Source organism: Melozone crissalis, unplaced genomic scaffold (genome assembly GCF_028551555.1).
Source record: "Melozone crissalis strain CALT ecotype California unplaced genomic scaffold, PUWL_Pcris_2 ptg000036l_1, whole genome shotgun sequence".
In the NCBI taxonomy this organism is placed as follows: Eukaryota; Metazoa; Chordata; class Aves; order Passeriformes; family Passerellidae; genus Melozone; species Melozone crissalis.
This window is the reverse complement of record NW_026535814.1, coordinates 581,681-725,859: the sequence shown is the minus strand read 5'-3', so window position 1 is coordinate 725,859 and position 144,179 is coordinate 581,681. Positions and strand designations below refer to the sequence as shown.

The window sequence follows — 144,179 nt, the reverse complement described above, 5'->3', positions numbered from 1 at the left end:
GCCACAGCCTCAGCTATTTCTCCTGGCTCCAGCAGAGCCCTTCTGGCTTGCATCCATTGAGAAACAGGCTTGAGAGCCTTTCAGTGGATTGATGAGTACTGAGAAATTATTATTCAAGCAGTGTCTTTCAAGAATTCTTCTTAATGGAAACAAAGTACCATCTCCCAGAACATCTTCATTAGAATTCCACTGTATTAAATGTAGAGTATTCATGGGAAGATCAGAGACAAATAAACCAAAACAGGTCTTTTTTTCTTTTTTTTACTGTTTAGAATTATTCAATGCACAGGAACTTTCTCCTCTTGCTCCCCAAGTGGGAAAAAATTTTTAAAAACCACCACCAAAAAGAACCCCAAACCAAAAAACGAACAACACTCACAACAAAAAAACCCACCCAAACCAAAACCAGCAACAACAGAAAAACACCCAAAACCGAAACAAACCTCAAAACCTAAATTCCCCCTACAAGTACCAAAAGCTAACTTAACTTTCTGTCCTTCCAACAAGTTCAGTCGCAAAAAAAATCTTATCAAAATCTGATGCAGTGCAATATTTACTAAAAAGAGAGTCTGAGTTTGTGAATAGAAAATTATGTGGATGTTTGGTTAGTAAAAAACCATGCAATCTGGCAGCTTCATTGACTTGGGGTTTTCATGTCTCTGGAAAAAGACCTTCTCTTCTGCAGTGATTAGAGGTGTGAAAGGTGCTTTATGCTTTAGCAGCTGGTTAAATAGTTTTTATGGACATTTGTGTGCTTTTATGAAAGAAATGATGGTATCACAGAATCAAAACAAAACTCTGCACTAGAATCTTGCAGAGGAATATAAAGGAGTATTTCCTTTTAATTATTTCCAAGTGCTTATTAGCAATATTTTGGAATCAGTTTTCAAAACAGTAAATAAATAGTAAAGTGCAGGAGTATATAAAGAAATCATAGTTGTTTAAGTCATCACTTCTCTTGCACTCTGGGGAGCTCAGAAGTTGTGTTTATTTATTCATTTAATCTCTTATTTGTCTTTGTCAGAACAGGAGCAAGAAAAAAAAGTCTTGCAAAAGCAACCTATCAGAAATGAGCTGTCAAGGACTTGAAATACTAAATGCTTGACATCTTCTGTTGATGATTAAAATACAAATGTTTCAGCATTGTGTTTTGGTTGCTTAGATGTAATGTGCAATCAGCAGATAAAACTAAAATTTACAGAGTTATTTATATAAGTAGCAGATTGTCATGGTTTGGCCCTGGCACAAAGCCAGTGCCCCCATGAGAATACCCTCTCCCTGGTGTCTGCTATGAGATGTGACCAGGAATAAGCAAAGCAGGCCCCAGCTTAGAAATAAAGAAAACTTTATTAACTAAACTACAAGAAAAGAAGAAAAAGAATTGTAAGGGAAAAAATGAAAACCTTACAAAAGCACTTTCCTCCTCCCTCCCAGATTTCCCAATGCAATACATTCCCCCAAATCACCAACTCTCAGTCCAGCACCACCCTTTAGAATACTCAATCTTCAGTTCATGAAGAGGAGAGGAGTCCTTCTTGCACCATAGGCTTCCCCTGGAAACATGTTGAAACCTTGTGTGCTCCCATGTCACTCACCACTACCCAGAAGGTCCTTTGCCATTGCGACATCTTCCTTCCATGCCCAGTGCTCTCACCACTGTGCATGGACCAGAGCTGCTTATAGGTTTGTCTTTCAAGAATGCCTTGTCTCACTCCAAAAAAAAAAAAAAAAGGCACAGTCTCTCCTTCAGGACATCTGTCCTCCCCAATTTTTTCACCCTCTGGGGCCGAGGAGTACCCACACTGAACCCTCCTGGTTCTGAGGCACTGCTTCCCCCTAAATGCAGTCTCTGTGTCACAGGAAAAAAAAATGGTTCCGTCTATTCAGACACAAAAAAAGTCCAGCCAAAAGGCCACTCCGTCATCTCTCCCCCACTCAAGAGTCTTCTGCACTTCCCTTGTGGCCCATCCCCTCTTATCTCTTATCTCTCTTCTCATTCAGCTCCAGGAGGATCAGCATTTGCAAGGTCTCAATCATGCAAGAAAAGGGTTAAAAATTTCAGTCTCTGCCTGTCCCAGAGCTCTGGAACTCCCATGCTGTCCTGCCGGGCACCTTCTCGTGGCACTCCCCCCCCTTCTCCTCCTGGGCCGGCCGCTATCAAATTCAGATGCTGGCTCTCCCTCTCTCTCTCCTGGGGGGGCGGGGGGGGGGGGGGTGGGGTGGGTGCCTCCCCCTCCCCCATGTCTCTTCGTGCTCTTCCACTCTTCCATCCTCAAGGGCCTCTTCACCCCCCATCTCTGTCCAGGCCCAGGCCTACCGCAGGCTGCCCCTTGCCTGCCCAGCAGCAGCAGCTGGACGGGGGAGGGAGATCCTACCTCTTTCCCTCGAAGTCCCAAGAGAGCCCCCCAGGGTTGTAGCTCTGTTTTTTAACCCCTGTGTGTTCTCAGAGGTGTGTCCGAACCCCACTGGCCACATCAGGTGCCAATATCAAAATCTGAGCACCCATTGGTTTGACCACAGCATCCCAGAATTCCCACTTCCTGGTCAAACTGTTATGAACAAAAATTCGGTTAATATTTTTTTGTGAGAAAAAGTTACAAAAAGGCAGCCAGATCACTGTAGCTGCCGAAGTTCTTCGTGTTTTCTTACTGTAATCACGGGTCGTTGAGGCTAATCGCTCCTTTTGTATTAGCAGAGCCTTGCCTGAGGCTAAGGTGTACTTTTCCCAGAAGGGTGAAGAGACCTGAAAAGGTGAAGGAGGTTATGCAAAGTGACTCCAAGACCACAATGCAGCATGGGTCCCCTGCTGTACGGAGAAAACCCCAAAACAACGAGCCAAATAAGAGTTGAGAGACTGGAGTGATGTCTGGACGTGAGGAGCCGAGTGCTGAGCCTTCAGAGATGCGGAACACCTTTGGAGCCTCTCACCCTGACCATGGGAGTAGACCCCGGCGGTGAGACCAGGCTGACTGGGTGGGAGGGGCAACTACTGCAAGGGATCAGCAGGCTCTAAAGGCTCCCACGAGGACTGGATCCCCAGCTCTGCCCCTTGTGGACAAAGCTGCGCATATCCTCCTTCTCTGAGTCGCCTTGGGAGACGACGGGACGCTGCAGACCCGTCGAGCCGCCCAATCCTGAGCTGATCACTTTTAATAAAGGCATTAAAAAGGAGAAGAAGTCTCCTGGCCCTGTTTATTTCAAAACCAGCACACAGATGGTTATGTGACAGATATTAAAAATATTAATCAAGCCCAACTGGGAGAGCTTGTACATGATGTAATCATCTACAGCTACAATTAAGCATGTTGTGAAGCTGTTTGCTATAGCAACCTTAGACACTCTTCTATAATACCAAAAGAAAGCAGAAAAAAAATTCAAGTAATTCACAGATACAAAAATTCCTAAAACAAACCTTTCTAATGCATCTGACTAAAAAAATAATGATGTTTATAGGTGAATAGTCAGGCTGGCACACTGACCTTCATTTTATTTCAGGAAAAACACTACTTTCATCAACATGCCTGAAAACCTTGAAAAATTATTGTTCACAAATAGCAATAGCTTTCCCTGGTCTTGTTACTAAATTGTAGTTGTTTGAGAGGAGAAGAAGAATAGGAAAAAAACCCTATTTTCTTTCTTCATAAGCATATAGACTAAGACATTGCTAAAATAAAAGTAAAACCTTTGTGCATCTTGGTTAATTAATACTGTCCTTGTCCTCTGTTAAAAATACAGGCTTAATGTAAGGATAATCTATATGCTATAACAGCATCAACTTGAATGAAAATGATGAATGAACATTTCAGAAGCCATTTCACTCTCCTAGGGAAAAAACCAAAATAATCTAAAATATCTAAACTAAACTAAAATCAAAACTAAAATATCTATATTTTAAGTTTTTAAAGTCAATATATTTAAACTTCTTCAACCATTTTTTTGTTACTTTCACTGAGAAACCCTGAGAATCTGATGGTTCTTTACTTATTATTGCTCATGCTCATGTTTATGTACATGGAGAAAAAAAATCCAGCAGTATCCTCAAAAAATCTCCCCAATAAACCAAACCACAGATCTGACTTAATCCACAAAGGAACAGTTACAGACCTTTTAATGCATACTTCCCAGGGAAACAAAATCAAGGAGCAATAACTTTACACAAAATTTTGCAACAAAATTGCCTTGAAAAGACTATAAATATTTCTCACAAAATGAGTACTGTCCATTCCTGTCAGCCTTTTCAACCTCTGTTGTGTTCCCAGAAATTACCCATAATGAAAACAGATCTGAGCCAATCATATTGTTGTATAAATTACTGCACTGTAGAAGCTAGGAGCCTTGCCTTTAAAATAAGTCTTACACATTTTTCATATACTAGGTATTTTTATGTAAATTATCAAAAGCAGAAGAGTATAGTAAAACAGAATAAGAAGTAAAACAGTGATGTTAAAAATATGAGCAGGGATATATATATATATATATATATATATATATATATATATATATGTATGGAGAGGGAGAGGGAGAGGTGTTGGAATCCATAAAATTAGAGGGTTTTGAGAAAGTTGTGAAAAAAGGCAGGCCTCCGACAGCAGATTTGTAAACAGTGCTAAGGCAGCAGAAAAGTCTTCTAAGCTGTAGTGAAAACATTGGAAATAGAACAATAAGAGCTATGTAAATGGGCCTTCTAAGTTGCAACAAGTATATTTAGTATATATTTTAGAAGGTTAGTTATGAATAGAGTTCTGTGCTTTGTCTTTTATAAACGAACCATTGTATGAGAGAATAAGCCGCTATTGTTTTAACCCCAGCTACGTGTGCTTCATATGGTTGGATAGAACTACTGTCAATATACTTTTGCCCTATGTGATTGGCTGAAACTTGGACTGAGACTGTCTTATGGAATGTTGTAATATTAAGTTTCCTTGGCATGCTGTTTGAGTCAGTGAGCTGGTCACATCTTCTGTCTCCATTGTCAAAACAATGTAATGAGACTGATGTTAAAATAAGCCACTCACAACGCTGATTCCAGGTGTCCCATCCTGTTTGTGTCTGCATATAAACTGCCAGTGTAACAAGAGGGAGAGAGAGGGGGGGAGGGGGGGGGGGGCAGACAGGGGGGAGATGTGTGTGTGTATATATATATATGTATATGTATATATAAAAATATTAAAGTATAAATATCCCTTCTAGGCCTCCTAATTAAAAGAGTGCAGACACATGCCATGTTCTGCAAAGAAAATATACTTCCTGGCTTCCAGGGGCAGAGGTATTTTTAAAAATTTATATGGGAACAAATATATAAATACAAAACAAGGTATGTGAGCCTTTCAATCATTCAGAAAGGCACTGGGAAGGTTTGGTAGTGCTATTTCTAGAGAAGATATATATATAAGGAAATGTGCAAGAACAGTCACCTACAAATTTACAAAAATAGAAAAAAATATTAAACTTACTCTTTCCAACAAACCCAGAGGATTTCCAGGTAAAAGCTGTTTTTTCTGTCTATTTGCTAGCTTGCTATTATCAAGGTACATATCCCATCTTCTAAAAGGAAGAATTTTAGAAAAGATCACATTCAGTACACAAATGCAGGCAGGGATTAAATGTTCATTTCATTCACACATTTTGAGCGACAAAATGAGAAGGATCATTTACATACTCTGCAGCTGAGTAACACACATGGCAGAAATACATTGATGCTCTCGTGTTCATATATTTGCACGCAAAATATAGTGTCTTCCTTCTAAAATTAAATTTTACATTATACTGTTTCAAAATATGTGTCTAATTTACATGCTATGTTAAACAGTGTAAATGAATATAACACATAATATATTAAGCAAATGTTACATTACCTGAATCATTCTCCTTTTCATTCTCTAAATAAAACTATTGCTTATACTAAACTCAGGATATAACTTAGTGAGTGACTACAGCTACAGAATTACACATTTAGCATGAGCAGGAAATTGTTTTTCTGATCTGTATTGCAATTTTCCCTTAATGTTTTATAACAAACCCACCACTTTTCATAATACTGCAGATTTGTAACTTTCACCTCAAATAATCTGAGTTTCTTTAAAATCATGGGTATTTTGAGTAATGAGTTATTCCACACAAACCAGAGGTAGAAACAGCAGAAACTTAGGCTCAAGAGGACTGATAGGAAAGTAGAGGTTTGAGAGAGACATTTTTCCACTCTACCACAGTGCTGATTTTTAAAAGTTAATATCAGGATTATAATGTGACAATATCTCTGAAACTTTGTTGTTGAGCTTGTTTAGCATGTAGAGAATACTGTGGGAGGCAGTTGCAGTAATCCTACAGGACCATAATTCTACAGGACCAAAAAACACTCAGTGAATAACTGCCTTCTAATGCCAAACATCTCCCTCCAAAACATTGGTCCATACACTTTTTTTCCTACATATACTTATAGATTAGGAACCTCTCCATCACCATTTTCCTAGAAGTGAATTAAAGAGATCATTTGAGAATGCCCATAATGAAACACATAAGTAAAGTTTTGGGTTGTTATCTGTGCATTAGCATAAAAAAAATACTGAGAGAAGGAGAAGCTCTACTACTATATACATTTTAATGTCTCAAGGCTATAGTCAGAAATGCTCAATGCTGTTAAGCCTGAGAATAGAGGAATGTAATTAGATTTTGCTGTTAACCCAGTGATAAGCAGGATGCAGTCAAAAGACTCTGCCGGAAGAACCTTCTCTCTTCACACCTCTCTGAAAAGATTTTGTGTCTCTGAGGAATATGTTGTACAACAAGTCTCAAAATCTCAGACAGCAATTTTTTGATACAATCATCTTACAATATTTCAGTGACACGGTACTCAACATCTCTGATACTAGAGAATAAAATGGTTGGCTACAGACTTTACCTGGTATTTTCTGCATATTATATATAGAAACATCAAATCGATCTACATCAGATGTGTGATATTGGGTAATATACTGTGTAATATAACATAGAATATTAACATATACACCTGTCTGATAATAGTGTGACTATGAAAGGACCTATTAAGTAAGGAGATCAAATTATATTATGCATTTTTAGGAAGAAACATGGATTTTTAATCCCCTGCTGGGCCCTAAGAAAAAGAATCACAGTAAAAATTTTGCTTTGACTAGAGTGTGCAAAGTTTCTTTGAGAAAAATTGTCAGTGTAACCCTTAAGAGGTATAAAATCCATGCAGATGTCCTAAAATTTTTCAGCCGTTGTTCCTCTTACTTCTTGCAGAGCAGGCTGACTTGTACAGAACATCAATCCGGTTATAAATAAGAAACCCAGCCCAGTTCCATAAACCAGCCTCTAGGCTGACTGACAGAGTTTTCAACTAATAACAACTCTCCTAAAATGCAAGCATTTGAATGGTTCAAAATCTGGGAGGCATGGGGATTAGAGCAATGACTGTTTAGAGCTGGGAGCTTTGAATTGCCTAAAAAGCAAGCCTCGAACAATAAAACAGGCTATTTGGCCAATGAAAAAATGGAGGTCTGTCGGGTGTTCTATCTCAGACACTCGAACATCATGTGTCACGTGGTGCCCCTGGTGTCAGGATGAACAGTCCAAGGTAGCCCATCGGCAGAGCAGAAAGAGACACAGGGCAGAGCTTGCAAAGCCTGTCCCCACATTGAAAAGCTGAAAGTAAGAGGCAGGGAGAAACTGAATTTGCAGCAAAGGCTGCAAGAATCAAAGCTGCAGCAAAGGCTGTGTTATAGGTAATAAATGATAAAGCCAAATTAATAATAATAATGAAAGATTTTATTTTCACAACTGAAAATAGCCACAGTTAAAGAAACAACACCGAGCCCGGGATTGGTGCTGGGTGAACCTCTGTCTGACCTCTATCTCATCAGACCTCCTCTGTTCACAAATGCCATCCCTGTCGGGGCTGGTTTTATACAGTTTTTTCTGCAGAGATGCCCCTATTCTTTTTGTTATTCTGCATATGCATGAAGTCTCTTTTTTCTCTACAGGGCTGGACAATGCTGTTTCTGGGACGTGGCAAGTGTTGACGAGTTATGGGAACCCGGTATTCAGATGTATGTTCCTGATGATTCTGGTTATCTTCATTGAAGATACTTATCAAGTGTTCAATGCTCTTGAGTGTTCCCAGATGGTCCCGGGAAAGGCTCATCTCCTCACCAGCAACGTCCTTTCACTTGCTAATTAGGCTTTCTTTCCTTGCTGCCATCTGGAGTTTTGCAATTTCTTTGTAGCAATCTGTCTCTGGGACTGTCCATGGTCTTAAGGCTTTCAGATTTTTCTTATATGAACAGTTTTATTTACAACTTTATTTTATATTTATTTTATATAAGCACAAATTATCTCACACCACATGCTGCAAGAATCATAACTGCAGCAATGGCTTCATGAGTCACAGCCAAAGGGCTTTGTGATAGAAGAAACTGGAGATGCTGAAAAAAAAAAGGAGAAAAACCCCACCGAAGATATGGTAAACTTTATTTCTGCACAGGACCACCCTGTACTAAATGTATGGAAACTTGTTATTGAGGAAGGGGACATAGACTATGATGAAAAAGCATTATTAGCATTAATAATGTAGGCTAAGAACCACAGATTAGACACAACTAAAGAAGCCACTTCTGACTTTAATACCTGGACATGAACTGGTCAACTCATAATCCAAGCATCCTCAAAGAGCAAGAAAAATGCGATAAGAGTTATAAAGCCACGGAGACTTATCTTGGATTTAATAAGACTGGTAAATACTGAAGCTTATGGCGAGGAATGGACACCAGACAAGTTATTGGGGTGGGGGGCACCTTTCCAAACCCACAGAACATGTGAACAGATTAAATGGCTGCCATGTGTAGCCATGCTGTTCCATATGGCTAAGCTTCCTGTGCAGCAATTCCCCTGCCCCTGTGCCAGCACTGGTCCCGAGAGAGCTGTCCCCCCCGCCCCCCCCACATGGGAGGACATGGCCATGCAGCGAGACAGGGAGAGGTCCCCACCTCCTAGCAACACTGGAGCATATGCTACTCCGTGCTTGCCCTTCGGAGCTCCTACAGTGACTCGAGCCACATCTCCATTCCACAGCAGCCTGTGTTCATAACTCACCGCCATGTTGCTCACACAAGGGTTACAAATTTGCATAAAAGTTTACAATGTCCTAGAACTCATAGTACAATATTTATTATCATTAGTTGCATTTGCTAAAACAAAAATTGATAAGCCTCTGATAGCTAATGTTATAACAGTTACTAAGAAAACATTATGTTTCTGTTTCAAATTATGGGTTACTGTGTATTAAACATATCCTGGAATGTATGTTACTAAGTTTTCTCTTAGTACTCCTAGTATTTCTGCATGCATTGTTTCTAGATTGACCTGGAAAATTCGAAGAATGTACTTGTTTAACATTCTAGGTTCACTAAAGCATACACAGAACATTAATTTACTAATACCACAAGCAAATTTCAGCTGCAAAGTCTTTTAGCTGAGACCTTACCACCTGTCATAATTTTAAAAACCTAAAAGTCACCTGGAAAGTCAATAACAAATTTCTAACTTCGAACAAAGTGAAAAGAAGTATACTACTTACACTATTACCATAGTAACTAGAAAATTTAAATACCTATATTTCTTTAATTATTCGTTTGTTATTTATGTTAAAAGATTTTGACACAAGCTTTTAATACAAGCTTGTTTTTAAAATAATAAATACAGAAAAGCTCTCCCAACCAAGTTCATGGCCCTGATCAAGCCATGAACCTGGCTAGTAAAGAAAAACATATTAGTATACAATCTTTACAAAAGCAAAACCCTTTTTCTTTGAGATAAATGAGAAAGCCTTGTCCAGAAGATGTTCTTTCAAGTCCTCATAGTGAAAAAAGAATGCCTCAGCCACCCCCTAGAGAATAGTACCTTATTAATACTGTTCAAAGTCCATGTTTTGTTCCTATTTTTAGTTATTAATACAAAAAAAAAAGGGGGGGGAGGGGAAGGTTGGGGTGAATGTACACACCCTCTCTAGGTCTTAGGTAATATTGTACTCTAATGTTTTTCAACCAACCATATAACTGTTATGAATAAAAATTCAGTTGATTTTTTTCTGTGAGAAAAAAGTTACCACTACTGCTGGGCTGCTGCCTGTGTTATGGTAATTACGGGTCGTTGTCGTTAATGGTTGTTTTTGTATTAGTAAAAGCCCTGGCTGGGGCGAGGTAATGGCCCTTCTCTGACACAGTGAAGGGTGGGAACCTTCCCGAACAGCAGAAGAGACCCGAGAAGGTGAGGGGGGTTATGCAAAGTGACTCCAAGACCACAATGCAGCATGGGTCCCCCGCTGTACGGAGAAACCCCAAAAACAACGAGCCACCTAAGAGTTGAGAGACTGGAGTGATGTCTGGACGTGAGGAGCCGAATGCTGAGCCTGCAGAGATGCGGAACACCTTCGGACCCTCTCGCCCTGACCACGAGAGATGACCCCGGCGGTGAGACCAGGCCAACTGAGTGGGAGGGGCACCATCTGACAGGATCAGCAGGCCCTAAAGGCTCCCACGAGGATCTGATCCCCAGCTTTGCCCCTTGTGGACAGAGCTGTGCATATCCTCCTCCTCTGAGTCGCCCTGGGAGAGACGACGGACGCTGCAGACCCGTCGAACTGCCCAATCCTGAGCTGATCACTTTTAATAAAGACATTAAAAAGGAGAAGAAGTCTCCTGGCCCTGTTTATTTCATAACAGTACAATAATCCTATGATAAACACATTCTATGGACTCTGGGACATGTTGGACACCTACTAAATGTATCCATCCTGCACTGCATCCTGCTTGGAACCACAGCATCAGCCAATGTATGTTCAATAGCCGTGTAACCAGAACAATTAACAACTACCTCATAGAAATGTGAGAGAATTATAATAAAAGTTCATATAAAGACTGTTTGTTTACAAATTGCTTTATCTCTTCCGCTTGTATTTCTCACAGTTCTAAAGTTGAATGTTTCAAAGTTTTCATTTCAGTTTAGAGTTAAGATATAATTTACAACTTCATTTACAATTTCTTTTTCATGTTTACAAACTGTTTGTCTGTTTACAATTTGTTTTTTTCTAGTAGTTAAAATTTTATTTAATAGTTAAGAGTAAAGTGGTTTGTTGTTTTAAAAGATACGCTTATATTTGTAACCTAAACATTAAGCTGTAACATGCTAACCTCAATTCTTGCCTAACAGACTCTGAACTTAAATGCTGCAGCTTCATTAATATATAATTCGTACAAATTAAAACCATGCTGTTTTCTGTCATGCCGTTTGCAAGGGACCCTTGCAAATAGATGACAGAGAGGAAGTTACAATTTTAGTAAAGACAAAAGGGTGAGATGTTGCAGAACAAGCTGACTTGTACTGAACATCAGTTATAATATCAGTTATATAACATCAGTTATCCGGTTATAAATAAGAAACCCAGCCCAGTTCCATAAACCAGCCTCTAGGCTGACTGACAGAGTTTTCAACTAATAATAACTCTCCTAAATCGCAAGCATTTGAATGGTTCAAAATCTGGGAGGGGTAGGGATTAGAGCAATGACTGTTTAGAGCTGGGAGCTTTGAATTGCCTATAAAAGCAAGCCCTGAACAATAAAACAGGCCGTTTGGCTGATGAAACAACACAGCTCTGTCGTGTGTTCTGTCTCAGATGCATGACCATCATGTGTCACTTACTGAGGCATTTTAGTTCATAATTGTGTTTCTTGTATGTTTCTGAAAATAATCTCTCAAGTAGCAACATTAGCATACTCATCATGGTTTAAAAGGGCAGCTGTCCACCTTCAAATATAACACCCTTCCTCATGATGAATGTCCTTACTGAAAAGTACTATGACCCGTCAAATTAGAAAGAGAAGTTCTATTCTTTCAGAAAGGTCTCCTTGGTATTCAGTCTGTAGCTTTGGAAGACTGCAATAGTTGACTACAAAACAGAGACATTTAAATTCGTGACATTTAGTACAGAAATTTAAAAACTATTATGCAATGGTCCTCTCTCAGTTTTTGGTAAGTACAGTTCCAATGAATACCCTTCAGAGGCAGTTATCTCAGAGGATGGTTACTAGTACAAAGGCAGGCTTTATGGGACTGTATGGAGCTCAACAGTTCCAATACAATTACCTCCATACTTACTAGTGAGTAATTTAATCTAGAAGTATCTGGACAGGTATTCTGTGCACAATTTCACATCCTCATTTTCAAAATGTTCGTAGTAGTACTAGTCTTGGAGGTTTTATTTGGTCCACTACAAGTTATGTTGTCAGTATAGAATAACTATGGAATCTCCAATGCCGCTCTTTCATGTGCCCAGATGGGGTGGCAAAGCAAGACACTATAAAAATATAAATGCTAGACAATGGAACAGGACTTGGCACCTGTCACTTAAAACTCCTGATGACCCAGCCAGCTCAAGGACTGCCATCTTGTTGTGGTAAAAGGAAAAAAGGTGCCACTAGGAGTGTAATCAAGCAATGTATTCTACTTCCATCTACATCATGAATTGTCATTTGCAACAGCTGCCCAGTACACACCGCACCCCTCAGACTATAACCTGGGTGTTTGATAAGGAGATCAGACCTTGAGATAAGGAAGAAAAAAGAGTCAACTCTGAGAGGCAGGGTAATGACTCAGCCCTGATAGCTCACTCCAAGGAGGCAGAGTCACACCCATTTTGAGGAGGTCATCCCTGTTAATGCTCCATCAAAAACTCAGGGCTACAATGACCATCAAGGACTCAAAAAATATCCTATGACTCATAGGATTACATAATTATGTTGTGAAACTCCCTGCTCTGGGAGAGGTACCACCTGAATCTGACCACATATAATCTTGACATTTGAGGACTTAGGATGCCACCACCACTGAAAATCCATAGATGGACCCAAACTTCCACAGGAGGATCACATCTTTCCACAAGACAACTGCTTTCAACCATAATCATCACTCCAATGGGACTGCAACCACTGCTTCAGCGGACTGTGACCATCACAGAGTGTAAGGCTGTATACTCTTTGTTGGTTTAAGCCAGTGTTTCTGTTGCATTTATTGTAAATGCATTTATTGCAGTCATTCTCATAAACTGCAATTCCAACCTGAAATCTTTCTCAAGCTGATTGCATGGGAGTTAATTTCTCCTGCTGGTTCACCAGCACATACCTCTGAGATCTTCTAAACACATGTAATCCAAATTAGGGTACAAAGCTTGCAGTATAACTTGACCTAAAATTTTGGTCAGTAAAACTTGACGAGAAAGCAGCTGAGAGATGTACTGGGGCTCCTATTCCAACCCTTTTCTATGATTTGGGAGAGTTAGATCCAGATAGTGTAGCTTAGTTAAAATTGGAGGATGTAGGTAGATCAAACCATATGTGCAGAGGCATTACAGCGATGTCTGCTGCACAGTCATTGACTGAATGAATACTAAATCAATGAAAAAGTATTTCTAAACACTAAGACAAAAATTTAAAAATCACGAGAGTGGTGAGAGATTATTTCTTTATGAAAATGTCTCTTAAATGCATGCTAAGCAGTAATGTGAAAATAGAATTATTGCAAAATGCCACCAATTACTGTGCAAATTGTTTTTCCGTTGGCATGTAGGTGAGCTGACTTACATATAATATAGTTCAAAATGAAGCAATGTGATACACAAGACTTCAGAAACATCAGACAATCCTGTGATAAATTCTACTGGCACCAACAAATAAATACTGCCACTTATAGATCAAAGGCAGCACTGCAACTCTAAAACTCTAAAAATACTTGGTTTTCTTTTCAATGGGAATAGAACTGGGAACTCCAAGGTAGCAAGGCCATAACGTCTCATATAAACTAAAGGAACATATTTTTCAATCTATCATGGGAAGATGGAAATATTTTCAATTAGATTGACATGATTTTTTGGAAGAAGAAATTGTGACAGGATAAAAGTCTTCAGGAACTAGATACTCTGAGCAAACAATATATACATCATCTCATAGTGTTATGTAAACAGCATTACAATAACAACAGCTCCATCTTGCACTAAAACACTGTGATGAATCACAAGGTTTTATACAGAAATGTCCTGTTTGAAATATGCTGATATTTTTATACAAAGCACTGGCTATTCCAAATCATGCTTTAGGAAAATATCCATGAATGCTGTAACATTGATGCTATGTCAAGGAGAAAAACACATTAAATTTACCTCTTTAAATAAAAGAATAAATCCATGGTAGATGCATGTTATAAATTATCAAATCGTGAGCCAAAATTATCAAAAATTTAGCAAAGATTTATTAATTTGTTTGCAAGACCGAAATTAGGTCTTCAAAACCACCACAGCCAAAGAGACAGTGTCAAGCCCAGGATCAGTGCTGGGTGAACCTGGATCTGACCTCCCAAGTGTCACAGTCTCCCCTGTTCACACTTGCTGCCTCACGAGGCAAGGTTTTATACCGTTTATTCTGCCTGAGGCAAAGATGACCAAATTTCCTTTGTGTCTCTTCACATACACCTCTGTTGCTTTCCATGAGCAGAAGTGGACAAAGGCCAAGTCCAGGTGTGCCATCGGTGTCAATCGGCTTTGGAGGAGCTGTGTAGTCAGATGTATCAGGTTGGCACCACTGACTATCTTGATAGATGCAATCATCAAGGCGATAATCACTTTTGGGTGGCTCCCAACAATTCGGGAAACCTATGTCCTGGAAGCTTCTATTCTTATGTTAAGGCATCAATCATTATCTGAACTTGTGTCCGGAAACTAGTTGAATCTAAATAAGACAGCTGCTCCTGGTCAGGGTGGTCAAAAGACATGATTTGGATTTCACAATATTTGACACCATGCATTAATAGCATGAATTATCTCTACCATATATTACAATGCATAAGTTACTCTATGATTCCTAAGCTAATTTCAAAAATCATAAATGGCTTGGGTTGGAAGCAACCTTAAAATCATCTGTTTCCAAAACCCATCCCACTAGACCAAGTTGCTCAGAGCAACAAAGTGTTCCCAGGGACATAAACAAAACAGATTAAATGGGAGTGTGGTCCTGGATTCCATGGACAGAAATTTGAGATTCAATGTGTTATTTTGGCACTGGATACTAGGTGATATTTGTTGGTTTATAACTGATAGCAAAGAAGTTTTAGTATTGGCCTACAGAAGTGAGACTACAGAGATAACTACTGCTGTTTCTAGCAGTAGTCAAGAAGGATTGAGAACTGTGAATACAAAATAAATTTAAAAGGTACTTTAAGATATTGCCAGTGTTTAATCTTCCTAAATTTCCAAAGTAAATGAGGAGCTGCCTCAGCTGCTAAACATTCACAATCTCATATCAACAGGGACAAAAGCAGTAAGGATTGAGCAAGAAAAGTGCTTGTGGTCCTTTGAGAAAGTAGGACAAATTGGCAAGCATAACAACATCCTTCTGACTGCCACTACTATTACTACTGGTGGTGAAAGAGCTAGTGTTTAGTCAATGGTGTAAGGTACTGTCCAGGGGTGACTTTATGCTGAATTTCATTCATCTGTTTAGCCGAGATATAAGTTTTGCACCTTTAAGACTGGTTCTGAGAGTGAAGGCAGGGGAGAGAAGAAGTGTGCAGTTTGTTTTCAGACACTGCACTCATTCCTCCACGTTCCTGCTCGTGGACTGCGTTGTCTGTGGACGGACAGACAGCAGGACAGAGCTCTCCTTTGCTTTTAGCTAGCTTTTAGCTTGCTGAGGCAGTGAAGTTCCCTGGACTGTGGTTTTTCTTTTTCTTGGAACTGTTTAAACCTGCTCTGGACTGAAAACCCAGAAGAGCACCGATGACGGCGATGGAGAGAGATGGGGAAGACTGACTCGGTGATCAGAATCTGATTTTATTGTGGAATACAAACACTCATATACTATTTCAGAAAGACTAGTAATGTGTGCTACAATGATTAGGTTAAAATCACATACACAAACTTATGCATATAATAAAATCTCTTGCTTGCAGAGTTTAATGGGATTTCCTTTTTCTGGTAAACCTGTTTTATTTAATCCTCTTGCAATTTAGGTCTAATTTTCAAAGGTCCGTTTGCTTTTGCCAAGGCATCCTCTTATCAAATCTCTTATGTTAACCAGGTCCAAAGTCCATTATTTGTCTTGTGTCCCCCAACATTCCAACACACCAGGAACTGCCACCAGGAGTTTCCACTCCGGGCTGGGCCTGGGCCATGGCATTTCCAGCACAAGAGGGGCTGATAAGAGACTGACTGAGCTACAGCCCATGAAGGGGACTTTCTGAGTTTGTCATCTCTTCAAAGCAGCCAGAGGTTTCATGGTTTAATATTGTTAATATTGTAAATTATTGGACTGGTGAATGCTTTGCCTGCCAAATAAACATTTTTTTCCACTTTTCTCCATGGAAATCTTTTCCTGAACCAGTTGCGGGAGGGGGCACTTGAATTTTCTTTGTAGAGGAAACCCCTTTGGAGGTTTTCTTCCAAATTTGCCCTAAACCAAGACAGCTAGGAGTCAATCAAAAAACAAGGGAACACAGTCATTTTCAGCTGGAGGATTCTAACAGCACTTTAGGAAAATGTGCTTTTTCCTCAAGAATAAATTGAAATTAATTTTGAAGACTAAATTTTATTCCTTCTGGATTATCTGGAATACCACCTGCTTTGACAATGAGTCTCCCCAGTTCCATGTTTGGGGATAAATTTGAATACAAAGATGACATGTACCATGGTTCTGTATTAAATAATATTACTCCCCACAGTATCTCCTGAATTTTACTAATTTTTCATAATGCACATAACTGTACATGGAGGAAGGATGATGAGTAGCACTTCTGTCCTGTCTTCCAACATAGAAGGAGTAACCCCATGTTTTCATTTCATATTAACCCATTTTAATTTGGGTATAAAGATCAGTAGCTTCAATAAAAGCAGCCTCTAACACCATAAACACAATTTAGACAGTCTTACCATTGAAGAGGAAAATAACTTCTTTCCTTTTATTGTTTTACAGATTTTGAAGGGTGTTTTGTTCATTTGTATTCAAGCAGCACCATAATAGAAATGTGACTCTATTTAAGAGTCACAGTATCAATACTCTGGACTCCAGCCATTCCAAATGACAGCATCAGCATGGACTAGTGGGGATGAAAGGACAGTGCAAGTTCAATTTTGAAACAAAACAAGAAAAACAACAAAAAAAACCGCAAAAATTTAAAAATTTATATGAAAGGGGAGTTGGTTGAAATCTGCTACGCTTTGTTGTCCAATGCATTTCAGATGCTGCAGGCTATCCTGACCCAGCAGGTGGAAATTGGTGGTAGGTGCTATGAAAGCTAGTTTCATTCTTTGTGTCTCTGGATGGGACAGCAGGGTTTCTGAGATCTCAGAAACCCTGAGATTTCAAGAGGGGGCACAGATAAAATCTGATCATTGAGAGCAAATCTGTAAGGAAACCTGTGTAGTTTGGGAAGTCTGGGAATAATTACTGCAGTCCACGGTGTTGTAGAAATGCTCCTGGAAAAAGCTTCAGGCACAGCTAAACTGAGCTCATTGTATCTAAAAAATGTTTTTAGCATACCTAATTACCAGAACATTTATATCAGCAATTATAAAAAACACAGAATAATCATATGACAACACAAATTACACCTTTTTTGATTTTAATTAGGTTTGTATCGGTTTTACAGAACTTAGATTCCACTAAATTGTGCTTTATTCATAGTATCAGTAAAACAAATTCTATAATAATTACACTGCAAAACACAGTTTTTAAAAATCCTTCATGTGATAGACACCTACATGCAAGACACTGACTAGATTTTTCACTTTTTTCATGTGAAAAAAGAATAAAAAGTGTGGAAAACATTAGAATTTAATTCAATGAGAAAACACGTAGAGAAATTTTTTGAATATGTGTGAATAGGCTACAACACATTTGTTAATATAACTGTCACATAACCTGTTTCTACAGATTTTCAATAATGCACAACAGCTGATATCTCCTCAGGTATACAAAATCTGAAATTTCTGTGGCAAAACCATTTTGGAAAGTCAATTTCCTGTTTGAAAAAAATCTTATTTTACTGTTCTGTGAACTCACTAAACACTTGGCAGCAAGGGCAGAAGATAAAATACTTCAAAGGCCAGAGATTCATCCAACCATAGAGTCACATTTACATTGCAAAATCCAGATTTTCCAAAACAATAGAAGAACTTAAAAATACATGAAATTCCAGTGAATGACAAACCCACTTATATCCCAGTAACCTGTACCCTGCATCACAGATACCTTTCCACAGGGAAAAAAAAAAAATCACTAAGTTTTGCTACATGTTATAACTTCTTGTCTTAGGTTTCAAATGCAGGATGTGGTCAGGGTGTGTATTCTATGGCCATCTGTTAGAGGTGGGGCAGTTATTTGGGCTATCTGTTGAAACCAGGTGGGGCAGTTTTCTTTATCTCTTCCACAACCCATCCTCCCTCAGGGGAGGTATCCCTTGTTAATGGGCCATTGAGTCTCACTGCAGGACTGAAAAAATTACATCATCCCCTTGGGAGGTGCTCTACCCAGGGGGGAGGAGCGAAGCATTCCTACCTGGATATAATCTGAAATTTAGAACACCACAGTCAGCCCTTTCTGCCTGAATTCCCAGTGGAGTATCTTTATTTTCCACTGCATTCCCAGAGGAAGGCCCATCTACGCCACCACTGAATTTTCAAAAGAAAACTATACCCTTCTAGAGGATCACTGCTTCAACAGAACCACATCTGTCACTCCAGGAGGACTGCAGCCAACATTTAATCAGATTGATACCAACACCCTGACCAACAGGGTGTCAGGCTACATTCTGACTCTGTCAATGTTTTTGGGGTTTTTTTTGTACTATTGCATTTGTATTTTAACATTCTTAGTAAAGAACTGTTATTCCTATTCCCATATCTTTACCTGAAAGCCACTTAATTTCAAAATTATAATAATTCAGAGGGAGGGGATTTACATTTTCCATTTCAAGGGACGCTCTTACCTTCCTTAGCAGACAGGTCTTTTCAAACCAAGACAGTTATGCATCACTGAATGGTGGAGGGTGGTGTCACAGAGGGACAGATTGTGACACACCAAAGCCTGGCCTTTCAACAATACTGACTTTCCTGGTGTTCTCTTCTGCTGGCCCACCTCAGGAATTATGTCTGTGAGGGCAAAGCCTCTTGTGCTTTCCCCAGCCTCCAGCAGATAGGAATTCTATGAACTTCTCACTCCTCAGATTCTCAAATTCAAGAGAATAAGAGCTTCTCTAAAGGTCCAGACCAAATAACACATAAAGAGTTACTCCTATTACTTGGTAAAAAAGTACAGTTTTGAAAATATGGTCAATGAGTTTTTATAATCCTTACTCATTTTTTTTGACACAAAAGCACCATACAGCACCTTATGTATTGGACACTCCTAGTCTGAGACTAAGAGGGATAATCAACAAACACACACAAATGAACTCTCATTCATCAGCAAACAAGACACATAGCTGCAAAAATGAGGATGCAAATGACTTTTCCTCCCTCTGAGCCTCATGCAGCCATTGTGTACCCTGGTCTGTATTAAACAAAGGATGCTCAGCAAGACAAGCAATGTGATTATCCCCACCTACCTCAGCAAACTGTACATTTCTCCCTAAGGCACAGAGCAGAAATGGTGCAAGGCATTTCCATGGCTTTCCATTGCTTGCTTGAGGAATGCCTGATCAGTCTTTCCCTTTTCTCTCTAAGCATCCACCCCAGTGTTTTCTCATGAGCTCTTCCATCATTGTGGCTGCAGCAGCATTTCCTGGGGTAGGCGGCTCTGTCAATATGGCCCTAGGGCTCCAGAAGTCTTTGGCGGACACTTGGGTGTAAGGGTAAAGGAAACTGTTTTCAGGAGAAGAGGAAGGAAAAAGCAACCTGAGGGTGCATTAAGGAAATAGCCATTTATTTTTTTTTCTTGAGTAAAGTCTTGCTGTGGCCTTTCTAGAGCTGATCATGGCGCTGCCTCTTGCTGGAATGGGAGGCATCTGGGGACCCAGGGGTCCTTCTCTTTCGGCGGCACTGGGATGTCACAGGTGGGGGGTCACTGCCCTGGCTGGGAGCAGAGGAACCTGCAGCCACTCTTGTTTCCCCCAGCTCTTCCTGGAGCTGCTCCTGCTCGGCAGGGATGGACACAGATGGGGAATGGCTGGGACGTCCATGAAGAGCAGTCTCCAATGTGCTGCCTTCCTCCTCCATGTTGAAATTTGCAATGCCACTGGGTGGGGCCTGGCTGAGGGCAGGAGCACCCTCCTGTGAGGCAGGGGGATCAGAGCTGGCAGCAGGGATCTCATCCTCCTCCCTGGCAGTGTGAGAGCGCCGCAGCCTCTGAACCTCCTCACTGCACTGGGTCTCAATGATATTGAGGATGCCATGGACCAATGATGCAGTGTATTGCTGGAGACGGGGCTGCAATCTCTGGACCAAGACTTCTCTGTCTGGACCATAGACACAGAGTGCAAGCACTATGCCGCTCTCTGCACTCTTCACCTGATACCACTCACCCCCATATATCATCTCCAGCCCCTGGCGCAGCCATGGCCTCACAGGGTCCAGGAGGCTCCGTCGTCTTCGGAAAAGTTCTGCCCAAAGCTCAGGCAGGATGCCACCCACAGCCTCTGCTCCTGCAGCCTGCTGCTGAGCAGGGGCTGTTATTCCTTGTGGAGAGGAAGCAAGGGAATCTGCAGGGCCAAGGGATCTGTTTTCAGCCAGGTGTCTAGGAGCTTCTGCTGCCTGGCTGCTCCTCTCTGACAACTCTCTGGGAGGTGTGATAACACAGTGTAGGTAGTCATCTCCACCATGGTCAGAAAACTTCACTGTCAAGATGGATCTTCTGCAGAGTGGGCAGGCAGAGTTTCTTTCTGCCCAACGCAGGATGCAGCCAAGGCAGAATCGGTGGCCACAGGGCATCGCATAAGCGACATCATCTGGTGCATCGCAGCAGATGGGGCAGCTCCACTCCTTCCCCGTGGCCATATGTGCTTGTTCCCACAGGTTGACCCAGGCTCTGACAGCATCTGAATTTACAGAGCAACGGATGTGAGGTCACAGTCATTAATCTACCACCAGGATTAGGATTATTCCTAGGATTATTATTAGGATTACTATCACCTCTACCACCCAATAATGTTACAATGTGATGTCTGCTCCTGTGACTCTTGGAAATAGACTGCTAGTTGGATGCTGCCTTCTGCAGGAGTCTCTGCTGCACCTTGGAAAGGAGGGCATCACCAAACAATGAGATCTGAGTTAATGGATCCATGGCTATGGAAAAACAGCAAGGTAAAAGTTTGATATATCACAGATCATCAGAAATTCAACATGGGGGGTTCAGGAAACCAGGAAAAGTTTCAGATGACGCTAAGAGGAATGGCTGGATTTCACAATCCATGAAGGAGTGTTTCCCAAGAGATGGCCAAAATGCACAGATAACCCGGATAGGAGAACTAGACACATGTTGGGGAGGGGAGCCTTGCAAGAGAGAAGCATCAGTGCAGCTATATATGCAATATCATGTAAGTTTGACATTGACTAAAATAATGCTGTCCCAAATCCCAAGTCTGGCACCAGATCAATCCATGTTGGAAGCAATGGGGAAAAGGGTCATCGGGGTGGAGTTGTTTATGTCAGTAGAGGCACGACTGGAGAAAGTGAAGTGCAAGGGCATATGAAGAGGGGAAGAAAAGACAGAGCCTTTGGTGACTGGCATGAAATACCTATGGTGTGCAGAAGACATGGGTGAGAAGAAGAAAAGTAGAAAGCGGAGCTGCAGTAGCCCCAGATATGTGCAGAAGTGCAATGGAACATTGGGACAGACATCCCTTGTGCATCACTGAACTGTGGAGGCTGGCATCACAGAGTGGCAGACTGTGACCCTCCAAAGCCTGGCATTCCAACAATATTGACCTGCCTGGTTTTCTCTGCTGCTCATGGCTCCTCTCCAAGTATCACCCCTGCGCTTTCTCAGAAGTGCTTCATGATCTGGAGCATTATGGCACTCCATCCTTGCCTTGTTTCTTGTGACAGATTGGAGAGAGCAGAGAATGAAGAGCTGCAACATCTCACTGGTGTCACACATTGCTGAAGGGTCATGGTCTTACTCATGGTCAGCACCTGGAAATGGAAAAAATTCAAGAAATGTCTAGACCCTCAGTAATGACATCCTCCTCATTCCCCAAGCCTCAAACTCACCCCAAGGCCAGCCTCAGGGAAGCATTTCCTTGCACAGCTCACCTGCACTGTTACGAGCATTCAGTGGTACCTGGCTACCTGAACTACGGAAAAACGTTGATGGGGAAACAGAGACAATGGCTCCTGGATGGGCACTGGTAGCTGATGGCAACTTTCAATGCACCACCCAGCATCAGGAATATCATGGATCCGTCATCCAGAACCAATATGCACACTTGGCAGGAGTCCACAAGGCCTCTTGCAAGTCTGGGAACCCTCACCTTCATTGTTGTTGTTGATTACAAATTAGGAGTTTTTCCTTAATACACTTCTGATATGACAGAAGACAGTTTCAAACTACACTGGAATTAAAGGAAACTTGTTCTCTAATCTGAAGTATTTGATGTTTAGGTTGTTCAGAGGTCTTGTTTCAGAAGCAAAAGTTTGGTGGCTTTTCCCTCCTCATGTGTGAATTCAGACCCAAAAAAACTTTTTCTTTTTTTTTTTTTTTTTTGTATAATGAAGTAAAAAATATTTGTACTAGTGGTTTATATACACCCAGACTTTATTGTACAAAATATTAAAAGGACTGCAGCTCTTCAAATGCTAAGCACAGATCTAACCCCAGAGAAGTTGTAGATGCACTTTTAATTAACTATTCTTCCAAATTTTTACCAGTTCTGGACATAGTAGAAGGACATGATGGGGAAATGTCCTGCTATTTTTTTTTTTTTGACATTTATTAAGACTGCAGGTCTTAATAAGGGAAATTAAAGTATTCTTAGCTTTTTTCTATAATGAAACCAGCCTCTGCTATTACTCAAGTATATAAAGCTTTTGGTAAACATTGCATTTTAGAGTACTCGTAACTCTTCTCCAAGTTTTTGTTGATCAATTAGTCTCCTATCTTATGGTTATATAAATGTATATTTAGTTACATACCACTAGAAACACAGAAAGGTCCTTAAATAATTACGGTATTCAACTAGATCAAATTAATATTGCTCTGACATTAGGATATACCTTTAGCACTTGAGACCAACTGAATGTTTTGTCTTGTTTAAAAAGCTGAGCTGCTGTGCTGCGACTACCCAATGTGTACGTTGCCATGTTACCTCAGATGGCTGTAGTTGCATTCTGATTACCTAAGCAGCTATATATATGCCAATAGCAACTTACAGAACTTAGCCACTGTCTTCATTTAAACATGCAGTAGTATTCACTTCGTATTAATCTCTAAAGCACAGATGTAATTGAAAAACCCAAATATGTTAGCACACATGGCAGGAGACCTGTGAATTTATTGAAGAAGGTTAGGAGTAAGAATAGCTGCTTGCTAATACCATGTCCAGGCCTTTACTTCAGACATGTTTTATTGCAACCATTGGCCACTGTTTCCATTCAGAAACTGAAAATCACACATGGATATTCCCTCACTGAAATGAACCTCAGTGCACAGAGCCATGTGAGATAATCTAAGAAAAACAGGGAATTGATTTAGCTTGAACAATCTGTTTGAATGCACAGGAATTAGCAAAACTTGAGGTAGATTTTGAAAATAAGGTTTTATTTGTCTTCCTCAGGAAAAAAAAGGCTGTATATGGATAATTAGTATGCTTCCATATTGCTGTGTTTGTATCAGAGTAAGGCATATTGACAATATTCTATAGAATTTGTACATTCTATATGTCTTCATGTCCTTATTAGCTTGTGTTTATATATGATGGAATTGCCTTATATAAGGCTCAACATTTGAAATGTGTATATCTTTCCTTAACATACTACTGTCAAAATTGTATGGAGTGGGAGAGGTAGGATATATTGAGGAGAAGATAAGGTAATGGCTGCATATTTTTCCAATATTTATTCCAGGGTCTTTTGTGGTACTCATTTCCATAGTAATATAATAGTTCATGCCCTCATTCTTCATTTTTCTGAAGGTAAACAAGCAGGAATTGAGATTCTTAGCTGAAAAAACTAAAATATTTCAGAATGGGATTTTTCTGTCAAAGATGGCACTGAAATTTAGATCTCTGTAGTCCTAAACCATTGTTTTAATCCAAATTCAGCTAGACTTTTACTGCAGGTGAAAGTAATTAAATTAATTATTCACTAAATAAAATAATAATGGTTTTAATTTTTTAATGTTTTCCAAATCATCTCCACCTGACTGATGTACCTACACCAGGCAAAATTAAGAGAAAACATCTGTCATTTGAAATACTTAGAGAGAATTTTTCATAAAAGTTTTCTCAGTCTCAGATCAGGAATTCTGCCTCAGTATGAGGATGTAGAACATGAACTGGACAAACCTAGAAAATAACTGTCTATCTCTGGATTACATGGAATGTCCTTTTCTAGAATACCTCATTTAGAAGGAATCTGAATGTTATAAGACAACGCCCTGGAGTCATCGAAGAACATGTGCAGTAAGTTCAGACCACATATCTTTTCTCACTATTACATTTTTCTTTGAACTCATCCCTGTGGGGAACACTCAGTGTCATGTTGCGCCAATACGTGTGAGAGGTTTCAGCATTGCTACCATTTCTTAAAGATGACACCTGTTTCTGAGGAAACTGTATTCTAGAACAAAGCACACAAGTGTAAAACATTCAGTGTGTTGCAGTATGACTTGAGTTTCTGTAGCACAGAAGCTCTTTTAATAGGGAAGACAACACAGAGTCACTGCCTGTGGAGGGACAGAATGTAAGAAAATAGTGCAGAAGGTAGTCTCACACCTGAGGGGTTGCAGCTGTACTAATCACCAAAGATTAGGAACAGGCCTGCCCTTAATAGGCCACAGCTGTGTCCAATAAGACGAGTGCTACAAAAGAGTGAGTTAGCTGGTTGAGGAGAGAGTTGGAATTTGTTGGCTGTGCTGTGAAGAGAGAGTTTGTTGGTTGTGCTGTAAAGAAGGAGGAGTCAGTGCTGTGAGGAAATGTCCATGAGAAATCACTGAGAAGGTATGGGAGCTTCACAATATGATGACAACAACTGCCAGGAGCTGGCAGCTGGACGGTAACTGCCTTTTCAGCCACTGCACTTGCTGTCTGCAGGTGCCGCAAGCTCCTCCTCTCCTGGCCGGGGATGGACCACTCCTTGTGGTTTGGTAGGCTCCAGAGCTGGGCCTCTCTGCCTCTGCTATCACCAACATTTTTGTAGCAGACCTGATTCTTCCTCGGGGGCTTCCCTGGAGCTGCTGAATCCCCTTGGGCTCCCTTGCTCTGGAGCTGCCCTGCTGCAAGAGAAGCTCCTGAGACCTGAGATCAGCCTCTCCGCTGTGGGTCTGGCTGGTTGTGAGGTGCTCCATGCAAGGAAACAGGAGGAATGTCTGACTTAGTTAAAAAAACTTTTTGTTGTTGTTGTTTTCTGGGGGGCTTTGGGGTTTTTTGGGGTGGGTTTTTTTTTGTTTTGTTTTGTTTTGGTTTTTGTTTTTTGGGGTTTTTTTTAGCATCTAATTTCTGCCAGGTGACAGTTGTCTGGGCCACCCATATCCCTCAGAGAGCTGCTCTCATGGTGTGCTTAAGCTGAGAGACCCTGCATCCAGGTGCTCAAGGAGGAGATAGTTCTAATTAATCTGCTTATTTTGTATTGGAAGTATGCTTATGTATTGGGTTCGTGGTTTGTGGCCTGGTTTAAGTAGTGGCAATGAGGGAGGGAGGGAAAGAGTGTGCCGTGCTGCTAAAGGGATGGCTCTCACTTTGAAAGAACATTTCAGGGACACTGAGTTCCAAAGAAATCTTTGCAAACATGCCACTTTGCAAACTGCACTTTGTGAATATGAATACAATTGCATGAGTGACTCAGAAGTCCACGTTCTTTACTCCAGGGAGTTCTCAGTTTCTTAACCCATCCAGAAATCCAGTGATGACTTTTTAGCATCAGTATCAATAATTACATTATATTCTTATAAGATGACACACTGGGAGTGAAGTGTGTGGGAAAAATGCAGTTGTGAAGAAATTAAAAACAAATGTCAAGAATACCAGGATAAAGACAGTATGGGAGAAACAGAGAAGGAAAAATAAGAAACAAGGGACAGAAGCAACAGAACTTTCTCTATGGATGACTGAAGACACATCAGTGAAAAATGGCAAAAATAACCACTCTTTTCCACAAAAACCAGCTTTGGCTCTTAGGCTTTAGGCAAATCTTGTGCTGACACCAACAGATGTATTGCATGGTCTCAAAAGGAATATTCAATTCTGATTGCTCCATAGGAATCCAGCCCTCCCTGCTGAATGAATTGAATGCTCCAAATTTAAGAACAAACAAACATTTCTACTTCATCATATTTCAGTTTTGCTAGTATGATCTGTGATTTGAGACTGTACACTTAATGTATTTCTGAAGTTGTAAATTATCAAATGCAAATTATTAAAAATCCAAAGGTCATGACTTCCAAACTGTTGTTTCTCATCCTTTTTTGCTTATTTAAAGTCTGTGTTTCTGCTGAGGATTTTAAAGCTTATGTCCCTGAACTGCATATTCAATATAAAGAGTTATAGCTATATATGCATACTTTGTAATGCTTTGAATGACAAGGACACTTTAAGAATATAGAATAATGCATCTTCAATGAAATAATCTCACTGTTATCAGTGAGATCAAATAAAAGTAAAATACTACTTAGCAAAGCAAGAAAGGTAATCTGATTTTAATTAGCTTCTGCGCTAGGACAATTGATAGCCAAACACCGCAAAATCAAGAAGTCCCTGTGATATAAGTATATTCAAAAAGTGAGAACTAAAACATAGCAATTAAAACTATGTTTTAAATTTAGTTCAACTCATAAATTCTCAGCAGCATGAAATATAGCAAATATTAAAATCATATGAGAATAAATCAATGTGTTTTCACCTCTAAAGCTTTTTATTCTCCCCAGTAGCATCAGCAAGGTTAACCCTTTCTTTGAATGTTTTAGGCTACTAAACATCTGCAGTTAGGCTTAATAATAATGATAGTAAAAGGTAATAAAAAGCAGGAAATCTATTATGTTAATTTATTTGTATTAATTATAACTTAGCTGAAGAGCTGTACGCTTGTGTTCAGAATCCCCTTCCTCACATATTATTCTAAGAAGACACTACCAGCATCAAAGTTGAATGGTTTTATGAATGTTTATTTTCAACAGTAAACTATACAGACTAAGCCTCTGTGTTTCAGGTATCTTCCCCTTCTTAGATAATGTGTGTTCTGCCTCTTGGTTCTTTTTGGTCCTCTCTATAGCCTCCAAGAGATTCTGATTCCCTATATGCCCCAAACAGAAAAATAAAGAACACTTACAGCAGCCATGGCTGTCATAAAAAACATCAAGAGGAATACCTCTGTGGTATTTGTTGATACAAGCAGGAAAATGTGTTCCGCATTTCGGTGGTAGGTACTTATTTACACCTTTGGGCAATTTTTCTGAGAAATTGCTGAACACGCTGAAATACCTAGGCTATTGGAGAGCTTTTATTAGCTTATAAGTTGTTTTGCTTGGTTACCTTGCTACTTGCATAATTCTGAACAAATATCTCTGCATATAACATGTTTAAAACCAGCATAAAAGACAGACATCAAACATTTAAATTTGACTGACTTGAGCAACTGATTTATAACTCATACAGCTCCACTTTCCAAAAAACTTTCAGTTCTTGTAATTATCTTTTTGAATGTAGTAAAACATTTTATACTCACTCTGCACTTTATTAGTGCATTCTATGCCATTCTTTGTAAACCTTATTACTTGCACAAAAATCACATTGCAGTATTTCTTCTTTTAATTAACCTCTTTGGCTACAAGATAATATATCAAAATTGCCTTGTGGGTAAAGATGTTGTGAAAAGCATTACTGTGAAAAGAAACAATAGAGAACTAGAAACAGTAAATTCTTGGTTCTGTTCATAGCTTGCTCACAGAGCAAGCACACGAAGGTTTTTCTGAGTATTTTATGATTACATTTCCAGATATTTTATCTAAATCTACCTTTGTCCACTTTCAGACTGAATTCTGGAATCACTAAAAATTCATCATACCATTTAAAGTTAAGGAAGAACTACAATCAGTGAAGTCCGCAGTTGTTTGGTATCCTTAAACCCAAACACCTTTGAAGTACAGATTCTGAAAAGTGAAAGGTATAAAAGAAATGGAATCATAAAAAAATGAAAAAAAATCTGCTTTATTCTCTGCACTGCTCTTTTTAGAAATTTTCATTCCTATTCTTACATTTTACTCTTAGAGTGATGTTGTCAAATAACATATTTACAATAATACTCAGTAAACCAATTGTTATAATAATGTGCACTATTTAGGAGTCCCTAATTTGGGACGGAACTGTCACAATCAGATGCACAACAACACCCTTTTGGTATTTTTGTACATATGGCTCTTGGAACTCAGATTTGGCCAGATTTGAAACTGTATATATGTTGGATGTGCTGATTACTGTAATTTAAGGCAAAGTATTGATGGATTCAGACTATATAGATAATTATTTCTTGTGTAGTTTAGGGAAAGGACCTTTGTCATGTCGGCTTGCAAGGAACCACTTTGTCACTAAAAACCAGGAAAGAAACTCTCTAATCAGTTTGTTATGTCTTGTTATGTTAGAAAGCTGATATTTCTTCAATATGTTGGGTGCATGGTGATAGCTTCACCTAATACACACATCCACTTTCAAAATTTCTCACTATATATACACTGTAGCAAATAAAGAAATTAATGTTCATTTGCTGTAAGTTCCATATTTCTCTTCATTGATTAGTATTCTATTTCCTGTTTGTTTTCTCACTTCTCATGCTAATTAGCCCAGTTCTTCAGTCTTTTTATTATCTTTTTCCCAAACAGCACATCCAGTACAACTGCTGAACTGACTTGGTTATTTTCTTCCTTATCTTAAGTTTCTGCAAAATGTCCTTGCGGTTCATGAATTTTGCATTACTTGTGTCCACTTTCAAAAATAGATGTGTCTGCAAGGCTTTGTTAACATCCTTCTAGATCTGAGATAATTGAATTAGATCAGTGTTGATTACACTTGTTTCAGCGAAATTTTAAGTTTCAGTAATTTTCCCAAACCATGTTCCCACAATACTGGCTTATCATAACCTTGCTAAATGCTGGCTCTAATGGCAGATGACAAAGTGTAAAATTACATTGCCTCAAAATAATTAAAACCATTAATTAGAAGAGATAATTAAAATAATTAATTTTAAAAATTATGAGTAAAGTTATGTCATTTCCCACACTAGTTGGCACAAGGCTTATTAGTCACAGATGTAGAGAGTTAAAACAAAGCCACATTTATCCCTAGTGTTTGTAGTAAGCACTGCATGATACAAAACAAAGCATTAATCCTAGATAGGGATCAAACGCTATTGTGCTAAGGTTAAAAGAATTTTCCCCCACTGCTGCATAAACTCCTTTAAAAGAACACAACTTGTTGGGTAACACTTTTAACTACAAGGCCTGTGACTGTCCACAAAAGTATGTTCTACATCCTTTCCGCATATACTTCAAACACAAATATTAGATACTACACAGTAATATCTAAAATTTCTGGCTGAAGCATGGAGGTTATGAAATGCTGCTTCCTTAAAAGCATAATTGGATTTTATACCTAGTGGTTATCTGCGGAAAGCAGGAGACTACTGAAGGAACTTAAGGGAGCAGAACCAGAGAATATTCAGAATATTGGCAGAGATCCACCACAATCATAAAGTTCAGTTCCTGGGCCTGCACAGGACACTCCAAAAATCACACCATGTGCCTGAGAGCATTGTCCAAACACTTCTCAAATCCATCAGACTGAGTGATGTGACCACTTCCCTGGGGAGTTTGTTTCAGTGCTCGATTACCCTGTGGGCCAAAAATTTTTTCCTGATATCCAACCTAAACCTCCAATGACTTAACTTCATGGTATTTACTCAAGTCCTGTCACTGGTCACCACAGAGAAGAGATCAGTATCTACCCCTCCTCTTCCCTACAAGGAAGTTGTAGGCTGCAATGATGAGGTCTCCCCTCAGTCTCTTCCAGGCTGAAACATTCCAAGTGACCTCAGCTACTCCTCATATGGCTTCTGCTCCAGGCCCTCAGCATCCTGATTGCCTTCCTTTGCATGCCTACAATAGCTTAATGTCTTACATTGCGGTGCCCAAAACTGTCCCCAGCACTCAACGTAAGGCTGCACAAGTGCAATGCAAATTTGAAAGTATATATGAATAAAACCGAAAGAGAAACACAAGAGTGCTGCTATTCTGCAAAAGTTTACGACATACTGTTTTGCCACAGCTCTTCCTTGAAACGGAAAAGTTTGGAAAAGGAAACGGAAATACCCCTCTCCCAGGAGGGAGTGTCCTGGGTCCGCTCCGCCGCGCCTCACGCGCTAGGACGGCTCCCGGCGTGCCGCGCGCGAATGCGGCCATGTTGCTGGGCAATGTTCCACAGCAGCACGCAGCGCCGGCACTGGACCTTCCATGGCGAGGAGGAACTGGCGCGGCGCCGCGCTGAGGCGAACCGCCGGGCCCGGGCCAGGGCAGCGGCCAGCGGGAAGGTGTGCGGGGACACAGGAGTTGCGGCGCGGGGCGGCAGGGTGAGACTGCGGCGAACTCAGGTGCGGCTTTGCTTCCCCCAAGGTGCCGCCGGGCGACCCGGTGCTGCTGGAGCCGCACGAGGAGCTGGCGCTATGCAAGTACTACGAGAAGAGGCTGCTGGATTTCTGCGCCGCATTCAAGCCCGCGATGCCGCGGTCCGTTGTGGTAAGCGAGGCGAGGAGGAGCCGCCGCCTCGGCCCTCCTTATTCCATCGCCTGCTGCCTGCTTGGCTTGTTCTTGAGGGCGCGGATATCTTTAAATCTCTTTATCTCTTTTCTCTTTTCTAGCACTACAGTATGTGGCCGCTTTTTGGGTTGTTTTGTTGGTTTTTTTTATTTCGTTTTCTGACACGTGTAGCCATTTCAGAATCTGATGTTTTTCAACGTGATCTTTTGCTTGTGGCTCTTAAACTTGCTTGGGTGACTGAAACAATCTCCCAGTCGCTAAAGGAGACGATCCGAAATTTGGGTTCGCCTTCAGATGTTTCTCCAGCATTTGTGCTTCTCTGACCACAAGATAAGCTGGATTGTATACTGGCAAAATATTATCCTACAAAGGAAAAGCAGAATTACCTTGAACTTATGTGTCTTGAATGCAAAAGAGCGTCTTTCAGAAGGGAGAAGTGGGGATGTAGAGCTGAAGAATGGAGTGAAATTGTCTCTCTCTCTCTCACTAAGACATTAAGGTGTATGATTTACATTGTCCCCTGTTAATCCTCCCTTTTCCACGCAGGTGTGCTGAAGAGCACCATGCTTGAGGGTGCCTTTGAAAGATGGCAGTCAGTGTTCTGTGAAGCCAGACTGATGTTTGAGAAGTAGCTCCTGCAGAGTCTCGTTTTGGAAAGCATCAGCTTTCATGCTGATAAACATGCTGCAAAATTTACTGATGTAAAAAATCAAGTTTTTTGATTTTTGTCAAAAAATCAATCACTGTCATTAAGTATTTCAAACTTTTTCAGAAGTTTGAAATACTTAATGACATTTAATGGCTGTATGTGTCTTAGTGGCTCAGTGTATCCTGCATGTCTGTAGTATATATCCAAACTTTCGTGGTTTGTGGGTGCTTTTTTAATTTTTATGTATTTATATTTATTTTTTTAATCCATTTTTATTTTTTTCCCTCCCCATTTTTTTCAATTTAGGGAACAGCTTGCATGTATTTCAAACGTTTTTACCTCAATAATTCAGTGATGGAGCATCATCCTCGGATAATAATGTGAGTTATCAACGCTTCTTGAGTTACTCTATCAAATGAAATATTAGAGGTATGATCTTTATATTTTTAAAGTCCTGAAAAAAAAACAAGAAAGAAAATCTGAGATCTTAAGTAGGAGTAAAGACAAAATATGGTCAGTTTCACTGTATTTTTGCTGTATTCAGAACAAATGGATGAATGGATGCTGCATATGTCAATTGTTTGCTTTTTTGGTTTTTTCCCTCCTCAAGGCTAACATGCACATTTTTGGCCTGCAAAGTAGATGAATTTAATGTATCCAGTGCACAGTTTGTTGGTAACCTTCGAGAAAGTCCTCTTGGACAGGAAAAAGCTCTTGAACAAATACTGGAATATGAACTGCTACTTATTCAGCAACTGAACTTCCATCTCATCATCCACAATCCATACAGGCCATTTGAGGGATTTCTAATTGATATTAAGGTAATATTCTCTGATATGGTTATGCTCTGTGTAGTAAAGTAATACAAGTCTGTCATGCATTGTCTTGAAAAACTTTATTTCCTTTTGTGCCTGTGATTTAAAAGATCTAATTTTTTATAGTGATAGATACCTGAAAGATAGTTGTTTTACTTGTGGTCTTTAAGTTATTTAGGATGTTTTTGGGATAAAGATATTGTCTGCTACTTTTCTGCTTTATAAAATACTGTTGAATTGTGTGTTGTGAGCTTATGAACAGGAATGACAAACAGCTGCCTTTTTTTCTAAATCATTACTTTTTAGACTCGCTATCCAGTGCTGGAAAATCCTGAAGTTTTAAGGAAAACAGCTGATGACTTCCTTAACCGAGTGGCTCTGACAGATGCATATCTGCTCTTTACTCCCTCACAGATTGCTCTCACTGCGATATTATCTAGTGGCTCAAGAGCAGGAATTAATATGGAAAGGTAGTATTTTTTTTCTTATATGCGTGATTTAAACAATCTGTTTGCTTCTTGTGTAAAATTGTTCTGCTCTAGACATTCTTAACTACTAGAATTGTGTATTTACTGATTGCTAGCACTTGTCTGTTCTTTATGTTTTAGAATGGCAGTGGTACTGTTCATTTTCACAAATAGGTGATGAAAGCAGTCAGTTGCTGTCTGGTTTTTATATTCCTTTGGAAGAAGTTAAAAAAAACTGATGACTTTGCGTTAATTAGAATAGCATAGGATTTTCAGACTCAGTTTGAGGGTTACACAGGGAAGAAAGTGGAAATATGGTAGAAACTGAGAGTCAACTGAAATTACACTGAACTGACAGCTAATGGGCATGCTGTAACATGCTGTGTTTGGCTGCTGCAACTGTTCAGTTTCCACGGATATGCACCAGGGGGTAATGTGTTGCTTTAAATCAATCTTTTCTTTCCCTTTTGTGTCCTTGCCAGACACAAACCTGTTGTTTGCAGGGGTACTGTCAAACACTTTGATACTTTTGCTGAAATGTGTAGTTTGGTTTAGTTTTCTTAAAGTTTTCAGATGAGCTGAAGTAGTTGCTGTAATGAGATGTACCTGGCATGTTTTAATATCATGCCACTACCTGTGAGCATTTTGCATCTGGAGTGTAACACCTGTTCTAAATCCAAAACGTTCTTTTAAAATAAAATCTTCTATCTTTTCTAAATGTATCTCAAATCTCTCTAGTTCTAAAATAAGGAGTGTTGAGAGTATTCCTTACAGGATTCACTGTCTTTTGAGAATTGTGTAAAAACATTCAGGTGCTTACTTTAACTTGAAAGTTGATCTCATTCTTAGATCTGTGTTCTGTACTGCTCATACAAAAATTCAGAAAACTGTGCTTGCAAAAAGGACGAAAATAATTTGTAGATAATGTGTGATTCAAGGTGTCTGAACTTTGTTGGCACATTCAGGAAGAATTCAAGTCTTTGTTATCTGTTTGCACCATACAGTTGTTATAAGCTTGTCATTTACTGTTTGATGTGAGTTTTTGCTGCCAGATGTGAGAGAAGCTGATGGTCTGTGGTCAGGTACAGCTCTAGAGGTGGTACAGAACACGTGGGAATTGGAATACCTGTTGCTCTTATGGGGGAAGGGATAGAACTCCTTGGTTGTTGTGGGTGTTGGTGAGGACGATTGCTCATGTCCGTTTTATCCAGGCAGTCTGCATTAGTGTTCTTACTAAAGAGAAGTTTGATCTCATTGGAAAGAGGAAGGGACCCATAGGCTCATGGAAGACAGCATTTAGTAACAGCTTTCAGCTGCCAAAAGAAGCAGGCCTGTCTTGCATGCTCTGCTGTTGCTCAGTCTGAAAACCACTGTAGTAATTGCTTGTCCTGTGGGCATTTTGTACAATAGCATGATGTTGTCATAAAGTCATAAACTTAATTTGACTTAGCTCTCTGAGGCTTAGAAATACTTAATTTGGCAGTATTATTTCTTCATGACTGGTGGAATATTTTTGTTACCTTCTTAGTGACAGATTAGCTTTTTTTATCACTTTATAGCACTTCAGTAAACAAAGCGTTCTTACTTATCTAACTATAAAGCTCTGGGAGATGTTAATTAAAAATAATACACTTTTTACTGACTTACAAATGATTGCCATAAATTATTATGACACTTCAAAAAATTTATTCTTCAATGTCTCTTTGCAGCTATTTATCAGAAAGTCTTATGCTGAAAGAGGACAGATCAACCTTATCCAGATTACTAGATGAAATGAAATGTAAGTAAACATTGGAAAATTATGTTAAAGAATATCTCAAAATGAGGAAAAACCATCTTTTTCCAAATTACAAAAGCTTTAGATAGAAGGATCTGCTTCAAATGATTCTCTTCACCTTAAGGCATGCATAAGTAAGCTGCAGACAGTAGAATGAGCTACCCAGGATGTGGATGGAAGAGGAAAAACGACAAAATGAACAAATAAATTAAACAAATTAATATGAACAAATTAAAAAAATTAACAGGCAGAGGACCTGCCTGATGCTTTCAAACATTAGTGCTAGAGTCAGTTAAGTGCTAGCAACTGATTCAAAAGTGAGAAATTTATTTTGAGAACTAGATAATGGTATCTGTAGGACAGAACGAAATTGCTTTTTAAGTCACCGTATCTTAAACATTGCAGTTTCAGGCAAAGCCTGCATGTAATAACTACTACTGCCAGATAAAGGACTAATGTGATGTGCCAGTATTTATACTGCACATCTGGTTTGCAGCTATAAGATGTTTCAGAAGATGCTTAGTTCACTAGTTTGTGAAATATCTTTGTGTGTGCGTGTATATTTTACAAATAAGAATGCTACCATGGTAAAAGGAAGTGTAGTACACTGATTATTACCTTTTTGTATTTAAATGAAAAGGCTGTTATATGAAATTCCCAGTAGGTAATCAGTTACTGAATGCATTAAGCTAATGCATGCACTTCAAATGGGAGTGGTGGCAGTGAAACTAGGCTGGCTGACATGAGCAGTGAATGCACCATACAAGTAACCAGGGTCTACAAATTCAATTTACCTTTAATTTATAAAATTTAAGATGTCCTTTACTTTCTGGTCTTCTAACAAATCAGGTCTTTAAACTTCCATTGCTGAGATGGAAGGGAATGCTGGGATCACTTACTCTTCAGTTTTTGTGGTGGTAGCTTTAGCCCAAAGGTAGCTCTTCCGTAAACATAAGATGATTGGAAGGAAATTTTTCAAACATTTGTAAATTACTTCTACAGAGTACTGATGGTAGAGAAAAAAAAACTTGTAAATTTAATTTGCATTATTAGAAAGACTGCAACTGGTATTTTTTTAGGACAGCAGGTACAGTGTTGATTGCAAAAAATACCTGTATATTTTGAAGCTTGTTAGCAGAATAATGTGAACTCTGCCTTAAGGAAATCCAGTGTGGGTGATGCTGGATACTTGTTTCAGTGTAGTTACAATGAGGAAAGGAAGGATGACCTCTTGGCTCAAGCCTGACTATGACATAAGCAATACTCAGCCACACTGGAGACTGGATAGGGTTGTGTGATTCACAAGTGTGGTGGGTTGACCCCAGCTTGATGCCAGGTGACCACCAAAGTTGCCAAGTGACCACCAAAGACCCTATCACTGACCTGCCTAGCTGGGCAGGGGAGAGAAAAAAAATAGCAAGTTCATGATAAGAGCAGGGAGAGAGGTCACTTACAGTTACTATCATGGGCAAAACAGACGCAACTGGGGGAAATTAATTAATCACCAATCAAATCAGAGTAGGGTAATGAGAAGTGAAAACCAAATCTTAAAAAGACCTTTCCCCCACCCCTCCCTTCTTCCTGTATTCAATTTCACTCATGAATTCTCTCCCTCCGGTGCAGGGGGACTAGTCAGCGTATCATGTTTCTGTTGCTCCTTCCTCCTCACATTCTTCCCCCATTGCAGTGTGGAGTCCCTCCCACAGAGACAATTATCTACAAATTTTTACAACATGAGTCCTTCTCACATGCTACATTAACATAGTTCTTCATTAACTGCTCTAATGTGGGTACATTACACAGGATAGAGCCCTTCAGAAATAGGCTGCTTCAGTGCCAGTCTCCCATGGGATCACAAGTCTTGCCAGCAAACATTCTGTAGTGTAGGTTTCTCTTCCCTACATGGTATGGTACATAGCATGATATTCCCAAGGGGTCACAGCCTCCTTCAGGCATATCTACCTGCTCCAAAGTCGCCTCCTATACAGGCTGTAGGTGCAGCTGCATACTCCACACTCCTGCTGACCTCCATGCAGGGAAACAGCTGCTTCACCATGGTCTGCACCAGGAGAATCTGTTTCTGTGCCTGGGGCACTTCCTTCCTCATGTTTCTCCCTGACCCTGGTAGATGTAGGGTGTAGATGTTCTCATATATTCTCATTCCTCTTTCCATCATCCATTAGTGTTGCATCAGTTTTTGGATTTTGCCCTTTAAATGTGTTCTCACAGATGTACATCCACTATCACTTAATAGGTTTGGCCTTGGCCAGTGCTGGATACATCTTGGAACCATCTGGCATTGCCTCTGTTGTGCATGGGGGGAGCCTCTAGCAGTGTCTCACAGAAGCCACTCCTATAGGCCCCCCACTACCAACATCTTGCCATGCAGACCCAACACAACAAGGCAGAGCAGAAATTATCTGTGTGCTTACAGCTGTGTTGTTGCCATTTTAGGCATGAAAAATCTCATTAAAAAATATGAACTGCCGAGGCCTGAAGAGGTTGCTGCTCTAAAACAGAAGTTAGAGAAGTGTCACAGCTTGGACCTCTCATTTAATACAAACCCGTAAGTATATCTTGGATGTGTTAAACTTTGGCCTTTTTTATTGGCATAAGAACATTAATATTTTCTTACCTGTGTGAGTGATGGAAAATGAAAACCCTTAAATGTGCACAGAGTGTTTGCCTGCTTGCTGTATCTACTGGAAGCTGAGGTCAAAGACTCAAAGTAGTGTTTTCACTAATACATGAACAGGTTCTTATGTGCAGATCTGCATGGCAAGCTGATTATTTTGTAAAACAAAACTGGAATACTGGGTGGCTTCTAAGGTGTGACCACTTGATGTTTTATGTGATGAGAACTAAGGGCTTTAAAATCAGGTGATTAAAACAAGAATGCTGTAAAGGCTTAATGTTTTCTTAAGAATTATGCTAATGGAAAGGACTACACCCTGAACTTCCAGCAAAATGCATGCTGAGGTATTGGTATTCTTTTTTTATGAAACAGGTATGTCTATATTGTAATCCTGGGGTCAAATGATGACAGTCTTAACTTATAAAAATACCTAAGCATTTCACTTTTCTTCTGGGTTAGGAAGAAGAGGAAAGGTTATGAAGATGATGAATATGTCACAAAGAAAAGTAAAATGGATGAGGTTAGTAAACTTATTATACAAGTTTTTCCTGGTTTTTTTTCACCCTTAATGCCAAGACAAAAGTGACACAGCTACTGAGATAAATTTATGCATCTGTATTACAATTTTATTTGTTGTGCAGACTGAATCTTTTTCAACTTTTTTTTTCACTTTAAATGAGCCAGATTTCATACCTGACTGCACTTGAAGTGTTCTTGAACACCCCTGTCTTTTGTGGAAAGGGGAGTGAACACGCAGACCATGCTTCCTGCTGTTTATTGTGCTTTGGAAGTTTTTATTTACTTTATTTGGTTTCTTGCTCAAAGCAGTATAGAGTGTTGGGCTAAATTTATGTCAAGACAGTTTGTTAACAAGGCTGCATGAATTACAGATTGGTTGCTAGTACTTTGCGTTAAAAGACCAAGTATAACTAAGGTGGAGATAAACTGACAAGAGTGACTCAACAAATACAAACAGCGCTGTCCTTCACATCTGAGATGAACACCTTCCAGAGCTTTTGTTTGGACAATGGGTAGGAGAGAGTCCATGCTGGCAGTGGAGTAGAACCCTTTTTAATTGGACTCATTTTGGTACTAAAGATGCTGGATACTGGTAGACACACTCAGGATGGCATTTAGAAAAACATGCTAACATCTTAAGAGGGTCACCTACCAAATTGTGAAGATAAAAGACAAGATTTGTGTCTTGCTATTAGAGATTATCATAGTAGGTTGATGCTATAGTGTAAAATTAGACTCTAAAACATTATTAAGACAAGATTATAATAAAATTGGCATTGAAGGTATATGCGGGACCTTGAACTTACTTTATAATTTTATTGCTGCAAAAATTTTTAGTAAGTTTTCATTCCAAATGCCAGTCTTGAAAAGTATACTAAAACTGGCAACTCCATAAAACAGGCACTTGGAAAACTGTTCACTTTATGACAGAATGACTTAGAACTAACAGCTCCGTATGAGCTTTGGAGGCTTCACTTGTTCCCTGCCCCAGTTTAATTTGTATTAGTTACTATGCTATGGTCTGAGGCAATTTTGATTTTGGATCTTCTTTTTAATTTATATCTGTAATTGTTTCCTAAAGGAGTAACCTGATAGGATATTCACATAGCCTATAGCACTTCGTGATCAACTTTTTTACAGTTCCAAAGGTCCTGAAACTCAGAGTTTTTCATTAGTGATGCATCTGAACTGGGTTTCTACTTGTGTATATTTTGCTGAGTAATAGCCACATGAAAGAGCAGATCTTCTCTGGCCAGGACATTAAAGTGTGCTTAACTTTTTAAAAACTTACAGTGTGTGCAGACTGCTCATATCTTAACAATGGCTTCATTAATCCTGTAGTTAGCTGATATTAGACTGTAATCTACAAAGCCGTAAAAAGCAGAGGACATCAGCAGAAGGTGCAATATGAGCTATTTTGGAAATCTCTACATAGTTATCCAACATGAAGCTCATGCTTCTTTATCTCAGGTGCTGAAAAGAGTGTCCAACATGACTCTGTGTCCATGACTGTAAGCATAGGTATGGATAGCTAGTTTTAAGGTTAAAGGCCTGAATTGCCCCAAGTTAAAATATTTTTTAGTCTTCTGTTCATGGAATTTCTCAGTAAGTTCTTAAATCCAGCCCATAAGCACCACACCACCACACACAAATGTTGCTCAAGGTGCTGTGTTTTTTCCTTCTATTAGGAAGAGTGGACTGATGATGATCTTGTGGATTCAGCATTACTTTGAAGGAAGATGGACTCCTACCACCCTCTGGTGTCAGGTGTGACTGCCTGCCACAGGTTCCTTATTACGTGTCATAAGATCTTTGTGCTGTTAGTTCTTACCTTGGCAGTAAAGCCTTTTGCTTTCCTAAAAGAAGAAGTTGTGGTTCAATTAAACCCTCATCTATTACAGGTCCAACAGTAGTCAGATTAGCTTCAAAAAATCTGGCCCTTGTTTTTGATTCAGAAACAGTTTGCTGTGGCTGCAGTGTAGTGTTATGAGCACCAGCTGATTTATTTCCTTTTCACATACCCAGTTAGAGTTCTACAATACAAACACGTACATGCAGCTTTGGGTGTTTCCCAGTTTGATTGTCTTTGCTGCATTTTGTGTGTAACAGGTAAATTAGGTAGGCAGCTCTGTCTTCCAGTTTGTATTTTTACCATGCTATATTGCCTGTACCAAAGCAACCAAATCTACAAAAGAATCCCTGTTATACACTCTGTTAAAGTTTTAAGTAGGACACACTGAAAGATAAATTACTTACTTGTCTGAGATGCAGTTTAACGTAGACTTGACATGGTTATGGAACAATCTAAGAAAAAGACTTCTCTAGTACCAAGGTGTTGCAAACACATGTATTTTCACTATGGAAGAACATCACATGTGTCTGCCCAGTGCCATACATATGATATCTGGAAGCTTTCACCTTCAAGAAGCTGTTCCAGCTGGAGACCAGGGCAACACAGCAAGAGCCACTTTAGTATTCCAGCAAAGGTGCAAAAGCAAAGTTTCTGATTTTATGTGACAGTAATTTGGCAGTTCTGATAGACAGGAAAAACACTCTAGGTGTTGTAAAGATCTGCAACAGTGTTTGTATGTTAAAATTATTATTGTGGTTATCTCATTGGTCTTGTCAGTGAATCTTTTTATTCCCTATTATTATATCACTGCCTAGAACATAACACACAGCGATGATGAAATACCCTTTAAATCAACAGCACATTTTACTTCTTATTTTTTTTAACAGTTTATGGCACTGCGGTGGGCAGGAACACTGGACAAGGTTGCTCCAAGCCTCGTCCAATGTCACCTTCAACACTTCTGTGGACTGGGGCATCCCTGGCTTCTCTGGCACTCTGCCAATGCCTCAGCCCACTCACAGGAAAGAATTTCTTTTTATTAAATCTCAACCTATGCAGGGAGTTTTAACATATATTTTCTCACCCAAAAATGTACAAATTAAGGCATTAGGACAAGGTAATGCTGTCTGAGGACTCATGCTCAAAAAGTGACACATTGCAAACACTGCAAAGTATACTACCAGTGCCGACACTAAAAAATTTCCACAGTAGCCATGAAGCCAGTTTTCATAGAGTTAGAAATAGGCAGCTTGATTTATTTTAAAAACTTACTTTTCACTTGTAAAAATGTTTATGCTAGACTTACAGTACAAAAAAGACCAAACGATACCTATTTTATAAAATGGTTTAATGAATGCATGCATGTCTGATATAATGATCAATAAATTTACTGAATTCAAATTATTTACTGTTGTAAACATTTTACAAAAGCATTGTGATTTATCTGGATATACAGTTCTTGATGGAAGAACTATTCAGATGAATCAGTGGCACATCAAAAAAATAAAGCTGACAAGACCCATTCTGCATATTCTCTTTCAACATCATTCCAGCAAGAGAAACAGCATGGTATAAAACATGTACAGTAAAGGTGGTTCCTACCATAACATCAAATTCTGGAAACTGTAAATACAACTTAAAAGTGGCTGAAACAGTCAAAAGTCATAATTATTGTAACCAGTCAGAAATTACAGTAAGAAATGTTATCCAGTTAGTTATAGGTGGTTGTCAGAACAACATCTTTCTTCTCATGTCAGTTGATAATTCTTTCCCAATCAGACAGCAAAAACTTTGGCAATCAGAGGTGCTGAAAATTTCAAAGTCCTAGACACAGTCACAGCATTTTCTCTGCGGAAGGTTAACTGTACACCAAGGCTCAGAGGTTGTGAAATTTCATTGTTTCCAAGTGGAAAAAAAAAAAAGTGCAAATGTCCTGCACAGATAGCTTAAAAAAAAGCTGCTGGTACAATCATTCACCAACAGGATCTTTGTTTTCTTTTTGCATAGTTCACACATCACTGGGAATGTGACAGGGTGTGCTGTTTTTGGCAAGAGCAAGAAGGAAGTGATACTGGTGAGAGTTGCCATGTTGGGCGTGCTGAATCCATGCAGAATTCAGGTAGAGAGCTGCTACCTGATGTTGTTAGACACCGAATACTGATTTTGTTTTTGTTGTAGCAGTTCCGTAATGGCCAAAAGCTTCTTAAGAACATGCTGTAAAAAAGAGTGAGTCAGTAAAACTACATGTTAGCTACTGAAGACAGAAAAGGCCTGCCTGAGCAGCATTTTCAGCATCAGTCTATCAGACCTGTGACTTGAAGTTTAAATATATTACTAAAAAGAGAAAATGTCTGATTCCCTAGCCAATAAGGGTAGTCTTTAAACGATGTTAGGGACTTTGCCTGTCCTCCCATGGATGTTCTTGCTTCTTTGTGGTTAACAGGAAGGCAGAGGAAGTGTACAGCTAATACAACACACTATTAAAATCTGCCAGCAGTTTTCCAAGCATACAAGTGTACTGGCAAACTAGTAAGCAGAAATGAGGTATAAATAGAAAGCTAAAGAAAGTGAATTTGGTTCTCAACTGAAAAAAAAAAATCCAGATCTGAAAACTAAGACCGAGAGAGTCTGTCAGGAGACAGTAATTTTGTGGATTTAAGGCTTCCTCCAGAAACTTTAATAAAATAAAACACCCAAAGCCAGTAGGTTTTGTTGCATGGAAGAACAAAACTATGGATTAAGTATTTCCTTCACAGCTAATAACCCCATGGTGAAATACAACATCATACTGCTAACAGAAATACCACAAAAGAATCCATCAGTATGGAGGAGTAATTCAGGACTCAGCACCCACGACCTACGATTTCTGTTAACTCACCTGCATCACCCCTCGTTCATTGCTGAGTGTCCGGAGCTCATCTGAGTGTGCCACACAGATCTCATGCAAAGCTGCCAGGTCACGGGAGAGGTCAGTTCGAGAGTGCTCTGCAGTGTCTGGAAGCTCAGGAACATTCTTCAACAAAGTAGAAGACAGCAGATTTAGGGTGCCAAGTCCAACTTTGGTCTTTCCAGCTAAACCTCCAGTCCACCCTTCTATTATTTATTATCTGTTTATTTTCTTCTCTTCACAGGCATGTGTTTTGTGAGGATACTGCAATTTGTAGTGCTAGGAGAATTCTTACTATGAGATCTGGTGTTGCTCTATCTTTGAGCTCACCAGAAACCTACATTTTGAGACCCAAACCGTCTAAATGAAGGGAAAATCCATCCATTTGGGGCTTTTTAAAATCTAAATGAGAGAAAAGCAACAAAATTCAGCAAAATCTGCTGTTATCTGTCAAGTAATTCATTAAACTGATGATAAACCAATAATACTGCAATTAAAACAGCAGAATAATCCAACAGGTATTTTCAAACCAACAGTTATCAGAGACCTCGTGTAAAATCTGTCATTTAAAGAAAACTGATGTATCATAATATGCAGAAATTGTGATTTAATCACAAAAGGATGATATCTGAAACCTACCCACATGCCACCTTTTTTTTTTTAAGTGTTCTGAGATATCTTCTAGGACACTTCTTAAAATTATTAAATCAGGATGCTTAGCATATTTTTTTTTCATCTCACTTTTTAAAATTAATTATTGCATTTTAAATACTTACATATAAAACATAACCTAACTCCTGTTACAGAAATCACACCCACAAAATAGTCACGTTTCATAAGAACAGAGTGACAGCATTTCAGTTTTAAACTACAATATGTAGAATGCACGGAGTGAAGCTTTTGCCAGTGCTAACTGAAATTCAACCTATTTTTTAAAGAAAAATTACTTTCAGTCTCTGATTAAAACCATGTTATATATAAAAATTTCTGGTTTAAAAACCAGAAATTTCAGCTTCTCACATTTACAGAGGCACTAAATTAATAAAATCTTGCACAGATAATTGATGGTTTTAATTCCATATGACAGACCAGCAATTTTTAAATAAGTATTAAAAAATAGATAAAAGCATTCAAAACTATGTGGCAGCTGATGCATTACTGAGCTAGTTAATAAGAGGTGTAAAAAATTTTAATTTACAATTCTGCTATGTAACTTCAGCAAATATTTTTTTAACCACTTACCCCAAGCTCATCCAAGAACATGATCATGCGATGTTTGTTGCTCTTGATGAATGGATTTACCCCTTCCATATATGGCTCCTAATAATTTTTAAAAGTATTCATTAACAAATCATTGCCAAGATAATTGTCACATCTGAGACGAACACAGTGCAGTCAGGCAAATGACACTGCAAAACGAATATGTAAATAAAAATAGTATCTTTTTTTCTAGTGTATTTCTAATGTCTAGTGTGCTGGCAGTCAAAAGACTACAGAATTTGGTTTTCTTGTATTCAAAAGACAGACAACCTGTGATTCAGAATTCTTCTTATACATGCATACAGACAGAAATTTGTATCAAGGTGAGTGTCTCTAAATACCTGCTTGCAGTGAATAGATGCTCTGTGTTCAGAGGTATCATCAGGAACAAGTGCTTTCTTTCATGTTTTGTCATTAACTCTTACATTCCAAGTTCTGTGTGTCAGAGAAACAGCCTTCTCACACCAGCCTGAAGTCATGTTAATTATGCTTAAGTCAACAGATGTACTTTTAGCAATGTTTCAGCCTGGAAATTGAGACCAGTCACTGCTGGCATTCTCTTAGTGTTTTAATAGAAACTTCATTGAAAGCTTGGGCTTATTAGTGCAATAAATACACTTAACTTACAGTTTTCATTATGTCTAGCAGTATGATAGTATAAACAGGACAGCTTTGAAGTGCTCTACCACAGAAAACACCAATCTAACAAGTGATAAATGCACGGTCAAAGTAAAGAAGAGGAAGTCATAGGTTCTGCATGAGAAAATAGTAATAGATTTTTTGCATGCGTTGAACAGGAACATATGAAAGGTATACTGGAAGCACAGTTCTGTGTAGGTTGTTCTCTGTATGTAAAATTATATTCACCTTAGCTCCAAATTCAACCAGATTTGCTAAATTCTGCACAGACTTGGCGACCAGCGTCAGTGTTCTTGCAGCAGTAGGGGAAGGAGAATCTGGCAGGAATGCACAGTAGATAGTCACTGGCCATTCGATTTAAAATTAACAGCAGTAACATGAAAATAAATTCTTTTCCCATTCATATTTTTATTGATTTTTTAAATATAAAACAACTGCATGTGAAAGATATCACTTGATAAAGTAAAATATATTGCTTTTGTAATGTCTAAAAGCCATGTTAATCTGATAATCTTATTTTCTGTAACAGTAGCACAGACCAAGAAGGCAAAATAAATGTTACTAAGAGTTAGGTGAAATGATAACCATTTGCTCAAAACTTGAGTTTTGCTGAAACTTGTTAAAATATTTAGCTTTGAAATTTAAAAAAAACAAGTTCACATTTTTCTTATCTGCTTAAACCCACATCCCACATAAGTGGGCACTGACAAGTTACTGACAGCAGGAAAACAAAGTCAATGTTACATGTGATCATAGCCTGTATTTCTATGAAACTCTAGTCTGCAATGACTGTGACTATAAACACTTCACATTAAACACTGAAGTCAGAATTTTTCCAACAAATGATGTTACCAAGAAAATTACTTTTCTCTCCAGTTAAGGTAAATGGCCTGGTTGAAAAGTAGTCGAGAATACTAGCTGGAGGTAACTCAGCAGGATTGTAATGGACAAGCTCAAAAGGCATTACTCAAAAATTTTAAGTAGTTCTTTACACCTGCAGTCACATGGCAACCCAAGTTATGAGGGTACCTAACTTGCAAACCACACAAAGATAACAGAATGCCAAAGAAATTATCACTTGTTCCAGGCCATATTTCTCAAATGCTTTCTCCAAAGCATATACAGGAATGATTGCTCTGTGAGAGAAAGGAACTTTGTCTGACACAATCCTTCTCATTTAGTAGTTTAAAGACTGATGATAAGAAAACAAGCCACATTGTCTTGAAAACTGTCTTTGAGTAACAAAAAAAGCTCTTCTGAACTGGATTTTTAAATTTTCTCCTATATTTCCTATTTTTCAGCCTTTTTGAAGGCCATCCCTTTCTCATCTTTAAGATTCTATATCTAAGATCTACTGTATTTAATGGCTGGAAGCCATCTAGGCAGGACATTCAAATTATTCAAGAAAAATTTTCTAGGTGCACAAATGTATTCCAGGCTCTGTAGACACAAACCAACTTTATAAATCTTGTACATTTCAGAAATACCACTGCATTCAGCTATTAACTCTGGCATTGCAGTGTATTAAAAGTGATGTCTGAAGTTCCCATAGTTACATTTTTCACAGTGCTAAAACACATTAAACATTGCTAGACTTGACTCAAAATTTTATTATTAAATATCACAGTAGATGTTTTTTTTTACTTTAAATTATACTGCGGGTATCTGCAATCAAGCCTTTGAGGGTGAAAAGCCTATACCCTAAGAAGAAGTTAGCCAAATGATGTGGATAACTTGACTTGAAACACAGCATTCAAAAAAACTTCCTATTTTGCTACATTAGATGCTACAGTGATTTCATGTCTCCTGCTGCATAAAGTATAGATTTGATCTGAAGCACATAGTCACCTGAGATGATATTAAACATCCTTGGATTCAGGATAGCAGGACAAATCAGTCGAAGAAAAACAAAGCCACTGAAATGAAATAAAATTGTGTTTTGTTCAAAACCATTAGAAAATACAAGTAAAATTCTGTAGTCTTTCAGTAATAAAGACAATGTGGGATCTTGTTGAGACAGACACCAAGAAACTAGCCTGTGCTATGTAAAAATATAAATCAAGACCATCATGCTACAATTCTAGGAACTGCAATGAAATCTCAAAGAGAGGCACACTGATTTCCCAGTAAAGGTGAATGAACTGTTTAATCATGTAGGAGGAAATTAATTGCCAAGTAATTTTGAAGCCAATCCCTGACCATGCTTGTCTCAAAAAGGACCCACCCTTGGTCTCTGACCTCCCAAAAATGTCTCCACTGTCTGCTATTGCATCCATCTCACAGCCAGCCACTTCCCCAGGCCACTGTAAGCTGGAGAACAGGAGTGGATGAGCAAAAAGATCTCTCTTGTCAGAACACACCTTTACGTCAGCTTCAGTTGATCCATTATCCTGACGATCTACACTTCAATAGAAAAATGAGGTATCTGCTGCTTGCCACTATGAAAGAATTGCTGCCATTTTAAAAGCTGGAAAAAGAATGCTCTGTTCTAACTGCAGAACTAGGAATTCTTACAGCAGGAACCCAGAACAGGTTTCAGCAGCATGAGAAAAATCTATTTTCCTGTTAATACCAGAAGTAAAAATCACCACTCACGTTAACCTCAACTCCAGCTAATTGTTGTATAATGAAGTGACATACAGACCAATTAAGTCAATCTAAAATATCTGTACTTTTATCCTTGGACACCACTAGCAGGCTGGATTTCACCACAGCAATACCAGAGCCTGACTTGTAATGAAAGGAGGAAGGGAACTTTGCCTGTTGTAAAGTACACAGTTAGTCCACGTTTCTTTAAAGAGACAAATATAGTGATGTTGATGCACCTTCTGTAAGTCCAAGATACCTAGTATGTTCTGTCATACATGTATCTTTAAGAAATACCAGTTATGGGCTGGTAAGAAAACAGTTCTTGGCAAGAGGTTAAGCTAAAATAATTTTTGTGGTGAGAATTCAAAGCTACAAGTCAGTAATCAATTTTGAAGTCTTGGCACATACACCAGTCACTCTTTTAAAAGTGCCCAAAATTGAAGGCCAACAAGGTACACATCTAGCAGAGACCCTGCTGATAGGGAAGATCTGATATTCCTTACCTTTGTCAGCCTGCCTAAATTAGGAATGAGCAAATATCTGTAATGGAGTTTTAAACCAGAGAGAAATGGTAGCACATTATGACTGATAAAACAGAGAAGAGATACCCAGATATCAAAAACTGTCCATCTGGCTCTGAATATTGAATCATTCTTAAACCAAAAAAAGCACAAGGGAAGGTAATAGACATCACTGAAGGCGGTGAAACTGCACTCCAAAGAAAAATCTCTAGTATCCACTTGTGAAAATGGAACACCACAAAAGCAAGTGACAAAATATTTTAGCATCCAGTGGAGACTACTGGGAAAACAAAGTGAGCTGCGTGTTCACTAAGGAAAGCCACATGGTCCTCTCTGGAGCTGGGGAGGAACAGCCAGAGATTGGACCTGGGGAGGAACAGCCAGAGAAAGGGAATTCACTGCTGACCTTTACAGCCTTCCAGCAGCTTAGCCCTTCAGAGTAAAAGAAGCTCTCAAGTAGGAGCAGTCTCCATTTGAAGGCAATGCCACTTCACAGAATGAAACACATAAGGCTTCTGGTGTCAAAACGATAAATACAAGCTGAAGACAAATACTCTGAAAGATCCCTCCATGGGAGATAAACCTCAACTAACCATACAACTGCTTGACACCAGGAAAAGAAAAGCTGAGGCTCCGATACGCTTAAAATCCCTGCCACGTTTAGAAAAAAAAGTGTCAAGACCACAGCTTTGTCAAAGGTTTTTGTTTGACCTGCCCTGGCAATGAACAGCTAGAGTTAGTTTTGTATTGTGCTGGTTTAATAATGTAGACTGGAGTTTTGGTGGCTGGTGTGAGTTCAGAAGAGCCAGGTTCTGTAACCTCCAGCAGCATTTTCAGAGGAGCTCCAGAATATTTCAACATGATTGGGCCTGTAGTACTGTAAATTCAAACTGAAAACCATTAAGTAAAGCTATACTGACCTCTATACTGTATCATTTTATTTTGGCAAGGCTCTAAGAACAAGACCAAGAATCCAGCAAGCTCAACCTTTAACTGGGACATTGTGCTTCATTATCATAAATATCTTAAGCACTGCAGTAACCTGTGTAAGTTCATACAGTTTTGTCACTGAAAGAAACATAGATAAGCATACTGAAGTACGTCTCCAACAAGGCTTCAAAGAAAAATTTCCAGAATAAGGTTGACAAGTAACTTACCTAACAACCCTGGTTCTCATGGTAGTGTTGGCTGGCCATTTGTTTTGAACAGACTTCTGCAGGCACCCATAAATATACCTCAATGTCCTGCAGAAATAGTAGCCAATTACTCCTTCCATTAAACTTACAGAATCAAAAAAGCAGGTTAGAAAGGACTTAGACCAACCTCCTACTTGATGCAGAACTATTATCAACTTTATATTAATAACTTAGACAAATCTTTAAATTATAAATTACCTCTTAGTTAAAGTTAACAAATTTATAAGAATTGTATTTTAAAAGTTGTTTTCAAAAGGAAAAACTATTCTGTGATCATTCAGATGTGAATTAAATGTTTTGTAACTGTTTACTTAAGTAGTATTCCCTTTTTGAAAAAAGACCGCTTTGATGATTGAATTTTCTTTTTGTTTCTCTCTTAACTAAACAAAAGCTTTTCTTTCCATACATGACATACAGTGAAAAAAGAAAGTTAAGCACCACAGCAATAGTTCTCTGCCATGAAAAAAAAAAAAAAGGATATTTGTGGTGTATTTCAGAAAATGCTGATCACTGCATCATATACTTAAAAGGACTGCAATTTTCAATGCTAACCTTGCCAGCACGAACACAAAAGAAAATTCCGTGCTACTGCAATGACTCAAAACTGAGGGTTTCATATACTTTAAAAGCTTATGACACTATGAAAGGAAACTCTGTATTATCCACTTTATATTAGATGATTCAAATCTGAGGTGTGAAAATAAGTTAGTTTATCAATTAAAAGAAGCAGGGGAGAAATAGCCTCTGCATTTCCCTAGCAGACAAAAAGAGGCATAGAATGGTATCGTTAATATGCTGTTAATAATTCCATCTCTATCTCAGAGGAGGAAGACTAACAAATAGACATCACTGTCTGCTAACTACCACCGTCTTCTACCTTTCTGTAAAAATATAAAATTAACTATTTTATTACTATTTTGTCCCTGATCTCAAGTCTTGTAGTTTCTCCTTTAAAAGAAAACCAAATGTGCCAGCCAGAGGCTTTTGTAAAACACTATTAATTGCCAGAAGTGCTACTTTCCCCCATCAATTTTTCTCTGTTTCTATACAGCAACATTAGGATAAATCAGTAAGAACATAATTTTAATGTACAATGTTATTCATGGAAACACAAGTTTTCAAATATAAATCTGAACAGAAAAGTGCAAACTTACGGGGGCAGTATCTCTGCAGCCATGAATATCTTCTCCACCAATTCTGAAAGTATACTGAGCAGATGTGCCAAATTAGTGTTTACATCTTCATTTTTTTCTAACTTCGAGGGATTTAACTAAAACAGAAAAAGAATATGTTTATTCTTGTATCTAGAACTACATATATATATATATATATAGTTTCTGAACATTACACACTGAGTAGTGTTTCAAAGCAAATGAAATATTGTGCAGTCGTACAAGTCTCTTTCAGAAATCAATAATGTTTCAATAAGTTGTCAGGGAATGTGAAGCAACAGTTTTAAGTTCTAATATATATATGTGGCTTTTATCAGCTTGGATATTCGCCATTTTTTCATCTGACTTTTGTCTCTCTCAATCCAAATTTCTTGACGACTCCCATCTTTTCCACAATGAAGTTAAAGTGAAACACAGGAGTTAGGAGGGTCATTTTTAAAAGAGTTTCAGGATCAGTAACAAGCATTTAATATGGAATTTTACAATTAAAACAGAAGTTCAGATCCTGATTTCTACAATATCTTGAGTGCAACAAGAGTTACCTAGATTAGGACATTCAGTAACAGCTGCAGAATCCCTGCTAAAGGATTAAAAGAAATTTTGATCATAAAACTTAGTAAGTTTTACTATGAATAATGTTTGAAGCCAAAATCCAGGAAAACATATAAAAACATCTCTTAATAAATTCAGTTTCTGTATTTCTGATGTAAAAATGTCTAGTTCTAAAAAAATTATTAAATGTCTCTCCAACTAATATTTAATGTAAACACAATAGTTAATAACCAGTGGATTATTGGGTCAACAAACCAAAATGTTTAAAAACACAGTTTAAGGTATTACCTCACAGGACTGCTTGCTCTCCATGATCTTTAATATGGAGTCTTTCAGCGCATGATGAACGAAACTTGTTGCTGTGGCTTTCATATACTGTTCCATAAGTGTGCTTGCTAAAGTGGTGGCACGGAACAAGGTAGTAGCTTCATCTGAAAGAAGAAATTGGAAAGAGAAAAACTGAAAAAAGGAGACACGAAAAAGAGAGGAAGAACATGATTACTCTTTGACATAAGCTGCAACTAAAGGAGGAGAAAAAAAAGATAGCACCCAAACCCTTTCCTCCCCACCTGTCCAGAATTCCAGTAAACTTTTGTGGGATTTAGTGCAGTACCTTCCATGCTTATCTCCCTGTCATTTAGTGTTCGTAACAACAAGGACTCAAGCTTTTCATGAAGAAAAATCTTCAGTAAAATACCAGCCAACAGTGTTCTATCCTGTCCACAAACATGTGATAAGGCATAGACTACATGAAGTTCTTTCTGGAGTATAAGCTGAAAGAAAAACAAATTTAAAATATTCAGAAATTTCTCCTTACATATAACATTTTTGGAAAAATACTACATATCTATATATATATATATATACATAGCTGTCACTTAAAAATATTATTTGATTTACAGCAACTGGTGTTACTGAGATCCCTCTCAACTACTGAAAAATATTAGTTTTGACAGATAAGCCAGATGAATGGATGGTTAAACTTAAGTTCATACCTCTTTAAACTCATTGTATTCTTCTTCTGGCATGATCTTCTCCATGGAATATCGCGCTCGAACACGCAAAGATCCTGGCTCAATACCCTTTAATGGTACATAGGAACTGAGTTGAAACCACTCATCTGTTGCATGTCCTTTTTGTAATCGGCTTAATTGGCAACGCATGAACACTTAAAGGAAAAAAAAAGCATTGTTCAGGTAGGTTATCTCCACCAAAATAAATGCTAATATTAAATAAAAAATAGTTTTATTTTTAACATATCATCTTATTTCAGGAAAAAAAAACCAGCAAGAGTAAACAAAAAGTTTTTTATCAATATATGAATGGATTCATATGGCTTAACAGTGTCCTGTAAGCTGAAGAAAAAATACATGGCAATCTGTAACAAAATGCCACATGAATACTGACATGGCTTTCCTTGTAACACCCAAGTAGGATGCAAATCCAGATAGCAGAAACTAAAATACAGGTTAAATCTTTAGAGTTCACTACTCCCTTTCCAGCCTTGCACTGACACCACGATCAGGATCTGCTCCTGCTTATGATTAAGAATGCTCCTATAGTATTCCCAAACACTGACATATGTTTTACTTTTATAATAACTCTAGTCTAAGTAACAGTTTATGCATATTACGTTAAAAAAAGTGTTCCCAAGCACTTGCTGACTAGATAATGAAAATCAGCTCAAGAATAGCCAAATCATCAACTGGTGATGATGCTACGCTAAAATTGCCAAGCAATGACCTGTACTGCAGCTGAAGTCTGGTGCAGCAGCTGGCTAGCCAGCTACAGCAGCTGGGGGGGAAGACAGGCCCATCAAGAGCAGGAACGTGCTCCCTAGTGGAGGGGTGTTCCCCACAAAAAAAGGGCCAGGCACTTGCAGAGGCAACAATGTGCCTCTGAAACACTCACCATGCTCCAAGAGGAGTCCGCAAGAAGTTTTACATTTAGCCTACCAGTCTGCCCCTCTGAGTCAAACACCTTCTCTTTCCATGAGAAAGGTATTTGCTTTTACTTTCCGCACATGAAAAAAACAAAAAAGTCCATAAAACCAAGAGCTTATTTTTTTTACATTTCTGCAAAGCCAGTACACACTGTCCACAGTTCCAGCAGATTGTCCCAGTGTTGCAATACATAGCAGGATAATATTTAATACTGGAACAGAAGTAGATTATATTTATAATGCCTCATTCAGGACAATCCTGCTGCCTATTTCATAGTCTTTGGAGCTGACAAACTAATAAAAGTTCATGCATTTATATCAGTCAGCATGAAAAACAACCCATCACCACCTGCTATTTATCACCAGTGAGGATGGAATGTGATAAGCCTACATAATAAATGTACTTTCTTATCATACTTCTCCCTGGCAACAAAACTCAGTATCCACAACTACGCAATGTGCTCTTCTTATTTGCTTGCACATATAAAGCACATGTACCACAGTGAGACAAATGGTGAATGAACTACTAGAATAAGCTGATGATTTCGTTTTTCCCTGTGGTTATTGTAGCACTTCATAGCTATAATATAAATAATATGGCTTGACTTTGATTTAAAAAAAATCATACCGAATATCCGTACAAGGACTGCAGAATAGTTATCAAAATTTATATTAAATTCCTTTGAAGTAGGAAGACTTTTTTCCTGTTTATAATGTTACATTGAATTGGTAGGCTCCTTTCAGTAAGAGATTTCTATTCAATATGAATTAATTTGAAATTAACCACCGCAGTGCAAAATCAAACCAGAATCTCCAGGTCAACACCTTATGGTATTGTCCTTTGAAACCTACAAATTCAACTGTCAATAGTAACAGACAAAAGTCTACTAGTAAATTCTGGGACTTTGGATTTTTCAAGCCATATTATATATTTATTTGAGTAAGTCCTTAAGTAATTTTCAGTTAGAGAAACAGAAAAAAAAAAAGTTAATATAATTGATGCAATTGTTGCTGAACTGCTTAGTATAATTTCTGACTATGTGGAATGCTTAAAAAAATCCAAAGTAACTATAGAACATTCATAATAGACGAACTTCAATGTAATGACCTGAAAACTCAGGAAATATTTTAAAATACTGAAAAAGATAGCCTTCATTCATGAGTTACTTTGGTATTTAGGTTTTGCGTGTTACAATGATGGAACAAAGCAGTGAATCCAACAATTACATTTTGGACCTTTAATCTGTATTAGATGGAAGGAAAAGCAAGCAGAAAAGGTGAGTTAACCCAATTAATAACTGGCAAGATGAATAGCATCAGCTGTAAAGGACTGCCACTTCATAGCATTCCACAAGTAACATCTGTGGCTGAAAAGGAAAGGAAAGATGTTGGTTAAGGAAAGGAACCGGTTATCTTGCTTTTGAAGAGTTACAGGTTTATTCTGGCAGTGCAACACAATGTATGTCAGAGAAAATGTGATTTAACTCATTTTACCCCAATGAACTTCACATCCTTCATAGGGCTCAGGATGTAAGCAGAGGTGTATGTTCATTCAAGTTGACTTAGTGTAATCTTTATATCCAAATGAAAGAGTTATGCTGGATTATGCTTATGCTGTAAGAGTGTAGATAACTGCAGTAAAGAAATTCAGCCAATCCTGCCCCTGACCGAGAACACGAAGCCTTCCATCACCTGAATGCACAAAACACAGCATCTCCTTAATCTGGACAGAAAGGAGGAAACTACAAAAATACTTTCAAAGAAACTACTGAAGTATCCCTCTCAAGAACTACCCTTTTAAGATTCTTTTCCTAGCCAAGGCTTAGACAGGTAATCAGTTTTCCAGCTCAAATGAATTCAAGACCAAGTTCACAACTGCATTTATAGCTCCTTAGTCTGTCAGAGAGAATGTACCTTTATTCCTCCTGCTATGCAGAAACTTTTCTAGTGAGAGAAGGAGAAAGAGATCTGAAATTGAATCAGGTTCTGCAAGACCATGCAAAATGAGTTGTAAATACCTACTTTGGCTAAGGTTTCCCTACAGATCTTAATAAACCCCAGAAAACCAAAAATCAGTAAATTAGCTCTGGTGTAAGTTACAGACCAGTAACACAATATATGCAAAGTGAAAACAATTGCACTAGATTATTATACTCTGACTGACTTGGAACAGACAGCTTGGAACATAATAGAAAAAAATTCTGAAACAAATGTCAAGAGGACATGGAGAGCCATCCTGCCCTGCAAGGAGCAAAGAGGGGCACAGGGCTGAATCTGCCCTAGAACAAGTATATTGGGAAACAAGATACAGTGAAAGGGGGAGGGGGGGGAAACTACAAAAAAAGAAAAAGAAACCTAAAATTATTGTGTGGGAAGACACCTGACCTAGAAAAAAATTCTACCTAACAGCTTCAAATTCACACTCTTCAAACTCTTCTTTTTTTACTGGAACAGAAAGCCACATTAAAGAAGCACTGATCTGGCTAATACAAGGAGAAGAAAATACAGATCCTTTTCCATTCAAAGTGATACTAAGATAACCTCAGATTTAAGCCAAAGTGTGGTAATAAGGGAAGAAAACAGATGCGGTAAAATGGAAAGAAAAAAAGGAAAGGTTTCTTCAGAAGCTGCCAAGATTATTTTTTTAATAAAGAATTGCATCTTTCCCTGTCTCACAGGAAGCAATCAAAAACCTGAAAAGAAATTCCATGTAGTCAGATTCCATGGAACTTAACATTTTATGGAGCAGACTAATAAAGAAAATTTCTCTTTGCTCTTGCTTTTTGATAAGCACATTCACTATCTTGCAGTAGTTACCATAGCAGCAAAACTAAGTCAGCCATACAGGACTAGAGCATAGTGCATTTTATGACTAAAATCAGTGAAAGTTCTCATTATAAAAACATTAATGGAAAACCAGTACCAGACATCAAAAACATATACAGGCAGTATGGTGAACATAAAAGCCTACTTAATTCTCTTGTGACAACCCTTAACAAAAGCAATGATAACCACACAAAGTATCCACTGTTGTAATGTATAAGCATCTTTTACCAAAAAATACTTACATATATCTGGATCTTTACTTTTCTTTGTTTTGTTACTAAGACTTATCTCAAATCTATTAATATCAGATGAAAGATCACTAGGAGAAAAGAGAGAGAGCCTTAATTAATACTATACATGGCTGGCATTTAAGCTTTTCCTAATTTCATTTCAATCCCCAGTTATCATTATCTGTGACTTAAATAAGCAAACATAGGTACCTACAGAAAATTCTGCCCATGCAGAATTTGTCTGAAATTGCTGCTGTATAATCACATATACAGTATTTTTTAAAATACTGTAAAATTATAAAAAAGTGTTACGAATCTTAAATCCAACACAAACTGAAAGTGAAATTCACTAATTCAAGATAATTAAAACTTACTCAAAGACAAATTCTTCAGACCACACAGGGTTCTGTCCTTCCCTGATGTGTGTTTTTGCTACTTGGACACTGTTCAGGTAGATGTTACAATATGGATTTGTAAAATGCTTTACTGGGAGTGTATGAGCTTCTTCTACATGCAAAATGAGACTGCTGACCTGAAAAAACCAAAAATTTATTTTTTGTTGCAGAAAAGCACATTAATGAATTATTTTAATCCTCTATGCAGAGGCTAATGTGAATACTGAATATCAAACTCCTTATTAGAACAGTACAGACCAAATGTATTGGAGCATTTAAAGAAGCACAAGGAACAAAGTAAGAGTAACTCAAATAACTAGTGAAAACAAATATTCAGACCCATGTTTTTAAGGCATCTTGGAGTTACTGAAATGGAAGACTGGCACTTTGAGGAAGAACCATGAACAATTCCAAATACTGTGGATTATTGTTTGGTGCTTTCCCAACAGAAATTCTCTTGTGCAACACATTATATTGTATTCTTCTATGCAGATAAACACTGTCTTTGCTTCTTGAAGAAAATAATTCCCTTTTTGTTTGGCTTTTGCACCCTGAAGCTCCTAACTGCACCTGTCACTTTATCTGTAAATTCACCTAATTTAGTTCACTTATTTAGAAGTATCCAAATTTCTTTAATGTTCACAACCAAACAGTTGTGGTTTATTACTTTTTATTCACCATTTTATTCCATTCTCTACTGCCTGTAACAAGTAACTACATTCAATGTTCCTCAGATTAAATAATATCAGAAATTCTTAAAGTATTTCCCTGTTATTCTCCAATCACTACAGACATAGCTATTTAAGACTGATTGCCCTCTCTCTCTGAAGAAATTCTGGCATGTATTTTCAAGAGACCAAGAGAAATTAAGACAAGCTTGGCTCAGCATGTATTTGTTACATAAAATGAGTATCATTAGTTAAATAACATGTATTTAAATGTAACTAAAATGTAAATAATGGGTATTTTATGTATGTGTAATATAATATTTTTTCACATTTTTTGTTGACATGTTGTATGAATTTTTTTAATTTCCCATGTGAGGCACATTCAAAAAGCTGCTGACTTCTTTAGACTTTTATTTAGGATTTGCTACTGTTGAATGGAAAAATCCTGAGACTTATTAATATCATTTTGCACAGAGGAGGCAAAATACTCCTCCACATGCACCTCCAACCCCACAATATCAGCTTCACCTGACGCAGACGTTTATTTGATGTTCCTGGACTGGATTTTCTTAAACTGCAAAACACCTGCAGAGCTTTCATCCAGTCCTAAGAGAGAAGGATGCAGAAGAATGTAATGAAAACCAAGTCAGATACAGCTTCTTCCAGTGGAACAGACATATCTGTATAAAGTATCTGAATTTTCCCTTTAGCTTGGCATAACCTAAGTTTTCTGTAATTCCACAGTATGAAAGACTGAATATTAAAGCAAATTTATTATCATTACTAAGCAAAACCTCATAAAGAATTTGCAAATCTGAACCATCTTCTCTTTCAGTATTATCAAGCATTACTAATGGATATACAGTGTGACCTTTGCCAATTTTCCAGTGCAGTGATACTACAAGAAATTGCAAATTGTATATAAAATTAAGAAAAAGTTGTTTACTTCTGAGAAAATTGCATTCAACAAGCCAAACAGGTCTGGTTATTCTCTCCAGTAGTCCCATATGGCAGTCATAACACTGTATACTTCAAACAAAGACTGAACAATTAACATAGAAATATAGAGCATATATTCAACATTCTCCAGTTTGTCTTCGGAAGGTGGAAGACGTATTATAACCTCATTCACTAGTTACTGTCTTCCCAACCATTAAATCCTGTACATTTCTTGCAAAGCACAAAATTTAGGTTTTGATCAACAGTCTTCTCTTCAGTCAGTATCTCAAAGATATGCTATCTACTCTCAAAGTACAGTTTAACAATGTCATTAAAACCCCCACAACACTGCTTCACTCATTCTTCACAGCATCTTCCGCATCTTAAAAATACAGAAATACGTACTGCATCTATTCTCAGTTTTGTGAGTTAGGCTTCAGTTTTCAAATCCTTCCAAGGGAAAGCTTTCAGCTACACCCCACCAAGTTTCTATTTTTCTATGAAATAATAGAAAGTAAAGAAAGCTGAGTTTTCTCAGCTTTGTTATCTCTTTGTAAAGCTTTCTCGGCCAAAGCCATATTATAAAGAAATCTGAAAGAACTGTGTTCTGTGTAAACACAGTGAACAGCTTGTTAAGCAGTTTCAAAATCAAATTAAACCAAATGTTCAGGAAACAAAACAGGACATTCTATCTTCTACACATTCTTAATTACTTTTTTGAAAACAAAAGATTTTACAGATATGACAAAAATTAAGAAGAATGGAATTTAATTTATATATTCTCAATTATGATACAGCATACTGCCTCTCAAAGTCAATACACTGACAGTTGTATGATGAATTCCACTTCATAATTCTTATGTCATCCCTCCAAATTTAACAATTTGCATTAACAATTTTTAATAATTGGCATTAATTTAAAAAGAAAATCTGTGCTTTCCTTTATACACAAAACATAAAAAATACTATATAGACTTCATGCTCTGGTGAATACAGTCTGTTATGAGTGCTCTAAAAAGCTTTCATGTCATTCAAATAACATCAAATGCAAACCTTAACTTCTAATGCAATGTATACATCAGAGCTGTGAACTTGCAGAGCTTAAAACTTAAACAAGAACACTCTATCATTTTAGATACAATCTACTGGTAAAATCATTTCTCTGAAGTAAGCTTCTATCCCACAATTCTTAAGCAGTGAACATAACTGTTAAGAGAGCTAGTAACTAAAGACACCACATAAACCCAGAAAATCTTACTCTGTGCACCATCAGGGCCAAAGACTATGCATGACTACCAGTTTATATACATGGCAAATGACTGGAAAAGACAGTTCTATGCACTTTGGTCACACATACATGCATTAGCATTTTATTTATTTTACTCTGCAGTGTTTTATAGCATGGAAAAGACCTGGAGAGTAAATTTTTTCTTCTGAATTGAACTATGTCAAAAACCATGTATGTTCTCCAGAAACAGGTAACAGAAAGTAATGGAAGTTCTGCACATGGGGCCTGACTGGAATTTGTAAAAACCAAAACCCTGAAGAACAGGTAATACAGGTGCTGGATTTTCAGCACCAACCTTCCCCCTCAGAGATCTGCTACCAGTTCATTTTAACACCTGCTGTGTAACGACTAAATATTTGAGATATACTTGCTTCCTGCTTCAGAAAGGAACATCACTGAACAACACAAGATTTAAAGTTACTTTTTTTACACGTAGCAAATAAAAGCTCTCACCTGTGCTTGTTCTGGAGTTTCGCCTGCAAAGTAAAAGATGTAATGCTCTTCACTAAAGTGCTGAACTACTATCTGAAAACAGTTTGGCCTTAAAAATAAAAAAAAAGAAAAACAAAAATTAAGTTTAAATAATCTTCACATATTAACAGACACCTTCACTTAATCTGTGCCAAAACAAAGTTTACACAAAGTTTACACTGAAGTAACAGATTTCTCCTGTTTGTCTGTAAGGTGCATTGAATAACTGCATCAATGTTTGTTCATCTACATGTTACCATCACAAATGGAAAGAGAAAGATTTCCAACAAGATTTATCAGATCTTCAAAAACTGCATTTTGGTTTTGAATGTATTGTGTCATTTTAAGAAAACTACAGTACATGCAACCTGCTTCAGAACACTGACATTTTTAGAATGGTGAGTACTGAACAAGCATGTATGCTGGCTTACAGTTAAGGCAAAAAAACCAGCCATCTCAAAACACTTGTGAACTCTCTATTCCTAGAGAGTTTAAAAGCAGTAGAAGTTCAGCATTTTTTCACAACCAGTTAATCATACATAAAGGATTTTTCTTTCAAGAAACAGTATTAACCTAAGGAATCCCCTATATGAATGTGTCCCACAGCTCTTATGACCAGTAAGATGTGTACTAGATCATACTCAAAACACTTGAGTGTGTAAGTAACTCTGAGTATAGTAATTGTGCAAAAACAATCTTTGAGAATGTTTACTTATATGAACTAGTATAATACAAACAAAGTACTTGTTTTTAAACAGAAAAGAACCCACAGACTTCTAACAAAGTTAGCTTTCAAATACCTACCAAAATAATGCAGAACTTTTCAAATTCACAAAAATTCTTTATCTCATTAACTCTTGGTGCAATAGGATTGAAAAAACCCCAATGTCCTACCTGCCAAATAAACTGTCATGTACTCCATAGACAGAACACACACTAAGGTCTATTAGTCCTTTGGGTTTTGTGGCTCGTTTTTCACTTTCAAAATAAATAAGCTGGGCATCATTTCCCTCCAATATAAAGTACAAGTTTTTCCATCTCTTTCCTTTACCTGCACAAGAATCAAGCAAATAGTTATAATACTGTCTAAAACAACATGTAAATTTTGTAAATTAAGAAAACAGAAGAGGGCAGTAAAGCTTCTGTCAAATTCCAAAGAGAAGAACAATGTACAGATAATCACACTTGAGTTATAACATCAGTATACGCATTCCGTTTTATACAACATGTAACTAAAACCAGATCCTCTTCACAGATGCAGGTAGAGTTGCAAAAGATTCTTCAAACATCCTCAGTGCTTTCAACAATATTATGAAAGCGCATATGAGTTGCCCCAACAATGAGCTCCTCTCAGTGTTATGCCTGTATCTATACAGATTGCAAATAGCGACAATGTGGACCCCATTCATTAGACTTTTTTTTTGAGAATTGGACTCAACATTAGAAAGCTGCTCCTAAACTCTGACCATTGATTGCATTACAATACCTTAAAACATACAGCTGAAGAACAGAAATGGAAATATTTTATATGCAAACTTAAATCAGAATCAACCTGCAAGCACAACCAGATGTAAGAATTTGGCAGGTTCCACTTGCTGCAGAGAAAGGTTCTCTGAATTACAGCGGATTAGGAGCATTCTGCAACAAAATAATGCTTAAATCAGAGCACCATTTAGAAAAAACTTTCAGCCTTTATTTCACACTTCAATCATCATAAATCCACTGGGGTCTCAATAAACTAGTAGCAAAATTGTTTTCAAAATACAAATTTAACACTCATTTATTATACTGTGACTCCTAGGTGGAAGAGTGATTTTATTGCATTTAGTCCATATACACTATGTGCATTCTTCTACAAGACTGTACTCTAATTTGCCTCTTTTAGCCTAATTTTTCCAAGCCATTCCCATTTCATTCCTTATTCCATGGCATCTCTCTACACCTCTCAGAATAAACCTTCTCAACAAATGAGATGCTTCCCTTTTTCTGTTCAGACGGTATAGTTTGGAGTGGTTTGGGGTTTTTTAATGTCTCTTGTATTAGGCTATATGTAAACTCATACCTTCTTTCTTGCATTTGGTCACTATCCATATTACCACCTGCATATTATCCTTCTTGTCATTTGCAGAAATCTTGTTATTGATACCGTTTTTCTGCATCCATTAATGCTGATTTTTCCAAAAAGTAGAAATATAACACTCGGCAAGGGACCAGCTTCCTCAAAACTTCAAAGACTTGTTCAATGGAAACTCTTCAAGGTAATACTGAAGGTTACACTGAAATAAGTCAAGCTGTCAGCTTTTAATGTGCTTATTGCATGCTATGCTGTGTTAGCATTAGAACCCTAAAAAGTCACTATATCCTTTGTATGGCAGACTGTGCATATTAAATTTAAGACTGAAAACATACAACCTGACTTGGAATAACAAAATTAAACCAACTGTTTTATGCAGTGAATGTACAGATTTACACTATTCTAGCTCTCTCAAACCTCTATCAGCTAGAACTTAGTGACTTCAACATTAAATATAAGCACTTTATGAAAATATATTTCATTTCATGATTTTGAATGCTACCTTTGACAAGGATGCCTACTTTCTGTGCTGTGCTGATTTTTTCAGAACTGTCAATCTAAATTTTCATACTGCATGTAATTTCATGTATCGCATTGTTCAACTCATCTACTACTTAAGGAAAGAGATCCTTCACACTCCTTACACACTTTCTAGAACCTTTTGCCTGCTTCAATTTCTCCCTTTCTAGTACTGCTAAATTCATTAAACCCAGCTAGAAGGTGCTGATCTCTGCCCCTCTAGTGACCAACAATTGGGCACAAGGAAATGGAACAAAGTTGATGCAGGGAAATTTCAGATTAGACCTTAGGAAAAAGTTCTTCACTGCGGAGATGGCTATTGTTGGGATTTATAAAATTAGAGAGTTTTGAGAAAGTGGTTAAGAAAGCAGGCCTCAGACAGCAGACTTGTGAACACTGCTAATACAGGGAAAAGTTTTTTAAGCAGTAGAGCACAAGTGAGAAATAGAACAATAAGCTCTTGTGATTTGTCTTTATAGGTTGCAACAAGGTTATTTAATGTATATCTTTAGAAGGTTAGTATGAATGAGTTTCTGTGCTTTGTCTCTCATCAACGAGCCATTGTGTTAGAAAATAAGTCCCTATTGTGTTAACTACCCTTACATGTGTTTCATATGATTGGATAGAATTATTGTCAATATGTTTTGCTCTATGTGTGATTAGCTGAAACCTAAGCTGAGATGCCTTTATGCTACCGTGTAACGTGATGTTTCCTTAGCATTCCATTTGAATCAGAGAGCTGTGAACATACTGTCTCCATTGTCCTAACAATGTACTGAGACTGATGTGTGAAATAAACAGCTCACGACACTGATTCAGATTGTTCCGTCTCCGTTCGTGCTTGTAAATAGTTTGCTGACGGCAAAATGGTGTCCCGTGTGAGGAAAGTAGACTAGGATAAAAAAGAAAATCATGGAAAATCCCAGCCGCCGGAGACCCAGGTGTCAATCAAGAAGACTATACCATCCCCCTCGTAGCCTGTAGCTGATGTGTTTGTAAGTAATCCTTTTCTAGAGAGCACCTAAGTGACGAATATAAGAAATCATTTATCTAAAACAGAATGAAACGTCTTTTACCGGCTTGAGACAATGTTACAGGAAAAAGGACATTCACATATCTCAAAAACTGAGCTAAAAAATTTACTCATCTGAGTGAAAGCGAATACTCAAAATATAAATTTACAGTCTGCTTTTACCTTTGATTTTTAAGATCAGATAAACTACAAAATCTATAACTTGTTCTCTCTCAAAAAAGATGAAAGTCTAAATGTACTTATACCTGCCTCCAGAGCTTTGCTGGAGTGTTTTAAACAAACTGATACTAACCAAGACAGTTCTAACTCACAAAACAAAGTATCTTGCTCAGACTCTTTAAATCCAAGTAAAATAGAGTCTGCGTCCCTCTCAGAGAATTTACTGGGTTTATCTCCAGACTCTGTAGACAGTGTTGCCTCCTCTATTTCTTCCAAGCCTTCCAGCGCCCCTGCAGTCGAAAACAGCCTTCCGTCCCTCCGAGAAAAAATAAACTCTTGCAGTGTCAAGGAACCTGTTCAGACTTTTCGTTACGTTCCAAGAATGTAAAATTTTTGAAATTTGTTTGGAAGAGAGTGTAAGATGCGTAGAAAAGAGAGATGAAAAGAAGTTTTGTGATAAAGAAACTGTGTGTTCTAAAAGTGAGTGATCTTAGCCAAGGCAGCCAGCTCAGATACTATATGTTTGTCTAACTCAAACCAGAAAAACCTTTTTCAACCTGTCTTGTTGGTGTGCCAGTATAAGAATTGCCTTCTGTCAAAAAACAATCAATGGTAAGCCAAGTAGAATTGACAATGAAAACAATACCTCATTGAATTGGAATGTTTGGTCCAAAAAACTTCCCAAGGAAGCATCTGAACCTCAAGAATTAGAAATCCTTAGCTCTTTAACCACAGATTTTTGCTTTACTTCCATAGCTAGTGTCTAGCCAAAAGGTGATCCCCCAAAGTACAATGTTACTCCCCATTGTTTTGCATATAGAAATTTGAGTTTTTAGTGTAATTTTTCAAACAGTTGAGATGTGCTTTCTGGGGTTGATCAATATCCACGGCAATTGCCAAAAAAGTATTGGTTCATTTGTAGAGACAGAGCTTAGCAAGGCATTCCAGCACACCTTGAAGGTGGCCCTTGAAGCATTAGAATGCTCACTATAATTGCACCCACTGCCAAAGCAGTTATAAAAAAGAAACAAAAGAGAACGAAAGCTGTTCCTCATTATGAAGAGAACTGTCAGAGTGATTTTAAGCCTTAGAAAGCTGCCAGAAGAGTTTCAGCAGGTTTGTTTTTACCCCAATTAGCTTCAGCAGTGGCATTGAAACAATTAGATCGAGTTAGCAGCTAGCTGAGCAAGCAAGCTAATGCCATATCCTCTGCAATTAGTGATATGTTAATGGATGTTGATAGTGTTAGACATGCTACTCTTCAAAACAGAGCAACAATTGATTTTCTTTTACTGGCACAAAGGCATAGTTGTGAAGAATTTGAAGGACTGTGTTGTATGAATTTGTCTGATCATTCTGAATCCATTCACAAAAGCATACAAAAACTGAAAGATTTGACAGCTCAAATTAAAGAAGATGGCAGTACCTAGCTAGATGATTTGTTTCAAGAATGGAGCTTTGCACCTTAGCTAAAGCAACTTTGCAAGATAAGTCTTTATGTATTAGGTGTTCTAGTATTGATATTGATAGTAATACCCTGCATACTTCAGTATGTGCGGCGAAGTCACAGAGAGAAGGGGAATTGTCAACAGAGAGGGGGAATTGTTGGGATTTATAAAATTAGAGAGTTTTGAGAAAGTGGTTAAGAAAGCAGGCCTCAGACAGCAGACTTGTGAACACTGCTAATACAGGGAAAAGTTTTCTAAGCAGTAGAGCACACATGAGAAGTAGAACAATAAGCTCCTGGGATCTGTCCTTATAGGTTGCAACAAGGTTATTTAATGTATATCTTTAGAAGGTTAGTATGAATGAGTTTCTGTGCTTTGTCTCTCATCAACGAGCTATTGTGTTAGAAAATAAGTCCCTATTGTGTTAACTACCCTTACATGTGTTTCATATGATTGGATAGAATTATTGTCAATATGTTTTGCTCTATGTGTGATTAGCTGAAACCTAAGCTGAGATGCCTTTATGCTACCGTGTAACGTGATGTTTCCTTAGCATTCCATTTGAATCAGAGAGCTGTGAACATACTGTCTCCATTGTCCTAACAATGTACTGAGACTGATGTGTGAAATAAACAGCTCATGACACTGATTCAGATTGTTCCGTCTCTGTTCGTGCTTGTAAATAGTTTGCTGACAGCAAAAGCTGGTCCTTAGAAAAGGGTATGCAGGAAATGCTCACAGCCTGTCAGGGTTTAAGGAGTGTCCAGATAATGCTCTCAGTCATGTGGTTTAGTTTTCAGCAGACCTGCGCATGATCTTTATGACTCCTGGCCAGTTTAAGATACTGCATGATTCTATGATCCTTATTTGCTTTTTGTTTTCCTTTAAAGGAATAATAGAGGCAAACATAACTCACTTTTTTTCAGAAGATAACCTTTTTTGACAATATTTTTATAAAAAGCATCCTTTGTTTTCCGACGAATTGTATTGTAGATTTCTTTTCCGTCCACTGTATCATTAAGCACTTGTTCTTGGTGCTAGAAAACATGTCAGAAAAACATACTTTAAGCTCAGAAATTGCCAACTATGAAGTTGCAATCAGGATCATCTTACTCAATGCTACCTAACTCATTACTATTGTTTTCTCATGCATTTAACTAAAGCATTCATTTTTCATACAATACACATGCTAGAAATGTATTATAACTCTCCATATTTTCCAAACTGAAAGAAAACAGGGGTTTTCAATACAGACAATCTTCTACAAAGTAAATCTTCTCCATGTAAAAACAAAAAACATGATGTTTCACTGTGATTTCACTGTGTTAAAATTTATGCTAGTCTTTGAAGATTTATCTAGCTTGTAACTGTCTTCTACCAAAGCTCAGAGGCCTGACATATCATGGATAAACTCTGAAGCAACAAAAATGGTGCAGATCATAATTAAAACCGACTCAAAGTGGCACAGTCCCCCATTAATCTCTTTAGAACTCACATGTTGTAACTGAGCAGAATTCAGGACAAGAGAAGAAAGGAAGAAACAGGAAATAGAAAAACTGATAAATTCACACAATAAAGGGTAGTATCTAGAAATGCAAGTAATAAATATGACCGAGCCAGGTCTGACTTTAGTAAGTAAGCTGATGAACAAAAGTTCTTTAGCCATAAAAAAACCCAAGAAAAGCAAGACTATAAAGTAGTAAGGACATCGCTGAGATGAAAAGATATATGCACTGGTTCTTACATAATATTCTACATTCCTTCCTGTGCATATATCTGTAAGAATTATGATTTTGATCAAAACAACAACAGCAAGATAAAAAATAATTTGGTAATACTAATAGGAATTACAGGACCTACAAAGGAAGCTATATCCATATGTTATGAGATGATAACATAACATAACATGATTATCTATCAAGATAATGTTTTTAACATAACTGCACAAGGAGTAGTGCACAAAAGAGGACATCTAGTGGCAAATACTTCTAAGTAAACAGCATATCAGACACAGGAATTCCACCAGATTGACTTTGAAATGATGCAAAACTTTTGAATTCTTTTTTCCCCCTCAAAAACACAGAGCATGGTGTTACATGGAAGGGAGGTGAAGATGAACATTAACTGCACCACTGAGCACTACATTTTCAAATAAAGTCACAAGTGCATCTGGCTAGGTTAAAAGAATCTGAAGTACTCTCACATGGAAAATGAGTCAATAAAGAGTTGATTAATATAGAAACTGTAAGTTTCACGTATGTGAAAAGCTAAAATGAAGACTTATTGCCATTATTAAGAGAAAAAATGAAAAAAAGTTAGTAATTAAATTTTCCAAGGAGCAGTCTCAGAATTCTTACTTGCTTTCTGACCCAAGCACATTACTGAGCACAAGTTAACAGCAGGAAAGAATGGGGAAGCACCAAGGACACAACACAATTAGCTGAATAGGAAAGATTGCAATAACAAGGAATGTATCTCTTAGTGAAACACACCAGTTACACCTGTTGATACTTACAGAAAATGAGATGTGAACAGCTGAGTCATTCATTGGAGGACTGGGCTGTGAACAGTTGGCTATGCTAACATACTGGTCCCACATGGATGGACTTCTGCCATGGCAGCGCTTAAGGTGCTGTGTTTTGGTTTTGTAATGGTATTGGTAACATAGCAGTGTTCTGGCTTTTGTTGATCAGCACCTGTATAGCCTCAAGACTTTCTCCATTTCCCTCTCTGCCCCCTTCCTCAGTAAGATGGCTTGCTAGACAATATGCTGAGAACAGAGATAGCCAGGACAGACGATGCCAATTTATTAGAGAGATACTCCCTGTCATGTAACATCATGATCAGCAATAAGCATGGGGGCACACGGAGGTCTCAGAGAACATCTGGGCATTAGTCTACTTGTGAGAGGTGCTGAGTGTTGCCTTTGTATCACCCTTTCCTTTGCTTATAAAACAGTATTTATCTTAACCCAGGAGGTTTTTTGCTTTTGCCCCATTCCACAAGAATAGAGAATGAGCAAACAAAGGTGCAGGTGCTTAGCAGCTCACTAGGGTCAACCCACCACAGAAAATTACATGTATATTCGTTAAGCGCTTTCCAGAGGGAAAGGGAATTATGCAAAACACGGTACTACCCTAAATTGTTCTGGTACATGTTCAAGAAAGCTGAGTTCACACCAAAACTGGTAGCAGCAAGACAACTATGAAAACATTACAAAGAGACAGGATCAGCTTCTGTGTGCTTAGCTTGGTGAACAGAAGAAATGCTCTCATATTAATAAAAAAGATGACACAAAGGGGTATGAATTGCCTGCAACTCTCTTTAGGGAGGACAGGAAGAGCAAATTTCTGATTTCCACTGAAACAGGAAAGCTTGGGAACAGAAAAAGAAAAGAATAGGTACGTAAATTTGACAACTAGTTAAAAGCTCATGAAAAGGTAATGATGTAGTATGCTTATCACTGGTGATCTCTTAGAATCAATTTCTGCTATGGGGCAAGTGTGCTGCAGAACAAGTGCTGCAGTCCCAGCCCTGCAATCACTCCTGAAGCTTTTTGGTGTGTATAGGTTTCCTGTGACAGGGAAAAAAACCCAGACACTGAAGAGAGGACAGACTGGCTCCCCTTAATATGGGACTAAATCAAAGCATGAGCCCAGGAACTAGAGGTGCAGAGTAGAGGTCGAACACCTCACAACATAAACTTACCATACTTTCTGTTTACTATAACCCAGTCTTCAGTAAGTATTTGAGGATAAAATAAAAGAAACAGATGAGCTGAAAACATTGAAGCTGTTGATGATTGACTACTGGAGATTATGCTGTTTAACTACCACTGGTATCTCTGCTGTAATTTACTTCATAAATTGATTTGATAGTGATTCAGTGTTGACTTCAACATCAAAGGCTCAGAGATGAAATCCTACCTGCATTGGAACAGGATCTTTTAAGTAATATCCTTCAACAATCTGCTCTTTTCTGTAGTGCTCAATGATGTCAGCAATACTGTTCCAATAAGAAAAAGAATATTGAAATGTTAAACACATTAATTTTTCCGTTTGAGAATCTGCTTTCCCATAAAACCACAAAAAACGTTCCCTCGAAGTTTTAATAAAATCAAGTGTTAATCAGCATAATCTTATTTGAAAGGAATATACTGAAGTCAAGAAAGTTCATAAAACTGTATTCAGAATGTATTAACCTAAACTCTGCAAAATATTTTAATGACTTGCTTAAAATGTCAAATTAGGACACTGCACTTTCCACATTCAGGTAGTACATGTGCATTACCTGCTTTCCAACCAAGCTGAAAAATTGCTATTTCATTGGCAATAATTTTCCAAGTCCTAGAATAATTAGGTAAGTGGAATGGGACATATTCTGAGTGAAGTGCAATCCCCTTCTAGAAGAACAGGAATAGAAAACAGAAAAGGTTGGTAGTAGGGCTTATACAGATTACGACTGGACATCACTGAGCTATCCTTTCTCATACTCATGTCAGTAGCACTCCTCTACAGGGATGACTGATTCTAGTCATCAGATTGAGACTGCAATCGCATTTGGAAGGCTCAGGAGAGACGTAGTGAAAGATATAAGCTGAAATTCAAGGCATTTAGGTTGCTCTAATTTATTTTCACACTACTGAAATTCACATTGTAATAAAGAATAGCAACAGGGACATCAACAGAAATTAATCATTTACATGCAAATATCCATCTAGAAAAAGAGCTAAGTAATTAAATAGATAAAAATATACTCAGTGTGACTTCTCAGTTCATGCATACTCAGCTGTGTGTGCAAAGATACAAATAATGTGTGCAATGCAGGAACAAGAGCTAATACTGTAAAAAATCTCAAAAACTTTTAAATAAAGCTATATCAAGGTATCGTGGTTGGCTTTTCTATTTTATTCTGAAGCTATGAACTCGGCAAACTTGATAAAATAACCTTCCCACAAGCACTTTTATTTTTCAGATATGTAAAATGAGGTTAATGTTTCTTTCCGTTTTAATGAAATCAACTAGTTAATTTCAATTTTTACTGAGATGCTGTCTGTATATGCTGTTTTCTACATAAGAATTGCAACTGTGTCACTCTAAAAAACACAATGACTTAGTCATTACATTTCACAGGTTGAATAGCTACTACCAACATTTGCTAATCGATCAAACAGCATTACATGAATTTTCTGACTCATCAAATTAGGAATACCTTGACCTTCAATGAAGCATCTACTTCCTTGATTAAAAATGCCATCAGGAGTTCCTTAATGTAAGGAGCAGGTGCCTGCAAAATTTCTGCAATTTTGTAATACAGGCCAAAGAATAAAGTCAGTCGTATTTAAAAACTCTTTCTGGAGTTAGAGTTACATTTAGACTAGGAATTCCAAGCCTTGATGAAGCACCCAAGGGCTGTGTTTTTCATTATATGTTTGAACTTCCAGCAAATTTATCAACCTTATACACACAGAAATTTGAACTGAATATCACTTTAAGAGTATAGTGGTAATTCTCCCAAACATACAACAAAACCAAAGATTTTCCTTTGACACTAAGGACGATCTCTAGAAAACTACATATCAAAAGACTAAAAGAAATTCTTAAAGCACTTTGTCATAATTTATTGCTGCTTAACTTTAAAATCTTGTTTTCTGTTCGGCTGCATAGAATCTCTTTCAGACATATATAATCTACACACCAAGTGAATCCAGCATTGCATTATAAAGTAATCTAAAGCAATAACAAGGTAGTATCTTTCTGAAAGTGTATTATTTATTGCTACAAACCCATTTGAGACTAATAAGAGTTCCACTAACTTGATGATTAATTTGACATCACCAAGGATGGGGGGTTCGGGGCCTATCATCCTCATCCTAAATCATGCAACTACAAACTGGCATTTACTTCCATGAAAGGCTGACCCTGCAGCTAGCCTAGTTTTCAGTAAGGATGGCTGAAGGCCAGACTGATTAATGAAGAAGGTATTCCAGCAGCCTGGATGTGAAATGGGCATAGGTTCCTAAGGATCCAATTATTTAGCCTCACAGCATCATGTGAGTGAAGTCATATGAAAAAGTCCACTGAACTTCATGAGGAGACCTTGATATTTTCTCACACACAGCTGCTAAAAACCGCTACCCAATCAGAAGTGACAGAAATTCTCTATTGGGGTAAGAATGCCCTTGTTCTACATGAGCAGGTCAGGAAAAATGCTGATTTTTTTAAGGCAGACAATGACCTCTTTTTAAGGAGGAAGGTGAGTTCTCACTACTGAAAATACTTCCAGATACAGCAACTCTAAAAAAATACTATGAAAGACCAAGGTGTACTGATAGTTTCTCCCATAAAAGGGGAAAGACTTCATTATTTCTCTTTCTGTTTTGTATAAATTACTATTTTTTTGCCTCAATGGCAAAAGAAATACATCTTAAGTTTGCTCACTCTAAATGAACTGATCAATAGTTCTACCCCAAGTACCAAGCACATACTTCAATGTAATTTAGTAATTTTTTCAACAACGAAGGCATTTATCGCCTTTCTTATAAATACCCATTTCTATTATTTGAAAACTCTATTGATTGTCTCAGATAAAATTAGCATTTTTATTTTCCCCTTTTCAAATAGACAAGAACTCTTGTAGAAGCTTCCAAGCTGCTTCAAATAGAGTAATCTCTTAATTAAAGATACACAATTTATGGATCCACATGATCCATTCAAACTACAATTTACAGAGTGAAGCAACTGTTTGGCAGAACAAGCACAAATACTTCAAGAGAAACAAGTTACACTTAGGTTATTTAAGCTGTAAGAATCTGCTCAGTTAGTAGTAACTAGTACGGAAATTAGAGATAATATTTAGTATAAAGGAAACTACAGTCTTAAAATCATAGTAGTAAATAATTACCAGGAGCAAATTATGCAAGCACAAAATATGCACAATTCCTTTTACCACAAAAACTCACCTATTATAGTATCGGCCTCCCATCATAAATTGATTGTTTGATGTTGGACATATTTTAAAACGCTGAATATTTTCACTGGTCCGGAAATAAAGTGAATAATCACCAGGAGTATTATCTGAAGGCCTCACAAGAAAACTGCACACCTGACCAACTGAAAAAACATCATAACAGTGCTATTTTTCTTAGTGATATATGTAAACCCTTAGAAAATCTATTTCTACATAAATAAGAAAGAACTGCATACCTGAAGAGATACAAACCCTATAAAGGTAAATTACAGTAGTGATCTCAAACTAGAAGAACTAGTACTAAACCACCAGAATTAATGAAAAACGGTTCCATTGTAGGCTGCAACCTAGCCATATCTTTGCCATTTCTTTAAAACATCATACCAAAAAAAGGTTGATAACATTTTCAAATCTCTGTGCCAATATTTAAAGTAGGGTATTAAACAATATGAGTCATAAGTACTGTTTTCAACTAAAGAAATACTTGCTTTATGAAAGTGAAATTATTGATTCCACATAAAACAATTTAAAAAATTAATTAAATAAAAAAATTTTAGATCAACTTTACTTGAGAACATTCTCAGTACTGATAGCCATGAAAGTTTTCGTCCAATGTAGTATTCTACTGAGGCAGCACCCAGAGGGATTGGAGAACCTAAAACACTCATTTATGTTTAGATATAGAAAGAAGTTTTGCCATAGTTTAATATTAACAGGATCGCTTTGTTTCATTTCACTATCACTGTATTTCACATCAGAAATATATATACCTGTCATCAGCAAATTGTAAGCTTCTTGTTTGGAGATCTTCCCATGGAACCATCTTAACAAAGATGAAGAGAAAAATTAGAAAGCAAGACTACCAGCTCTCTTTTTTGGTTATGCTGACATCCAAGACTCTGGCACCTATGAATTAATCTTTATTTTAAAAGACCCAATATATATGGATGAGACAATCAATGTCCATGCTACTTAATGATTCTCTCCTCCCAACAACATGAAAGACTAACACTAATAGGTATATAAATAAATTACTTCAATAAAACACTTGGAGCTGATGTTCAAATACAAGTGAGTTTAGAGATTGATATGAATTGTCCAAAAAGTAGGTAATTTCATAGGCATTATTTGAAGTCATACAGCAATGTACTAGCATCATGAAATCTGAAGCTCAAACAAGAAGTTATACACAGAAAACCTCAAACTCAAATTTGCGAGAGCTGTGGAAACAAAACCTAGCTTTGTTAGATTAATGAATATAAACTGCTTTGATCTCACACCTTGCACCTTCCCAGAGTCTTGTGTCAGAGTAGTGGCCCACAAAAGTTCACAGCCTCTGCCTAGTTTTGGCATGATACTTACCACTATTTAGAAAAGCTTGACACACTACAACTTAATAATCTGTATTTAAAGGAAAGCTAGAGATACAGTGCTTTTATAAGAAAAGACTCGAATTTCTGGCTTTCTTTCTATACTATCTTCAGATATTAATATAGATTCCTATGAAAGGTAAACAACAGCTGAAAGACAGAATCAAAGCTCCACATATCCCCTACAAGCTACTTTCCAAATACGAAATTTTCACATTTGAAGACATCCATACTGCCAAATTGACTAGCAGAACTCAATAAACCAAATAGACCACTGAAATGCCTCCTTCTGCCACCAGCCTCTTGGAAAGTGGGAAACAGCAAAAAACAGCAAGCACAAATATGACAAACAAATGAGGTCATCAGATCAGTCATCAAGGCACTAGACATTTTTCACAACTATCTGCCACTCATCTACACTTGTGAAAGTAATCTATTAAAAGACATATCAACACACTACTGATTCTGAGTTTAATTTTTAAATTTTTTTTAAGTATTTAAGTAAATAGAAGGAAGAACAGTCACAGTCCTGTGATTTTTTCTTCAAACTTTAAGCATTATAAGAATCACAGAACTGTACAGAACACAGAATCCTTTGCATTGGAAAATACCATTGATCATCACATCCAATCCTTAACATAGGACTGCCAAGGCCATCACCAAATCAATGTCACCAAGTGCCACACCTACACACCTTCTAGACTTCTAAATCTATCCAGAGACGGTAATTCTACCAAAAGTCCATTACAGGACTTTTTCACATTAGTTATCCCTGCATCTGCAGCAGCTAGTATATAAAGAAGTCTTGAGATGGAAAAAAAATCTCTTTGGTCACTTTCTCAAAAACTTAGAAATCTCACAGTGGAACTTGACAAACAGTTATGATTGCTTTCAAATGACAAAAAAAAAAAAAAATCCTTACATTTTGCCTTCATGGGGATCTTCTTCTCTTCCCTATGAGAAAATTAACATATCAAGTGAATGACAACAGTACAACTCAATTTAAAAAAAAAAAGTCGTAAGTTAAGACCTCCTTATAAAAAAAAATGACCTTTGGATATCTGAGGCATTTTTTACCTAAAGACTTGCTGCAGCTCTATGAAAAGCTTCCCTCTTCATTCATTAGGTGAAAACTCAGCAAAAATGTTATTTCTGATGATTACCTCATTCATGATTCAAGTCCTTTAGAGGTGGTAACTTTTTAGAAAGTTTCAACCTTCTCAGCCTTCCTAGCGTTAAATTACCACTGACCTATCAGTCTACAGATCAAAAGTCTAGTATTGTCACTTCAGTTTAGCTATTCACATCCGGACACAGGCATCAATGAGATCCATCTCAAGTAACATTGCTATTGGCAAAACACACACATGCTGTGTAAGAAGATATTATAAAAAAATCTTTTTTCTTCTTTTTTTACTTCTCACCAATAAATTTTTAACCCAAATTTCATCCTGGAATAAAGAGAAAGATCTACCACAATGCAAAACTACATTCTGCTGAGTTAGTGAACTTTTCATTGGCAATTGTAAAAAGAAACACAATTGAATGATTCTTCACCAGGACAGTAGATTTTAGGGAAATGCCCAGTAAATTTACAGTACCATTCATTTGCACTTATCTTTGGACAACATGAATAAACATTTTCTGATAATATACTATGTTTAAAGGTTTGTTTTAGTTTTTTAGAACTACTAGATGAATTTACTAGATTCAGAAAACTACACAATTAGAAAACAGGCAATTAAATGTCATTAGTTTTTGTTCAGCATTATTTTATAAAGAAATCCCATTCATTTAAGAAATCTGAATACAAAAATTACTTACCACTTCTTCTACCAGGTCTTCCACAATAAGACCTTGTTCATCTGTCCGTAGGTTTGTAACCCACATCCAGCCATCTTCCAATTCATTATGGACAATAAACATGTCTCCTTTAAGGAAACTGAAGAAGGTTACAGCAAGATTTAAATCATAGATACAATGATAATTTAAAGTTTAATGAACACAATGAATTTCCATAAAATATTTGGGAAAACCTATTCGTAAAAAATGCAGGAACTGATATTCCAAGCACATGTGTATTTTTCCTCACAGTTAAGTCACCACATATACAAGTTTTCATACTTTTGATTTATGTTTAGTATCTAACATATATTTCAGTGCTCTCAACTTCAAAATGTGCTAACGGATAAAACAAAAATAGCTAAAATACAGTAATATTATTTTTTTATCGAGAGATCAAATATGCAACACAAGTAAAATAACCCTTAGCAGTCTATAAGAAAGTAATATTCCTTTCATTGAAAAATTACCTTGCATAATGCAAGTTGTAGAATACCTTATTCATTATGTTCTCACATATGAAGACAAGTAATGCAAAGAGAATACAGAGCAGTTACCAGAGATGCCATGCAATTAGCTACAAGCATAAGAAGCATTAATATTCAGAATCAGAGAATCACAGAATCAAATGGGTTGGAAATTACCTCTGATATTACTGAGTCCAACCTACTACCAAATACCACATGTCAACCAGACAACAGCACTAAGTGCAACATCCATAATCTTCCGAGACAGTGATTCCACCACCTCCATGAACAGCATTTCAATGTCTCATCACCCTTTCTGTGAAAAATTTTCCCCTAATGACCAACCTAAAGCAACCCTGTAGACTAAAGGGGAATTTAAGATTATGTTCTCTTATCCTGCCACTGGTTGCCTGGCAGAAGAGACTGAACCCTATCTGGCTACATGCTTCTTTGAGGGAGTTGTAGAGAGCAATGACATCTCCCTTGAGACTCCTTTTCTCCAGACTGAGGCCCTGCAGCTGCTCCTAATAGGACTTGTACTTCAGATATTTTACCAGATATTTATTATCCTTCTCTGGACACACTTCAGGACCTCAATGTCTTTCCTTGAATGGCCCAAAACTGGACATGGTTCTCAAGGTGTGGCCTCACCAGTGTTGAGCACAGGGAAAGAATGACCTTCTTAGTCCTACTAGCTACAGCACTGCTGATCCAAATCAGGATGCCCTTGACTCTCTTGGCCACCGGGGCACAGCTGGCTCATCCTCAGCGAGCTGCTGACCAACACCCACAGGTCCATTTCCACTGGGCAGCTCTCTAGGCCTGCAGAGAGTTTATTGTGGCCAAAGTGCAGGACCCAGCACCTGGTCTAAGGGAGTTTTCATTTCTGGAGACTAGTATAAGTTACTCCTTAAATATTAAGAACACAAACTCAGGTCACATGAAAACCCTTCACTACAGCACAGAATTTTTAACCATGTTTCATGATGCATCAGGGTACAGGAAAACCAACAAAGAGTGAAGCTCATTAACTACCATTGCAATTAAAAATTTCATAGCAAATGTCTGTGGCACGGCTCTCATTTGAAGTAGGCTAACAGAAAAAACAAAATGCAACAAACCACTATTGAAAACAAAGAATAAATTTAACTGCTATTCAGCTTTAACAGGTAACAACAAAAGCACCCTCCATCACTGCATAGTTACTGCATGGAAGACATGTTGAAATTAACTCAGTAATACTTCAAACTTAAGAAATATTTATTATGATATTAAAATTCTAAGTCAAAATTCTCTGAAATACATAATTACTTCAAGAGCATATTAATTCAATCTAGAACAAACTTGAGAACTCTGGTCTCAGCTATGCCATGAACTGAACTATTTTAGCCATGTAGACATCAAAACACCAACTCTGCATTTCAGCTCTGTCCTAAAAGAGGAAGAAAAGGTTTAATTGCCTACAATTTTTGTTATGAAGCTGACAGGTGCAATAAGACATGTAAAAGATTATTTTTTGTTGTTCTCCCACAGAGTAGGAAGCCTTAGTTGTAATGTGCCATTAGAGAGCCCGTTCCCAGTCTATTACCTTAGTAAAACACATAATTACAAAAACAAATATCCTCATATCATCCTTTAAAGGATCAGACTGGACTGTGAGTCCTGGACTAAATTTCCATCCAAATGAGGATATAAAGCTCTCATACGATAATAATCTTAAATCTAAGAAAATTCCCAATTCAACTGGTGTATTACATCAGTTTATGAAATCTGTTGCATTAGAGAGATCAGAAACCACCACAAATCACTTTCAAATCCTCCTATTTTTTCAGCAGGAAAAAAATTATCTCAAAAAAGCAGTATCAATCCCAAGTAACCAGAAAATGGTCTTCTATTGAAATACTCACTTCTTCCATTCTTAAATTTGTAAGTAGCCAAGGCCCACTTTCTCTTTCTAGTGATCTGAATTGTTTCCCTCAGCTACACATCTAATAGGTCTGTGTCAGTTTAGAAAAAAACCTAGCTCATTTCTTTCACACACTCAGATAAGGCACTTCCATACAGAATTCTCTGACACATAAATTTGTCCTTTTGGTAAAAATCTAGGGCTTTATAAACATATTTCAAAATTATAAGATTTTAATTCTATGTACCTTTACGTACCTTCCATTCAATTAATGCAAACAAATAAACCAAGAACAAAATGTCTTACTCTTATTTCAAACCAAAGAACAGAGAGATATCATCTGTTAATCTAACCACGTCAAGTTTAAGATGCAACTGAAAAATACTTGCATACGAACACCTACCTAAATTATAACTATTTATGAATACTCTTGAGAATTTCACAGCTACTGCTGTTACTCAAACATACCTTATTTCATCAGTTTCTGGCACTTTGGTGTAAGGTAGAATTGCTCGAACTCTCCTTCTGTCTTCCACAGGCTACAGTTTAAAAAAGAGCAATGTTTTTTTCTCTTTACTCTGTACTGTATATTCTATACTGTAGAATCTTTTTCTCCAGCCTTATGCTATTCTGAGGCAAAGAACAGAACTTATATCCACCTTGCCATTTTTTTATTTCCAAAGCTCAAAACCACTGTCAACTAGAAACATGTAATTTGTTGAACTAAGAGCACTTACTTAAAATTTTTTTTCACTTAGAGCGGAAATAACATCCCGAATTTTAAAATTCAGAAACATCTTTATTCAGGTTTCGGGTTTTGTTACAGGGGATATTTTGCAGTGGTTTTTTTTTCATTTTAATTACTTTTGTTGTTTTAAGGATGAGCATGTGAAAGAAACCTTGGTTATCTACAGGATGCATTTTGAAACTATTGCTAGATATCCAGAATGTGACAGAACAGTGATAGTTACACAGTAACAGTGCTCTTTATTACAGGAACTGAACTTTATTACAAGATAACAAGTATTGTCTTGTTTTCTCTGTCTACTTAAAATGATGTTACTACATTGTACAATAACTGCAATACCTTTATCTTCCTCATTATGTATTTTTATTAAATAGAAATTTTTTTCATCATTACTTTGTATCAGTAAAAATGCATTTTTATACTCCCTATAGTCCCATGTATGCCTATGCCAAACAACAGGAAACTTTCTAAAATTTTTTTCCCAAAGAAAATTTTGAATTGTGATCAAAGTTACAAACATTTTAGTAAGTTGGTCTTCAGGAATTTTTTTTACTTGCCTCTGGAGGTGCTACTGGAAATAAGAGCTTTTCCCCTTTCAGCAAGCAGGACACATGACTGTAATAACCGATCAGGTCTGAGAGTGAAGCAAAGCGACGCCCACCAATGTAGTAGTCTCCACACATGGCAATAATTCTGTTAATAAAAAAAACAGAAGCTTGACATTAGAAAAAATTTTGCTACCAATTTTTTTTTAAGAAAAGGAGATTAGCATCACGTTTAATTCTTAAAACAGTACCTACATTCAGCAAAATACAGTATTACAGGCCCTCTGTAAACATGTAAAAAAACCTAATGAATATTTTATCAAAAATATTCATACATATATTTTACGAGCCATCAGTTTTTTATCTAAAGAAAGTGCTGATTCACAGAAAAAGACAGCACATTTGTCAGAACTAAATGAAATAAAATAAAAAAAAGTAAGCGTGAACATCCTGGAAAACTGAAATAATGCACTACTACACAACAGCATTATTACTTGTATCATGCACAACAAACACCTTTTATAATAGGCACAAAATGAACAAAGTAGCAAAGTACTTTAACAAAAAATTACTACAGCTCAAAACTACACAATGCAGAAAACAAACACCATCAAAAATTAGTTATTTCATTACAGTTAGTTTAGCATCCATATTAAATGTTAAAAAATTACTTTGGAATAATCAAAGTATCTCCTGAAACTCAATTTAAAAAATTTATATCTAATGGGAAAAAGCTCACACAACCATTTCAGTAGTTAATGCATAATCTGAATTAAGTTGTTTCTCCCAAGAAGTAATGTAAAATGCATACAAAGATGAATCTTCAGATATTAAGTCCAAGCTCATAAGCATATAACACTGCAACAGAAGTCAGAAAACAATGCTCAGGACATATGCTGAAAGCTGTTTCCAGCAAACCTTTCAATTACTAAACATATAATCTATTCGTGACTTTTGCTTTGGGCTTTTTTTGTTTGTTTTGGGAAGTGTTTGTTTGTTTGGGGTGTGTTTTTTCCCCTCAAAATTAAGGAAGCAACCAGGCGTGCTAACACTTTAACTATGATAACTACAACGATTACTATGGAACAGACACAAAACAATCTCCTTCACTGACTAATGAAACCTGCAGGGTGCTTTAAGTCTATTCAAACCACTTTAGGCAAGCTTCTCTATCCAGATATTTTTGGTTTCCTCACACTTCGGTTCTTCACCCTACAAAGTAATTTTAAAGTAGCATGATTTAAAACAATCAAACACAAGTAAAAAGCTGTACAATTAAAGCTTTAAGAGCCAAAAATACTGCATTATAATGCAATCATTGTTCACTTTATTGTGTTTGGAAACAAAAAGTAGATAGATCAAAATAAAACACTTAATTCTCACCTAAAATGATTGACATTTGTTTTACTAAGGAATGAAAGCACAAATGAACCTGGTCTCCGATCACTCTCTCGAATAAGGTAACTTCCAGGTTTTCCCGCTTGTCGAAGACGTTCTTCTGCAATTGTTCTGTCAAGTTTTCCATGATACCATCTGAAAAAGAGTAACAATGGGCATCCTTAGAACTTAAGGGTTTTGTTTACTTTCAGAAAATAGACCTGTGAAAGGAAGAAAATCTTTCAGTCAAAACCCATATAACTCCAAAACTTTGTGAATCACATTGTTACAAGTTCAACCTCCTAGCTGACTCATTTCCAAAAACAGTATTTTTAACATAGCAGAGTTTTCCAGATAACCTACTTTCCCCAAGGAACAACCCTAAGAGGCAGAGACTCTACACATATCATAGTTTTTATCTCCTCCCTAATTTGTTTACTTTAAAAAAACAGAAACTGAGGTGACTGACCTGGCTTGGAATTACTGTATTTTAAGCCTATGAAGATGCCAGTTCAGGCTCAGTATTCCAAAAGTACAAACGCAGAAGTGAATTCTATCAGACTGTTTCTCAGTTGACAGTGATGCAGCTGCAGCAAAGCCAGTAAAGAACTGGACAGCAGTCACCAGGCCACCATCCAGCCCCAAAATCAACTTTCCTAATCACAATGTGCACTGTCTCAATCAAAAGTGAGTACTGATACATGGCAATCACAGACTGCAAAATATGACAAAGGATATCTTTAATCTACTGCTGCCATTCAAGCATTCAATCACCTTTCTCAGTTTATTTATACAGCCTGTGTCAGAACACTTGTTCTACTTCAAATGATCAAGATTAACTTGTTCTTCTTTTAAGAAAGTAGTGATATAGAGCAGTTTTCAAAGACAGCCATTGTTCTCATTACCTTCACCAAGCAACAGCATGGTCCAGAGCTATATATTGCAATAATTCATTAGCTCCTCCACCTAATTTTGCTTGATCAAACCTTTAATTTTTACACTCAGAAACTGTCAGCTTCAAAACAGCCAGTGTTTTAGACAATTAAAATCCTTCACCACTTCAGATCACATACCATTTAGCTCTAACACTTCAGACTGTTTTGTAAGATTCACAAACATGCAATTTAGAAGATATGCAAATGATCTCTTGAATCAATATATGCAAAAATATCAAATATTACACAGCATACAGCTTCAAAATTTAAAATTAAAAGTTGAGCTGTTGATAAAATCTGAACAAAAGCAATTTTTTTCTACGAAATGGAAAAAAAAGCTTTGAGAGCTTTTATCAGAACAAAACCTTGATAAACCAAACCAAAAAACACCATTTCACCAGTAGGAGCAGCACAAGTATAAATACTGTTTAACCTGACAAACCTGGGTGCTTGCTAGTATTGCTCCCCCCTGCTTCTCTTCCTCATCCTGATCAAAACAAGCTAAACCAGTAGAAGCACTGTTGTGTCTGTACAACATTTAAAACTTGCAACTGCTGCAGACCTAGTTAAATCAGCAAGAGCCTGTGTCATTCCATTCCAGAGCAAAGCAGCTTCATTCATGAGCAGAAATCTGTCATTCAGAGACAGTCACAAAGAAGTGCTCATACCTTCTCGACAAGGAGACTCTTTTAGGAAATGAAGCAAAACAAAGACAGCTGATTATCAAGTAAGATTAAGATTAAATATTCTGTGTGTCAGTGTGCCCAGCGCAGCTGAAACCTGAGTAGGTTTGCTCCCTGCACGTTGCAACTGGGCATTGCTTTCCTGGACAGAATGACTTTCATGAAGTATATAACTCCTCAACATTCCATTTCATGAAATCTATTCTAGACTAATAACAGATTCATTGAGCTTTTATTTGCTCCTATTTATGACACACTTGGGGAAAATAATCTTAATTCTATTGAGAGACCCATTGCATTAAAATGCCAAATTTAAACAAAGGCACAATTTCAAAATGAAGAAGTGAGAGTCTCAATAAGAATGCAAATTACACAAAAAATTTTACAGAATAAATAGAAAGGCAGGAGCAGATAGAAGAATTTTTCTGTAAAGGACCAGGATTTCTAACAACAACAGCACAAATTTACGTGCCCCAATTCTCAGTCCAGGAGCTTCAAACAAAAAAGACACCCTCATTGCTGGTGATGGCAATATATATATATTGTTATATGCCACATCCTTTAACACTGAACAGGCTATACTTTGTCCCATTCAACACTTTTATATCAAGTGTACCACGAGACATTTATTACCTGGTAAAACATTTAAGGAAAAGTTTGGTTTTGGAAATAAAAATATTAAGTTAACTTCTGAGTGCAATTACATTCAGTGTCACTGAACCTACATATAAAGTGTTAACTTCTGATGCAAAAAAACACTGTATTTACAGCTCACACTGCTTTAGTGTAATGTACCGAACTACAGTATAGTACTAATCGCAGAAATAAGTATTAACACTAAATTTAATACAAATGACAGTAAAGCAGTCAATATTGAGCAATGACATGAGAAAATAGCTCAAGTGATATCCTCAGGAAACCTTGTAGATTTTACATATCTTTAAAAAAATAGGATACACACTTAAGTGCAAACTTGTATAATACCTTTAGAGTATGCAAAACGGTTGTCAAGAAATAACTGCATTTTTTCAAAGAGCAGTTTCATCAATACATAAAAACAGTTTATTCACATAATACATAATCCAGGAGCACTGAAAGACATCACTGTCAGAATCCATGTCATATAACACATCCTGCTATCACCAGTTTTCAGTATTATAGAAAGATACATTCTGCAACTTCCATCATAATCTTCAAGGACTTTGACAGCAAACAGTAAACACTGTTTTACAAAACTGCAGTACTCAATCTCATTTAAGGGTATTGACTAATCTAATGAGCACTAATGAAAGATTTTAACGCCTCTTATGCTGCACTACAAAGAAAGATCCATCCAATAGTCAGTTTTATCCAAAGAAAGTAGAACAGAAATGAGTAAACTACAGAGCTAGCCATACTCCTAACTAAGAGAACAGAACACAGAACACTCTGACGGAAATAAACAGGCTACCACCATTTCTGAAATGAAATAAAGTGACCCCCAGATCCTTTTGTTTTAAGCTCCAATCAGGTAGCTGAGTGAAGCCTGAGTATTTCGGCAAAAATACATCACAGGAAACCACCTCTCCCTCTGAGTTTTCTACCTCAAGATTTACAATTTCAGTATTTTGCAATCAAAACAATTTCAAATTTATTGTTTTCAGTCCAAAGCAATGCCAACCATAGAGATTCTTACTGGATGCAAAAGGAATTGCTATGTATGGTCTACTATAAGTCTCATGAAAGGAATTAAAGTTTGGATGTGAAGGTATCGCATTAAAAACCTGCCTATCTTATCATAAATAAGTTGCCAAATGACTGTGACTTACAAGTTCTTACACTCAAAATTCTAACGCACTACTACTTAGATGTACATCCTCCATCATTGCCAAAGACAAGATCCCTATAATTTCTCATCTGTCATCTCTCCTTGCTTGCCTGACCCTACCTAGGAACACTTCTGTATTTCTAAAATTACCTTTGCATTTTTTTTAAATGCTGACAATCCACTCCTTTCATTGTGTTTTGAACAAACATAATTCAATGACATTCTGAATCACAGCGAGTACTCTAACAATGCAGTTACTGTTATAACATGCATTGAAAGAGAGTAAGTATAAGTAGCCTTGCAAGCATATGTTACAAAATTATTCAACTATAAAATGTCCTATCAATTATAGATTGCAATTAAGGTGTTTTTTTCTGTGACTACCTGTTTAACTTGCCTGCTTTAAGAAAACTGTGTAATTGTTCTTTATTTTGCTTCTAAGAGAATACCAGTAAAAGGCTTCCATGTTTCAGAAAATTGTCAAAACTGTGCATGAAAATACTCCCATCTGCCAGTTTATTTCAAAAACAACATGTTCAGAACTCCAACTCTATCTATCACAATTTAATTACAACATGCAGACAAAGACACAATATCACAAAGAGCCTCTATATCCACACATGCAACATACAGGTGCGCAGAAGAATGGCGCCTATACCACTGCCACACCGAGTGGCTGACAACCATACGTCAAGTCATGAACCTCATGGAATGAGCTGCACTGCAGTCAGAGCTGCGACCTCTGGTCTACACACAAACAAGAGATCCCTGTATTTTCCCAAGCTGCACAGAAGATGTTGGGTAGTCACACCAGCTCCATTCGGCCCAGCCAGCCATTTCTATTGTCAGGAGGGATACATTTAGCAAGTTCGCAGTATAGCTATATGGCTTCTGGCCCCCACCACCACAAGACCCGTGCAAGGAACAAGCCATTCACAAAAAGGCAGTAGACGGTGAATTTACTATATGGAAGGAGGCAGCTGGTATTACATGTAGAAGCATGTCACACTGTACAACCAATCTTTATTTACATATTTCCTTTTTACATGTGGGAAAAGCACGTGTGAAATTTTGCCACATAGGCACACTGCTGGCTTTGTTAACATCCTCACGCCCACATGCTTCTCTGCAGAGCTGCTTTCCAGCTGTTTAGCCCCACCACGTGCTTAGCGTTACTACTCCCTAGTGCCAGAGCCCTGTGTTTCCTTCGTCTAACTACACAAGCTCTCCCGCAGCCCAATTCTCCAGCCTGTCCACATCACTCTGGATGTCAGCACAGCTACCTGATGTTTCAGCTTCTCCTCTTTCAGTTTTGCATTATCTGTGAACTTGCTAAGGGTGCATGCACTCTATCTAAGGATGTCACAGTACTGGCCCGTGAAGGCACCCTAGGGAATACTCACAGTAATTTGCTTCTATCTGGACTTCAAGCTGCTGATCACCATGCTCTGTTCCTAGTCATTCAACCAGTTTTCAATGCACCTCATGTCATTTAACCTAAGTTATACTCCATCAGTCTGCCTGCAAGAAGACTACGGAAGACAGTGTCAAAAGCCTTAGTAAGTTATGGAAAACTCTCTCCCTTTCTCCCCCAAGTCAATGACTACATCACAGAAAGTTCTTAGGTTGATTAAGCACAATTTTCCTATTATAAATCCATGCTGATTACTCCTCACCACCTTCAGCACTAAATATGATTAAAAGATAATAGCATTTAAATATATTACATATTAAATATATTAAAATTTAATAACAGAAACCTTTTTCTGTTGCATCACTAACAAGACTGATAGAGAAAATATTTTATATAAAATAAAAACTATTCAAGACCACCTTCAGTCTTTAAATAGTGCATAAAAGTAAATAAAGCAGGTCAAGTGTATAAACTCTGTCAAGCTCTGAACATTTTACTAGTACTGACCATACACTGGAGGGACACTGAGGAACCAACCCTGCAATACTTATGCGCAGCACAAAGACTATGTTAAAACAAGACGTCTTCTCCTCTCTTCCACTATGCCTACCAGCAAGACATATTACAAGACGCTTATTTTTCTGGGGAGAAAGATATGAAAGAAACTGGAAAACTACTATGGAAATTTTACAAATTTATGCTTGAACCAAAATATGGAGTCCTATTCTGAAGAGACCTAAGCCCTCACTAGAAAATCTGTGTTCACCTTCCCTTCACAACCACAGAACATATAGACAAAAAAACTTGAAAAAAACACAGTACAGTATTACACTTCTCAATGGGGTAGGCTAGTAAATGAACTGCCAAAGTCCCACACTGGTATTATGGGACTCAATCAATGACACAAAATAAAAACTAAATAAAGAGCATGTAAAGACATTCTAGTTACTGTTTAAACAAAATTACATTCTCTAACGTTGACTAGAAATACTGACTAAACTACTGAAAAATCATCCTCAAACTTCTGGCTTCAAATGCTGTCCTACTTCTGGTTTTATTTATCTAAAGTTTTCATTTACTTATGAACTAACACACTCAGTTTACTTACTGCTTCACTTCCTGCGGTAGGTTAGGTACAATATTGTTTCACTGTGTTTAACCACTCATTTAAGACTACTTCTAACACCACACATCTCACCGGAAGCAGCCCAGAATACACTACCCACCGACTTTTGAAAAACAAGGTGTTGTCTTTCATGCACAACAGCAACTAATGAAGAAAATCATCATCTAATAAAGTCAATATTCTATGCTAACTACATTAACTACTAAACAAAGAAAACCTCACACACTAAAATCTATTGACATCACATTTCATTTTCTTTATACAGGTACCTAACTAAACACACCAACACTATTTCCTGATAATTTATAGTGCAACAGATTCCTTCATTAGTCTGGAAAAAGGCCTTCTGCAATTATTCAGAAAAATTTTTTTCTTGAGTTACTGAAACAAATGCAGAACTTTCAGCTTGCCACCTCAAATACTCATGTGAAGATACTACAACTTCACTGTATGATGAGGAAAATGGTCTACTTTAATGCAATCCATTCTTATTTGTATTTCTCTGTCTTCATCTTCAGTTTTTTCTTATTATGTTGCCTGAACAAACTCCAAGAGTGACTGTAAGAATGTATCTGCTTTGGGCAAGATTTGTTTTAACCAAAGAGTATTATGACAGTCTATTTCATTTTGTGTGGTTGATCACTTTCAGATTTCAACTGATTTCCATTTCAAACTGATAAGCACTGCTCAAAAAACACTATATGAAAATGCAAGTTTTGCAGCAATACTGGAATGGCTCCTACCACATTAATGCAATGCTAGGACAGAAAATAATTTTAAATCAAATACATAAAAAAATTAGCATTCATTCATTCATTCAATCCCAAGGCATTTCCTTCTGCTATTTGAGCCTCTGTCACTGAGGTCTGCAAATGGGGCAGAAAGCGAGGGAAAAGATGACCTAAACAAACTCAGCGTTACCTTTATTCCCGAGTATCCTGTGCATCGCACCTGGCATTAAGCTGCAACAGAAACACACCACTGCTGTGCTCTATAAAAATGAAAGCACACACACACACACATACTGAATAGACAAGCCTCAAATTAGCTTGACTCCAGATCAAAGATTTAAAAAATCAACCCTACTGTGAGATTCTGAGTTTGTGAATAAAGAGAAGATCTTATATGCTAGTATCCTGCCACTGCCTGAATATTAAAGAATACACAATAAAAGAAGATATATTCCCCAGATCTCCCTGAGCAAACCATATTTACAACATCCTCATGGGAAGTGCAGAACCTGCAGGTGCTTCATTTCCCATCTCTTTGTACTAGTTACTACAAAAGCAAGAATGCCAAATTTACACTATTTCAAAGCATACGCATGTTTAAAAAAGCATTTGTAACATCTTTATAGCCTAAAAATTGGAAGACTAGGTACTCATATTGTGTCTGGTTTGTGTTTGAGCTTTTTTGTTTGCTCTGTGCTTGTTTTTTTAATCTGCAAAACAAGCTCAGAGAAGCTTGTTATAAAGGCTATTATAATTTTATGTTCTACTTAAAATGAAAATGGCTCCTGAAATCGTACGAGTATGTAACATAATGCCAAAGTTAAGTCTGCTAGTCAAGTTATGACAGAATATAAAGAACAAATCCAAAATTTCACACAGATTATTAGTTAACTTTCTGACCTATCTAAATATGTCTCTTAAAATACAACTGTATGTTATTCCCTAAATTATCCACTATACGCAAGAACTACAAAAACAACATATTTATAGAAATTTTACTAATGAAAAAATGCAAGCCTCTGAAACCATTTCAGTTTGGGGAGAATATGATAAGGATATGGAAGAAAATGCTTATTTTCTATTCTAACACACACCTTGGAAGTGCTTTGAGTAAACCTGCAGATTTTCTATAGTGAAATCCACAGGCTGTATTAAGAGTATTTACTAATTACATGGACTCTATATAACATTATCTGATCTTATATTTCACACAACTTAAACAAAGAACTAGTCTGCCTCTAGTGGAAGATTCTTTCTAGTACCAGCACTAAAGGAATCCAAATTAAACTGATGTACGGATAAATACAGTAAAATTTAATTATAAGTTTACAGTTTATTCCAAATGTCTCCTCTCTCCAAGCATAACCTTTATGAAAACAACTTTAAATTGGCTGAGCAGCAAGGCAGTTAAAACATTTATAAAAATATCTCTCTGTTAACACTTTTAAAATTGGAAATTACTTTAATTCCTTTTAAGTCCATGACTCAAGACTGCCTGAATTTTTAAAAAGATCCAACAAGTGGGCATTACTTTGGCTGTTTCTATATGAAATGGAAAATATAAGTTATCTTCTTTTTTTTTTAACAGAAAGCAATGCAACACAAAATGATGACATGGTAAATTAGGTCTTTTATACCATGGATGGGGTTTTTTTACTCTATGTACAGAAATTAAGTTTATTACTCTACCGTGAAGGGGCTACCAGTGACTGGAAACGTCTCCCCAACAGGTAGTTTAAACGATAACCAGAATAACTCACTCTTCCTGGCAGCCTCTGCAGTACTGCTATGAAAACTTGCAAAATACTAATTCAGCCGCCTTTTTCCCGTGAGCTGATGCCACTCAGTCACGGAGGACCAGCTCCCCGTGAAGGGGAAGGAGACCGACCTCCCTGTTGCCGCCGTTCACTCTCCCGACTTGCGGGTGGGCTGCGCTCCACAGACCACGGGCAGTGTCCTCGTGAAGAAAACTTCCTGCTGGAACGGAACAGCAGGAGGGAGGGAAGGTGAAGAGGTGGGACGCAAAACTTCTGCGAGACTGCCAGCCGACTTTGACACACTGTCTCCCCGGCCAGCGGTGGGGGCCCGGGGGCGCGGGACCCACTCCCCACAAGGATTGAGGCGGGGGCGGCGGGTACTCACTGATTGGTGGGGGGCGCGTTGAGCGGAATGGCCACCTCCTCTTCCTCGTACTCCGGCCCGTCCAGTGAGTCTCCCTCGTCCACTGTCCCCAGCCCCCCGGCCAACGCTGGGGGGGGCGGCAGCGGGGGGAAGCCGGGATCAGCAGCCGCAGCGGCCGCTGGAAGGGCTGGCCCCGCGCCCAGCTCCAGTAGCTCCAGAACTGAGCACAAATCCGGCCCGCCTGGGGGGCCGCCGCCGACCAGGAAGGGGCCTTGCGGCTCCGGCGCCCGACCGCGGCACAAGGCGGGGCAGTGCCCCAGCTCACCGACCGCGGCGGCTCCCGCCGTCCCGGCCACAGCGCCCGAGCCGCCCTCCTCACCCGTGGCCTCGGCCGCCATCATGTTGAGCCTCACCGGCAGCTTTACACCGGGGAGGAGGCGACAAAGGGGCTCCGGGCTCCGGGCCCCTGCCCTCACCGCGCCCTCCTCCCCCCCCACCCCCGACCCGGCAGGCAGTGGACCGGGACGCGGCTGAAAGTTCCCGGCAGAGACGGCCGGGAACAATGCCCGGCTGGGCGGGGGCTGGACCGCTCCACAGGGCCCTACGCGGCTGCCTCGACCCGCAGCCGCCCCAGGGAAGCGCCGCCCGCCTGGGGAGCTCCGCGCTTGCGCGGCACCTCTGCGCCTGCGCGAGCTGCGCGGCCCGGCCGGGCCAGGGAGACCGGTTTCGTTCCGCGGTCGAGGGGCTGGAAGCGTGCGGTAGTAGGGTGATTCACTAGTTTAACACGACGTGAGCACAACACAGCTCTGAACCCGTATGATCCAGGACCAGAGCCATGCCTTTTGAACACCTACAGGGATGATGACTTCATTACCTCCCTAGGCAACGCGTTCCAATGCTTGACCACCCTAACAGTGAAGAAACGCTATAGAGTATCTTCCAATCAGCTTATTCTGTAATCTGAGTCTCCTCTATCTGGGTTTGAAGCCATTTTGACTGGTCCTGCCATTGCAGATACAATAGAAGAGACCAGTCCCCACCTCACTATGCCCTCCTTTCAAGTATTTATAGAACAAGTGGAAATGTTTTTGTCAAGGGAGCATTACACTGGATTTTAGGAAAAAATATTTCACTGAAAGGGTCGTCAAGCACTGGAACAGAGTCCTGGGGCAACAGTGGACTTGCCATCTTTGAAAGTATTCAAAAACCATGTGGATATGGTGCATGAGGACATGGTTTCATGGTGGACCTGTCAGTGTTAGGTTGATGGTTAGACTCGATGATCTTGGTGATATTTTCCAGCCTTAATGATTCAGATTCAATTCTAACAATATTTAAAAATACATCCTGGTGGTACTGTTTACCTTGTAAGAACTGTGACTCCATGTCTACTTTACTCTGTACTTCCCTGAAACTGTTCTTTTGTCATGTTACTTAAGCTTGCAAACTCTCAATCCCACTTCATGCAAACCTATACCTACCTTCACCATCAACCATTTTTCTCCCTAAAGTGGATTATTTGGTACATCAGCTTCAGTTCACAACTAAATACTTCTGGGATCAAGAAGACGTCATGTGATTGCCATTACCAGTCAGTGCAGTATGTAGATATCTTTAGATTTTGTATTTTTCTCCCAGTGTTAAAAGAGCTTACAAATAGCAGCACGTTTACACTTGCATGTTTCTCTACAGTTCTCAAAAGGCATCTAAACATTCAGGTTTTCAAAGCTTTGCATTACCCAAAAGTATTAAGTGAATTTTTCCTGAGGCAACTAAAACAAACTATTGCTTCCACTTTCACAGCTCTCAAGCTCTGTTTATCTGCTGAAATTGTTTCATATGTTTCCTTCTGAGGGCAAACTCTGCTTCCAACTTACACTACTATGACATGGGGAATTATGCTGGTTTTGTGCCCAGGGTCACAGTGAAAAGAGAAGCTGGCTTTAGCCCTCAGTCTATATCATTGTAGTACACCCATTTACTGCTGGTTTTCTGCTTTAAGAAATTGTAGTTTCAAGGAATATTGTAGGCACACACATGCTGCTGCTCTCTCTGTGGCTTTCCCTTTACTGCTTCTTGCTTTTTTTCGCAGATTTCTAAACAAAATAATTTTAACCTTGTCACTGTAGCAGTAGCAATAAGCCAAAATACAGAAATACAGTGTAAATATTTTAAAGATTCCCTTTATGAGAAAAGATTTTCTTAGTGCCTTCAAGGGCAGCAGCATGTGTGTGGGGGCGTGGGGATTGGAAGGACAGCTGTGCTAAGATTTTCCCTCAGGAGGGGGTAATTGTCTACAACACTCTTTCAGGAGGTTTATTTTGGTGAGAACAGTTTTAAATTTTAAAAGGATTCTGCGGAGAAAGAGCTCCTGGTAATGTCAGCTGAGCTATTACCTCTCTGTGCACCCGACACACGTCTTCTGTTCACTTCACATGCAAAGCTGCCATCCTGAGTTAGTTGGTGCTCGAGGTACTACACATCAACTTGACTGCCTCTTTAGAATCATGAAATATCTCAGATTGGAAGTGTTCTATAAGGATTGAGTCCAACTCCCTGTTCCTCTCAGGACTACTCAAAACTACAGCTACAAGCCTTCGTGGAACTTTTTTATAAATGGATGTTTTTGGATGGCAGGGAAAGTGTAATAATATTTTTCTTGATATTTCTTGAGCTTCTGCAAATATGTCTATTCTGAAATCCCTGGTATAATTTACACTAGGATAGTCAGTCTTTCATCCCTGCTGTGTCAGAATGGTGTCAGGCTAGATTCCCTGAAAAGTACATTTGCATGTTCCCTAGTTTGAGCTAATATAATAGTACATTTTTTGAGAACAGTGGCAGGGGGGAGGTGTTCCAGGCAGATGTATGCCTTATTAGGAGCTCAGGTGTTCAGGCTGGAGTCACTGAGTTGTATGGCATTGGGCAAGTAATTTGAGCAAGCTTATTCTTTCTCCATCAGTAAAGTAAGCTATTTCACATATATGTCAGAGAATCAAGTAGGGTTTTTTACAAAATTTGAAAGGTGGTAAACACCCTAATTATTAGGGTGAAAAGCCACATAAAGTGGCTTTCAGTTATTAAAAGGGAAGGTATTACTTTTATAGTAGATACAAATACCACAAACATTCCCTTTCACTCCTTATTTCCCACCTCTCTCTATTTGCTTGAGCACAGTTTCTGTCTTTCTAAAGTTTTATCCCATTTCAGAAATTAATAGCAGCAGGGGAATTTTCAGTCTTTCTGTCATAGGACAGAGTCATAAGAAAGCAGCTTTCCTGTAATGAAGAACCTGGAATGCTCCAACTATTCCAGTTCTTCCCCTTGTATTGCCACAAGTATAAAATGAACAGTTACAGAGAGTGTTGCTTCTCCCTACCTGCATAGCTGTCATGCTACATATATTGTTTTTCCGCTTTTCATACACTTGCCATGCTAGCAAGGAAGTTGTGGGTGCATGGGGGCTGGGAGGAGACACAACCAGGACAGGTGACCCCAACTGTCTAGAAGGGTGTTCCAGACCATATAACATCATGCTCAATATATAAAGTAGAGATAAGAAAGAGGACGAATGAAAACATTCGAAGTGATAACATTTTTTTTCCCAAGTCACCATTACAGGTGATGGGGCCCTCTCTCCTGGAGATGTCTGAACAACTGCATTCTCTTGGGAAGCAGTGGATTGATTCCTTGTTTTGCCTGTGAGCATGGGTTTTGCTTTCCTTCTTAAACTGTCTGTATCTCATCCCATGAGTTTTCTGGCTTTTACCATTTCAGTCCTCTTCCCAGTCCTACTGGTGGGGCAGTTGGCAAGCAGCTGCCTGGGGCTCGGCCTCTGGCAGGGTTTTTAAACCATGACACCTCTTTAACTGTAGTAGTATACAAAAAAGTGCTACATGATTGCTCTATCAGTCTTGCTTAGTCACTGTGATCCTCTTATTAAAATTGCATATTATTGTCTGTGTTTAAATGCAAGAGAAACCTTACTATTTATACTTACCTGTATTTATAATTTATGCCTTCATAGAAAGCATGTTTGCATTCTCCCATGAGCCTGTATATACTGACTCCAAATACAGATACACTGAACAATTATGTTACGTTTTAAGAAACACTAAAATTATCCTCATCTTTGGAAGCTGATTTGTTAGTTATTGAGTTTTTTCCATAGGAAGAAATTAAAAACTGAGTTGCAAAGGATAGCTTTTTTTTCCATTTTAAACATGACAATATTTTCATGTAATAATTTCCGGGCTCAGTTAATTGCATCTAACTTCCATAAAGGTTCTCAGTAATGATGGAGCTTAGGTTTCTACAGTATATCTCTGGCTGTTGATGAACAGAAGTTACATGTTGACAGACATCTTAGTATTTCTGCAGCTGCTTAGGTATCCTTGGGGTAGTGCTTATACAGCAGCTAGGGGAAGGAAAAAAGGTGATAAGCATGAACAAACAGGAAAATATAACTATACTCTTAATACCTACAGAACTTCCTCTGAGAACAGTGATGTAACCTGCACAGGGTAAACCCAGCTGTTGCATGGAGGACTGTCTTTCATTACAAATTTGGCTAATTTTTGTGCTGTTTACTTGAAACTTTTTAAATAAACGGTTAATAACACCATTGAGGAATGCATCATTCTCACTCATTTCAATAAAAAAAATTCTCAGTTTGTGGTTATTAGTTCCAATGGCTTAATATGAAACACCTACCTATACTTTGTATTTAAATAAAGGATATTTCTGTCAGGTATAGCTATATGTATAACGTATAAAAATCAATAAAATTCTTTAATGCATGTATTAATCATATTCTGCCTTGATGATAGAAATTTATGTCTTGCTTAATAGAACAATTAAAGAATAAAACTCTAGATGTAGCTGTAATATAATGTAGTGTAATATATAAGCTATAGATTGGTCTTCCCAAGGAATGTTTATATAATGAAGCTTATAAAATAATAATAGTGGAAGTTATTTTGAATTTAAAATTTTCATGTAAGTTACCAGGAAAAAATCTTTTTAAATTACATTTTTAAATTAATGTTTCCATGAATTGTGTCATTGAAAACTGAAAAGTAAGGAGAAAAAATGCTGATTCATGCAACAGATGTTTCTTTATCTAAGGTGTAGCCAGATCTAATTTCCTGGACATCAGATCTATATGAAGCCAATTAAGTTTTAAAATGTCTGCTCATGTGATGCCATCAAATCTTCTGTATGCACTTACTAACTGTACAGAAACTATTTGCATGTGAGACTTATAAAATGTATTTGCAAAATTAGTAACTTTCTAAGGTCATATTTATACATCTAAACCATCCATTCTGTATATGAAGATTCCTATTTCCTTCTATATATACTCACGTGGAAAAAGTTCCCTCATATGTTACACTGGGATAGTTTAGGTGTCCTATTGTTCTACTTACAGTTTGATTTCTGTATGTCTTCCATCATGGGGTGAATTTTTCCATTAAGATATGTTTCTCAATTTGATTGTTAAAATCCTATATGGTAACTCCAATTCTTAGCTATTTTTTTAGAATTCCATGGCTTAGGACACTAATCTAACTGCAAGATTTAATAGGTAAAATGCTGTGATTTATATTATGTAACTGCCCAGACACCTAAACTTCTTGACCTTATAATGTGTTAATCTAAACATTTACTTCTCACATAGTCTACTTATCACTTTTTCCATTACTATTGTGTTTATTGCTTTTGATAGAATTTACTTGTATGAAACAATTTGTTTAAGCTGGTTGTATTTCTGTTGTTGACTTTTAAATCAGTTCCAGGGCATGAAACTACTAGGAGTAGGAACATACGTTGTCTATAGTTCTAAGGAGTAACTCATTCTAGAATAACCTAAACATACTTGAAATAAACAAGGGCCAGGAGACTTCTTCTCCTTTTTAATGCCTTTATTGAAAGTGATCAGCTCAGGATTGGGTAGCTCGGCGGGTCTGCAGGTCCCGTCGTCTCCCAGGGCGACTCAGAGGAGGAGGATATGCGCAGCTCTGTCCACAAGGGGCAGAACTGGGGGAATCCAGTCCTCGTGGGAGCCTTTTGGGCGTGGTATTCCCCGCCAGGTGGTACTTTTGCCGGCTCAGTCGGCCTGGTCTCACCGCCGGGGTCGTCTCTCGTGGTCAGGGCGAGAGGGTCCGAAGGTGTTCCACATCTCTGCAGGCTCAGCATTCGGCTCCTCACGTCCAGACATCACTCCAGTCTCTCAATTCTTAGGTGGCTCGTGGTTTTGGGGTTTTCTCTGTACACCGGGGGACCCATGCTGCATTGTGGTCTTGGAGTCACTTTGCATAACCCCCTCACCTTCTCAGGTCTCTTCACCCTTCTGGGAAAAGAACACCTTAGCCTCGGGCGAGGCTCTGCTGATACAAAAGGAGCGATTAGCCTCAACAACCCGTGATTACAGTAAGAAAACACGAAGAACTTGGGCAGCTAGTGCTCTGGCTGCCTTTTTTGCAACTTTTTCTCACAAAAAAAATATTACCCAAATTTTGTTCATAACAGTCCCCCCTCTTTTTCTTTGATCGAGCTTAAATTCTAAGCTCGCATCAACTCACAATTTTTTGTTTTGAATCTACTATAAATCTCTTGTGCAGTTTGGTAATCATGGTTACTTAACTTTGTTACTTTCTTTGGTTTCTTCAGGTTGGTCTGCACGGCAAGTACTATTCTACTAAAACAGATAAATAAGCATAGTAAAAAAAGCAATTTTCTAAGTACACACACAGTGAGAAAAACTACTTTTTCTTACACATCTTTTTTGAAAATCTCTAGGTTCTCCCACTCACTGGGATCAAGTGTAGGAGTTTGTTCTTCATTATTTACACATGCTAATCTTTTTATTTCGTTTGAAATGTTCTTAATAATTGAATTCTTTATTTTTAATACTGCTTGGAGCTGGATTAATTTGTTTAACATAGATATTGGGATCTGAATTTGGCTTTTACAATTTTGGATTTTCTCAATTTCTATTTCACTTTCTCGGTTCTGTTTATTTTCTCTTAAATCATTATATATAGGAACTCCTAAACTTGATCTAGTTTCTTTGGGTAATAAGAAAATTGGTTTTATCACTCTAGCAATGCAGTTGCCAGACGAGATCAAACTTAGGGGTTTTGGGCTCTCCTGAAATGTGTTCCAAAAGGGGTTTATCTCCTTTCTAGTACACTCATATAAATACTTGTAACAAACAATTTTTCTTACTATTTTCACTATTTCTTTTCTTTTTACTAGATCTGCTGAGCTTGTTTCAGCAGCATCACATTCAAAGCACAACTAGGCTTCTCTTATAGGGCACTCTCCTAAGAGTGGCTGCCTAAAAGTGGCAGTATTGTATGCTCTCTAACACACTCTCTTATTTTTCTGATAAAGGACTGGGAGAGGTTAACACGATCAGGGTCAGAACTGGTGTGGACTCTCGACAAGGAGCTCACTTCCTCCTCATAGAGGGGTTGGTAGCATTCACTGCACGGCTCAGCTGGGCTTCTCAGAGCACTACTAGCAATCAGAGCTATCAGTACTACCCTTCTCAAGGGTCTGGTATGGGTCATCTTGCACAGCTTGCCCACCCGGCCTTGCCTCTTGGGGAATTTTACTGAGGAGAAGCTTCCAAGCTTTTTAGAGTCCCTTCTACCCGCTTCTCTGGTTAAACTTCTCTTGGTCTGTTCTCTACCAATTTTGGTTTCTCCTCCCAGGGGAGTGCTCTGTAGAGGATTAACTTGGAGTCTTTAGAATTAAATTAAGGAACTTAACTAGAATTACTTATTTACAGTCTTAAACTTTTTACTAACATAGTTTACACAGAATAGTTTTGAAACTTTTTAAGCAATATTAGAACTCTGATACTAATTTTTTTCTACACAGTTCAGTTTATTTGACTCTTCCTTTTGAGAGTCAACTTTAAACTCTTTGGTCTTTTTACTACAGTATACTCCAGTGATTTAGCTTGTGAAGCAGATGAATCTTGTCTAGCGCCGGGGGGCGAGAGTGGTGTGGACTCTGGTCTAATGCCAGAGGAAGCTGATGTTGGATCTGGTCTCGTACCTGGGGGTGACACTGGCCCTTTTATTCTTGTAATATGAGTCTAACCTTTTTCTTTGGTCTGCACAGCTGAATTAGTGATCAGGAGCACTTGGAAGGGGCCTTCAAATTTAGGCATTAATGTTCTCGTATTCTATGATTTTATCAAAACTCAATCTCTTGGGCTAATGTTGTGAACTTTTGTGTCGAGAGGGGAAGTTTGAGGAAGGTATCTTTTCTTTCTAAGTCTCTCTAGAGTTCTTCTAATTATTTCTAAATAGTTTTCTGGTAGCTTCTTCCCCTTCCAGATAGTTTCTTGTGCTATAAGGTGTTAACAAGAATGGCAGCCTAAACATCATTTCATAAGGTGAAATTCTTATGTCAGCCTGAGGTCTTGTTCTGATGCGCAATAGCGCTAGGGGCAAACACTTCAGCTAATTCATTTTTGTTTCTTCAATCAATTTAGTTAACACATTTTTGAGAGTTTTGTTCATTCGCTCTACCCTCCCAGAACTCTGGGGGTGCTATGGAGTATGCAACCTCTATTTTGTTCTTAAAGCCTCAATTATATTTTGTAATGTTTGGGACACAAAATGTGGACTTCGGTTTGAATCTATGGTGTTCACTATACCATATCTGGGGATAATGTTCCCTAGGATTGCTTTTGCCACGACTTGAGCCGTTTCCTTCTTGGTCGGGAAGGCTTCTACTTAGTGTGTGAGATGATCAACTATAACTAGTAAATATCTGTACCCTTGTACTGGGGGCATCTCAGTGAAATCTATCTGTATGCTTTGGAAGGGTCTCAGGGCTAATTCTTTTCTTCTAGGTGCTACTTTTCTCATAACTTTCTGGTTCACTTTTTGACAAATGACGCACTTTCTGGTAACAGCCTTAGCCAGGCTATATACACTGATGCATAGGTTATTTCTTAGGAAATGATCACATAGTCCTTGGACTCCCTAGTGAGTTAATTTATGTAGTGCTGTTAGCACTGTCCGAGCCAGTGCTTTATTTAAAAACACTCGTCTATCTGAGGTTACCCACTCCCCCTGTTGTCTTTGATGTAACTTTAAATCTTTTATTGCTTTTAATTCTTCTTCACTAAATACAGGTTCTCCTCTTTTTTCAGGCGTCATTTTTGTCTTCAAAATTTTTACTGGATCTCCTGGTTCTAAAGCTGCTTCTTTGGCTATTTGATCAGCCAGTCGGTTTCTCTTAACTTCAAAACTGTTTCTTCTTTGGTGCCTCTTTATATGGATTACTGCTATTTCTGTAGGTTTATGTAGGGCTTCGAGTACTGATCGGACTAGGTTCTTATGGGCTAAGTTCTTTCTTTTTGAACTTAAATACTCACGTTCTTCTCATATTTTCCTAAATGTGTGAACTGTCTCATATGCATATTGGGAGTCTGTATAAATGGTTCTGTGGTCTCCCTCCAGTAGCTCTAGTCTCCTTTTCAGGGCATATATTTCGCAACTTTGGGCTGACTAGTTTGGGGATAGTTTCTTTTTTTCTGCAATTTGTAATGTTTCTCCATCTATAATGGCATAACCTGAAGCTCTTTTTCCATTTACTACCTTCGAAGAGCTATCTATGAATAAGCTTCTTCTAGTTGCTAGAGGCTGATCTTCTAAATCTTCTCTTACTTTTGTTTGGAGATAAACTAATTCAAGACAATCATGTTCTAAATTCTCTATAGGCTCTCCCATTAAGAATTGTGCTGGATTGAGGGCATTTGATGTGATAAATTCTAAGTCTTCTGTATTCATTAGTATTATCTCATATTTTAATATTCTAGCATCGGTTAACTACTGCGGAGCTCTCTGTCTCAGTACTGCCCTAAGATCGTGAGGAGTATGTATTGGAATATGAATCCCAATATTATCAGTTAGATGGTGCCTGGGCCAGTCTGACCCTTGCTGCTGGGCCAAAGGCAGCAACTGTGGTGTAAATCACCCCAGAGATACCTTGGCTGCTGGAGATTGCAGCTGGGCACTGAGCAAGTCCAGGCTTGTCAGGAACTCCGTTTACCTCAGGAGAGAGAGCTTCTGGCGATGGTGAAGAGAAAAAGGAGAGGATTCCGCTGGAGAGTTTAATGTCCAGAAGTTTATTCCATGGTTACAGAGGTCTAGACGGGAGCAGCTGCTCCAGCAGAATGGCGAGCACATGGCCTGATCACCTTTTTAAGCTCCTGGGGCAGGGGGAGGGGGGGGGGACAGGTGAGCACCAACCAGGTGAAAGGGGTGGGGTCTCAAGGGACGAGGGACACCTAGACATAGGCCAATGACCCCTGGGCATAGGGGCATCTTTTGAACTTGACCAATCACACGATGCCTTGCTGGAATGTTAAGCCTGATTGACACAACACACTAAGCAAGGGGGCGAGGGGGAAGGGAGAGGCATATAGGCACACCTGGGAAAGGGACCCGGAAGCTTAAGACACACTGCAACAAGTATGCACTTTAATTTTTCTTTGTAAGGTCAATTTTTGAGTCTCCTCTATCAGAACTGCGGTTGCTGCTACTGCTTGTATATAAACTGGCCAGCCTCTAGCAACTGGATCTAACAATTTGGATATGTACGCCACAGGTTTCTTGCACCCTCCCCACTCTTGAGTTAATACTCTAGAGGCTATCTCTCTTTCTGCACTCACAAACAGGTCAAAGCCTTTCTTGAGGTCTGGTAAGCTTAAGACCGGGGCAGAAGACAATTTGTTTTTTAAGTTTTTTAATTGTTGATCATCTTTAGCTGTCTAAACTAGGGGTTCTGGATCCACTAGTTTATTGTACAGAAATTTCACACTCTGTGTGTATTGGTCTAACCATAACTTACAATACTTAAACAAGCCTAGGAGTTTTCTCACATCTCTTTTTGTTTTTGGGGCCGGGAGAGCTAAAATACTTGAAATTCTGTTGGGGCTTAATTTCTTATACCTTCTCCTTATTATGTGCCCTAAGTATGTTACTTCTGATTGCACAAATTGTAGTTTCCCTTGGGACACTTTTAGTTTTTTCTCCCCCAGAAAATTCAAAAGTTTAATACTAGTTTGTCTGACTTGATCTTTTTCTTTTCTTGATACCATCAGGTCATCCACATACTGCAGGATCTGCACTTCTTGTTCAGGGACAAATTGTTCTAACAAACTCTCTAAAGCTTGTCTAAAGAGATTGGGAGATTCAGTGAACTCCTGTGGTAATCGGGTTTACCTTAGCTGTTGTCTCCTTTTCGTACCTGGGTCTTCTCATTCAAAGGCAAACTAATCTTTACTTTCTGTTGCCAGAGGACACGCTCAGAAAGCATCTTTCAAATCTATAACAGTGAACTAATTCTCTTGGAATTCTGCTTAAGAGACTATATGGGTTGGGCACAACTGGATGTCTGGCAATGGTTCTTTTGTTGACTTCCTTCAAATCTTGCACTAGCTTATATTTCCCTTCAGCTTTTTTAACTGCCAGTATAGGGGTATTATGTGGTGACATGCAGGGTTCTAAAATTCTTTCTTGCAACAGTTGTTCAATGACTATAGCAAGCCCCTTCTTTCTTTCTAGGGAAATCGGATACTGTTTAACACGTATGGGTGAGGTATCATCTTGCATTTTTATTGTTATCGGTGGAATGTCTAATAAGCTTCTCTTCTCCCCCTCAGCCCATACTTCAGGATTTATCTCTGCAACATCTCTTTGAGACAGCTTCATCACTTGTACTACCATCTTCTCTTCTCTTGGAACAATCTTAACTCCCAAATGAACTTGCAGATCTCTTCTTAACAAACTTTTTTCTAAGTTAGGCAGATAAAGAAAATTAGCTTCACACTGCCTTGAGTTTCTAATTATTTTCACTTCTTCAATCACTGATGCTCTAAATGGTTTCTCCTCCGCACCCAATACTTCACAAAATTTTCTCCTAATTTCTATACTTTGTGGTATTTTGTTTAGACAGGACTTATCTGCCCCTGTATCAACTAAAAATTCAAATTCTTCATTTAGGGGTCCTACTTCAAAGTTTACTAAGGGCTCTTCTAGATGTTTCATCGGGTCTCTTATAGTAAAAAGCTCTTGACACTTTTAGTCTTCCCCCTTAAGAATCTTTCTTAAATTGTCCTGTTCTTTGGCTATTGCTTCATCGAGACTGAGCTTTTTACAAAACCTCCTTGTGTGTCTTGCCTCCCCACAGTAATAACACTGTCGTCTTCTCAAAGGGACTTGAGGTCTCTCAATCCTTTTTGCACCTGTCAGTACTGGCTTACTTCTGCTTCCTCTTGATGGTGGACTTGCTCCTCTTGCACTTTCTCTAGCTACAGCAACTATGACCTTAGCCTTGGCCTTTGCTTTTTCTTCTTCTTTCCTTAAATACAGCTTCAATGCCTCTTTTAACAATTCATTTATGTCTTTCTCTTGCCAATCTTCCATCTTTTCCAGTTTTCTCCTTATATCAGGCCAAGATTTGGTAACAAATTGGACTTTTAACAGCATTTGACTTTCTGGGGTGTCTGGGTCTATTTTAGAGTACAACTGGAAGTTCTGCCTTAGGCGATTTAGCCATGCAGCAGGAGCTTCATCTTTCTCTTGTGCACCCTCAAATGCTAATTGGGTATTAGTTCCTTTGGGAACTGACTCTTTGATCTCTCGTATTATCAAAGACTTATATTTTCTCATGGCCTTCCTCTCCTCCTCCTGGTTAGGGTTCCAGCTGGGATCCATTAGTGGCAATTTCTGTTCACCTGTTGGCACCTGGGGTCCTGGACTGTTATCTTTCTCTTATATTTTTATGCCAGCTGCCCTTATCATCTGGACTTCTTCTGGGGAAAATAATATACTTAGGATGGATTTAATCTCCCCCCAAGTGTAGATATTTGGACTTAGAAATTGTTCTACTTGGTTGGCTATGCCTACTGGGTCTTCTACTAAATGCCCCAACTCTTTCTTGAATTTTCTCACCTCAGAAGCAGTTAGGGGAGCATTCACAAAGCTAACACTTCTCGCTATTCTTCCTATAGGAACCTCTCTGAGGGGAAAGAGTCTCTCCGCCTTGGAGGTCTTGGATCTGGTGCTACAGTACGGCCCATCTTCAGATGCCAAACTACTTTGAGGGATCTCTGGGTTACTGTGAACTTCCTGCCTATCAGCGGGTGTATTTGCTGATAGCTGTTTATCAGGCGAGGAGGCATTTGTGCCCCAACTAGGAGGTATAGGGACAGCAATAGGAGGGGGAGAAGAGCCTGAGTGAATATTCAGCGGAGCTGGAGAAGGGGTGGAGAATGCAGCAGGTGGAGTAGGCGCTTGTGGTGATGCAGAAGGATTTGGAGGAGTTGAAGGGGGCGGTGAGGAGTTTGAGCAGGTGGTAATGAGATGGCAGCCGGGGGAAGAACTGGACCTGCCATTTGAGGTGCCTGAAGGAGAGGATTATAAAGTGGAGGGGTAGAAGGAGGCAAATAATCTAGGGGGTCCCATCTTCTACTAGTTCTGTCATCCCCTCCTTCATTCCCCTCTTTCTTCCTCTGTACTTTACAAATTCGCACTCCTTCATCCTCAACAGCGCTCTTTACCTAGCAAGCCACATACAATAATTGCTCAGGATCAGTATCTCTTCGAGCTATCAGATAATTATTTAATAGTTGGCACATCCACTTATCCTTTGTCCTACACCAAGGCTATCCCCCTTGCAGTTCTAATTCTGGCCACACTTCCATACAATAATGGATCATTTTCACTTTATCTAATCTCTCCGTGGCATCTATAGAATCTCATTTCACTAACAGTTCTCTTAAGGGACTACCGGGAGGTATGTCTCTCAGTCTCTTGCCGGTCTTTTTACTACTACAACATCTCATTTTTCAGGTCTCAATAAAAAAGTCTCAAAGGTGCCTCAACTGACCGGTAGTTTCAAAAAACCTTGTTTGAGGAGCTTCAGCCTCCTCCACTGAACTTCAAATTTCTGTCTGATGCTCAGGACTTTATACTGAAACAACTGCCCAATCTCTTGATTGCCCAACTTTCGTCAGGTCTTATATCTATCGGGACTTGAACACACGATGCCTCGGCCAAGAATCCGGGTCGTGCCTGACTCCCTCAGTCAGGAAAAACAACTGCCTGATTTTTAGTTTGCCTAACTTGCCAATTTTTAGGCTTCACCGTATCAGGACTTAAAAGCAAACCACAGCCTCCTTCGCTGGGGTTTGTGCCTGACTCTCTTTGTCAGGACTTACTTTGCCTGCAGGGCTTGCGAAAACACTCGAATCCTTCTGGGGACTGACAAATCTTACGCGAATCTTTCTCGAGACTTACAAAAGTGCCTGACCTTCCTCTGTCAGGACTTACTTTGGGTGCGTGCCACTCATACACAGTATGAGCACGCCCGGAGTGGGGGGGCCCTTTATTCTCCCTTGGGAGACGACTTCACTCACACTAAGTCCACTCGCTTCCCCCTGTTCCTGGCCGGGTTTCTCGCGAAAAACCGGAAACTCAGTACTTAGGGGTCCCACTCGCTTCGAAGGTCTGGCTGCCGGCCCTCGTCTCACTCACACACTTGCGCACGTCTCCCACTCCCACCACCGGGTTTCTCACCAGTCCGGTGCTCCGGTGCTCCTCTGCGTCGCTGTCCTGAGCCGATCTCTCTGGTCCTGGTAGCCAGCTGTCCTCTGAAGATCCAAGATGGCCAGTCCTGAGTCTTCTTGCGGCATGGCTATTCCGGACGAGAGCCCCCAGCTGAAATAAACAAGGGCCAGGAGACTCCTTCTCCTTTTTAATGCCTTTATTGAAAGTGATCAGCTCAGGATTGGGTGGCTCGGCGGGTCTGCAGGTCCTGTCGTCTCCCAGGGCGACTCAGAGGAGGAGGATATGCGCAGCTCTGTCCACAAGGGGCAGAGCTGGGGGAATCCAGTCCTCGTGGGAGCTTTTAGGGCGTGATTCCCCGTCAGATGGAACTTTTGCCAGCTCAGTCGGCCTAGTCTCACCGCCAGAATCGTCTCTCATAGTCAAAGCAAGAGAGTCCGAAAGTGTTCCGCGTCTCTGCAAGCTCAGCATTCAGCTCCTCACGTCCAGACATCACTCCAGTCTCTCAATTCTTAAGTAACTCGTAGTTTTAAAATTTTCTCCGTACAGCAGAAAACCCATGCTACATTGTAGTCTTAGAGTCACTTTGCATAGCCCCCCTCACCTTCTCAAGTCTCTTCACCCTTCTGAGAAAAGAACACCTTAGCCTCAAGCGAAGCTCTGCTGATACAAAAAGAGCGATTAGCCTCAACAACCCGTGATTACAATAACAAAACACGAAGAACTTGGGCAGCTAGTGCTCTAGCTGCCTTTTTTGCAACTTTTTCTCACAAAAAAAATATTACCCGAATTTTGTTCATAACATACTCTCACAGTGATTATTCAATTTTAACTTACTGTGGATTGAATTCTAAAAGGTATTAAACAATTAAACTACCTGTCATTTCACTGTTATATTTAAATCAGAGGTACCTAAAGATTTAATGGTGATAATACTTTGAAAGGTATAGAGGTCTTATGTATATGCTTCGATATGACATTCATGATGATTAGGAAAAAGGAGAAGTTCAAACATTGCATGTGTGGCACCTGCTATATGGGGGCAATTATTATAGCAGTACTTAGCTACAAATAATACTAGTTTCATTTGACATTGAAATGGTAACTTATTAACACTGACGAAATTTAATCTAAGGTTTTCCAAGATATGCTGGTATATAGTTGCTAATTTGCTGCTTTTTTGGTGCCCGTGAATAGCTTTGCAGCCTTCACTGATATTGCACAATTTGTAGGGATATCCATTTCCTCATAATGAGCAATGACATTTTGATTTTTCTAACTTTATTTCTGTAAAACAGTGAAAGATGAGCTGTTTGGAGAAGTATATCAATCACAGAATATATAATCTGAATATATGAGGCTTTGGCTGTATTTTGGAAATTGTACTGTGTAAACAGCAGTATATGTGCTTATAAAAGTAGCAGGGTTGTCTTGGTTTGGAAAGAGTCTGCTAAGGAAGGCAGGAGCCTTCCCTGAAATGGAGAATGTAAACCCTCCCCACCCCTCCGAATTGCTATACATTGTAAATTAAGGGGCTCTCAGGCAAAAAAATAGGGGAGCAGGAAATAACAATTCTTTAATAGGGAAGAAAATTAAAAGGATAAAATAAACAATGCAGTACACTAGAACAACACTGACAGAGTCAGAACCCAAACTGACACCCTGTGGGTCACAGTGTTGGTAGCAGTCCAAGTGAAAATGCAGCTGCAGTCCTCCTGAAATGTTAGGGGTGGTTCTGTTGGAGCAGGGGGTCCTGTAGAGAAGGATGTATTCTTCCTCCGAAGATCCAGTGGAAGAAGAGGCAGCTGCTGTTCCTCTGGGAAATCCAGTGGAGAAAGTCGTGCTGGTGTCTCAAAACTTCTGGATTATATCTGGGTAGTAATGCTTGGCTTCTCCCTCTGAGTGGAGCATCTCACAATGGGATGTTCTAGTTCTTATCAGTCATGCAGTGACATTCAATAGCCTGTTATCAACAGATGTCCCCTCCCGATGGAGGAGTGATTGTGGTCACTCAAAGAGAGAGATAAGGCAAACTGCCCACTTGACAAAAGATAATCTCCCATACAGATGGTAATGGCATACATCTTGCATTGCAATCCGGAACAAGGGTTTAGCACACTGAATAGAAAATTAGGAAAGGCTAAATAAATAATAGAAGAATTAGTATTCTTCTAACTAATGAGAAATTGCAGTGTACATGGTAAAAATGAAACAAGGAGCTGCCTTGGCATACACAAGGAATAGGCACATTTAGTCCCAGCAAGAGGTGGGCATAGGGGCACCATGAGGGGAAGAAAGGGTTCTGGCTTCTGCTGAAATTCATGCCAGATGGTGGTCAGCAATTCCCAGAGGAACAAATTCAGACTGGCAGATTTCAGACAAGGTTACAGTCCCTTTCTAATGGATTTATAGCTGGCAGTGGTCTTCACTGGTCTTCACCATGTATGTATTTGAGCCTACTGCTCCATGTTTTAAATCTGGTTTTCACTGTAGGGAGAGATCTCTCTATAGCAGCAGATTAGCTCATGTTACATCTGCACAAGAGAAGACAGTGCCCCATCTCACTCAGAAAGGATGCTTCATAGTATTGGTGCTTCTGAGGTTTTGTGTATTAGCAGGGGAGTGGAGGACTGACAGATCACCTCCTATGGTACTACTCTTAATTGGGCTTGCCTTTGAAACCCTGGCTATTTCACGCCTCAGTTAAAGCAGATAATAATTGAACGAGTTATGGGCTTGTGTATGTGATTTACAGCAGTACACATGATACTATTCCAGTCTACAACTGAACTCACATGTCTGTAACTCAGATAATGTATTCTTGTGGGAATGAAAATTTGCATTGACATAAATTTGTTTAGTTACATCTGCCAAACTATCTATTAATTCTGCATTTACCTTCCTCCTTTGCTTTCTCACCCTTCCACTCTACTGTCCTAACAGGCCAATCCACCTATTGGCATTACCTCTGTTTCCCAGGGAATAGAGTACCTGGACAACAGGAATGCTTGACATTACCTCCTTGTGTGAATACCAGCACTTGGCCATATTCTGCCTTTTTCTATCCCTCCGTTTGGATGCCAGCATAGCAAAAATATACACTATTTTTGTTAGAGTTTTACCAGACCTTATCACCTAACTTAAGATCATGGATATCAGACTCTAGGAAGAAATTAAAGTAAATCCTACCTGTCAGGTACAGAAAATATGGCATATTTGAGAATAGTAGGATGTCTGTGGAGAAGTAAGGTCTCAGATTAATTGCTATGCAGTGCTATAATGAGAGTACCAACAATTCCATAAGCAGCAGTATGAAAACTTTATTATCAGTGTCACATCAAGAGTTTTGCACATTGCCAGCTGCTTAAGATCTCAAATTGCTGAGACTCATTGAAAAACAGCAATCCTGTTATCATAGGCTTTAATCCAGCCACAGGGTACAAAATACCATGTTTCATATGTAAAAATTACTATATTAAAGCAGTAGGAACTGCCTGTTTCCATCTTGCTTTCTCAAATACCTTCCAGGGTGATAGCAATTCGTATGAAGGGCCAAGACATGCCCACGCCTGGAAGGAGAGTTACTTAGATGGGTCATGAAACCCATAATCACACTTTCTTCCAATGTAAGGGGAAGAAGGGAGATGGGAAACATTGTTCTCTTAGGGGTTTTTTTGTACTTTTGCTTGTATACGTTATACCTTCAGTTGTATTTTTTGTCATGTCTTCCTCTGCCTTCATGAAGAGTTACATTTTCCTTTGCTGTTTTGTTGCACAGATTAGCAAAATATCTTTCGATATTAAGAATCATGTATAATGATGAATTAAACAGGCCTCAAAAGGAAACTTTCTCTTAACTCAATACCATGCTGTGATTATTTTTTAATTGAAAGATAGCACCAAGAGACCTATGCCGTCTTTATGTATCTTTATTTTAAAGGAAGAACAGCTCACCTATAATCATGTGTATCCAATATGGCACATAGGCTGTACTCTGCTAATGGAGGTGTCTCTGAGATGGATTGTTCCACAGTATGTTTTAAAGAAGACAGAAAGAGAGGTAGAAAGGGATATACTTCAAATATTTAAATATATATATATATATACCTCAAATAACTAACCACAAATGGCATTCTGGGAAATTTGATTTTGCAGACTGTTCTCCAAATCCAGAAAGTTGCTGATGTTAACTGCTTTCATTGCTTTATTTTGTTTAAAAAAAAAAAAAAGGCTAACAGAAATTCGGAAAATTGTCAAGAACATGGAAAGTTAACTCAGCAGTTCATGGAATCATAGAACAACAAAATGGTTTGGGTTAAAAGGGAACTCAAAGATCTAATTCCACCCCTTTGCCATGGGCAAGGACATAGTCCAGTATCCCAGGTTGCTCCAAGGCCTATTCAACCTGGCCTTGAACAATGCCAAGAATGGTGCAACCACAGCTTCCCTGGGTATCCTGTGCCAGGGTCTCACCACCCTTGCACTGAAGAATATTTTCCTAATATTTAATCTAACCCTGCCTTCTGACAATTTAAAGCCATTCCTCCTCATCCTGTCACTCCATGCCCTTGCCAACAGTTCCTCTCTAGTTCTTGTGAGTCCCTTTAGGTGCTGGAAGGGTCTCTAAGGTTTCCCCAGAGCCACTTTTCCAGGCTAAACACCCTCAACTCTCTCAGCCTGTTTCCATAGCAGAGGAGCTGTGGCTCTCTGACCCACATTGTGGCCTCCTCTGGACTTGTTCCAACAAATCTAGATCCTTTTTATAATAAGGACCCTAGTGCTGAACACAGCACTACAGGCAGGGTCTCAGCAAAGCAAAGCAGAGGGGGCAGATAATATTTTTTACCTATTCTAAATAATCTTATTTTTCAGGAACGGATTCCCTCTGCTCGTAGAAATGGAGAATGAAGGGTGAAAGAAACCTAAGAAATCCAGATGGAATGTGTCATTCCTTAAAACCTGTTTAGGTAAGATAAGGAACAAAGCCTGCTAACAGTGTGACTGCATAGACCTGCTCAGTTTAGAAGAGTCATTTCAATGGAACATCAGAGTAATGCAAAGAAGTCAATATTGAACTATTTTAAAAGCTTGTGGGAGCATCACATTTTCAAGATCTGAAACAATGAAGGAATGTCAACTCACCATTGTTTTGATTGCTTAAGATTCTCTTGCTTTGGAAAATAAATGTTTATGTTAATTTGAAATAGTTTAGTTCTGTTCTGATTTTCATGTTGCATGTAAGTATAATATGTTGTCATAATTAAAAAGGTGAATTCGGTCCCTTGAATTTTCTTTTTCAGATATTTTGAGAAGGTAACACAGAGCAAAGCCAAATACCAAAGCCTCTATGTGTTTAAGAAACATTTCAACCTTTTCAGATTTCCACTCAATATACATAAAAATGGCATTATAGTCTCACCCTGATATAAGCTGCTTTCACAACTTTGTTTTCAAATAGGATTTGATTTACTACAGGCTTTCTGTAGTGAAAAGCACATGCAATTTGACTCATAGTTAGAGAGGACGTGTTGCAGAATTGCTAATTCCCTCTGAATGTATAATTATGCTTTTTGGTTTTGGTTGGGTTTTTTTTTTTCAGTGAAGATCAGTGTGTCTCTTATTCAGAGTATGAAAACTGCTTGGTAGTATGCCATGAATATGTCTCCCCACATGTCATATCTACTGGCATTTACATAGAAACAATAGAAGAGATAGTTGTAAAAGCAGAGATTGAAATAATCCTAGATACTGCCTAGAAGAAAAATTTTACAAATGCTCCATCTGAACTACCATATTGCAGTCTTTCCTTTAACAGAACTGAATTATTTCAGTGCAAGTACCTATTTAAAAAAACAAGCAAACAAACAAAAACCCCAACTAATTTATGTGAAAACATTCAAATCCTGTGCAGTGAAACATGGCACTAAAGTCTATTGAAATGATCCTCTAAAAGCAGGCTAGATTCTCTAAAACCAATATGTAAAACAGTGGTTATTTGAATAGCTGTGAGATGAATATAAAAAGGAGGTAACTAAGGAAGATGAAGAAGAGATTGGATAAAGTGCTTTAAATCTATGTCCTCCTATTAGAAGTACAACAACAGCAAAATTATATATCTTGAATTATTAATAGCAAGTTAATTTTCTGCTCTTGGCAGTTAATACTTGATTCTCATTGCATAAGTCTCGGGTCAGCTGTCTGTCTCTGCCCCGAGATGTGTGGGATGGTTCTGAGGCAGCCCGCGCTTTTGAAGAACGAGTCCGAACTCTTCGCTTTTTCGGTCTTCAGGTTGTTTATTATTTCTTATCTACAAAATTTTCTTTTTGCCCAGCCAAGATCTGCTCAGCAAGGCATTCACAGGCACTCTGACCGCCCCTGAGGCAGTGTCCTCTTTTTATACTACGAACTACATATATCATATTTACTTTTAATTCCCAATACCCATCACCTATGTTAAACAGTGCACTTCTATTCTAAACCAATCCCCAAGTGCCAACATCACAGCAGAAAATGGAGAACAAGAAGAAGGACTAGACACACCCTGATTCCTCCATCTTGTCCCCATAACCCCCATACCAAAAAATCCTAAAACCTGCATTTTCACCCTGTGAACACCTTGTTTTTACTCCATTCAAACCTGTGTGACTTTCACATCCCCATGCCAAGCTGTCAATTCATTGGAAGGATCAAAATCAAGCCACCAGGTGTTCCGGGCAGAATTGCCAGGGTCTCCGAGCCCCCCGATGGGGTCCTCGGCAACTCTGGACATCCAGAGGAATATGCTGAGTTACCACACGTAAGAGGAGCAATACTTCATGTTTAATCATTGAAAGGTGGGAATAATTTTTTTTAATTAAAAAGTGTTATTGCAATTTCTTAAAATAGATGACAACAGATACACGGAATTGTATTTTAAGCATTCTGACTCAGACAAAATCACATTACACCAAGGAAAGATTGTATCTGTTCTCTTTAGCTCTTGGCTATACATACTTCATGTTTATACATGTCTATACATTGTATGTCTACACATATATATACATTTCATATATCTACTTATACTTGGTTATACCTCAATGTAACTACTCCACTGAAGTTAAAATGGGGAGGCATGTGAAGTTTTCTTGTGTAGAAAGTGAGTGGACTGAAAACTAGACTGATATAAAAGTGTTTAAGACTTTTTTCTGCTGCCCCTCTGGCATTTGTCTGACAGAACCATATCCCACACTGTCTATCGGTAGAGGAAACCATCAGTAAAGTTAATGTATTAGCTCATTCCCTTATTTGGGAGTACTCTTAAATTAGCTTTGTAATTTTCACTAAAAACAAAAAGTATTCTTGATGTTTTACATAACTGTCATTTTTCAGCTATTATGCCATTGAACAAAGGCACTATTTTTCACTGGAAACCTCAGTAACTTTTTTTTGTTATGCTTATCTTCCAGAAAAATGCCCCTGTGTCTCACTGATGAGAGAATTAGGGGGTTTTGTATTCAAAGTTTTCTCTCCCATTTAGTTCTAAAGGCAACTGTAAAGGTTTAACATTTGCCCATGAAAGACCACAGCTTTATGTGTTTGTCTATATTTTACAACTACTATAATACTGGGTTATCACTTAAGCATTTCTTTGTTCAATAAAATCTAGTACTATAGAAAAGGGAGAGATTTGTTCACACATATACTTCGGAATATAACTGATTGCTAATCTAACAATATAGGAATTTTTCTTTCCATTTTTTCTCTTTCATGGGTTTGGTTTGATCTATCTTATTACTTTTTAAAGAAAAAGCAAACAGAAGTAGAAAAGCAGGTCCTCTCTCCTGTCTTGAAGTTTTTATGCGGATAACATGTACTTTCCTAAGTACATATTTCAACCTTGAGTTTTCTTTTACAATTTTGAAATATCAGTTCCTACAAATAGTAAATCTAGTCATTCTCAGTGAAATATATCCAGCTTTTAATAAATGTAAGGGAAAACATAATGAAATACAGAGAGAACCCAGTTGTCTGACTGTTTTGGGAGATTAACCTAAAAAGGAAAGAGCTGTCAAGGGAATAAAAAATGCCTAAGTACTGTAGCATTAAAGGAGGTTGTATTTATTCTGTTTGTAAGACTAATACTATAGTTTCTTGTATTTAGAGATATGTGTTTATAAGTCATTATAAATACTTTCATATAAATACATTATAAACATTAAAGCTTTTCTTTATTTCAAATGTTACCAGCAGATTTACAAATCTGAACAAAATGCCACTATGTATTTTTCATGTATATAAAATTCCAGAAGGGGTAGGGAAGAAACTCTGTAATGTATTTAATAATACCAATCTCATATCATATACACACACATGCACACATCCTGGCCCCCAAAAGAAATTTAAAAGTTTGGACCATTGTAGCCATGATATTTTCTGAAAAATCCTTTCCTTAGGGTTTTTTTCCTCCTGAGAAGGTGAAAGGCCTCAGGAGCAAAATGTAAACAATGGTTATCTGCTGCTGTGAAATGCAACAGGTGGTAATTGGTCTCATAGGGCTGTTTCTAATTAATGGCCAATCACAGTCAGCTGGCTCGGACTCTCTGTCAGAGACACAAGCTTTTGTTATTCATTCCTTCTTTTTCTATTCTTAGCTAGCCTTCTGATGAAATCCTTTCTTCTGTTCTTTTAGTATAGTTTCAATATAATATGTATCATAAAATAATAAATCAAGCCTTCTGAAACATGGAGTCAGAACCTCGTCTTGTCCCTCTTCCTTGGACCCCTGTGAACACTGTCACAGACTATTACTCCAAATTCTGCCATTTTACCATTTTATTACTCTTGGGTGCTTACTTTAGCAACCTTACTGAAGATTACCATCTAATCCAACGGGACTTCTAGCAGAGCTGCTTTCCAGCTGGGTGGTCCCAGTATACGCTGATGCCTGGGCTTGTTGTTCCCAGCTTCAGGAGTTTGCATTTCTTGAACTAGGTAATCTTTATGTCAACCCACTTCTCCATCCCTCTGGATGACAGCACAAACCTCTGGCATATCACCCACTCCTCCTAATATCTACCTAATATCTGCCATTGTAATATCAGCAGAAAATTGAGGGTGGACTTTCTATCACCAACCTGTTTGCAAATATTTAATCTCGTGTCATGTGATTTGATGGTAGGAAAGCACTGAATTAATGAGTTACTACCTGTTCTTATAAGAAGTCAGGCATAAAAATAGAGTCATATAAGAATAATAACAAATGGTTGGTTTAACAAGATGTTTGTATGTAAAATTATTGATGTACAAACTTTACAAAGAGTAAAATATTTTACAAATGTCTGATGTACAAAATTGTATAATAATATTACCGTACTATGGTCTTCCTTCACAGTCCGATGATAGAGAGTGAAAGCCTGACTTTTCTTCTCCAAGTCTATGTGCAAAAGAGAACTCAGCAAGTCCTCCATCTAATTTGAAACTGTGAGCTTAAACATTTGAAACCCATCAGGCTGGAGATTCAACCGGACAAGGTAAACACTGCCCCATTGTTGTATCCATTGATCCTGGTTTTCTCTTAAGCAAATGGTTAGGGAGAAGAATTATCTCTCATCAGAAGAGTTTGGCACTTCTTTTCTAAAGCCAGTACTTTCTGACTTTGAGGGCCAGGGTCAAACAAACAAGAGAAGATATAATGTCTCTGTTGCAGGAGAACTAAGATTAGATTAAATTTAAAGGGTTTTTCTCTCACTTCTGTAATGGCAGTATTGAGAAGTGTGTTAAGTACTTTGTGCTTATATTTAGGCAGCCATAGGTGATTCATTAGAGCCCTGAGCACAAGTACAGTGAAGTATCATGCAACAGTTGATATCTTTTCCCCCAGTACAGAATTAACCAGTCCCTTTTTAAAAGTAATTCAGAATATCTGAGTCATTAAGGGTCTGTCTCAGAGTGCTATTTCCACCACGTTGCTGTTTTTGTAGTTTGCCTAACATATGAGTTATCTACACTAACTTTCTTCAGTTTTATATTCATGTCCTTATCATCTCTAGAGGAAAAAAATAGTTAATATTTTGAAACAAAATACCATAAAATCACAGAATAGTTAGGGTTGGAAGGGATCTCTGCAGATCCAACCCTTCTGCCACGCCAAGGCAATGGTGGGTTTTGAATATCTCCAGAAACTCTACATCTTTATTGGGCAACCTGTTCCAGTGCTCTGCCACCCGCATGGTAAAGAAGTTCTTCCTTATGTTGAGATGAGACTTCTTGGGTTTTATTTTATGGCCATTATTCCTCATCCTGTTGCTGGGCATCACTGAAAAGGGTCTGGCTCCTTCCTCTTGGCACATGACCTCAGGATGTTTATGTTCATTAACAAGATTCCCTCTCGGTTTTCTCTTCTTTAGACTAAACAAGCTCAGGTCCTACAATCTCTCCCCATGAGACATGCTTCAGACCCTTCATCACCTTTGCGTTGGCCCATCTGGACCCTCTCCAGTAATTACTTGTCTTTCTTGTACACTGGAGATCAGAAGTGAACATAATATTCAGGATGTGACCAAACTCAATATAACATATTATGAATTATTCTCTTCCCCTGTTCCTCCACTCTCCAGTACTGTTATCTGGCTTTCTCACCGATGATTTGTGAGGCTGTTCTCTACCACAAGAGTAAAGGTAATCTTAAATAATCCAAGAAACCTACTGAGCAAATCAGATAGCATAATTTAATGTTAAATAGATTTAATTAGCACTACCAGTTAAACTTCTTTACTATTGACAACATAATCATCATCACTATCGTCATCATCATCTCATCATCATCATTAAAAACTATAGAATAGATGATTATTATTTAGTAATAATAATAATAACAATAATAATAGAAACAAAATATTACATGTGCCTTAGTAGTACCAAACTGCTTTTAATTTCCTCCAGTAACCTTTCTCTTCCTTCTCCTATCATGTATTCAGTGTCTTCACTGTCTTTTTTATATCAAAGGCCCAAAACAATTAAACAAACAAGTAGTGCAGCCTTTGAATTCTCTCTATTTCTTCCTGCCCTCCCTTTCATTTAGGTATATAACTACTTCTTCTAGGAAAGTGTTTTGCACTTTCTCACCTAACTCAGCTGCTTAATATCTGATCCTTATCTCGTGTTTTACTTAAATATTTGCCCATCTACCAGTTAACAGGTGTTAAAGTTATTTCAGTTTGTATATTATATTGTATATTGTATAATTATATTGCCATATTTTCTGTGCAAGATAATATTGCAAGAGAATATTTTTGAATGCATAACTCCCCAATAGTTATAGTATTACCTTAAATTTTTTAGCCTTAAGTTATAAGAAGTGTAAGTATAGACTCTCTGCCATTGAGGCACATATCCCATGACCATGCAATCATTTTAAGACAGATTTGGGACAGGTAAACTGTAGCTAAACCTAGAAACTTAGAATCAAGATCTGGAAATGTAATAGACTTCTGAAGGCAGCAGAAGGTGGTGCAGTGCATCAAAGAATGAAAAAGTAATTCCACTGTGAAACAAAGATGTTCGATCTCCATAAGTAAATGATTCTCCATAGTATTGTATGCCTTAACACAAGTAGCTAAACTTAGGCACAGTACCTCTGCTGAAAATCTGTGGAAGCAATTTCCAGAGGTATATGTTCCTCAAAACAAATTCCTGGAACAATCTCAAAGAATAAATACAGCAGCTCATTTGTTTGTGAAGCACAATGGAACTCATTGCACTCTGTTTACTTCATTAATGTTTTTACTCTCAATCCTCAAATGTAGAAATAGCACACCAAAAGAACAAAGAGTTGATACAGCTGCTGTACAATGAAAACATATTTCAAACTCTATTAATGGCATTCAGAGAGAAGAAAAAACCCAGCTTACATAGCATTTGAATATATTGAATAAAAATAATCTTAGTGATAACTTCCTGAAATTAATAGAATGCTTTTCTCTTTTTTCTTTTTTTTCTCTTTTTTCCATTTTTTTTCTTTTTTTTTCTTTTTTTTTTTTTTTTTTTTTTTTTTTTTTTTGTGGGGGGGAGGGAGGCTTAAGGAATATTTTATATGTTTTATATTTTATATAAATATAAAAATATTTTTTCTATTTTACTAAATACCAAATCTCTGTGTGTGGTACACTGTAAAGTCTGGGATTTTTTTATAAATGTAAGTTGTGGCACTCATATTTAGGCTTTCCTATGAAATTGCTTTAATAATGGGACCAAATATAACACACAAATTAAAAAATTAATTTAATTGTTCCCCTTCTTGCCACTGTCAGGTCAAGATCTGTAAGACTAACATGTACCTGGTCCTATTTATATATTTTTTAAAATTATCTATTATCTGAGGTTTTTTTGTTACAGTTAATGAGTTAGAGCTTGAAGCCTGAATAATTTCTTCTCAGTTTATTTAGGGTTTCTGAAATAGAAAAGATAAGGAAGAATAAAGAAATAATTTCTTCCTGCCAGTTGTGCTGAAATGAAGTTAGTTTACCCCTTTCTCCTTGTATGAAATATTCCTAAGTACTGGGGTTGTTTTTGTATTTTGTTATTCCAGGACTGTGTGTGGCACCCCTCCCCACTTTTTCTCTCATATACTTCAGTGATGGTATTTTTTTCTTTGTTCCGGGTGAAAGAAAGTTTTGCTGCTTTTCAAATCCTAGAGAGCTGGACAGCCGCCAGAGTTTCCATCAGATACCTTAAGCTCTAATTACTCTCAGCTCATATGGAGTTTCAGTTCACCTATGTCATAGGAAACAAGTATTTTACTAACAAGCCTTTAAGCTTTTATAAATACATGACAGCAGTAATCATTAGTGTGTCCTGGCTACTGTTTTTGTGTTTTGAGTGCATAGTTAAAAACATTCAAGCCTTTAGATATATCCAGAGGCTGTGTAAAAAAAGTACAATACCTGGTGTTTTGATTTCTCCATTTTACAGACATAGTATTTTGCATCAGTGGTGTATTGAGTTATACTGGAAGTGTTCAAGACCAGTTGGATGAGGTTTGGAGCAACCTAGTCTACTGGAAGATGTCCATGCCCTGTCATCAATAGCTACAACTAAATAAAATGAGTCCCACTCCGTGTGTGTGTGTATTCATACAAGTATATGTCCATCTTTCATCATGTATCTTTGAGCACCACCATATCTAACAGACCTTGAAGGGAAGTCCTTTTGTTTGCATCTTGGAAACTGTGTTAGCATCTTTTAGTAGTGCAGTTCTTTATCTGATTCATGTCAGAGCTCCTATTTCAGTGTTTTGTATGCATGAAATCATGGACTGATTTGGGTTGGAAGGGTCCTTACAGATTATCCAGCTCGCCCACCTGCCACCGGATAACTTCCACTAGACCATGTTGCTGTAAGCGCTGTCCAGCCTGGTCTTCAACAGTTCAAAGGATGGGGCAGACACAGCTTTTCTTGGCAACCTGTGGCAGGGTCTTAACACCCTCACAGGGAAGAACTTTGTCCTAATATTTGATGCAAACCTACACCCTGTCAGTTTAATACAAACTTCAAGCTAGCATCCCATTCAGCTTCTGATTTCCCATACAGCAGCCATTTCAGACAGTTGTAACTGAAGGATGATCTCTGTCCTCCCCTGCCTTCCAGGACATTTCTGGGAGACCACATATGCTGGCAGTCTCCTTGTATTTATGCCTTTTTGGGTTTTGCAAAAAGATGCATTAATTTCTTTTTATTGCTTTTTCCTATTCATAAGGGCATTAGCACTCAGAGACATTGCCTGTGAACAACAGAGCTTGTTGTGATCCACACATCTATCACTTATGAATTAAGAAGAAGAAGAAATAAGAAGAAAATCAGGTGGTATTAGAGCAATGCAATAATATATTAATCGATTCTTTTGGTAAAAAAATACCTGAAGATTGAAGCACTATGTGCATGATGTCACCTCTCTTTATTATGAGAATGAACCAACTGCTCTAGACCATTCATGATTTCTTTCAAAACTGAAATAATGCTCTTTTAGTCCCCAGCTTGTGGAAAGGTGTCAGATGCAGTAGTGCTATGTGACTTTCACTTTTAAGCCACTATTTAATTAATTACTTTGTAATTACTCTTGCCTATTTGTATTTGTTCAAAGCAACTGATTTCATTTATAGTAAAAAAAGCTATGCCCTTCACATACCTAATTTTTATGCAACAGAGTTCTCCTGGTTGATGTTTCTCTGGTGGCTTTCATTCAGCTGTTTCTATTTACATATTTTAAATCATCAATATTCAAATGCACAGTGTATGTTAGAAGACTTAAAAGTATATCATTAATTTAAAACTTGCTAGATAACCTGCAGAACTACTTGCATCAGAGTGGCCAGAGTAAGATTCCCATAAACTAGTTGTGAATAGTGTCCAGGTTTTGTTCATCCCATGTGCTACACCAGAATATGCAACTTTCACATATATATGACTTTTGCACCCTTATGTTCTCTGAAGGAAAGATCATAGATTGTAATCACACATGTATTTAAAACATAAGTATACAGATGATATTGTAATTAAATGACAGAAAAGATAAGACTGTTATCCTGTCCATTGCAGTTGGGGAAATTCTTTATAAAATCAATAGAGGTTCATAAGGACCTCCAGTGTGTCATGAGATAGGTGTTAAAGAGGGGGTGAATCATCCTTTGGAGATTATTTAGTGACAATACAGGGCACCACTGTAATGTTAACTAAGTCAACTTCTAGATTGCTCTAATATGAACTTCATTTGTTTTCATTCAGAAGCACCAAACCACTTATTGCCAAGATGTGCTGATGATAGGAAAAGAGAAAAAGCAACATTTTTTTTAAGTATTAATTAGGATTTTATAACCCCAACAAAATGCAGAAAAAGGAAATATGTACATTGACTTCAGCAGGCTTTGAACTTTGTCTTCAGATTTTATCAAGGGAGTTCACCATATGCATAGATGTATTGACACTGTCAAGTACTAGCACTCACTACACAAGATTTGTGAATGCTTCTTCTCATCAGATCATCTGTCTCTGAGACTTTATGTTTTAGACTTTGTGAGATTGGTTGAACAGAGGAATGTCATATTCCAGCAAAAGAGGAAATGTTCCTCTGGGTGAAGCTGAATAAAATCATGTCTGTTAGTCACTGAGGAACTGTCTGTGTACAGTACAGTAATAAATGTAAAGCAAGTAATCCTTCCTTTGCTTGTTTTGTAAAGACATAGAAATACTTATATTTTAAAAAGAACCAAAGCCAAGAAGCAGACACTAACATCCCTTAGGTATGCAGCCTCGTTTCTTAAGATCTGTTCCATCTTCTTCTAAAATGAAAGTGTTTTTCTTTGCTCCAAGCCTGACATGCAGCCTTGCATACCTTTTAGTAATGCTGTTAGATTCAGCCTCTCATAGTCAGTGTCTTTCACAATGTAGAATTATGGTATGAATTAAATTTTATTTATTTCATACTTACTGGAAATAAGTACACACCTAGTGGAAGGTTTCCCTTACTGTGACATATGGTTTGGAAAAAAATCATCTTTAAGGTCCCTTCAACCCAACCTATTCTATGAAATCTGACCTTGTTTCCTTGCACATTTGCATCATATATGCATAACTCATTTACCCCTTTGCTTCTTCAGGCTGGGTGACTCTTCAGAGCCATAACTATCTGCTAGTCCTGTAGCCCTTGTGGATTTTTTTTTTCTGTAGAAGAATCAATAATATTTCTAGACTAGCTCTAATATAACACAGTAAAAAAAAAAAAAAAACTGAACCAACAACCAAAAGACTTCTTTCTTCTCTGTGATGCTATAATTATTGTAAATTTGGTTTACCAATACTTTACCACTCAACCAAATTCTGAGTTATATAAGAGATTTATTTGGATAAGGACATTGGGATAGTTGTGGTTTTGGATTCTTTTTTGGTTTTGTTTTTTTTTTTAGGACGGTAAGTAAACCCCATTGGGCTTACTATAGCAGTGCTTCTGGGACTGGCTGCAAGATGTTTCAGCTGTCATTGCTCCTTACAATTCTGAGTTTTGGGTTCTGCTTTCAAAACAAGATATGAAGCCTTAAGTTGGAATGTAGCAGACATTCATGTGACTATATATTCACATTGATATTGATTTACAATACTGTTTATTTTACAAGACTGGCAGGAAGCAACACCTTGGCATTTAAATACCCTGCCTGCATGCAGCTCTGACAAAACAAGTAACAGATTCATTCGACCTTTTTTCCCCCACTCCCCTTTCAAATGCAAGTATCTCTGGAATCATCTTCTGTAATCAAGTAGAGAAAAAATTCTACAAGCTCATTGGATGGTGCTTGACCTTTTGGGCATTTTCTTCACTCTGAAGTGTTATTTAGCAGTTATTGAGATTAAGTTCTCTTTCTTTAGGCACCCCTTGCTTTCCTAATATTTCAGTAATCATTTCTTCTCAGGCTTTGGCTTCCACTATTTATTTATTAACCTCAAAAAAATCTGCCTCTTGTAGTGATTTTGCTGATTCAACATTTGTCCTCTATGGATCCCTCTCAAGGTACTCCTGAAGCTATCAAAGTCATCAACTAAAAGTGAATTCATGTGGTTAACTTGATCTTATTCTTCTAAAGGGCATTACTTTCCACGTCTTAACATTTTTTAGTATTAGAGCTCTGCCTGTCTTTATCTTACTCCCTTTATATTTATTTATTTAGTGTAGTCTGGATCATATTTAGCAAAACAAAGTGAAATAATTGGTAGACTCAAATGTCTACCCTCTGCTTTTCTACAAAATGTTTATTTGAAGGGGATCAGTAGGGCTAACTGATTAGGATCAGTCATGTTTTCAGACATGGAACCATCTCAGAAAGCATTCTCTCTTGCCTGAGCCAAAGCATTTTTAATGCTGTCATGATGTCATATGGTAGGGAGGTATCACTTTGGTCACATTGGGTCAGCTGTGCTGGCAGTGTCCCATCCCAGCTTGTTTGTTGTGGTGCAGAGGGGTAAACAGAGAAAACATGAGTGCACTGTGAGCTCTGTTGACACTGATCTGCTGTCAAAGCTTCTTTAGCCTGAAATCCAAAGCACATGACTTTATGGGTTGCTGTGGAGATAATGATCTCCATCTCAGCCAGATCCAGTCCAATCAGTAATAATGAAAAATCACTTACTATAGGAGAGAAGAGGAAACTTTATGTAGAGCCCCACAATTTCTTTTTTAGTGATGTGCCATTTAATTGTTTTTAAATAATGAAAAATATTCCATCCACTTTGTGTGGGGCAGCTGAAAGTAATATCTTTTTGTGGAAGATTTCAGCAAATCTTTATTTCTTCTGAAAAAAAGTAATTTTCTTAATAGTGAGGAGGGATAAATTGCAAAGCAAGTTCATTACTTTTGCAAGAGGATGCTTGTCAGATTAGTTATCTTTATTAGTTACTCCAAGGTGAGATAAAAGCAATGTATTTTTTTAAAGAAAAAACACACACAAAATCCCTCAAAACTCTATATAAAAATGCATACCAAGAAGTATATAAATAGCACAGAGGGAAAATGTTTAGGATAAGGTGTAATTTATTCGGTGTAAAGTTAAATCATAGCTTTATATTGTAATCCAATTTAAATTTTGTGCAAGGTCCACAGGTGCTGATATCAGAGTTGAAGGATATTACAAAATCATCCTGATTGCTAACCTAGGGACAATTGATAACTTAAAATTTTAAACTTTCATGAAAATTCATCTGATTCAGCTTTATGAGACTTTATATATGCTTAAGTATTTTTTATACTTTAAGTTTTTCCAACTAGCAGTATTATGGCTTCTCAATGAAAGATAAGTGTCTTTCAGTGCTGAATGTCAGAAATTTGAAGAACAGAGTCAAAGGCAATGGAAAATTAGGAAAAATCTAATTCTAAGACCTGAAAGCCACTTCAAAACCCCAGTGTAAAGTGTACATTTTATAAACTAGCACTGTCATAAAAAATTACAAAATTATCTGTTGTCTAAAATGGGAAAAATCCAAATGAATACAAATGTTGATGTTGAATTTATTTTCAAGTCAGGAAAAGGAAATACTGTGGAAATAAGCTGAATAAATTATCACAGAATATTTCTATTCAAACAGCAGATGCTTTTAATTACTATTAATTCAACCAGTAAATTTGCAATGCTCAACCTAGAGTTTTCCTTGTTTGAAGGACCTCGATGTTTAAAATTTGTAGTATTTTTCATCTTTTTTTAATTCTATCTGGAATCCAGTTGGAACCTCAGGAAAAAAAAATAGAAATATTTTTCTATCCTTTTTTATTGTTCCATTCATTACTGACCCTGAGAAGGAAGTCATTGTGGTCTTTAAGTGAAGAAAAGTTATAACTGCTTTTTATTTACCTGAGAGCTGATAAATCTATCATCTATGAAAGATTTTATATGTATGTTTGTTATCCCAATACAGCAGTTTGCTGTACACAGCAGTTTGCTTTATTAGTAAATTGCAAATGAAGTGAAATTTTCAAGTTAGATACATTCACATGTACATGTATATATTCGCAACCTCAGTTCCTGATGCTACAAGTTGCAATAATTGAGAAATATTTCTTGGTTTATTGTGTTTCATATGCGGAGAGGAAAATCTCATTTTTCCCAATTTACAAAGCTGCTTTTAAGAGCGAGAAAGAATTAAAGTCTGGATTCAGTATAGACAACTCTGAGTCCTTTTGGAAACATTTGAATTCCCTCACAGGACACAAAAAAAGTTTTAAAAAAATAAGAGGAGTTCTTTCTGTTTAGGTATTTATGTAAGAAGGGGAAATAATGTGGTTTCTGATGATATGTTGGATATTCCAGTTGAACTGTGCAGTAGGACTTGCTTTGAGAGTTATGTGAACATAGCAATGCTAGTGTAAGTATTAAATCCACCCACATGATAAGAGCTGAGTTACCAAAGTAAACCGCAAAGAATACATGAATATCTGCTTAGTTTTGTGGGAAATGGATTTATGGAGAATTTTTAAAGTTTGATAGAAGGCTTATATAGTATGTATTTGTATATAAACTTTGAGATAAATGTTAATTTATAAATGTTATGGAATAAGATATTATTGAAAGAGAAATGGAACTAGAAACAAGTTTTAAAGAATGGTTTTATAAATAAGACTAAATACTTTAGAAAAATAAAACTATGAAAGATACATTGTAGTAAGACTTATGAGGGATAATTTTAACTTACTAGCTTTAAGACATTTACAGTATAATGTAGTAAAAGCTGATAAATTAAGAAACGCTTATAATGTATTGTAATAAAATAGTTAGCTTCTAATTGTAATAGTGTGAATTATAACACTTGTATTGTCTCACTCATCATAGGAAATTGAAAATATAATACGTTTTTAAAACACCTCTCAGTTATCCCATCTCTAAGTCAAAAAAGGGCATAATCCAACAAATTTCATAAAAATCAGGACATGAGTATTTTATCTTCTGCACACAGTTCTGAAATGCATTCCTGTGTTTTCCCTTGTCCTGTTCTGAAACCTCAACCAGTTGATAGGTAGGATGTGCTTTCACTGTTAAAAGTTACTGCTCAAAAAATTTGTGCTGAGTATTTGCAGCCTCTGAATGTCCATACACTGAACAGAATCCCTAGAGCCATGGGGTAACAACTCTAGAGCCATAAAAGGTAACAGTTTACATATATTTAATTTTCAAAGATATGAATCTCAGTTGATAGAACATCTGTGGTGTTCTATCAACCCCCTAAATGCCCAGGCTTGTAATCAAAGGATGATATCAGTGTCACTAACGGGACTGTCTTGCCTTCAGACACCTTGCCTTTGCTGTGCTGCTTGGTGCATGTGAGCTAAGCCATGATGTGTCAAAGGGTTGGAGAAGGAGGTAAGACTGAAGAGTCTCCATCACTAGAGGTTTTTCAGATGTAGACAGGGTGCTAGACAGTCTCATCCTTTTCCATGAAAGGTTAGACCAAGTGATGTCTTGAGGTCCCCTCCAGACGGATCTGTTCTGTAATCCTCATTAACATGCTGAGTGGAGCAGTGTTAAAGCCAGCCTATAGCCATCTTATTTATTCCCAGTGACATTCCTTATTATCTGTGACCTTATTAAAGGTGGAAATAATTACAGAGAAGACTCTTGTATATCCTTGATAGAAAAAGTCAGTGTTGTCCTCTGTTTAATTCTATTAAATAACACATAATCTCTTCTGTGGTTATGCAGTATTTTTGGCTCTGTTGGTTTTGTCTCAGAACATATTGGTGGAGGTTGCCTTGGGAATTTCTGTGTTCATAGTGGTCATATTTAGAAGAATACAAATCTGATACACCTGGCTTGGTGCATTCTATCACTAACTGCAATGTACCTGCTACCCTGCTACACACATGCTATTCAATGAGAAGGACAGCAGGTGACAATTACAATTTGTAATCTTTTATTTGAGAAGGCAGGTGTCTGGGACTTGCATAACGAGTAAGCACAACTGCCCTGGTTCCATAATTATTGCAGTTTTGTGGTTTTAGTTCACAGCTAACCATTTTGTAAAAAGAATATCATTTGTTAGGATGCTTGGGGTGGAACCTTGATATACCTTCAATTGTTTATTTATAGACTGTAGTTGTTGGAATTGTGCCTGGAATAACAATTTCTTTATTTTTTCTTCCCAAAGAACAAGTATTTAAATGTTCAAATGAGCATCCATGAAGGCAATAGAATGTCACAGAATGATGAATTATACCATTTAAATTAGAAATAGCTCGTAAGTTTGAATGGACAGCAATTTTATGTCGTTGCTGTTATTAAATTGAAGGGTTACACACATTACCAATCAAAATTTTATATCCCTCCTTCAAGTAATATACTTATTTCAGAAAAAAAAGTGGTCTTAAAATTCCTGAATGGGAAATTGTTTTCAAGCCTTTGAAGATGTCTTCTCAAAGAGTATGCTGATAATTACACTGACTAATGGTCTCAGGCTCTATCTAAACCACCCAGAAGCAAAAGCTCTCTGTTTCACATGTACTGATATTTGAATTCCCTTTCCTTTAAATATTCTCTATAGAAATAATGGTAGCAGACTGCCCTTATTTTACTAGGATTTAACTCCCTGTTTGGGTTTTGATTTGTCATTTCACAGGTGTTCAGACTTTACATTAGCACACAGATTTCTACAGCTCCCAAAGGCCAGGTTTTAGTTCCCCAAGGAGGGTTTATTCCACCCATTTTTTAATGGTCCTTTCATAGGACTTGAGTGTACCATTTTTAGGGTAACCGGATAATTTTCATTTTGTTTGTGTGTCTGGACTGAAAACTCTACAACCATCATAGGCTGCCTTCAAAATAAACATTATTGCTATGGTTTTTGTCTGAAAAGGAATGCCATTTGTGGTCCTCAATTATGTTTCTAGCATGAAGAGGAAATTCATTGATATAAAAGGAACAGTAAAGATACTGAAGACATTTATGCTTAGTATTCTAAGTTCTGGTGTTTTGTTTGGATGTGATGAAAATACAAAGGGCTTTTTGGAGAAGTAGCGACTAGAACAATGCCTCTTGCAAACAACACAAAGATTTATGGGTTTTATTTCTATGTGGGTGATCTATTTAAATATTATCTTTATGCTGAAATTTGTACAAGTCTTAATTGAACATAATAAAAGAATAATAAAATAAATCAAAATTATACTGCAGAAAAATAAACAATCCACAATTATATAAAATTATGGGTATTTTACATATACATAACAAACATCTCCATGTCATTCTCCAGTGCACAGTCAATAAATCCCCAGCAAGAGTAACCTCTAGATGCATACAGCTCTTGTTTTCATCTTCTCTGCTTAAATGGGTTCCTGCATGGCAGCCAAAGCAACTGGTTAACCACACCCATGGAAGACTTTCTATTTGGGTTTGAGAATTCTTTTATACAAGCTTGTTGTGTTTGCTTCAATAGCTACTGTTAACATTTTGCTCTGCTAATACTTTACCTTCTTTTCAACTGGAAAAAATTCTTTTAAGTGTCAATAGTTAGCAGTCTTACCAGAATCAAAAATTATGCATTAGGCTTGATAGAATTTTCATTCACCAGGCAGTAATATAGGCAATTATTTGATATTCTTCAAGCTACTGGTCTAATATTGCTACACAAAATGCAGTAAAAGTCCTCCGTGTTTCCTGTTGAAGTTTATTTCTAGGGGAAAGGTTCTGTATTTCTGCACTGTGGAAGTGTGCATTGTATTATGTCACGACCTTTCCTAGCGTATAGTCTCCAAGGGCTTTCATTACTGATTTTTTTTTATTTATTTGACAAAAGTAACCTACTGTCAGCCTAATAAATTGGAAAAATTATACTGTCATGTACCAGCAAGGTATACTTGTCTTTTCAGCTCAGAAGAGCTGTGGCTTGTCAATAAAGCTGTAATTTTTTTTTTCATTACTGGTCTTTCAATGCTCTCTACAGTTTGTTGGTTCAGGCTGATGGAAAATATTCACATATTTGGATTAAATTTACCGAACATCTTTGTTCACAGTGCACATTTCTATTGTTCAAAATTGCTCCAAACCTCAGGCCACAGAAAGATTCAATACTAGTCATAAGATGAATGAGCAGTTCTGAGACTGAAGGACACTGAGATCAATGGGTCTCACTCAAACAGGGGAGAAGTGCCACCTGTATGATGAGATGGATCTTTTGTTGAAGCCCTACTCACAGTCCCACATTTACTGTGAACAATGTCTCTATGCTGGGATTGCCCCAAAAGAAACATGTATTAATAAGCAATCAAATTACTTAAGGATTCTCTTAATAGCAGTTGGGGAAAGTTTTAAAATGTCTTCCCACAGGCTGATACTTACTTCAGTGTCTGAATCAGAATCAGGTCTGATTCTGATTCTGCCAGTTTCATTTATTTGGAAGATACCATCATGGCATCACAGAGACCAGTGTTAGATAATGGAAAATTCTGCTGTGGGACAGAGTCTCCAGTGATGCAAACATTGACTGTGGTTAGGTCTGACCTAAAGATATCAAATAGCCAGGTCTTCCACCACTGGAATTGACACTGGAACCCTTTTTCTTGCAAACATTTGGAGTTCCACTCTAATAGCAGAATATTTTTTGTTTCTTAGCAAACTCTGCTCACACAGGCTAATACACAGAATTTACAATGCCACCATTAGCTAGACTGTAATGTGAGTAGTCAAGGTAACGTGAGTAGTCAAGGTAGCACACCAAGTGTTTTTCAGGAACCTGCTGTGACTGGATGCAAGCTATCCAGCTTTTATATTAACTTTTCCACTATTTTACATACAAAATATGTTCAGACAAACTGTAAAGATTCCAATCTAAAATTTAAAAGTTGTTTCTTCATTCTCTTTATACATATTTAAAGTCGATTTCTCTCTCTTTGAACATAATTTAAAGCAATATCCTATTGGTTCCCTACAGCAGTTCAACCTGACCCATAACCACCAGAGAATATTAGACAGATTGGTAACTCCATTTCTGAGATGATCATCCCATTTTGTCTCCATTATTTCCTATGCATGCTAGAGGTGTAGGCAACAAGTTGAAGCAATCCAACAATTCTCAATTGTTTATTCTAAAAATATCCTGTAAAAAACAGTCTGCAGGCTTTGTGTTTAGCTACAAACTGTGGAGCAAGTAAGGAAGGATGTGTTCAGAATAGCAGCCAAACCCTGATCTAGAAATCAGCAAAATACATTATTGCTTTGCACCCACGACATCTGTCTAGAGAAGGATATAAAACAATTATTATTAAGTTAATTCACACCTTTGTTCACAACACACTAATTTCTGCAGACAGGCAAGCTGTGGAGATTAGTCATTAGTAAAAGGTATGGTCTTATTCAATCACTTCATTAGGTTTCCAGAAAGGGGAACAAATAACGCATTAAGGAAATGTGCTTATTTTTAACTAAGCCAGGAAGATTTTTAAAAAGAGGAATACTACAAAAGGACCTCAAAGGAACATAAACCTCAAATTATATACTGGTTGATTCAACTAAAAAAATTATACCTGCTTTATTTTAGGATGAATTTGAAACATGAGCATGAGGAACCTAAGAGGAAGTGAAGCTGCAAAACATGACTTCAGCTAACAGGTGCTACGTGAGAAAATATTTTCCAAGACTGAATTATTTATTTCCAATCATATTTCCTAGTACTTATAACCAAAATCACTTTTCATGTCACACACATTGAATAGAAGGCTTTAAAAAATGGGATTCAGCATTGCTGCAATGCAGGCATAATTTACTGCAGAAGGAAGAGGCCCAAGTAATTTTTAATATATTCACATAGATGCAAGCTATAGGTTTGGCAAAACAATTGTGTCATTAAGATCATCCAATAAAATATTATGGTCATTTAAGCCACAAAATAAAGCAAAGAGAGTGCCATACAAGATCACTTTTTGAGCCACCTTCTTGTCTGGAACACTCTGCTCAATGTTGATTACTAGAATATTAGAAATAAATAATAAAAATGAGGGATTTACTTCTTCCAGAAAAAAACCCAAAGTGCCATTATAAGGAAAAGTTTATGTGCTAAGAGAAAGGGTTAAGCTAAAAAAGTTGGCAAACTGCTGAGAAATGCAGCTATATACAATAGCGAAAAAATAGGGATGGAATCCATTTAAATTGAGAACTTAGTCTTTTGCACAGATGAATACCTAAGGTTAACGGCTGAAATGTGAAAATAAAGCCCGAATGGTAAGATTTCTTTTTTCTGCTGAGAAGGGAAGTGATATAAATTCCTGTTTAAGCTCTGAAGACTAGTTTGAAAAACATTTCTACCCTGATTCTCCAGTTAACAGACCTGTCCTGACATACAGTAGGTGTACTAATAGCAAATAAGTAAATTAGTTTGTAAATTACAGACTTAATGTCTGTAAACCGTCTTACAATTCGTGACTAATTATATAGTGTGTCTAACATATATGATCTATCATTCCCATTTGTGTTTTCATCTCATGTGACTCTTTTCAGCTCAGCTAAAATATCTTTTGTCCAGCCTTAAAGATCTGAGTCCACTTGTTCTGAAGACTTCTGCTTCATGTTCCCAACAAAAAAATCTAAGAGATTTTCTTTGGGTTACTTTTCTCAAATAGCTTTACTAGTGTGCAAGAAAACACTGCAAGAAAGTGGTGTGTACATTTTGAAAGTGTCAGGCATGGGTAAGACATGCAAAAGCGAACTAAGATTTTTCTAGATGATCGGGCAAAGCATTATTTTCTCAACATCCTGATAAAAAAAAAAAACTTTAACAGGGATAAGTTGATGACTTCTTTACATCCTCCTAGAAGACTTCTTTATAGCCTTCTAGCAGAGACTAAAAGATAGGAAAAAAGGACAGAAAATCGTCATGTGGGAAGAAAATGAACAGCCAACAGATTCAACAGACCTCTGCTTAGAAATAATGTGAAACAAATCCCTTTATTCCACATCTGACATCAACATTAAATGTGTGGCAGCTAGTGGTTTTATATTTACGGTGAAAGTACCTAGTAAGAGTAGGAGATTCCAGGAAATTAATTTATGTCTGTAGTTTTCCTTTTAGAAACTAGCCACCCCCAGTTTCTAAACATAGAACAGCAGCAGGAACAAGCTGAGATCTGCCATATCTCATCCATCTGAATGTCAGCTCTTGTTCTAGCTGGGTCTGGCCTTTCAGTTACTTTTCATTTTTTAATTTTCTTTAATGGTTTCTGATGTTTCTGGTGTAGGCAATGTTGCAATGGTTAATAAGTGCTACACATACCTTATTCTTCTACTTGGAAATGTAAATTTATCATTATGAAAGAATTTCATGTCAGAAAGTATATTCAAACTCATTGATGCATCTGAGTCTGCAAAGAAGTCCACTGAGGAAGAAGAAAAGCAGAGCCAAATGTTACAAATAAAAAAAGACTTTAAGATTATTAAATTAACCTCATCATTAGGGAAGTATTGTATGCTGTATTGAAGAATTGCTTTCCTCTGTGTCCCGGCTGGTTCTGGCTCAGTTTGTAAAATTCTCTTACTTTTAAAGTCCTATTTTAGTTTCATGTTAGTTCTACAACCTATTTCTTTCTGAAATTGAAACACCCAGTATATCCTACCAAATTCCCCTTTAGCTTGAGTGACTAATTCTCAATCTTAGTCTGCATTGCAACCCTTTAAAATATTTCTGTTGTTAACTGTACTGGGGGGTACTAGAAAACAACTGAACTGGAAGTGTAAATGCCAGCACCAGCGGCTACAGCAGCAGAAAGAAAAAGCCTTCTGGAAATAATTCTCTCACACTGTTTAATCCCTATAATTTCCCCTAATAGCCCGATGTTTCATAAACAAGAATTTAAGCATCTCATAAATAAATACTATACCTCATGTTTAGGTACCTTTTGTGTTAGGTTAGCAGGAACATTCATTCTTAATTTATGTCTTTTTGGTCAGGCGTTAAAGTATAGTTGGTTAATGAGATTATTAGCTCTTGCAATTAAGGGATGACTATTGTGTGAATATTAAGAAAGGCTTAAGTGGTGTACAGCTATGTTATTGTAGTTTAGATGTCCTCTGTTCTTCCCATAGTTCCCATTTCCCATTCTGTATTGTTGCCATTAGACAGCCTGGGTTGTCCAAGACAGGTAAAAAATAAGGCATGCACTTGTGTCCCTTACCTGGGGCAGTTGGGAATGGAAAAGCTGGTTGCTTAGGGGGTGCAGCATGGCAACACCTGACTTCCAATCAAGTTACAATAAAGCAGTCTCCACCAATAAATAGCCAAGAAGGCTGACTGACAGACTTTGGAAGGGGTCAGAGTTAGCTGATGCAACCCCGAGGGGTATAAAAGACAGAACATTCATCTTGAAGGTGAAGTGGTCAGATGGTATTCACGAGAGCAGCTCTCAACGCTGCAACCTTTTCCTTATGTAGTCCTTTTGTTCTATTTTTGTCAAGGTTTAATAAACCTTTTTAAATTTGCAAAGTGAGCAGTTGTTTCTCACAGCATTAACAACAAACAGAACCAGGAACCCAGTCCCTGCCTTTTCAGCTGCATCACTTACCCCTTTGGTGCAGTTACGGTCACAGCCAGCAGGGGTGCTGGCAGACTCCTGGTGGGCAGGGCAGGGCAGGTGCGGTGATCCCCACGTGGCTGCAGGGGGCGCTCTAGCACGGGCTCAGGGAGGAAGTGGTGATGGCGGCTCAGCCATGCCGGGGAGGGATGGAAGAGAGGCTTTGCTTCAGAAAATCCTGGGACAGCTAATCCCAGTGCCCTTAGCGATTCTCTCAGAAGAAGGAGCCTGGAACGGCAGGGATGAGCAGAAATTCCGGGGAGGAGAATGTAGTAAAACTCCACAGCAATAGCTGGAATCTTCAGGGTATCCTGGTAGGGCAGGGGGATGTTGGGCCCAGCAGCAGACGAAAAGGTCCCCACTGGGTTATGGTGGTGGCAGCTCACTCCTTTTGAAGCAATACATGGAATAAATAGACTCCACAACCTGATATAGTTATGAGGTGGGTATGGTATTGTCAGCACCGGGCACAAGTGAGATAGCTCTCATGAAAACTTGGGCTCCAAGCCCTGGTCTGATTATTCACAAAGGTGTTCCAAATGCACAACCTTTTCATGCATATTCAACCCCTGCCTAGGCCCTTCTCACCCACCCCCCCGCCCCACCCCCCCCGCCCCACCCCCCGCCCTCCCCCGGGCTTCCTCATGGTTGAACTTTTGAACTTTTCTTCTTTGTCCATGCACTATGGTCCCTTAGTGCTTATCTGCGTAAGTCTGTCGACTTTGATCAGCTTGGAGACCAGAGAAGCCCCTTTATCTGGGTTTCTTGCATTCCTTTGTCTCCTGATATTGTTTTTTATTGCAAGTTTCAGAAAGTTGCATTTTCCTATGCACTTTGTACCATGGCAGAAGTTTCTTTAGTAAAAGGTTAAAATTCAACACACAATTCTGCAAGCTGAAATTTAAATGCTTAATTCATATTGCTAACTTAAGCAAACGCCCCATGTCCTTAAACCTCCATTTCACTTTCCCCAAGCCGCAGGTCCAACCATCTTCCTACAAAGCCCAGCAGCAAGAGAGCAGCTGTCCCCAGCCCCATATCTTTTTACCCGCTCCCGTTGTCGCAGTATCTTTGCCCCACTCCCACGTGTCCCCCCACCCCCTACAGAAACTCCCAAAAACCAAAGGAGGTCCCCCTGACTGCTTCTCTCAAGCACCCAGCCATCAGTGCTTCTCAGCAACTCAATGAGAAGAAATTCCACAAGTAATAAGGAAAGAACAGAAAAAACACCCAAGAGGGAACACACATTACAACTAAGGTCTCGTATAACACAACTCTGAGAAAAAGGGCAACAACCCTGTAAGAAAATCAATCACCATAATAAAAAGGGATGATGAAACCAATACAATGAATGCTAATGGTCAGTGATGTTCTACCAGTTAGAAACACACAAGTCTATAGGACCTGGTGGAATCAGGTAGTGAAGGAGATGGCAGAAGTCCTCTATGAGGACCTTTTCATCATTTACTATCTGGAGCTACCCATGGAAGTCCCAGTTGACCGAAGGTTGGTAAATGTGATGCCTATCTACAAGAAGGCTGGAAGCAGAATCTGGGGAACTACAGGCCTGTCAGCCTGACCTCAGTGCAGTGTAAGGTTATGGAGCTGTTATGTTTTCCCAATTATCCCATCATAAAAAAACCAAACAATATTAAAGTAGTAACAATTTTAATTGAATAGTTTAGAAAATGTATAAATAAGGGATAATTTGGTTTAAATAATAGCGCATAAGCAAAAGCAACCGCAGGGTACGGAGGGCAGAGTTCAATGACCCTTGCCACTTCACATACAAGCTTGCCAAGTGAAAATCACCCCTTATATGCCATATGTCAATACCATCTCCTCCCATTTTCGGTTCATCATTTTTCTGTCTCTGCCCTCCTCACAACCTTTACCACGCATGTGCCACCACTCGGTTTGGTGGTCGCACAAGTCTTTGGGGGTCGTCACTGATGAAGGCCCTGTAGTCTTCTTCGTTGTCCTTTAATTCACCTTTGGGTTACACACATGCACCAAGCCAGTACAATGTAAGCCAAGACTTAACGTATCACTGCATCTACATATCAAGGCAATAAATCCCTTACAATTAGCATTTTCTGGGACCGAACCAGGTTCTTGGTCATTTTTAGCAACTGAATCTTCAACTTCTTTCCTGTGGTCCTTGAAGAACATCTGCTGGGAAGGTGGGGGTGGAGCCCCTCCTCTCCCTCTCCTCCTTGGCATTACAACTTTTAACTATTAACTGTTTTATTATTCTCAAATATTAATTACTGTATCAATATTAATTACTGATTCAATTTTTATCAGCACAAATCATACCTATTTATCACAAATCCCCCATTTCTCTTTTTGAACATTATGATTCGTGCTGTATTTAAAAAGCTGTGCCCTGATATCTTTTATATTTTTCAAAATTTTGGTTTTCTTGTTATCTCTTTTCAACTTCAAACTTTTCCAGCATTTCTATTACTGCTTCTAGTCTTTCACACTCTCTTTCAAGTTTAGTTAGCATTTCTTGGTCTATTTCAATCTTTTTAAGTCCTTGTTTTTTAACAGCAGTCGATTTAGCTTTTAATACCATTATAGATCTCGGTTTTCCTTTTTCTGCTGATTCTGAATCTAGAGACGACGTAATCTGCATCCTCTAAATTACTGAATGAATTAACCTAATAAAACACAAAATCATACAAGGCAGAAACAGAAGTCCCAGAACATGAACTCTTAACTTTTTCCTCCAAACACTTCCAAAGAGGTTATCCCACCAATCTACTTTCAAGATTGAATTCCACTTTTGTACCAGCACATGAGCCACTCTTTTAATTTCCTTTGCAAATTCTGTGATAGCTTCCCCATAGTCATCAATTTTTACATAGCACTCAAATTCATTAAATCTCCCACAAACTCCTCCTTCTTCTGCTAACAGATAGTCTAGGGCGATCCTGTTTTGGTACACAAATGCCTGCATTTGTGTATATTGCCTGGCCAACATTTTTAAGGCACCGGAGATATGATTTGACACCACCTCCACTACTGCTTGGAGCCTTATTAATCTATTCAGCAGGTAAATTGGGGTCCTATATCCCCATGACCCATCCTGAGTCCATGTTGCTGGGTCATAATATGCTATAATTTGTTCTGCAGGCCATTCGTTCTCCCCCCATTTTTGATTCCCTCCTGCAGTTGGAAAATTTAAATTCAAATCCCCTTTATTCCACTGCAGGGTTTCATACAGTGGAGTTCCTAGCACATTGCTCCTAGACCTCAGTAGAATAAAGAAGGAGGTTTGTATTACTCCCAAAGTACAGGTTCCTCCCCATTTTTGAGGTAACTCACTGTATACTCATTGCCTACAAATCCAATATATTCCATCTGAGGCTTTCCATTTCTTATCAGTTTTCTCCAGTTGTTCCCAATAAGACCTCAGGCCGTTGATGGATTGGTAGGGGTTAGGTCCAGGACTTCTGTACCAGCATAAATTAATCTGTTCATCCCATTCACAATTTATTTCTTTTATTGGTCCCCAATATCCAACAGAGTTTTCAGGTCGCCAAATTTTTGAACAATTATCCATATTAACCACCAATGTGGATTTACAAGGAGTATGCCCTACTATTTTATTAAATTTCCGTCCTTCTCGAGTTATACAAATGATTCCAATTACTTGATGGCTTAAAATCTATCCTTCAGGCCTCTTCAATGTTCCAGAAATTTGGGTGTGGTTCCACTTTAAAAATTGCTCTGGAACTAAGCTCTCACCTTTCCACGGCCATCTTTTAGCCATTTTTAGACCTCCCCAAATCCCACATTTTGATAATCCCAATTCTGTAGCAATCTCTTGCATCAATCCCACAAACAGATTCTTATTTGAGGCTGGCAAATCCCAATCTTTGTAACACTGTTTTAGCTGTTTATACAATTCAGCCAATTCTGTTAACTCTTTTCTCCTGTTCTTTCCTCTATTTTCCTTTGTTTCTTTTTCTTCTTTTATTTTCTTTTTCCATTTTTCTCTTAGTGCCCGGTTTCCCATGCCTATACTTGGATCTTTTCCATTATCATTTCTTTTAAAACAAACGAATCTTTCATATTGAGGGCAAATTTGGTCACCATGGGGTTGTCCATTATATCCCAAATTTTTCTCTACCCAATACATCTTTCCTTCCTTAATATAAACATCTATAACACTGCTGCGATTGTAGCAGGCAGAACTAACATACAGGTGTGTTACAAACACAGATTCCATCTTGTCCTTAATCCACACAAAGTGTTTGCAATAATCACAAATGTTGAAATTGCTGGGACTTGGTTTTTGCCTTGTTTGCTTTTTCATTGCTGAAACTCTGTCCAGTGTGGCTCTCTGGCTTTGGCCAACCATCCAGGGTACCATAATGATCACAGTGAAAATAATCCTCAGGAAATCTACCTTTCTACCTTTCTCAAGGCCCCTTGGGTTGCAACCAAGGGCCGAGCTGCCAGTCTTCTCGGTAGCAAAGCTAATATCCCGGGATCTAGTCACTGGTGCTTTTAGTTTCCTTGGTACCCATAGCCCCACAGAGTTTGCTTGTCTACTTTTAAATGGCATTTCCCAGTTCTAGCTGGTTAAGAAGGAATAATTAAAACAAAAAGAACAGGGAAAAGATTAGGCTGGAATACCATAAACCTGTATTTTTCCAAAATTTCAGGGATGTGCCAACCTCAATATGATTTTTCTAATTATTTTCTGCTTCAAGGGTGGCGAGTTTATAAAGTTGCCGCCTCTAATAGGCACACTCGCAGCACCAATATGCCCCTGGAATGCACCTATGATGTGGTATATAGACTTCTTTTCTACAACAACTATCAGTTATGAGACACTGGTCTATAATGTTATGAGTTGCTCGTTCTCTTACTTGTGCTATAGCCAATGTAGCAAGAACCAATTGACCTAAGTTTTCTATTAATGTAATTGCTGCTGAAAGGGTCCCGTCTCCCAATCTCAAAGGTATCCCAAAAAAATCACTAGCAATGCATTCTATAATTAGCTGGCTAAATACATAACCATAGCAAAGCAAGCAAATCAATTGTCTTTCTTTTTCTTCCCTCTTCGTTACTCTCCACCATGAGTTAAAGCAAAGTGTGCAAACAATACATATTCAGGGATGACACCCTAAACCATGTTTACCGCACTCCTAACATTTTACTTGTCTCTGAGCTCTTTTAACAACAGGTGTTATCAATCTCAGTTTCTGGAATTGCAGTTCTGTAATCAATTCTAATAATGTTACTGGTGGGTGATCCTGGAGGAGATCTTCGATCTTTTTAGGCTGTTCCCACCGATTCAGAAAGTCTTTTCTTCTTTTTCCACTGGCCTTCTTCTTCCTCTGAGCTCAAGTGAATTGTGGTCCACAGCCACTCCAGAATGCTTAGTTCTTTCTCAATAAATCAGGGTTAATATAAATCAACTTAAATCCCACCATATTATCACATTCTTGGAATTACATGTTCCAACAATATTTTAGCTACTGTTTGAACTGTAGCCCAAGCTGCTGGAAATGCTTTAACCCACTGAGTTAATTGATCTATTATAACTAACAAATATTTTCACCAACCCAGTTTAAGCAAGTCTACAAAATCCACCTGGATATTTTCAAATAGCCTGTAGGCTGGTTTTTTTTTTTTTTTTTTTGTCCTCCAGAGGGCAAAGTGTTAAAAACACTTTCTTATTTACTTTTTGACAGGTAAGACACCCCTGGGTAATTTGTTTTTCAATTTCAAATATCTTTATACACCCATAAAATTTTAAAAAGTGATCACAAAAGGCTCTTGTTCCCCAGTGTGTCCATCTATGCAAGTTATCTAAGATCTAATGTGCCAATGGTTTTGGCATCATAATCCTGCCATCAGGAAAAACTCACTTTCCCTCCTTAAATGTTGCTCCTAATTTCCTTATAGCTGCCAGTTCTGCTAGCGGAAGGGAAAGTGTCTCCTGCTGAATTTCTATTTTTTTGTAAGGTCATGATTTCAGTATCCCTTTTTCTTAAGGTTGCTCTTTTTGCTTCTTCGTCAGCCAAATTATTTCTTTCTAACTAATATTTTCTTTGGGCCCTTTAAAGCTTCAAGTATCTGAATTATCAATTCCCCGTGTATTAACCCTTTCCCTTAAGTGTTTATAAGTCTCCTTTCTTTCCAAATTTTTCTAAAAGTATGTACTACACTAAAAGCATATTTGGAGTCTGTATAAATCGTCCCTTCTTGCCCTTTTAGTATTAATAATGCACAGAGTAATGCATAAAATTCACAGGCTTATGCTGACCAGGAGGGACTAAGGGGACCAGACTCCTTTACCCTAAACTTTTTCCCACTTCACCTGAATGCCAACCCGTGTCATTAATTTCTAGATTATCTTCTTCAGTTAAAGAATAAATTTTAAGTTTTCCTTCACAGGGTTTTATCTGTAAATTTAAGCCTATTGTTAGATCTCTGCCTAACAAATTATTCTTGGCCTCTGGTATCAACAATAAATCATTTACTCCAAATTTGTTATCTGTTTCAATTTGCACTCCTTCTATTACAGGAACAGGGAAAGCCTCCCCCGTAATTCCGATTACTGAAACTCGCTCACTACTTATCTCACATCCCTGGGGTAATTTTGTCACTGTCGACTGAGAAACTCCTGTATTGACTAAAAATACAACTTTTTCGCTCTGAGAACCTACTTTTAGTTTTATTATCAAAGGCTCTTCTGGTTGTAATTCGGTCCTCTTCATTAAACAAAACTCTTGACCTCTCTGATTCTCCTGAGAAGTTTTCTCATCTTGCTGTTTCTTTCTGCATTTGTTTTGCAGGTGCCCCTTTTTATGACAATAAAAACAGGTGGGTCCCGCACTCTTTAAAGTGGGGCAAGAATTTTTTAAGTGTCTTTTCTTGTGGCGGGAAAAATGCACAGGTCTTGTATTCCTAAAAACAGATCCTGACATCCACTGTTTGTTTTTCCCTGCAGATTTTTCTGCATTCAAAGCTGCCTGCATTTCTTGAACTGCTGCCACCAAAATTCTGGCATCTGCTTTCTGCTTTTTCTCATTTCTCTTTACAAACACCCTTTGTGCTTCTCTCAGTAACTCTTGAAGTCCCCTGTCCTGCCAGTCTTCTAATTTTTCCAGCTTTTTCCTGATGTCACTGCAAGATCCAGCCACAAACCGAATTTTTAACAGAACCTGCCCTACTGCAGTATCAGTATCTATACCTGAATATAATTGCAAGTCTCTTTTTAATCTTTTTAACCATTCTGCCAGCGACTCATATTTTTTCTGATGCTCACTCAAAACTTTTCCTATATTATGGCCTTTAGGCACTGCCCTCTGAATTTCTTGATTTTCTTCCCTTCGGGATTCCCGTTCATCCCAAAACTATTATCATCCCCAGTGGGTTGTCCTGAGGAATGCTCCCCCCCTGAGAACCCCCCTCACGGTTCCCAGATACCTCAAACCACTGCGGATTTTTCACACAATCCGCAGCCCCTGGGTCAAGGAACTTACTTTTTCCCTGACCCATTTCTGGCTGCAACAAACTAAGAAATCCCCTGTACCAGGAGAGTCTTAATTTCCCACACTCACCTCGTGGCTCAACTTCCTCACTTACTACTCTGTCACACTGCCTTTTTCAATCTACCTGTTCCACACCTATGTCTCCCTCTGCAATCTACTTGTTCCACTCCTATCCCTCCCTCTTTCTCAATCTATTAGCCCCATCCCCTCACCATCTAATCACATACTAACTTGCCTGCTGCCAACCCCTCCAAGGAAATTGAACCTATTCATTCACTCTCTTTCTCAGTCTCCCTACTGAGTCAATCCCTCCTGCCCAAGGACCTTTCCACAGGTGCCTGGACCAAGGATCCCCTCCTTCCCCCTGGGTCAAACCATCCCGAGGTCCCCACTCATTCACTTTTCTTTCGCTTCCCTCCTTTTCCAGCCAGTCTCCTCGCGGAGAACGTGAAAACGCGGTACTGGGAGGTCCCACTTGCTTCGGGGGTCCGGGACTGCCCAGCCCCCGTCTCAGACACTCCACACACACTCACACATGCATACAGCCGCCCCCTGACCCAAAACCCCGTGATACTCACAGCCTCCTTTTCTCACGAGGGTCTTCGTGCACAAAGCAGTTTTCTATGGGTACTCTCTCTCCTATAAGCCGGCACTCTGATGGGAGCCTCTCTTGCGCGCTCTTAAAACCTAATTTGCTTATGTGTTATTGTAAAAAAGAATCTCTTTTCCCAAGGGATAGTGGTCTAGCCTTGGGACCACTTAAAAGTCTGGTGGGGAGCTCCTTCCCAGAAGCTATCCACCTCCCCGGAGTTAAAAGAGTCCCAGGTTTCGGCACCAAAATTGTTATGTTTGCCCAATTATCCCATCATAAAAAAACCAAACAATATTAAAGTAGTAACAATTTTGATTGAATAGTTTAGAAAATATATAAATAAGGGATAATTTGGTTCAAATAATAGCGCATAAGCAAAAGCAACCGCGGGGTATGGAGGGCAGAGTTCAATGACCCTTGCCACTTCACATACAAGCTTGCCAAGTGAAAATCACCCCTTATATGCCATATGTCAATACCATCTCCTTCCATTTTCGGTTCATCATTTTTCTGTCTCTGCCCTCCTCACAACCTTTACCACGCATGTGCCACCACTCGGTTTGGTGGTCGCACAAGTCTTTGGGGGTCGTCACTGATGAAGGCCCTGTAGTCTTCTTCGTTGTCCTTTATTTCACCTTTGGGTTACACATGTGCACCAAGCCAGTACAATGTAAGCCAAGACTTAACGTATCACTGCATCTACATATCAAGGCAATAAATCCCTTACAATTAGCATTTTCTGGGACCGAACCAGGTTCTTGGTCATTTTTAGCAACTGAATCTTCAACTTCTTTCCTGTGGTCCTTGAAGAACATCTGCTGGGAAGGTGGGGGTGGAGCCCCTCCTCTCCCTCTCCTCCTTGGCATTACAACTTTTAACTATTAACTGCTTTATTATTTTCAAATATTAATTACTGTATCAATATTAATTACTGATTCAATTTTTATCAGCACGAATCATACCTATCTATCACAGAGCTGATCATCCTGAATGTGATCACAAGGCACCTACAGGACTACCAGTTCCAGGCAGCAAGGGTTTAGAAAAGGCAGGTCGTGATTTTCTATTACAAGATAACCTGCCTATTGGATAAGGGAAATGTAAATGTTAATGTTTCTACCTGGAGTTTAATCAAGATTTTGACAGTTTCCCACAGCATTCTCCTGGACAGACTGGCTGCTCATGGCAGGTAACTGCACTCTTCCCTGATTAAAACACTGCCTCTGGATGGTTGATCCCAGAGACTAGTGGTGGATGGAGGCGACATCTAGTTGGTGGCCAGTCACTAGTGGTGTTCCTCAGCACTCAGTAGGTGGGCCAGTCCTGTTTTTAATATCTTTGTCAGCAACCTGGATGAGAGGATTGCATGCATCCTCAGTAAATTAGCAGATGCCATCAAGGGTGGAAGTGTTGATATGCTGGAGGGTTTGAAGGGTCTCTATAGGGATCTGGATTGATGGGCCGAGGTCAATCAAATGAGGTTCAGTTAAGATGAAGTGCAGGACCTCCCTTTGCGTCACAACCCAAGTTTTGGATTTGTGACCAAACCAGTGTCACTAGCACAACACTGTTTGAGCTACAGCTGAACAATGAGCATACAGTGTCAAGGCCTTATTTGCTCCCACATCTGACTTTCAGAACTGTTCCTGTACCTTTTAGCCATAATGATTTATTTTTATGGCAACAACAAATCCTTGGCTCAGAGATGACTGCAAAAAGGTAGTCCATTCTGGGGTAGACATTCTGGGGTATTCTCAGACCATATGATCCAACTTGGGCAGATTTCCAACAATTGCTTGAATCAATGCTTGTTCTGGATGTGTATATGAATCCAGGAACATAATCAAAGGTTAACTGCAGATGGGCTATGTCCAGGAGCATAGACAAAGATGGCCATCCTAAAATGGGATCATAGTACAGAAGCAGAGAGGAACACCTTGAGACAATGTAGAGATGAAGTTTTAAAATTCCTGGAGTGAGCAGAATGAAAAATAATGAATTGGAGTAAAGTAGGGAAATTCAGTAAGGGTTGACAAAGCACCTGATTTTTAATTTGTTTAGCTAAATAAATGAGGATGTATGGAACTTCAAAATCAGTCACTAGAATTGAACTAGAATGATTCACACAGAGACCACAGACAAAAAGAGTGAGGAGTAAATTCCCATTGAGTCACAAGGGATCTTCTTGCTCATGGTGGATCCTTTTGCTTTTTAAACTCCTTAAGGAACCTTGGCGCAGTTAGGTGCAATCAGTCTCAGATTTGGACAATGATTTATGCCTGATGAAATTATCCATACAAAGTTTATTATAGTTTTGAGTAGCTAAATGGATTAGTAATTTTTCATAGTAGTTATCCAACATGCATCCAACATGCTATCAGTCACTTATTGAGGATTTGTCAAGAGTAAAGAATCTTTCTACCTTGGATAAGGAACAATCTCTCCATCTCAGGTAAAGTGTTTCTAAACTTAAGAGGCATTCCAACTCAAGGGGAGAGTGGAGTGGGCATACAGTCCAGATGCGGTTTGGGAACAACTCAGACTGGGCTTGTCCTGATGGTGATATTTTTAGAATTAAGTAGTTGGCTGCTAATCACTAGCACAGGCAAGGCCGATTTCATTTTGGTACTGTTGTCTTGTCCTGTACTTTGGTTATCTTGTATTTTTGGGTTTCAAAATCACTTTTCAAATTATTTTTCAAGGCACCTTCACTGTCTTGAATGTGAGATGAGGTTTTCCAGTTCACAGGTACACCATAAGGACATGATGTTTGTTGCTCTTTAATGAATCTAAAGTGAAGTATGGCAAGAAGTGAAGTGCAGCTGTTCCCTCACTTTCTCCATCAGTTCCTCTGCCAAGTGTGATATCATCAAGCACCAGCATGACTAAGTTCATCCACCAGTGACCTAAACACCATCACGAGCTCCCTTGTATGCACTATGAGGAACTGTGCCACATGTAACATCACAAGAACCCTCACAACTGAGGTTCCTGTACCTGCCCTGTCAGCTACTGAGACACCCATTATGTTCTAAGCATGCTGAAGACCAGAATCCATTTAATATCCTGTCAGCATTCCCACCACCAGTAACATAAAGACCTGAACAAGCGTGGTTCCCCTGCCTGCCCTATCAGGTGCTCAGCCACAACTCATAGCAGCCCTAGGCAATGCTCCAGTTATGGAAAATATGTCAGGAAGGCTGCCCGGTGGAAAAGGACCTGGCGGTGCTGGTCAACAGCCAGCAGAAAATGAGCCAGCATGTGCCCAGGTGGCCAGAAAGGCCAATGGCCTCCAGGCCTGTATCAGAATTGTGTGAACATCAACACCAAGGAAGTGATTGCCCCCTGTAGAGGGCACTTGGTGAGGCTGCAGCTCAAATCCTGGCTTCTTTTGGGCTCCTCACAACAGGAAAGACATTGTCCTTGTATGGATTGTGCTGTCTCTGCCTACCACCTGCTTGGTGCCCCTAAATCCCTGCTGTGGGCACTCCTTCCAACTGCAGCTGAATACTCAAGGAAAGCCTACCTGCATAGTATCAATCCTTCTCTCCACAAACCTGCTGTGTCCCTGCACAAGGGAGCAGCTGCTGGAGGACATACTGTCCTTCCTCCACCGCTCTGAGCTGGAGCTTAGGAAAGAACAGGATCCCAGTCTCCCAGGCACCTTCTGTATCAGCCCTTACCTTGTCATGGTAAGGGCTTGGCACATTTTGAATCTATTGAGACCCTGCCATCTAACAGGGTGCCCTCCAGGTGATCCCACAAGCTCTGGTTCACAGCCACTTAACATAGAACCCTTCTTATGGAGGTGACACTTGGGTTGCAGCAAGGTGACTCAAGCACCTTCCTGAGCCTCGAGAATGCAGAAGCCAGTGCTTCCAGCAGTGCTTACCCTGGGACCTGATGCCACTGAAGAGGCCATTTGCAAGAAGCCTCGCTAGAGACAATCCTCCACCCTGCTAGGATGTGCAAGAAGTCAGGAACCAATCTAATATATTTCATAAATCAAAGAGCGTTAGCAACCTGTTTTTCCAAACTGGTTGGTATGGGAAAACCGGGAGCCGTCCTGCATCCCAAGCTCAATGCTGGTGTTTGCAGCCACACTGAGGATGCACAGCCACCCGGTGCTGCTGTGGGACAAGGAATTGGCTGGCTCCAGCTTCACTCAGCATCTGCCTGGGCTCAACAGGGCCTACCATCTCAGTGACCATCTGGTATAAGGAAATAACTGGAAATTTAAAGTTCCAGTTAAATTTCCAATTTTTAAGGAAAAAACTGGAATTGGTTTTGATGAGATGTTTGAAATGAGATGTTTACCCAGTTCACATTCTTTCCTCCCCAGTTTTAGCAGCTGAATATCATTTTGGATACTTAACAGAACAAAAAAAAAACAAGGAAAAGAAAAATATATGGACATGCAATCTCTTCCTTCTCAGTTACATATGGTAGAGATCAATTTTTTTCTATGAACATATCAATCACCATACCTGGAGGTGTTTATGAAATGATTGGATGTGGCACTTAGTGCTATGATTTAACTGAGATAGTGTTGTTTGGTCAAAGACTGGACTTTATGATCTTGGTGGTCTTTTCCAACCTTAACGATTCTATGATTCTTTGATTCTAAATGAGGAATTTCCAAACACTAGGAAATGGTTTTCTCATGGCAAAGAGCATTTTTCAGAAGGTATTATCGTAAGATAATAAAACAATTGAAATCTTTGTGCTTGCAATAACTTTACAGTCTCCTGGCAGTACATCCTAACAGTACTTGATATGGGGAGGTACTGCATGCATTGGTCTGTCCTGGAGCAGCCTGTCAGGGAAGGTTAGTGAAGGAGGAGAGCCATGAGGATAAGATTGTAAAGAAAGGGTACATTGTACCATTTCTACAATTCATAGTATGCAACATTATTTCAGGTTGTTTTCAGATGCAAGCCAACATGGGATATATATAAAAACATGATGGGCAAACAAATACATTAAATAATCATTCAGGAAAAGCTCTTTGGGTTTCACCCCAGTCCTCCTGCACTGGGACATTTGTCTCATTTCTAAGAATTAGGAGGAGTTTTTGGCATGCACAGTTGTAGTGATGTATCAGGTACAGCTCTTAACTGCAGAACTACTGTCGAATTAAGCTCACAAATAAACCTTGTTTTATATGTGAAACTATTTATTGAACTGTGCATTTTTCTTGACCACTAAAAGGCCAAATTTCAGTATTTAGTGGGACTAGGGGCAACACCCAATCCCATCATATTATGTGGAGCAGTGCAGGTGAGGGCTACAGAATCCTGCAGCTATGCTGAAAACTGCACATTATATATTAAAGAAAGAATGAGCTAACCTTAAAAAGAAAGTGCAATACAGTAGAAGATTCAAAATAAAGCAAAGTCTTGTTCTTGCCCATAGATCGCCCCAGATAAATAATTGCATATTATAAATAATTATTGTGTCTAATATTATAAATAATTGTTATTGCCCATTATAAACATTGGTTATGTCTAATCAGAATGTGTTCTTCCTCATATTTTTTCATTCTGTTAAAAAACGCAGCACCCTGAACCTAATTATTAGTGTTGATATCTCAAAACTGTGAAATGAACAATAAGAGACAAAAGACAGGTTGGACAGGTGTTCTGGGAGGAAGGTAAGAGAGGACAGTGTTAACAGCGTCTGACAAGGTGTTAGAAGTCTGTGGAGCATGACACAGTGATGCAGCCAGCATCTTCTTGCCAGAACACACCAGGACTCTCCTTCAGGCAAGTGAGCGCTTTCCCAGGGTTGTTTTATTATACTTCTTTAAGAATGACTCCTCTGTATTTAGAGAATGGCTCCT

At 38.2% G+C, this 144,179-nt stretch overlaps 2 protein-coding genes across 3 annotated transcripts; one reads left to right on the top strand and one right to left on the bottom strand.

Moving 5' to 3' along the window:
• The first annotated feature begins 30,620 nt into the window (after positions 1-30,620).
• Positions 30,621-39,694, top strand: CCNH (cyclin H). The gene is made up of 9 exons (XM_054283385.1): positions 30,621-30,778; positions 30,861-30,983; positions 31,960-32,033; positions 32,264-32,474; positions 32,775-32,938; positions 34,645-34,715; positions 37,167-37,278; positions 37,807-37,867; positions 39,555-39,694. Exons 1-9 carry the CDS (start codon positions 30,641-30,643, stop codon positions 39,597-39,599), a joined length of 999 nt encoding a protein of 332 aa, XP_054139360.1. The 5' UTR covers positions 30,621-30,640; the 3' UTR covers positions 39,600-39,694.
• A 1,355-nt stretch (positions 39,695-41,049) lies between these two features.
• On the bottom strand, positions 41,050-88,968 carry RASA1 (RAS p21 protein activator 1). Of its 2 annotated transcripts, XM_054283586.1 has the most exons (25): positions 88,589-88,968; positions 79,757-79,906; positions 78,386-78,521; positions 77,549-77,619; positions 74,690-74,807; positions 73,788-73,819; positions 72,266-72,318; positions 71,488-71,638; positions 68,453-68,531; positions 65,443-65,563; positions 60,188-60,344; positions 59,276-59,363; positions 57,124-57,201; positions 55,907-56,064; positions 55,545-55,621; positions 51,530-51,702; positions 51,148-51,307; positions 50,823-50,965; positions 49,965-50,080; positions 48,772-48,858; positions 46,353-46,420; positions 44,733-44,821; positions 43,848-43,925; positions 42,597-42,731; positions 41,050-41,932 (listed from the first exon to the last, which is right to left on the bottom strand). In XM_054283586.1, exons 1-25 carry the CDS (start codon positions 88,966-88,968, stop codon positions 41,849-41,851), a joined length of 2,982 nt encoding a protein of 993 aa, XP_054139561.1. In that variant the 3' UTR covers positions 41,050-41,848. The 2 variants fall into 2 exon arrangements, with proteins under 2 accessions (XP_054139561.1, XP_054139562.1); XM_054283587.1 differs by lacking the exon at positions 88,589-88,968 and having other exon boundaries at positions 79,806-79,880.
• Between the last annotated feature and the right edge of the window lie 55,211 nt (positions 88,969-144,179).

What these genes read in the sequence shown, in the direction of transcription:
- CCNH (XM_054283385.1), top strand. Translation starts at nt 30,641, where the DNA reads ATGCGGCCATGTTGCTGGGCAATGTTCCACAGCAGCACGCAGCGCCGG. An exon ending in CGATGCCGCGGTCCGTTGTG is followed by an intron (nt 30,984 to 31,959) that starts GTAAGCGAGGCG and finishes TTTTCAATTTAG; the next exon opens with GGAACAGCTTGCATGTATTT. An exon ending in GCAGGAATTAATATGGAAAG is followed by an intron (nt 32,939 to 34,644) that starts GTAGTATTTTTT and finishes GTCTCTTTGCAG; the next exon opens with CTATTTATCAGAAAGTCTTA.
- RASA1 (XM_054283586.1), bottom strand. Translation starts at nt 88,968, where the DNA reads ATGATGGCGGCCGAGGCCACGGGTGAGGAGGGCGGCTCGGGCGCTGTG. An exon ending in AACGCGCCCCCCACCAATCA is followed by an intron (nt 79,907 to 88,588) that starts GTGAGTACCCGC and finishes ACTCTTTTTCAG; the next exon opens with ATGGTATCATGGAAAACTTG. An exon ending in AAGACCTGGTAGAAGAAGTG is followed by an intron (nt 73,820 to 74,689) that starts GTAAGTAATTTT and finishes ATTTTCTCATAG; the next exon opens with GGAAGAGAAGAAGATCCCCA.